The sequence below is a fragment of the Dermacentor andersoni genome, chromosome 3, assembly GCF_023375885.2.
Source record: "Dermacentor andersoni chromosome 3, qqDerAnde1_hic_scaffold, whole genome shotgun sequence".
In the NCBI taxonomy this organism is placed as follows: Eukaryota; Metazoa; Arthropoda; class Arachnida; order Ixodida; family Ixodidae; genus Dermacentor; species Dermacentor andersoni.
The window spans coordinates 133256785-133384232 of record NC_092816.1 but is presented as its reverse complement, the minus strand read 5'-3'; the positions used below and the strand labels follow the sequence as shown (position 1 = coordinate 133384232).

At 47.3% G+C, this 127448-nt stretch overlaps 2 protein-coding genes across 4 annotated transcripts; one reads left to right on the top strand and one right to left on the bottom strand.

Moving 5' to 3' along the window:
• Window positions 1-13156: 13156 nt before the first annotated feature.
• On the bottom strand, window positions 13157-52460 carry LOC126525213 (3-oxoacyl-[acyl-carrier-protein] reductase FabG-like). 2 transcript variants are annotated; one of them, XM_050173246.3, is made up of 9 exons: window positions 52302-52456; window positions 46244-46383; window positions 34268-34360; window positions 31963-32101; window positions 28429-28469; window positions 25746-25815; window positions 20018-20054; window positions 18787-18850; window positions 13157-13464 (listed from the first exon to the last, which is right to left on the bottom strand). In XM_050173246.3, the coding sequence occupies exons 1-9, from the start codon at window positions 52336-52338 to the stop codon at window positions 13264-13266; spliced, it is 822 nt and encodes a 273-aa protein (XP_050029203.2). In that variant the 5' UTR covers window positions 52339-52456; the 3' UTR covers window positions 13157-13263. The 2 variants fall into 2 exon arrangements, with proteins under 2 accessions (XP_050029203.2, XP_072143398.1); XM_072287297.1 differs by lacking the exon at window positions 28429-28469 and having other exon boundaries at window positions 52302-52460.
• A 1728-nt stretch (window positions 52461-54188) lies between these two features.
• LOC140216413 (cyclohexanol dehydrogenase-like) lies at window positions 54189-105356 on the top strand. 2 transcript variants are annotated; one of them, XM_072286766.1, is made up of 5 exons: window positions 54189-54535; window positions 82670-82706; window positions 96380-96443; window positions 104098-104221; window positions 104824-105356. In XM_072286766.1, exons 1-5 carry the CDS (start codon window positions 54451-54453, stop codon window positions 104916-104918), a joined length of 405 nt encoding a protein of 134 aa, XP_072142867.1. In that variant the 5' UTR covers window positions 54189-54450; the 3' UTR covers window positions 104919-105356. The 2 variants fall into 2 exon arrangements, with proteins under 2 accessions (XP_072142867.1, XP_072142868.1); XM_072286767.1 differs by lacking the exon at window positions 104098-104221 and having other exon boundaries at window positions 104824-105354.
• Window positions 105357-127448: the final 22092 nt, after the last annotated feature.

Sequence of the window (127448 nt, the reverse complement as noted above, 5' to 3'; positions counted from 1 at the left end):
GATTTTCAAAATGGCTGTCATAACGCATTAGTTAAATAGCGTAATCAATGGGGTTGGCTAGGGCTACTTCTAAGCATGCGTGAGCGTTTTTTCAACCCGGCTGATGGGAACGCAACTTCATTGAACAGAAATCGCTGCCGCTGCCTCATAGTGAGAAGCAGACTACCACTGAGTTATTATGGCGATTTAAGAAGACGCTTTTTCGGCGGAACTCCGATGCCGCCTATTCAAATAAATGTAAAAAGTAGAAGCGCTTTTCTGGGTTAACGAGTACACCAACATTAATGAAACTTTGCATTCGAGAGAGAAGGTTAAATTCTAGTGACTGTTGGAAGTGGAATCTTGATTTACGGCCTCAATTGTTTAAAAGAAATATTCAGAAATGCGTAAATTGGACAAATAGAAACACAAAGTTTACAAATCCGTAGCTCTGCCACAAGGACAGATATCTCAGGCTTGTAAAGTGCATCCGTTAAAGCATTCAAAAACGACAAATTTTACATGTTAATTTACGTCTTACGTGACTTTGCTACATTGTTTACGACGATTTGCAAATGTTCTGCTCAATTAGAGGTATGTACATGTAACATTTTTTTTTTCACTTTAGATGTACTATTACGTGCACTTTACAGAATTGTGATATGGTTCTTCAATAGCTGAGCTACAGATTTGTAAACTTGATAGTCTCGGTTTCTGAGAATTTGTGATTTTTGCCAATTTGTACTAAAAGATAGACGACGTAAGTTACAATTTCACAACCAATAGTCACTAGAGCTCAACACTCGTTTTTGCACCTGCTGTAGCAAGAGAAAATCTCAGAGACCATGCACAGTTTCATACATCAATTACTAGAAAGAGCTCAGGCACTAGTGTCTACGACAGCTGCAATTGGGGCGTTTAAACAGGATGTAAATTGTGGAAAGCACATGGATGGTGCTAGAGTTCACGGGAGCTGCAATAGGGGCGGTTCAGGCTGCATGGGAATTGTGGGAAGCGCATGGACTTGCCCAAACTTCGTCAGTCTGGCTTTAAGCGTCCCTTCGACTTAGTAAATTCGTCATTTTCAACAAGTCATTGTGTCATAAATAATTCAACTTTATCAAAATTATTCGCCGCCAGGATTCAAGCACAACTAGCATAGAAGCCGGACACTCAAACCATTGCGCCACGGACGCATGCATCGACAAGAGGCATAGAACGCCCTTGTGAATTTCTTGCAGGCAAGCGAGTGTCTTGAGACTCTTGGTGCGCGTCAATTTGGATACCTCGACAGGTTCAGCTACTATTATACTCACGGAAAACTTTCCGTTGCTGTTAAGCGAAAGCGCGCACAAGTGAGAGCGCTTCTGAAAACAGTCCCGCGTTTGAAATTTTAGCTGATAGTCTATCTACCTTACGAGGTGAAAAGAATCCCAATAATACAAATCCATTGATAAATAAAATGAAGAGCTCATGAAATTACTTTAACATATATAAAGGGACATTCAAGAAATATCGGGAATGAAATGGCCAATGAATTGGACAAACGTCATCGAACTATGGCATACGAACAACAATGCCAATGACGAAATCATTTCTTAAAATTTAATTTTAATTGTGGGGTTTTACGTGCCAAAACCACTTTCTGATTATGAGGCACGCCGTAGTGGAGGACTCCGGAAATTTTGACCACCTGGGGTTCTTTAGCGTGCACCTAAATCTAAGCACACGGGTGTTTTTCGCATTTCGCCCCCATCGAAATGCGGCCGCCGTGGCCGGGATTCGATCCCGCGACCTCGTGCTCAGCAGCCCAACACCATAGTCACTGAGCAACCACGGCGGGTGACGAAATCATTTCTGAAAAATGTATTATCCAAACAACGTATAGAAAAGTGGAATGAGTACTGGAAGAAAGCTAACAAAACGTATGCAGCAGAATGGATTGGAAGATGTGGCAAAAATGCCAACAAACTTTCCTTTATATTATTATACTACAGAAGGCGTCTCGGGCCATGGAAGATTTCCCTAACAATTTTCCAGATGTAGTAAATGAGAAACGAGACAATGTAAATGTGGCTCAACCCGCAAAATTTTGATCAGTATCTATCTATATGCACAGAAACTAAAGGATAAAAGAGCTGTGCAAGCTTCTCAAGGCTAACAAATTCCTTAATAAACGTGAAATCATTATGAATGCCACAGCGCTAAGAGTAGATGAAAAAATTAAGAAAGAAATTGGTGAACATGTATACTCAAACAATATACAAACATAGAGCAACTACAAAACAGCAATCACTACTAGGTGTCCACAAAAACAAGAACCTCACTATAAAATTACCTCTAAATATGTCAGAAATCATTGACACATTAACTAAGATCAGAAATGAGACATTATTTCATTCAGAGATGGTCAGCATCGGAGAACTGTCTGGACACTAAACAAATTTCCCGTTGCAACTTAGGAAAAAAAGAAAAATGTATAAAACCTAAAAAAATATGAATAAACCACAAGCGCTCATAATAAAAAAAAATTCAGTAGTAAAGCAAACCTTTACCATATATTCCTTCATAAATCCCATTCGATAGGGCTAGAAAAGAATGAGACTCAGGGGGTATATAAAATGACAAAACTCCATTAAGGCATGTTCACCTTAAGTGATTACGCTAAAACAACAGGAATGAAAAAAATTATTAAATAGGCCATGTTGACTTTAAGCGATAGTAAACTGATACAATAGAATTAATCACAACAGTTCCACAGGAATTGATCTCGCCGGAATACCAAAGAACAGAAAAAACCCTAAAGAATCCCCTTTATAAAGAAGGGTTTTACAAACTAGTGCTCGGTGTAATTACGCTCATGCGATCTTGACCAGATAGATGTAAAGTTAAATAATTTTGAGTCCAATATTATATATAAACGAGAAGAAAGGGGGTTGGTTAACCGAGGAGCCTGATATCTATTAGTAATATCATCAGAAGCCAACAAACACTGACACCAAAGACAACATAGGGGACATGACTTGGGCATGACTTGTGCAGTGAAGGAAACCAGTCAATAAACCCACGCATGCTATGTGAAGACATCAATGTTGCCGGATTCGAGACCCTCGTTATGTAATGAACTTGAAGAAAGGGGGTTAACTGAGGGGCACGATTTTTATTAGTCATATCATACGAAGCCGACAAACACTGACACCAAGGACAACATAGGGGAAATTGCTTGTGCTTACTAAATGAAATAAAGAAGTGATAAATTAAGGGAAATGAAAGTAGATGAAAAAAAAAACTTGCCGCAAGTATGGAACGATCCCACAGTCTTAGCATTCGAAATGCGAAATGGATGACCTTACGCAGCCATTTCCCTGCTTTGCTTATGTGGGTGTTTTTCTAACCTTGCGCGTTGGGCGCAGTACGCCTACAACCGCAGCGTCCTGCGCTCTAGGTGTTTGCACGGGACTGGCGGGCACTCATCGCTACGCAACTTCCCAAATAACAATACGAGTCGGTTTTGGCACTTAACATGGTAGAGCAGTACACGAGGGATCCAGAAGAAATGTGATTGTTCCGCAAATATATATTTTTGTATAATTATTCCAGAGCTAATTCCAAAAACGGTACTAGAAATATTTATAGTACACTTTTGTTTGTTTACTTGGCCTTGGCACTGTGTTTCCGGCGCGAGTCCATTTTATGTGGTTCCTTGTTTGCCATGTAAAGGAGTGGTTTATCTCACAGGCGTACCTGTGAGATGCACCTAATTTCATGCGTTTTTTGCGGGCTTTCGCGTCTTTATGGCAAACGGTGGGCATTATTCACATTTCTGCTAGAAAGCTACCCCCCTTATTTGCATACAAAAGTTAGCCCTGGTATTTGCAGTCCTTCCACTTTTATGCGAATCGGTAGTTGCAAGATCGCAGTGCGCTTCTTTTTACTGCATCAGATCGCAAGGGGCCTTATAGTTGCTGATTTCTGAACTTTATTCTGAAATTCTTGGTCATTTTTGAACTGTATAATACTTTCGTGTTCACTGAATCCTCGTACATGTGTGCGCGTGTGAAGTGCGTACGTGTCTTGAATGTGCCTGCGGGTCTTCTAGGTCGCAGAAACGTTATTATATGGTAGCAATATGATGTCCTGCTCAGCAGTTAGGACGCTGCACTGCTTTATTGCTGTCGTTGTAGCACTCAAACAGCCATGAAGCAGTAGTAATAAAAGCAAGGTGGCATACTGAAGAACATTAAATGAATCGCAGCGGCCTTTGCACTCTGAGGACGCCTGTGTTGAAGAGCGCGTTACGAACTTGGCTCTTATCAGGGGCCAAGCGATCCGCTTCAAGAATGGGCCAACAAAGCGAGAGAGCACGATAACACAAAAGAAAGCCGTAGCCGTGCTTCGAGAGTCCTCATGAAATGCACTATTACCTGATGGGGGCTTCGGAGGCAGATAAGCATCGCGTAGAAGTTCAAAGAAGGGAGCCACGCAAAAGTGGCTCGCGAGCCGCTCCATAGAACCTGTTTGTTTTGCTTATCTCAATGCTGAGAGGCTAAGCGTTGGGGCTCAGCAGCACGGTCACACACGTCCCAGTTGCCAAGTGGCTACGGCATCCTATTGCTGACCTTGCAGTCGAGGGCACGATTACCGATTGCGACGAATGCATTTTGATGGTGGCGGAATGCCAAAATGCCTGTGTTCTTTATTATGAGACTTATTTTGTACATATTGCAGTTGGTCGTTTCTAATATAATTCCCAAAAAAATCAAGACACATTTCCACTTTCTGACTCATGTTCTGCAGCGCAATGTTGTGTATGTGCACAAGACAGTGTACGTATAGTGCTCGCGGCTCCTTCTGCTGTATGAGTGCTTGCAGCCCACTGTTCTGTCCTTTCATATTTTCAGCGGCACCATTGCATTGCCCACTGCAATTTTCAGTGACAACACTGAAATGGCAGAGGGCGTCTTTTAAAGGGCATAGAGACTGGCCTCTCTCGTGTCCACAGTGTTATAAAATGTGCATAACAGCTCATTTGTTTCGAAGTTCTTTTGGAGAATACGAAAGCAGATCGACACTTGCTCTTTGGCAGATATGTCCGCTTTCTCATCCATGATCACGGCTAAGTGCAGTGCTTCACGAACCTCATTTGTGAGGGACCGGATAACATCATGAGCCAAAATTTTCAACATTCCGATTAAAATGTCGCAGGAGAGCCACCTGCACTTGGTTCGAGAAAAGCCATGATTGAAGTTCTGGAATATGATTCGCGCGAAGTTCCAGAAGTTGCCTTAGATTACTTTCTGCATCATCACGACCGCATGCTAAGTACTGCAATGAAGATAATGTCATTAACAACGCGTTCCTTGCGTCTTCCATTTCTTTTTGTTTCCCAATTACACAAGCGGTTGCTATATTCGCCTTCTTTTCACCACTGCAGTTCCGCTCATGGCCGCACGGTGCAGATTCGAGGCCTCATGACTTTTAAATCTTATAACAGCTTTCTTACAGTTAGAAAACTAGTTTCGTGCAAACTTCAAGCGAAAGTCCTTGTCTTTGGAACTTGAACTATTTGGAAGAAAAATGATTATCCCACAAGAAGAGTGACAGGTCTGACAAAATGCGTGGTCCTCTGACGCGTCATACATAAGCCATTTGTAGGTATGCTTACAAGCTGATTCGTTATGTGGTCCCTGTTCTGCTTTAACTTTAGACGCTGGATCCTCACCAACAATTCGCACACGTGCTAAAGCAGTGGTTACAGTGGCAGACGTCGAGCCTGTACCGGTAAGGCCAACCTCGGTAGGTTCATAAGCTCACGTTGAACGTCCCATGCCGGGTGGATGGCGTATCTTTTCATCATCCTCTTTGGCTGGTCTGTTCTTTTTGATTAGTATTGATGAGATATCTGATGAATTTCAATATCGGGAACGTAAGACCAACAAAGAATTGAGTGCCAAAAGGGTGTCGCGGGTTTAAGACAAAAAACTGGAGGCCAATCCACTCTGTAAAGGTGGCATGCCAGCGAAGCTGTAGTTGTGCTCTCAAATTCGCCCCCAATGTATGGTGGGAACGTGGTTGGACAGCAAAGCGAAACGAACGTACGAAACAAAGTACGATTGAGCGACGCGCTGTCCGAAGGAGTAAATGAAACATACACGTTTGTTTATCATTTGCGATTGATGAGATTGAGCAACCTTCGAATTGCAGATGACATTGTCATGTTCAACAACATTGAAAACGAGTTATAACAAATTATTGAGGTCCTTAAGAGATAGAGCCTAGCAGTAGGGTTGCAGATTAATATGCAGATAACGAAGATAACGATAAAGAGGTGGCAAGGGAACAAGAGTTCACTATCGCCAGTCAGCCTGTATAGCGTGTGATTGAGTACGCTAACATAAATCAATTACTCACGGAGGACCCTGATCATGAGGATGAAATTTACAGAAGAACAAAAATTGGTTGGGGTGCATACGCAGACACTAAGATCCGGACTGGAGGCCCCATACCACTATCATAGAAAAGAAAGGTGTAAAATAAATGCATTTTGCCGCTGCTGATATATGTGGCAGAAACCTGGAGATTGACAGAGAAGCTCGAGAACAAGTTAAGGACACCGCAAAGAGCGACGAAATGTTAGGCGTTGCGTTGATAGACAGAACGGCGTGGATCAGACAGCAAACGGGGATAGCCGATATTCTGACATTAAGAAAAAAAAAGTGGAGCTGGGCAGGTGACGTGACGCCTAGGTTAGATAACCGGTAAACAATTTCGGTTACATAATGGGTGTGAAGAGAGAGGAAGCGCCGTCAAGGACGACAGAAGGTAAGGTGGGATGATAAAATTAAGAAATTCGCAAGCGCAAGTTGGAATCGATTGCCGCAAGACAGAGGCAATTGGACGTGGCAGGGAGAGGCCTTCGTCCTGCAGTGGACATAAAATAGGCTGATGACGTTGATGATACCTCTTGGTTAATTAGTTTAATGAAACTTCGAAGGACTTGAGTTTTATCCTAGCAGACAAACATGGTGCTGTCCGTTTCTCTTCCGTAGAAGCTCATTAAGCTCATGAACTGACAGCGGACCGGAATTCCATAACATTTACAATTTCATTTGGAGCTACTTAATTAGGAAAAGTAAATGAAATTCGGCGTATTGATAGAGTCGTAGTAGCAGCAAATTGTCATGTAATAAGTATTGTGGTAATGTTGATAAAACAAGAGCTACCACCGTTTACTTCAGAGCATTCGCGATAAAGTTGGCTTTGCCCGTAAACGTTTTTCACTACCTGTACGTAAGCCAGCCCTGATAACCTCCTCCCCCCTACCCCCATAGAGAGCACACAAGCGGCTCATTCATACCGGGGCTAAAGCTAAACAGCTTCGCAGTAAAAACACAAAGCGCGCGAATCGTTTGTTCGTGGTAACAGTGTAGCAGGCTCTACGTACAAAGAACGAATAGGTCGAGTAAAGTTCAAGGTTGTTTGTTCACTTGGGTGCCTACCTCGAGGTGCACCCTGATTTGGCATTGGAGGTGTCGGAGACAGATTTTCGGGCGACGGTCGGATGACACACGGGAAAAAAAAACGATTTCTGTAACAATTGATAAAAAGCAGAGTAACATACACACAGAAGTACCAAAAGCTTCGCACTAAGCTACCAAAATTGACGAAACACTTGTTGTCAGCTACCACAGCCAACACTACCTAAAACTTGAGCTCATCACTCACAATTCACGGCTTCCCATAAACCGCGGTTGTCTTCGCTTCTGGAAGCCTGACCTAAAAACGGTACAACAATATGCGGTACGCGAGCACCGTTTTATGTATATAATATGACCCGAAAATTCCAGCCACGGGCGGTGGCGCAGCTTAGCAGCTTAGCTTAGCCTGCGCCAGCAACTTAGCAGCTTAGCGCGCGCCGCAGCGCGCGCTAAGCTGCTGCTGACCCCCCCTTGTCTTCTTCAACGAGCTCGAGCCTTCTCGAACCGTCTGCCCACGCACGCGCTGCGTCGTCAAAGTATCCGGGAGAGGAGGGCCTGAGCCGTGCTCTGGGACTTCTTCAAAGCATATGAAGTACTTCGGCAGCGCTACTACTGGCGACGCATGTTTGCATTCGTGCGCAAATTCGTTCGCTCCCACGCGGACTGCCACCGTCGGAAATATGCACGTAGCCGCTCAGCTGGAGCTCTGCAGCCCCTTCCCTGCCCCGCCCGCCCATTTGATCGCTTGGGCATTGATCTCTATGGCTCGCTTCCAAAGACATCCCCCAGTAAGCGCTGGATCATCGTCGCCGTCGGGCACCCCAAAGGGCCCCTCACCAGGTCTGGCTATCTTGAGCTGACAAGCGCAGAGCATACATTGCGCGATAACGATCGGGTCTGCAAAGTATTAGATCACTACGTGCCGCGTAAAGATCTGAAATTTCAAACCGAACGCCGGTTTTCCTTCTCGCAGCTGGCGCGCTCCAAGCCGGACGGTGACGTAGTCTCGCCCCTGCGCCTACGTAGTTGTGTCCGCAGTGTGACGTCACTTGTGGTGACACGTGACTTCGAGAATTATTCAAGACAGCGCCGATTATCTGGGCGATATGTTGCTTGAATTGACGAATTGAAGTGTACAGAAATATTAAAGCACAAAAACAGAATGTCTGCATGTATTTTTTCTTTTACTTCGTACCGAAGCAAGAGAGATGTACTTCCGCTTCGTCTGCTTGTTCTCGCGGTCATGTGGCCACGTGCACAGGTATCCAAAGTATGCCATTTTCTACAGTGTTCAAGCGCGTGATCATGTTCTGCGATCCGCTTGTTCTGCCTCAGTGCTCGTGTAGCGCTGCATTATACCGCTAGTCATGTTTCCTTGTGCACGGCGCACAAAATCGTGCGCTGCGCGAACGAGACAACAGCTCGCGCGCGATGCCGTGGGCGCAAAGGCGTAGCACCGGAAAAAAAAAGCGAGGAGCAAAAAAAAAATGAATTCGGCGCCTGTGACGTATGCGTCACGCCATCCTCCAGGTCCAGTATGGGAGAACGCAAGGAAGGAAGGATGTACGACTGGAACACGTGTGTAGAATAATGCAGCTATATTTCAGGTCATATCCATTTCGTAGCAGCCTCATTTTTTAGCTCTTAGTCTAAAGTCAACGTTCATCAGCTTGCTAAACGTTAGTAGCTAAATGTGCAACACGTATACATAGATTAGTGATGATGCTTCCTGGCCGCCTTACCCGGAATTAACATACTAGTAACGCGCTGCTGCTAATCCCGTAGCTTTTCAGATAACTTCTAATTGTGACGCATTACATTCACTTTCGAGGTTATTGTAAGAGTGTTACAGCTGCTGCTGTTTACACGATAACGACAACGTCGCTCCATTACAGTTACTAAAACGCATCTGCCTGCGCCCAGCAAATAACTTTTTATCGATTACAGACAAAGGAAAGAAAAAAAGAAAAAATACATGGCGGCGAATAAATGCTGATACATGTATTTATTCTAGAATTCAACCAATTCAGAATTATTCTAGTCAGGCAACCAATTCTAGAATTATTCTAGAATTGGTTGCCTGACCGCAAGACTAGCGACTGGATGTAATGCTTGCGCACTATCTGACAATCGGACTAGGTAGTTTCACAGTAATTTCCTCTGCGGAGCTGCCCTACGGTGGTTGTGAACATTATCCCTACACTGCGGTGGACAACAGCTGAGTCCAGACTTGGACACATGTCGTACAGGTAGTGGCACAAAAGAAAGATCGCATCGGTCGCTTCAGCCGTTAGTACTGGCTTTTTGGTACTGCAGTTCGCGGCCTTGGCAGTATTAAGTGAGAATAATTAGGGGTAAGTGAGTTCTAACGAACTTGATCGCTCTGGGCAATTGTCAGGTGCTCGCCGGCCCAGTTGGTCGTCACAATAGACTCGGCATATGGTCCACGACTGGGGAAACAACGGGACGACTTGCAGATTTAGAAGAGCTTGCGGATCCATGTCGTGTTGGCGGTTATTTCAAGCACAAAAAAAGTGTTTATATTATTGGCATGTTGTCGCACATTGGGATAGCGCGCTTCCCTTGCGTCTTGGTTGTAGAAGTGAGGGTGTCGTTCGACGACTAGCGAATGCAGCGTCCGGATTAGAATTCGCTGGTGCGTCCGTTGAGGCTGCGGACAAGTAGGAGTCATTGCCATTCTTAATATTGAATTGCGCGAGGAACCATAGTGTTGTAATTGGCAAGGCGTCTTGCTGTTCTATTTCATATTTTTATCAAGGGATGACGTCATTCAGAAAGTTTTAGACCATCGCAGGACATGCTTGCGGACCTATAACTTGTGCATCTATTCAGTTCTTTTCAATTATTGTGTTTGGAGTAGGGCTGCTCTTAAATGATCGGGAATAAGATACTTCTACTTTATGTTGCAATATGGTATTATAAGCTGTAGCGCGGTACTTTAACATTCTGATCAAGGGCGTCACTGACGAAGGCTGGATCAGCTTGCCTTGTTCGCGTCAGAGCAGATGACAAGGTGGCACCACCTTCGGTTGAACGATGGTGCCGTTGATCTACGGCGCGGGTAGAGTTCTGCTTTGAAGTGCCAAAACTAGTCTTGAAGGCTACCTTGCTGCTCCAATAGTAATTTCGTGAAGTTTTATCCCTACCCTTGAACGCCCAAGAAATGGACCGTACCAACAGCTTGAGCTTCGGCCTCTAGAACCGGTGACAGGAGACGGTAGTCCGCCTGATGTGTATGTGTGTCTGCTTCATCACATTTTGCACATTACGAGGTCTACGGGAAGGACTAGCACAATAATTCTTTGGGGTTATCGATGCGCTTGATTATCGGAGCTGGCGTAGATTGACTTGGAAGAGAGCTAGCCGCCCACTTTTCTACTACCTGAAAATCACAGTAAGATACCAGAGGCGCGAAAGAAAAGGTGTGGCAGAACCCATCTCACGATGACTGTCGACGGTATTCCGTTAGCTTTGAACCAATATAGCTACACAACGCGTATCCACCGTCTAAACAAGCCACACCGCGCGTATTGCACAGGAACTCTTGTTTCACGATTCCTTATGTGAGTACTCGGCACCATCGAACGCCGCCGTCGCAAAGCATGGAGCGGCATTCGATATGCATGCCGCACCGGTGCGTGCGAACGCTGAGAAACGCGTCACGTGGCAACCGCGCTCCTCTCTCGCATTTCCTTCGGGACTGCGCCATCTAATGGCGCTGTCGAGCAGTCCACGCGTGTTACGCCGGTGGTCCACCGGAGCCTGCGAATGTGGGGAATCGTTGCCTCTCTTGATGCATACTTAGTGGCACGTACTGAGTGTCCCAAGATGGCGATGAGTTCATTGAAAAGCGGCACTTTCCCAGTGCATTTGTGCCAGAGCCTGCAATTTCGTCGGGTTGCTGTCCTTGAACGTTTGTAACGTGGATTCCGTTCGGCTCAGCATAGAGGAAATTTAGGAGGAATTTGCTTTCGTCATTGTAGACCCGCACATTCAGAGTGGCACACACACGGTTACCCAAGTTTGCGTCAAAGGCGTTCACTGAAGTGCGCCGCTAACGTATAGGCACAAACGCAGTGACCGAAGTAGACATCAAAGGGATTCATTGAAGACCAGCACAGACGGAGGGGAACACACCCATTGCTCAAGTCCGCGTCAACGAATTTCTCCGAACAGTGCCTACGCAGTCCCGCACCTACATTGGCCCATATTTGCGTGAAAGAGCTTCGTTGAAGAAGCACAAACACAGGCACATACTCAGTGACCCAAGTTGATCCGATGGCTGGTTTGGAACCCTGCTACCTCATAGCAGCAGTCCGCTGAGCTAACCATTCGACTACGGGCTACCCAGTAGGCAGGGAAACGGTTAGATACAAACACAGATACACAGATTCATACATACATAGATAGCCCGCCGAAGGAGCATGAAGTACCTTCGCAGTGCTAGTGCGTTATTAGAAAAGTATTCAGGCAATGAAAAGATCGCAAGCACTGGCAAAGCAGGGTGTGATGGAGTGAGCAACAATTTATTACAGCAAAGCTGTATATGTTTAGCCGATTCGTCCGTCCGTCTGTCGGTCGCCTGTCGGTCCCCTGTACGCTGAAAACTCCTCCCGTGCAACTGCATGTGCATGTACGAAAAAAAAGAGAGAAAGGTAGAGAGGCGCGCGATTGGCCAACACCACCTAGATAGCACAAGGCATGTTTACTCCGATCCATGACGTCACTCTAACAGGACCGAGATTTCTATTGAAAAAGCTGGCGTGATGAAAGCAGTGACGTCAAAAACACTGCTCCCTGCTCGGGAGCATCCCCATCATATTCTATGGCAGTCGGGCCAGTTAACACGACGTCATGGTAACGTGGTGTTGGGTTAGCTGCGCCAGTAGCTGCGCCAGTCTCCATCGCAGCCAAGCGCGCGCGCAGCAGTTGTTCTCTGGATCCTAAATGGTAGGCCACGCGTCATACGTGCTGTTTAGGAGCAGGCAGCTTTTGATCAGCTACATCGCGAGCAGGACCCGGAAAGGGCTCATCTACGCCATGCCGATGCTGCAACCCAGACACAAGAACAGGCTCGCGCAGCCGAACGCAAGCAGCAAGTGTATACCAGGGACCTGGCAGCCTACCAAGTCGTCATTTAATGAAGCGTTGCAATTAAGCCAGTGATGAACACCGGTGCCGCACGTTTCAGCTTCGCTGGTTAACCATGCGTGCAGAGTGCTTAGGCGGGGATATTATTTAGCGTACGCACCTAAACGCGCTCGATAAGTCCTCTTCCGGATTAAAACAATGGAGTGCTGCTAGCTGTTTATGCTGCAGTGATTGCTTCTCTATCTACGTTCGTATATACAAGGTGTGCCAGCTAGCTTTACCCAATCTGTTCAATAAAAAAATTATAAAATATCACGGTGCAAGATAAAATTAGGTCTACAATTTTCGGTCGTCATATTGCTGGCGATTGACTACCACAGGTTTTAATATCGTGACTTCGACCTTGTTTTTTCAAGCTTCCTTTGTTGTTGTCGAAAAGCTTGGCTAAAGTTAGCTGTGGCACTCTATATAATTTCCCAAGCTGCATATTGAAGCACGCTTCTTCTCTATGGGCCCAAGCGGAGTGACCGTGCGGTCCATCGGAAGGGCGTGCGTGCTCCTTTCAGGAGCACGAGAACACCAAGATATTGGTTTCAATGTGAGCCAAGCAGTTTATTGGGCTAAACTGACTGTCGTTACATCTTTAGTTCCTCATACCACCAGTGTGCCTGAGGATGACGCTTTGCCAGGCCTCTCATGCTGTCTTCAGGCTTTCCAGCTGCGGTGTGGGAGGGTGCAAGCTGGAGAGGAGGAGCATGCCCCCGTCGACAGGCATCGTGATGCCTGTAACGAAGGAGGCATCGTCGGATGCCAGGAAGGCGATACAGCGCGCCACCTCTTCTGGCTCTCCTACTCGTCCCAGTGCGTGCCCTAGAGCGGTCGTTTCTTGTAACAGCTGCATGTACACAAAATGTTTTGTCAATGTCCTTCCGCTATGGCAAAAGTTTAACTAATACGCGTGTAATAAAGTTTACTTCTCTCTCTTCTGAAACTGTGGACTCGGAACTTCTGAAAGTGGACTCCGAATTAGCCCTTGACATAGCAAAGGTGAGGCTACGCCGCTTCTCGTCTGAAGCAATCACAGCGCTGTAGTAGCGCGAGTCCGCGCTTCTAGGCCTATCATGTGGCAGTCAGGACATTGAGCGTCTACCAGAAAAGTACAATAATTTTAAATAATTTTCTGGGTTTTATATGATAAAATCAAGATGGGTTAAGTGGCACACTGGTATGGTGGAAATGCGTCATTGTCACAATGGTTCCAGTATCGGGCTCATGCACTAAAGGTTCTGGCCGCTAGGCAACTATATTAATTTGTTATGAAAAATCAATCAGAGTTTTGCCATAAAGGCCAATGAACGAATGCGATAGGAATACGTTATATTATTAGACGAAGTCTTAAGGCTCGTAAACCTAGTGACAGTATAGAGAGATAACTTATTTGAAAGATGGCAGAGAGGTCGGCCTGAACTAACGCGCTCTAGCCTGCTACTGTGCGCAAGGATAGGGAGAAAGAGGACATAAAGGTGTGATGAGTGACGATGATGACATAGAACGAGGAATGTAAAACGGTGAAAGCAAGTTCAAGAATCTGATGGTAAACATTCTGAAAGCTCATCCATGAAGCCACTACTGGGTTTTATTTTTTGTGTGTAGTCACTAGTTCAAGTAAACCTAGAGATAAAGGCACTAAGACGAAGCTGGTGTGTGGGCCTTCCCTGCGTGGGCAGCACAGGCGCCAAGCAAAATCTTTACAGCATGTAAAGAGCTGCGATAAGTGATAGTTACAGTGTAAATTACAGCAAACATAGGCTGACTAATCAAACACGCTTGGTGTGGCGTGCGTACAGAGACATAGGAATCGAGAGAATTTGATGGCGCCGAGCAGCATTGGTTAGAAGTAGAGGGTTTGGTCGGCGTTGACGCATTGTGTTGACCTCGTGTTCCTGTACTCCGGCAGGCTCATGTCGAGCACGATGTGTGCTCCTACTTCGCGCTATTGAACTAGACGGGTTTGCCGACGTTGTCGCTTAGTCTCGGCCTCCACTTCCTGCAGCGCCACGTTTGGGCACTTCCTGCACTGAGCTGCAGAGTGTGCCGCACATTAAGCAGTGGATTGTTTTTGCACTCCGTGTAATCCTCAAGATTACAGCGGTCGTAACACGCCACACAACTCAACCACAGCCGATCCAATACAAGAACTTGTAGGTGCCGGGACATGCAGGATAAGCGGGGTTTGATGAGGCGGACAGGGTAGCCCAAGGGTTTACCACCCGAGCGCCCGAATAATTCAGATTAGAAAGTCAACCGTCTGTTCCAAATGAACACTCTACTTTAGTGGCACACTACAAGCGAACCAGGATACGATATCTTCCCCCACATAAATTTCTAATGAGGGCAGAGGAGAAGAAAGGGGGTTAACCGAAGGGCCCGTGTTTTGTTAGTCATATCATAAGAAGCCAACAAACACTGGCACCAAGGACAACGTGGGGGAAATTACTTGTGCTTAATAAACGAAATAAAGAAACGATAAATTAATGGAAATTGAAAGTGCTTGAAAGAACAACTTGCCCCATGTGGGGAACGATCTGAAGGATCCGAGGGAACGAATGCGAAGGTTGTGGGATTGTTCCCCACCTGCGGCAAGTTGTTCTTTCAAGCACTTTCAATTTCCATTAATTTATCGTTTCTTTTTTTCGTTTATTAAGCACAAGTAATTTCCCCATGTTGTCCTTGGTGTCAGTGTTGGCTTCTGCTAACGAGGGCAAAGGTCACTGATTTGAGACAGCTTCAGATAGGAACTTTCCCTAACTTAAACCTGCTCAGTAAAATATACCCCACCTGCCCGGGGCGCGGTCAGAAGCCCACCTTGTATCACACGACATGGGGATGCCGACCTACAACAGCAGTCTCCAAAATCATAAATCTAAGTGCGGCGCAATAGTATGCACTGCTGGCCAGCGACCGCTGCGACTTATAGCTTAGGATCAGCTGAGAAGGAGCCCGACGAAGCGTTTGCTGGATAAAGCATGCCGAAACTTTCGTGAGATGTACCACCGGGCGTGGTATATCCAATCCCGCTCAAACCTGGACGAGTATATGTGAGCCAAACAGGGCGCTGCGTGAGCGAACGCGCAGGGGAGCGTGCTTTGTCAAATAGGAAAGAGAAGGAGCACACTTGCCCACTCATTGCAATGCATGTCAAGGAGGTAAGCCACTGATAAAGAACATTAATATTCTAGGCAAGAGCAAGAACAAAATATTCCTTGAACTTTTAGAGGCTTGTTGTGTCAAGGAGAAGGGCGATGAATGCGTAAGTGACGCTACTGTTTCTTTGTATTAAACGGAAAACAATTTTCTGCGCAGGTTTTGCTTAAATGACTTCGTTCTTTTCCTGCGATCGTTCTTTTATACGCTCAACTCTTCCTAGCGTAGCTTATATTTTGCATTTCCTTTCTTGCTTGGACTGATTTAATTATCAGTATCCCCGTCTGGTATAGACCAATTACCAACAGCTATGCCGACTGCGCGGGAGAGCATTTGAAATTTTTTGCTGCAAAGTTACTGATCGTGTTGTCTGCTAGTACGTATTTGGTTTTGTCTTCCAGATTAGATACTCGTTAGGAGTATCTAGTGCTAGTGCTATTCTTATGGTGCCTTCTAATTTATTGCTCATTAGGTATCATTTTAAGCTTTTTCTTTATTTCATATGTACTTGGTACAACATATGTCGCATAAATACTTCATTCTTTCCGAAATAGATAATAGATAAGAATTATTCAACACTGCTTACTCGAATGTTCCTTCGAATTTCCTGCCTGATGGCAATATATTACTTCTGGATAAATTGAAATTTTGGAAACACTTAAGGTAATTCAGGATTGATGCTGAGCGGAAACGCCTTCAATGATGACCGATTTTAGCCTTCGTAACGCTACAATCTCCATGAACCAGAACCTTATTGATCATTGCGAGAATCTCAGTGCATGACGCGTTCATGTTGATACGTCCAAGCGCGAAAATGAGACGTGGAGATCTGAAATTGAGGAAGAAGAGAACGACGACTGTCCAGCGGACATTTCTGTAGATACCGTGTGTCCAACGAAGTCACCCCCATCGGCCGCGCTACCTGTACTGGTTGCGAAGGTGAGGTGAAGTGTGGAAGTGGTGATGAGGACCGAGATAAAGGGGGTGCACGAGAAAATGGTGGCGGCATCAAACTGCAATCAGATGCTGGCGAGCGTCTTCGAAAATTTGTTTGCCAGTATCTGTTGTCGGAAGGAGCGACAGCTGACCAAGAACTGGTGTACAGCAGTTGAGTTGTCCTCATAGGAACTGTGGTCGTCGTTGAAATCCTGCATCGCCCACCCTACAGTGTTCGGCGACAACTAAAAAAAACATCTCACTATATGGCCGAGTGGCATCGCATTGGAATTATATCGGCAAAGGCAGAAAAATTTTGATGCTTCTCAAAGTACCGGGTACGTTGGTATCGACCGCATCGCGAGCAGGTGGGTTGCATTCATCATTCCTAGGCATCGGCCGCCGGGAGGAATGCGTGCGGTGAGGGCGTTGGTCGGGGACAGGATTCTGATAGCTCCTGGTGCCTCTAGACTGTGGGGTAGACCTATATTCAACAGTCCTTGTGTGAACAGTCGGTTAACGCGCAATCGAAACGGCAGTGTTTGTGATCTCTTGTGGTGAGTACGCACCATTCATGCGGGGTTTGCGATAGGACTCCTCCTCTCGGCGGAAACACTTGCGAACAGTCAGTCGTATCGTTGACGGAAGGTCAATGCACGATCTCGTATCCACACCTGCCACCGTTGTGACGTTAGCCAAGCCACCAAACATCGATGTTATTCGTCTCATCTTCAGCTTGTAGAATGTTGTACGGTGACAAATGACGTATGGGACATCTTTTGTAAACGTCTTCAGCTACTAATTTCAACAAACATCCAACTTTATCATCGTTGGACAGTCGGGAGTTGGCAGTTTTGCAGTTTCAGCACTTTTTGAATATGCGCAGTGCAAATCTTGCCGGAAAACTGGGCCATTTGCGAAAACGTCTGTTCGGCACGATCTTTCCTTTTTTTTTCATGTCGATATAGAATCTGCGAAATACGCTTTGAGCTCCTGGACGAAAAGCTCCCAGGAAGTGAGGGTGTCTTCATCGGTCTCGTACGAGAAAAACGCTCTCCCGGTAAGTGGCTATGGTGTTGGGCTGCTAAGCGCGTGCTCACGGGATCGAATACCGGCCACGGCAGCCGAATTTAGATAGGGGCGAAGTGCGGAAACAACCGCCTGTTTAGATTTAGGTGCACGTTAAAGAATCCCAGGTGGTCCACATTATTCCGGAGTCCCCTACTGCGGCGTGCCTCAGAATCAGATCGTGGTTTTGGCGCGTAAAACACCCCAGTTCTTTTCTTTGTGCCGCTAAGGTAAAGCACAACATTGGACAGCTGCGCGGTGTTGTCCCAGCCGTTGGAGCGCCTCACCCTTCGGTAGTTCGCAAGCCACTTATCGACGTCTTCTCCGCCTTTCTCTCCGATAGTGAGTGGTACGTGGTGTTACTGCCACGAAGCACCAGGTCCTGGCCACGAAGCGGCGTCAGAGCTTTCAGGCATGTCAAACGAGGGTGGAAGTAGCCCGGTAAGTCGACCGGTTCGGCGAAGTTGTAGCATCGTAGGCTACGTCGTTACGAGATATACCCAACCCCTCCGCCAAGCGGTTACGAGCACTGGGAGAAGGTTTATTTAGGCCTTCGAGTCAGCTACGAACAGCAGAAACGGCCGCTCCACAGTCGTTGGGCTCGTCTTCTTGCACGTCAGATCTCCGCGTCTCTTTCTCGAACTTGGATGAACGCAACAATATGCCATGAATGCTCTAAAAGCGTCGGAGAAGGATTAATGAAATCATCGTACTGGAATGTCTCGATGGTTTCGTCCGTGACCGTGTATACTTTCTTCTTTTAGTCAGCTACAAGCTATTGCGTCTAGCTCCGATTATTTCTTTGTCTTGTAGCAAGAACACACACTGAAAATTCTGTACAGAAAAAATAGACCCTGAGTCTATCACAAGTTTAAGAGCGTGCGAAAGCATCTAGCAGGAGCCTACATAATCGTGCGATATACTAGGAAGAGCACTGCCAAGCCTTTTAAGCATACCCATACGTGAACTAATCAATGAATATGAAAACTTCGTTTCTTAAGGCACGTACCTTTATGTGGTCTTCCATGCTCATTGCTGGGTGTTTGATTATAGGCGTCTTGATGACTGCAGGGCTGAAGTAGAATTAAAGAACTCATAAGTTCATTACTGCAGGGTGCAAGTCACATTCTGCCGATATTGCATTGACCTTTCGAACTCGCGAGAAAAGCAAAAATTGACGAAAACAGTACCCATTGCCAGATCTTTTCAATTATCTTGTAAGTGAGCTTGTAAGCCGCGTCAGCTAACTCAACCCGCCGATATCTTTCACTGAGGCTAAACAATTTGCGGTGGAATGTGCATATGCAAAATATGGACACACGTGACAAATGTTCAGCGAAGGGTTTGCGTTATCATTCGGCTTGAGGTGCGGCTTTCGTGGTCCTGTCATGCCGTATCATTCATTCGACAGTTTGTCTAAGTGAGAAGACGACATCAACAGAAGCTGAACAGGTGACAACCAGAGATTCGGGTTCTTTACGTCTCGCGCCAGTTCCCCAAACGTGGACAATATTCAATGACCCAAATCACGGCGAAAGTTCTTGCACGTGACATAAAAGAGAGCCAAACACAAATTGTTTGACTTTGAGGATTTTTCTGTCTTTGCTCTTTCTTTTGCCCAAGCGCGTAGTAGGCCGTCTGAAAATCACCTCATGTCGACGTGTCCAACTTTCACAAGTAACGAAATTTCTGTTTTAGACTTAATTGTTTTCAGATTCTCTAATTTCGTTAGCCGCAATAGCATCCTACGCAAAGACCCCTTTCACGTACAGCTAGGCGTGCAGCTGCACCTGATCAGAGAGAAACGATAGATTGGTACTATCCAGTCGCACGATCTGCCCTAACTATATGGATACTCACGTGCGCCCCGCATTGCTTTATTGATGTTTTATTTGTTTCACTCAGCATCGGTGCCTCATTTGATCTCGATGAAATATTAAGACGCACTTTCTTCTGCTACCTTTCGGGAAAGGTTAATAAGAAATACTCGTGAAAGCAGTGTTGATTCTATGAAACACTTACCTCACAGCGGAGCCACATCAAAGGTTTAAAGATAAATGTCCACAAGTGTAATGTAAAGACCGAAACAGCTCCTTAATGCTTGTATGTGTTTCCCCAAGTGCACGCAACAAAGTCTAAACACTGCAGATAGTATCTGCGCTTTTTCTGTAGCGCGACATCATTCACACACGAAACAAGTAGAAATGTAAACTGATTCGCGAATTGCACAGTACACTTACTTGATTGCGTTCACACGTACACCATATGGCGCATTTTCTGAAAAACAAGTTATTGCGTTAGTGTGCTACTATAAAAATGACTGCCGGTTTGCACAGTAGCTAAGTTAGGTACCCTCGATGAAGAGTTTTAAGGTGCACTCCCGAAAAAAAACTCCCCACCCTGGCCCTGCGAAGAAAGATGTACAGCGACGCTTCTAAATACCACCACTGGCATGGCTTTAGAGTAATGGTAGTAGAGGGACAAAAAGCTGAGCTAGTTGCTAAGGATTCATTATGCAAAAAAGAGGTGAGGTGTGCAGGCAGGACACAAGAGTAGAGGAGTGGACAACACGAACGCCGACTATCAACTGAAGGGAGCACTGAGGCGAAAAAAGAAATAAGACACAAAACTCATCTGCGCAAGCTCTGGAATGGTATGACCACGTGTCAGCGGGGTACATGTGCCAGTCTACGTGAGAGATAACTGTTAGGGCACTTAATCTCTTCCTTATGTAAAGTAATCGAAGGCTGACTGACGCACGCACTTCCACTATTCTGGATATGCCATGCCTCTACTATAAGACGCGTATCTTCATTCTTATGCCTGTACAATATCTTATGCCTGTTCACTTCACTTTGCACAGTGCTTGTAGCCTCTGCCGTACAGGGGTATCAACTATTGCATTTTTCTTTCTTAAGGGGGTATGCGCCATTCATAATGATAGATTTCGGCATGCTGTTCTGTATCTTAAATGCGTCATTCCAAAGAATGTAAGCACTGTTCGCTTAACACTGCTAAGTGCTTGTAGCCTCTGCCTTATGGGGTAATGAACCAATTCATTTTTTGTTTGTTTTTGCATGATGATAGCTTTCTGCCCACGGATGCGAAATAATCCCGGGATTCTATCCATATACAGCTTTGTTGTGAAATTACAAGTTTTTTAATAGGAAGCATTCTTTGCGGCATCATTGGCACTTAGCGGAAGGTAGGTTCCTGTTTCACCTCGCCTTAGGGAAAATAATAATATGTGTGACCGATGAGGGAATTGAACATATTCGGCTGAGCGCCGCAGCCGGGCGCTTTTTTTCTCTTTAATACTAATTCCAAACATAATAACAGTACATCGTATACAAAATAAGCAAACATGCGCATGCATTCTGTTTTCCACGAAATCTTGCGCCTCCTCCTGAGCAGCATACACACTTCTAACATAGGCTGGAGTCCCACAGAGAAAGTACTTAAGAGATGTCGGGCTTTGAGCATGCTTATAAGAAATCTTGCTTTAGCAGAGGCTGTGGAAGCCAAGGAGCACACACATCGTAAGGCAGGTCACCTTTTTTCCCTAAACGGTACATAGCGAATAGCGTCTGGTATGTCGATATCTTTCGTCAGTGTTCTCTGTAGGATGTTTCGAAACAACAAAGCATCCCGTCAAGCTACAGAATAGTGATCAATTGTTTCTAGCCAAGGACAAGGGCAGCAATTGGTTGACAGTGGAACAAAACTGTTCTTAACTAGTAACCACACTTTAAGTGGAATTGTTTCTTAACGTAGTTTGAAAATGTTTTTTTTTTTTTTTTTTTCAGGAGGGATGCCAGAGCTGTCGAACTCGCTCAAGTACATATTGATACCGACATTGAGCATGGGGTGAACAATAGAGGGGAAGCGGCAAGAGGGATTCCACCAATACATGAAAAATTCCTTTGCAGGAAGTACTAAAAACAAACTTTAGGATACATCACGCATTTAGAAAGTGAACTGTCTCAGCCATTTCCTCGAGAAAACTCGAAATTTCTGGGAGCCGCTTTCTGAAATCCGATGACCCCAGAGTGTTTGGAAGGTACTAAGCTAAATGAGGTTGCAACATATCACGCCAAAATGAGTTTTACACTTTTCTAAAAGAAACCAAAGGTGCTGTAACGAAAAGACATTGCAAACATTTCTTTTCCAACTTTGCTTTCAGCCCTCCACGTTTGGTAAAAAATTTAGACCCGCCGTGGTTGCTCAGTGGCTATGGTGTTGGGCTGCTGAGCACGAGGTCGCGGGATCGAATCCCGCCCCCAGCGGCCGCATTTCGATGGGGGCGAAATGCGAAAACACCCGTGTACTTAGATTTAGGTGCACGTTAAAGAACCCCTGGTGGTCGAAATTTCCGGAGTCCTCCTCTACGGCGTGCCTCATAATCAGAAAGTGGTTTTGGCACGTTAAGCCCCATAATTTAATTTTAATTTTTTTTTTAAATTTATATCCCTCCCCCTCCCTCCCCTGCTGCGGCTGTCTGTTACGCTACGTCACGAAAACTGCGAAAACGCCACATGTGATGTGATATGTGCACAGTGAATATGCATGATTAGACCTAATGAAACAAAAATAATAATTTCTGATTCAACGCCTTTCTTGCGCTAGAGAAAAAGGCGTCTTTTGACCAGTTGCTAATGATCAAAGGTTATCGCTCTGGGCCCACTTCCCGTGTCTGTCACACGACGTCACAAAACCGCGAGAACTCACCGCGTCAAAGTGACGTGATCGGATAAAGACGCATTATTATTCTAAAGCAAACTACATGTTCTTTACCAGCCAGCGAAGGTGCCGTTCCAAAAGGAATAGAAGATTGCTGTCCACCGATCGCTCTGGCACTCGTTGCTCGGAGCTACCGTGGAACAGGGATTTACGTATACAAAATAAAATAAAATTGCGGGGCAGTATAACGTTATGGAGACCTTCCGGTAGCACGTATACGACATCGCTCTACCAACTCTTCTTTGCTCAGGGTCCGCTTTAGCGTCATTCTTAGCCTCCCGTTGCACGCCGCCGCTATTTTCTCCCAGCAACTGCAAGCTAAGTAAGGGGCAAGCTAAGTAAGGGGAAGCCGAGCAATCGCAGACGCCGGCACCACCCTCCTCATTCGGTTATCTGCTTTCACTGTGCCCAGCTCAGCCCCAACGAAACTCTCTCCACTTGAGCGTGGTCCTCGCCTTTTTTCAGCCAATTAGATTAGAAAAAGGGCTCAACCTAGGCAATATGCTATTCGCTGTGAAAGGAAAAGAAAGTGACTTCCGCTAAACGAGAAGCGCTTTCGATCGGGTTTTTCAAACAACGCTGGGGATTACCGCCCCATATGCTTGCGTCGGTGCTGACATAAATTACGTAAGCAACGACGTAATTTAATTATTTACGTAATTAATTAAGATACCTAATTAAGCTATAATTACGTACCTTTTAACTACGTAAATGGGAGATTGCAAAAACATAGATTGGAAGAGTTTTACGTTATAGGGCCCCAAGCTATAAACAAGTTGCTGAAGGAAGAGGTGAGCAAGTCCTAGGCCACCATGTTCAAGCGGAATGAAATCGTTAGACGGCTTCGTATACTTGTAGTGAAGGACGGTCGCTACAAGGGCTTTTACTTTGGAATAAAGCCAGTCAGCTCTCCGTTCTCAACCTTTCAAAACGTGTACTAGTTGCCTACGCTAAACCGGGCTCCCAACAGAATCATATCGCAACCTCCAAAAGAACATACAAAAAAACTCTTAGTATCTGTTGCAACCGCAGGCATGAGCAATGCATGAAGGACATGCATCAGTCGGGCCTCAAAAAATGTATCACAAGGTGCAGCACGACTAAATATGGACAGATGTCGCTCCTGCCATGAACTAGTCTTGCGACGTACTTCGTTGCCTTCTGCTGACCAGTGAGCCTTGCTATATTGGCGCGGTACAGACAGGTACTCCTAGGTACAGCAGCTTTGGCTTCGTGCAGCACTTGCTGAACCTAAATGCTGAACTCGTATTAAAATTAACGCTGGCGCCGGATACTTTACAAAACGCCTGAATAGCAGCATGGGCAACCTCCACAGACTTTTTTATTGACGCAGAAATAGTCAACGTCTTCGGCATATGCCACCCTACGAACTTAAGTTGATGGCCATTAAAGTTTTGCTCTTGTAGGATGCGTTCGCATATTGGACCTAAATATAAGCGAAAGAGCAGTGGCAACAAAGGCCACCCTTGGCGCATTGAGGACATCAAATAGATTAGCTGTGAGAGGGAACCATTATAAATCAACCTTCCATAATCACAGGCATGCTTCTGTCGTTCCAAAGCCAGCGAGCTTTTTGAAACACTCAGCGCGTTCCCCCCGTTCCATTTTGTCGTCTTCTTTTCAGTTCGCGCTTTTTAGCACCGTGTTGGTCTTATTGCACACTTATTCCGAAGTCGGTTCATTTTGTCCAGTACTTAGGCGTACAAACTGATTGCACAGCTTGTACAACGTACAAACTGTGCGACTTTTGGTGAACTTTTCGTCGACTAAGTAAATGAAGTTTTAACATTTCTTCGTCAAAGTACAAATGCCGTCGCTGTTTTAACATACACCTCATGAAATCATCATATATATGTACGGTAGTATAAAATGCAGTCACTGATGACGCCACAATCGGTGCTTCTCTCACCTACGCTCTGTAGGTGATTGTAATTTACTGTACTGTAGCGGACACAGAACAGTATGCAAGAAGGCACACGAAAGACACAGACACGGAACCTTGGTGTACCTCCTTGCGTGCTCATCTGTGTTTGCTACAATGGTCCATAAAGATGCCATTCCAACTAGTCCGCATTAAGTACTAGTTCCTATGCACACCCAAACAACCGCCATACCAAAGGCTCGCGTCGAAGGGCTAGAGTATAAATAACGACACTGCCGTCGTGCAATCGTCTACAACGCGGCTGCCATCGCGCTGATGTCACGCACACGTAGGCTGGTGACCCACACACAGAAATAGTCAATTTATGGGAACACGTTGGTCCACAATTCATCGTTCTGCGGAAACCAAAATAGTGCTGACTAGCCAGGTCCCTGCAAAATTTGTCGTCTAAGTTAAGTTCCCACTGGTTCTATGCACTCCCTGACTCGACCAACAAAAATTTTCCTGAATCTCAACTACGGTATTAGCTGCACTTGTTTGCTCTCCATACTCTTGCGTTTCACTATCCTAACTTTACGCCCGTCCTGTGCCATTGCATCCCCCGTAGCGTGGCTACTAGCACCATTAGGTGAACACACTCATATTACATCATCTAGAACGCTTCTACTCTTCCTTCTCTGGAAAGTTTGATTATAACCAGCCTTGCCACGAAGAAAACAAATGAGCCTGCAGACAGGTGTGCGCCAGATGTCATTTTTGTTGGTCTCACTTGGCCGATTAGCGATGGGTTGTGAAGCTACTTCGTTTTTTTGGCGAGACCTCACAGGAACGGGACATCAGGCTCCCGTCTTGCCGTGGACGGGAAACACAGCTTATGTGAGAAGTTCCTGCGACGCTACGTGTCTCCTTACACCGTCCTCGAAAAGACATCTCCATCATGTATCGGGTCACGGCGGCATGTCGGCGCAGTACAGAGATTGTTCACGTTCCTTGCTAGAAGACACTCACCCGTCGTTGAACTAATTTTGTGTTTGTGGCCACGCTGGTCGCATTTGTTAATTACTCTTAGCGCTATTTATTTGCATATAATGATCACGATCGGATGCAGATTTCGCGGGTTATGTCTAGCAGCTACCGACTGAATTGGTTGACTTGGCCTTAGCCTCCCAGTGTTTTAGTGTCTGGTTTTGAGTGCCGCGAGAACGCGTGCGCAGAATTTCAAAATTTATCGGCGTTCCGTGATGATTACTTCGAAAAGGAAATAGCTCCTGTGTCCGTCTAATGTCCCAAACTGTTCTGTCTGTGCAGCAGCAGCACAAACATACCTAGTGCAGCGCAACGCGTCAGGTTGTCCAGGGCTGCCTTGCTGATGGAGTACGGCGCCAGATTCTCCACCTGTCGAAAGAGTTTGCAGGTACTGTCAGTAAGAGTCCAAATGACTAAGTTTAGCAGTAGCATCATTAGCGGTTTCTAGCCAGTAGCAACTATAAATTAAGAATTGTAACAGCAGTAGTTGAAATACTACTACTATTAAAAGTATAAACGGTACTTTGCGAGAATAAAAGTACTTTTCCAGTAGTACAAGTACCGTTCTTGCCTACGCGACTGTCACACTTGCATATATAGTATTCCTATCAGCAGTAGTACTGGACGTAGCATTATAAGCAGTACACTTTGTAGCAGCTGCAAAAAAAACATATGCCATTTCATTCTGCGAAGGTGATTGACCAGCGAAGCTGTTTAACACACCACGCGGAGGTGACACATAATTTTGAACAACGGTACGAATTCATTTATCGTCTTGATGGGTGGTCCTTGTGACGAAAGGTATGCACACTATTTTTCTGATCGGTGGTCATTATTTTACTTGCAACTGCAATCACATTTTTTACAATTTCGCAGCTGGGTGGCCGGTTGGACCGAATCGGTGGGGCATCTCAAGAAATCTGTCTGCAACACGGAATTCGTACACCACTTCCTTTTCGGTAGCGACACATCCACATTGAAATCACCGACAACGACATCAGTGGTAGTATCGTCACAGCTAATCCAGGCAAACTGAGTAGCCATGAACCTTACGGGATTATAAGTCATTAGATTTTTTGCTTGCTTACGGGGGTATGAGCGTCTGCTCACGGGGGTATGAGCCACTCCTCACAGGGGTGTGAGACACTGAAGGCGACAATTCTCAGCATGCTGTTCTGTGTGTTCTGTTGCATGCGTGATTGGAAAGAATTTAAGCACTTTTCGCTTCACTTTTCTGAGCGCTTGTAGGTTCTGCCTCACGGGGCTATGAGCCATTGCATTTTAATACGGGAGCATGAATGCTTACAGGCGTATGACCCATTGATGATGATAGTTTTTGTTCATGGAGAACAAAAATGCATGGGATGTAATAATAATAGGGACACATATCTTGCAGATAAAGACCATTGGCGCTACCGGTTACAAACTGTTACAAATTGGGTCGCATATCTGGCTGCCCGCAGTACGCAAGGGCAGTGCTGGAAACCTATGCGATATGTTTTAACATTGTCGGCCTCACCGCTTATGGAACACACAGCCTAAGTGATAAAGACAGCGTTTGAATACCAACACCACAAGCAGACAATCCATATCAGCGTCTCCCGGTTGCTCTAAAATGCGCAAAGCAACAACAACCAAAAAAAGAACAAGAATAACGTCAAATTCATCCTCCTGAAACGCGCTAACTTTCGCGCGTCGGTGCAGTATTGTGAACGTGTCCTCGATTACCTACATGTGCTAACGCGCTTCCTCACAGAATTTTGGTGGATGTAAAATGGGGTAAACAATATGTATAATATATTCATGCTTTTCGGGCACACAAAATCTAAACGTAATGCCTTGCCCGCGTTGACTGAGTCACCGAATGAATTTCCAGTAAAGACCAATTCCGTGACGAGTCTAGTACACAGCAGCGCGGCTACCATAGCATTTATTTACTTTCACAGAGGAAAGAGGACAAGAAATTTCACCACTCGTAAAAAAAAATTAGCGTAGCACGCATTGAGTGCGCCAATCAATCAAGGCAGATAAAAAGTGCAGTCGGCGGTGGCGCCTTTGGTGTTTGTACTTGGAGAAGGAGCTTCTTTCTTTTAACCATAACCAAGACTTTGTCAACCCAGTAATATGTTCGCATACAGCATATGACAATGCAGCTTTGTAGTCTACGTGAAATGAGATATTCTGCATACATGGTCGTGTCTTTTGCTATCTGTCTAGCGTAGCATTGGGCATGCCTCATAAAAGTGTTTTCTCGTTAACCCCTGACACAAGGGTAGCTTGTAGAACGTGGATAATGATATTCTATCCTGCTGAAAAAATGCCGTGAATATGTCGAACATTAGCAACTATAGGGAACATCTGAAAACACTATTCAATAGACATTACTTGGCAGTGATCGACATTATGGTATGATTGCAATTTGTTAACTTTTCAAAAGTTGAAATAAATTTATATCTGCACGGCTATAAACGCAGAAGTCTGGCTGCGTTACGGGCAAGCGGTAATCAAAGATGTACCCTCCTGCGTATTTGTAATCCTCCTTTTGATTTATACAGCTGAATTCTTGTTCTGTTATTGTAGAGCGCTTGGTGAGCTTTTCGACGTTCTGAAGCGATGCTGCCAGCTTGGGGAACATAATGGAAGATCTAAGCTGTCTTCCTGCTGTGAAGGTTGCTGTAGGAAAGTTTCACTTGAACAGATTCTACCAGCGGTTCGGGCGACCCAGAGTAAACCACCCGCGTTTTCATGCGTTTAACCATGTCGGCTTAACGAATTAATTCAGATTTCAGAGATGAGAGCTACGATTAGCGAAGGAATGGGATAGGCAGTTTAGTTGATTGAACAGAATGGTTGGACCATTTGAGAGCTCGCGACGACTGCTTTCGGGGAAGAATAAGTTCCCGTGCTACCCACCCCACAAATAAAGCAAGGAAATCGTGTGCGTTTCTCGACCCGGCTTCGCTAGATACGAAATTTACTTACCACAATGAGCGACGCAACGCTGGAAACGTTGACAATGTTGCCTGAAAGAAGAACGCATGGTAATCTTACAGTCCTCACGCTGCGATAGCTCTGAAAGCAACACGTGATCGCTTTACGCGTTTGTTACGGTTCACACAAAGCTGCCATACAAACGGGGCCATTGACAAGTGACGAGAATGACAACCTTGGCACTTCTCTCAATATGTCAAGGAATAATTATATTTTCGTCTCTAATATATATGCCCAACAAATCTTTAGAACGTGCTATTTCCACCACACGAACGTGTTGCGATCGTACAGAAGCTTCGTAAAATAAAAAAAGAAAACACACACAATGGTGCCTTCAACTGCCGCAAAACTGCAATGTACAGCGTCTCCCACAGTGTTGCAATGTGCTTTATCACTTCGCGTGAAGTGCGGCCTCCAAAGGTGCGGGTAAGATTGAAAACTATTTCTTTAGCAAAAAATCGCCATAGCCTGCATTGATTAGAAATCATCCGAAAGCGCACGGTTATTGTGAATATGGCCGTCTCCGCAGCGTGAAGGTATCAGAGAAGTGTATGAGGTACATTTGCCAAGCCAACACTGTTCCACTTGGTGCTGACCCCTTCTTCAGGCATCGTCCCAGTGAGTGAATAATACCTGCAAGGATTTCTTTTTGTTTACCTCACTCTTTCTTGGCCTCTTCGTCCCGCTTCGGTTTCAGCTTTTTTTCGTTTTTAATCCCTATCCACTTGTTACGAGCGCTCTCCAATCTAACCACACATGCGGCATCCTTTCCATACCATTAGCAGACGTAAATGTCTAATCAGCCCAGGTCGACTTTGGTATATCACTAAAGCTTGTCGGTAACTGTGTTCTTAGTTCACTCATGTGATGTCTGACGCGTGCGCATAGCATTGAGCAATTTAAACGCGCGGCAATTATCATCAGAATATCTTTCTGCAGTATGAAAAGCATTCGCTTTTCGGAACTGCTCGCCTGTATTAAGGCGAATGCCTTATATGCCCCAGGAAGCGGAAAATCCGGCGAGCGTCGGCGCTACCATATATAAGAAAACCCACGTGACCAAGTGATGAGGTCACGATGCCGGTGCTGGAACTGGCTGCTCGCACTGCGAGATCCTACCGTGAACAGCCACGGAGTCGGACGCATGCCGTGGCTCACTCCCAAGATTGGATTAACGTGGATTAACGAGGAGTCTTAATTTCAATTTCATACGGTATATGCGCGTTATAATGGCACTCAGTTCAATCACTAACGTTGCCCATACCTTGTCTTACATTCTTGACAAAGTTATTTCACGGAATTTAGACAATGAAAGTCCACAAGCAAATTTCATGAAACGAACCACCGGCACCGCATGCCTTTTATATTACATCTTCTCAGACTTCAGTACTAAAAGCGAGAAACAGTAAGGCAAACCTGAAAATGATGTAATTTTGTTTTGCTGCAACCTCCGGGATTGGCACACTCAAGGAGCCGCGTCTCTACCAGAAAACTCGCCTTCGTGCATAGCGTTCGCCGCCAGCTTTTACCGGTATACTTTTCGGTTGCATAAGCTGCAGTTGATGGGAAGCGTGAGATGCAGTCAGGAGTCTTCGAATGCTATCGCGCCCCCCTTCAACAGGCGAAGCCGGAGCATCCTCCAATTTTCCTCACAGGAATTACATTTTAAAGCGAGAGCTTTAAGGACTCCGTTACGCAGAAATCCGGCGTCGTCGGTGTTGTTGGTGCGTTGACTGTGTGTTGGCCGTGCGTTGGACATGGGCAAAACTCTCGATGGAAGTAAAAAAATTAATCAGTAGTCAAAGAATGTTCGCCTTAACGCCTAATTTCTCAATGTGGTTCCTGTAATCAAAGGAAAGTAATTGAGCTAAAAAGAAAATTGGGGTTTAGGTGAAAATCCAACCCAGGACTCTTGGAACGCGAAACGGCCACGAAGGCTCATTGGTTCAAGCTTATTAGAGGCGGTCTTAGTGAATGCGGATTGGTGCTTAGAGTGCGGTGCCTTAGAGAAATGTGCTGTAGCGTGCAAAGTAATTATGATTACGGTAAGTAAGACATGACAAATTAGGCTTAAGTGAATGCAGTGGTGGGGTGGTTCATTGTACTTAAACAAATGAATGTGTGTGCATGTCTTGTATCGATAAACATGTTCTGTTCTGACTTGGTAAAGTGTCTTAGAAAAACGTACTGACGCGCACATGGTAATTGTGAGTAGGCTAAATGGGAAATCGGTAATTAGATTGAAGTACAAGGATGTTGCGATTAACTTGAACTCAAATGACTGGATGAGTGTATATGTGAGATGTATCGATGAGAAAGCTGTGGTTCGAGTATCTGATAGAAATTGTGGAGTTTTTACGTGCCAAAACCACTATCTTAGTATGAGGCACGCCGTCACGCGACGATAAGGTTATTGTCGTTTATTCAAATTACAATCAGAAGCTGTCATGTCTGCAGTTTGCGTTAAGTTGTACTCTATGAAGTTGATCACGCAATATACATTGACAAATTCAGTTAGTCCAATAACGGAATTACGCTTGGCGGAGGGCCTAGGAAACTGAGAACGTATGCTGCACTTCCGCTCGTCGTACGTTCGTCGGTCGTGGCGGCGGTGCTTCTCTGACGTCGTCTGACGTCGGCAGCAGCTTCGCTGTACATCCACTTTCACAGGGTGGAGTAGAGGGGAATATTTTTTTTTTTTTTTGGCTCTCTGATCCATCGAAAGAGTTCTGTTGCTTCTGGAGCAATGCGATTTTTTATTTGGTTCACAGAGCAGTACAATTCCGGCCACAAAACTAGGATCGAATTCCGGCCACGGCGGGCGCGCATTTAGATAGGGGCTAAATGCGAAAACACCCGTGTGCTTTGATTTAGATGCACGTTAAAAACCCCAGGTGGTCCAAATTTCCGGAGTCCCCCACTATGGCGTACTTCATAATCAGATCATTATTTTGGCACGCAAGACCCCACAATTTCTTTTTTTAAATTTTAGCCAGAAAGCTGGCGCTATTTTTAAAATATATATTCAGAATTTACAGGGAATATTTGCTATCATAACTTTGCGAAAAATCCACGTAAACCTGCCCATTCTCCTGGTCGGAAAGCTTTCTCGCGCGAAAAGGATAACATAGCATAAAGAAAGCACAGTCTAAAAGGAAAGATTGATTGAAGTGCCATTGCTAAGACAGAAAAAAAGTGCTGTTTTAGTATATCTAAATACCAATTCAACCCCATTTCACTTGCTTAAGTTCACGTACAATTTGTTTTGCGGTGTGATCAACTTGTACATGACCACAATATATGCGCCCGGGATCCCACACTGATGCCTAAAAATTTTAGTCTGGGATTACAGGGGGTGGGCTATGGGCAACCAGAGGAGATGGACACGAGAGCAAGAAACAAACACAGCGATGCGTTTTTGCTTGATGCCCTAACATACTTGAGTCCCATGCTTTGCCCCCTTTTTTTTTTTTTGCCTTCAGTCACGGGGCTACCACACCCAATAAAATGCAGTGTAAAACACACCTTTTGTTTGGCGCAAATGCGGCACGGCGTTCCTGATCATGGAAAGTGGACCTAAAAAGTTCGTGTTCCAAACTCGGTTAAAGTCTTCCAATGACGCATCTTGAATGGACTTTTGCACGGTGATTCCTGCATTGTTCACCTGTAATGAAAGCAGCGCAGCAAACACACAATACCTGAACATCTATGTTACGTGAGAGGGATACCTTTAGAGTATTCAAACAAGATTTATGCACTAAATCAAGAAAGTGATCATCGCTAAATTGTGCATTTATATTACCACGTAGTCGGTACTTTCATGTACGATGTTGCTTCACACATTTTCTTTCCAATGGTGTTTCAAACTGTTTTTTTTGCCGAGCGTATGGAATATTTGAGAATCACCTGTGGCAGATAACACACTTGTAGCCCTGGAGCTGGATTTCTGGGAGCAGTTTACTCTAAGTGCATGAAGAATCAAAATGCGTTATGTATTATGCAGTAGTACGTTATTGACTAGGCAGAAAAATTCCGAATGTCTTCAACTAATCACTTTACGGAATGTAACTCAATTTGAGAATTATGGTTGGTGATTTCGTACGGCGTATCCATTTGGAGCGAATCCTCAGGATGACACTCGTTTGTTTACGCATGTATAAGCATAATTTTGTTTAAGCATACTGATGAATCAACCAGATTAGTCGTGGAAGTAGCCCACATTGAGCGTAAGGGCACGTGCCGCATTAGACAGCCTTCGATCGCGCTTTCTCAGCAGGAATTAATTTACCTAGATAGCTCCATACAGTAACAGCGTGGTTCCAGCGTGTGCCAATGGAGTTACGTTAGCATGCCATTATTTTCTGCCGAGACTGCGTCCACTCAGCAGAAAGTTAGTTATCCAGGCAACGATGTTCTCATCAACCAAGATTCGTAGCTGTGGCAAACGTCAGAAATAGCCCGATAATTAGTAATTACCTCATTATTAACTGCATTGCACCTATTAACTGTACAGCTCGTTACCTGCAGTGCACACGCCCTAACTGCGAAATTGAAGTCAGTGAATAGTCGACGCATGTCCAGTTAGCAGGAATCCTGAATCTAGCTGCCTCGAGATACGCATGCCCCAACCTTGCGGCCAAATGCACTCTTGTTCCTTGCTCGATTCTCGTTTGATGATTTAACTTTTTTTAACTGCTGTGAGAAATGCTACGTGAAATAATTGGTTCCTAATTGCTGACTGCGGGTCTTTCAGCATGCAGTGACTGCGACGAAACTATATAAAAGCGCACTGGTACCTTTTTTTTAAATGCTCAGTTAGTGTTACTCCTGTGTTGATCATCAATGTGGCTAATGGAGAGCAAAATTTCACCCGCAAAAGTTAATCTTCTGCTTAGAATCCGCTTTGATTATTCGGAGACACTGTCGCTAATGCAGTGGAACTGATTGCGATTATCTGCTGAAGCATCCGTTGGCTGCTCCAGCGCATCATGGAAAAACAACTTTAGGATCATCTATGTCTGCACGCAAGCTTGACGCTGCGCCCTGAGGCAGTCAACCACACTGATCTTTAGGGCATCATCACCCGGGCACCCAAAGCCCCGTACAGGGTAACATAACCGCTTCACTACACCACTGTGCACGTTTGTGGACATTAGCGCAGAATAGTCATCGGCAAACCGTGCATGGGCACTCAAAGTTCGCGCATTTGCTCCCATGATGTGATTTATCTGCCCTGCGATCAGCGCAAGTCATCTCATAACGTCAAAATAAACAAGGGAATGAATGACGATGCGTTTACATGATGTGCGCTATCAAAGCTTAAGTGGTATTCCTAAAAACCGATAATTTAGCCACTGCAACCGCTTTTACTTCCAGGCAAGAATACCTACTCCTCCTTCAAGTGCATGGCACACTGGAATTATTCTACACTCCGGTATAATCTAGAGCGATAAACCGGGTTTTTCGTGGTGCAAAGTTATTTTCTTTTTTATTACTACCAGTTTTACTAAAAAAGTACGCTCGTGATACCGTCATTTCAACACAGCCAGCTGTCGTTTCTGTACACAACCATACACATAGAAAATTAATCATATAGCACAATCAATGACTAAGGCGCATCAGTGAAACACAATTAGTAACTAAGGCATACCAGGACTTCCTCTTAGTGCCAGCGCTTATCAGATGGTCATTGAAATAGGTCACTGGTAAAGCTTGATGGTTCAGCGCAGCAATTTCAAAAGTATCGTCCTTTTCCACTACGTCATACTAAACACTTATATGCATCGCGCTTGGTAGCGTTTAATGACCGTATCCGAAGCATCAAACTCACGAGGATATCAAGTTTTCCGAAGTGCTTTACGGTCTTCTCCACCACATCGGCGACATCCTTCTCCACCGATACGTCACCGGGTACGACGAGCACCTGGAAAGTAGTGGGATGCAAAATGAGATGGATTCCCCCTGCGCCGTTCTCTTTCGAAAGTAGTCATATTAGAGTTATTATAATTAGCTAAAGGTATTCCGCTCTCGTGAGCAGCAATCCTGAAGGTAGTTACTCGGGCTAGCTTCCCACGCTAAGCGTGCTGCACTCGCCACACACCTGCTTAAACTTTTCCTAGTCTCCAGAGCCGCTCAAGACCGCTTGATTCATACTACACAATGTCCGCGCATCCTTGGGCGATCGGAGCGCACGTGATCTGCGCCTGGCTGGCTGAAGAAGGGGCTTTGTTCCGGCCACAGAGCTCCATGCCTCAGTAAGGAGCCTGGTGTAGTCTCGCGCGGACGCCATCCTCTCGGTAAGCGCGGAGAATATCTTATATTCCCTCATCTTTTAAGATGTTCCATACTTAGAAGCATTTCTCTCGCAAACCAGACTTAGTTCAAGAAAATTTTCCATGTCTCAATAATTCCTCATCTCGTATTCGAGTGCTGATTGCCATGTTATCGGTTGTTAACGAAACATTTTCTCAAGCCTCTAAATTTATTAAGGAAGTTTGCCATGTGCAGTTGCCGCGCATCTCGCGGACAAGATCAGCCGCTTTTCACGTAAGTACGAGGCTCTGGACAGGAGCTATGGCGCTTCAATGTAACCTGGGGCCTGACGGACCAACCGACTGAGCTATCTCCCCAGGCAACATCCAAGGTTCACGAGTTCGACTCCCCTTTTCTCTTCCTTTTTTTTTATTTCCTTCTTTTTTTTCTTCCCCCCTTTTTAATGTTTCTTTTCGTTTAGTTTACCACTGTACGGGACCCCTCAAAAAAAAAGATCTCCTCTATTATGTAAGGCCACACATACATGTCATAAATACCAGGTTTCTCCAGTTGTGCGCTATCTGTGCGGTTTAACCGAGCTCAGATTGTTCCACCTTGACTGATCAAAGAAGGCACCACTGTAGGCTAAATGAGGCGTAAAACTCCTGCCGTCGTGGTAGAGTATCCGCCTCGCGTGCAAGAGGGCCGTCGTTCGAATCCCGGTGCCGCGCAATTTTCCACCCAAAAAATAACTGTTGAGAAAATTGCATGAGCAGGCCTTCAGTACGGTCTGACCCCGGTGACCAGAACCGGTAACGCACTCTCTCACCAGAGCAGGATTGGCCACCCTGGTGCAGTACTTGGCCACAACCTCCTATATGAATACAACAATGAAACCCCGGCCCTCAGTCCCCAGCAGCCGCGAAGCAACTGGCCACGGCGGCAGTCAGATCTGTGACGCAGCAGAGGGTGCTAAGAATCCCTGGCTCCGGACTGGCCGCCATTGGAATTTGAACCTGGCAACGTTTAGCGTTAGAACGTTATCTAGTGAGGCGAGTCTAGCAGTGTTATTGGAGGAATTAGAGGGTAGTAAATGGGATATAATAGAGCTCAGTGAGGTTAGGAGGACAAAAGAAGCATATACAGTGCTAAAAAGCGGGCACGTACTGCGCTACCAGGGCGTAGCGGAGAGACGAGAACTAGGAGTCGGATTCCTGATTAATAACGATATAGCTAGTAACATACAGGAATTCTATAGCAATAACGAGAGGGTGGCAAGTCTTGTTGTGAAACTTAATAAGAGGTACTAATTGAAGGTAGTACAGGTGTACGCCCTTACATCCAGTCATGATGACCAGCAAGTCGAAAGCTTTTATGAAGACGTGGAATCGGCGATGGGTAAAGTCGAAACAAAATACATTATACTGGTGGGCGACTTCAATGCCAGGTAGGCAAGAAGCAGGCTGGAGACAAGTCAGTGGGAGAATATGGCATAGGCTCTAGGAATAGCACGGGAGAATTATTAGTAGAATTTGCCGAACAGAATAATATGCGGATAATGAATACCTTCTTCCGCAAGCGGGTTAGCCGAAAGTGGATGTGGAGGAGCCCGAACGGCGAGACTAGCAATAAAATAGACTTCATACTCTGCGCTAACCCTGGCATCATACAAGATGTGGACGTGCTCGGTAAGGTGCGCTGCAGTGACCATAGGGTGGTAAGAACGTGAATTAGCCTAGACCTGAGGAGGGAACGGAAGAAACTGGTACATAAGAAGCCGATCAATGAGTTAGCGGTAAGAGGGAAAATAGAGGAATTCCAGATCAAGCTACAGAACAGGTACTCGGCTTTAACTCATGACGAGGACCTTAGTGACGAAGCAATGAACGACAATCTTGTGGGCATCATTAAGGAGTGTGCAATAGAAGTCAGCGGTAACTCCGTTAGACAGGATACCAGTAAGCTATCGCAGGAGACGAAAGATCTGATCAAGAAACGTCAATGTATGAAAGCCTCTAACCCTACAGCTAGAATAGAACTGGCAGAACTTTCGAAGTTAATCAACAAGCGTAAGACAGCTGACATAAGGAACTATAATATGGATAGAATTGAACATGCTCTCAGGAACGGAGGAAGCCTAAAAGCAGTGAAGGAGAAACTAGGAATAGGCTAGAATCAGATGTATGCGTTAAGAGACAAAGCCGGCCATATCGTTACTAATATGGATGAGATAGTTCAAGTGGCTGAGGAGTTCTATGGAAATTTATACAGTACCAGTAACACCCACGACGATAATGTGAGAGAGAATAGTCTAGAGGAATTTGAAATCCCACAAGTAACGCCGGAAGAAGTAAAGAGCGCCTTGGGAGCTATGCAACGAGGGAAGGCAGCTGGGGAGGATCAGGTAACAGCAGATTTATTGAAGGATGGTGGGAACATTGTTCTAGAAAGACTGGCCACCGTATATACACAGTGCCTCATGACCACGAGCGTGCCGGAATCTTGGAAGAACGCTAACATAATCCTAATCCATAAGAAAGGGGACGCCAAAGACTTGAAATATAATAGACCGATCAGCTTACTGTGCGTTGCCTACAAAGTATTTACCAAGGTAATCGCAAATAGAATCAGGAACGCCTTAGACATCTGTCAACCAAAGGAACAGGCAGGATTCCGTAAAAGGCTACTCAACAATAGACCATATTCACACTATCAATCAGGTGATAGAGAAATGTGCGGAATTTAACCAACCCTTGTATGTATCTTTCATTGATTACGAAAAAGCGTTTCATTCAGTCGAAACTTCAGCAGTCATGGATTCATTACGGAATCAGGGTGTAGATGAGCCATATGTAAAAATACTGAAACTATCTATAGCGGTTCCACAGCCACCGCAGTCCTCCATAAAGAAAGCAACAAAATCCCAATAAAGAAAGGCGTCAGGCAAGGAGATACGATCTCTCCAATGCTATTCGCAGCTAGTTAACAGGAGGTATTCAGAGACTTGGAGTGGGAAGAATTGGGGATAAAAGTTGATGGAGAATACCTTAGCAATTTGAGACTCGCCGATGATATTGCCTTGCTTAGTAACTCAGGAGACCAATTGCATGCATGCTCACTTACCTGCAGAGGCAAAGCAGAAGGGTGGGTCTGAAAATGAATCTGCAGAAAACTAAAGTAACGTTTAACAGTCTCAGAAGAGAACAGCAGTTTACGATAGGTAGCGAGGCACTGGAACATCTACTTATGGCAGGTAGTGACCACGGATCCGGATCATGAGACTGAAATAACCAGCAGAATAAGAATGGGCTGGGGTGTGTTTGGCAGGCATTCTGATATCATGAACAGCAGGTTGCCACTATTCCTCAAGAGAAAAGTGTATAACAGCTGTGTCTTACCAGTACTCACGTATGGGGCAGAAACCTGGAGGCTGACGAAAAGAGTTCTGCTTAAATTGAGGACGACGCAACGAGCTATGGAAAGAAGAATGATGGGTGTAACGTTAAGGGATAAGAAAAGAGCAGATTGCTTGAGGGAACAAACGCGGGTTAATGACATCTTAGTTGAAATCTAGAAAAAGAAATGGAACATGGGCAGGACATGTAATGAGGAGAGAAGATAACCGATGGTCATTAAGGGTTACGGACTGGATTGCAAGGGTAGGGAAGCGAAGCAGGTGGCGGCAGAAAGTTAAGTGGGCGGATGACATTGAGAAGTTTGTAGGGACAACATGGCCACAATTAGTACATGACCGGGGTGGTTCGAGAAGTATGGGAGAGGCCTTTGCCCTGCAGTGGGCGTAACCAGGCTGATGATGATGATGAACGTAAAATGAAGCGCCTTTATCCTTGCGGAGATTTACAGTAGGTATGTTTCATTGAGTGAGTGCTACAGTAGGTACCCAATCGTGTTACGACCTCTCGTGGCGGCACAGTGGCACTGACGGTTAGCTCATGAAGACGCGGTTGAGGGCTCGATTCACGACCGCTACGAGCGTATTTCGTTATAGAAGGAATACGAAAACACTCCTTTATCGTGCTTCAGGGACTCAATAAAGAGGAACTCTGGCGTGTTTTTTTTTTACCATATTAGTATGTTGTCATATTCAAATAGCACTGACAGTCCTGTCACCGGTAGGGTGATTCAGTTTGCTTAGAAATTCATCAATAATTTCAAATTACCAATAAATTAGATGCCGAAACCAAAACGCGTAGCTGATTCGTGTGACGGCAGGATGAGTCGGTGACGTCAGATCCTACAGTACCGTAGTGTTTGAGAAGGATACTTGAATGCTACTTAAAAACGAAACCTAGGAAAATTACAATAAATTCATTCCGAATTGTAATCGAGTTCTTTTACGTTACTTTTCCCCCAACAATGATTAATATTGCAGAAATAGTGTAGATAGAAAAAGGTAGCCGTGCTCTTGCAGTGCGTCCTCGGAAGCGCTTCGCACGTCGTTTATCTTCACTGACAATAATTTTTCAGAATTTAGTTTAATCCTCTTTCCTTGTATTATTTTTGAGACAGCGGGCGACATTGAAAGCTCGCTCGATGTACGCCCTGGGGAGGAGGGCGCTGTTTTACCGTACGAGTAAGGAAGAGCAAATGGCTGCGGTTACTGAACGGCACAATGCTATCGTCTGGGCTCTCTATGAAGCACATCACTTTGGTCTTGCTGGGATTTGCAGAAGGTGCTTTTGGTAGATTCATTGTAAAGCTGAAGAAGTCGCCCGTAGTTGATTTCCTCGCATCGGCGTTCGATTTGCTCATGCGGGTCGAGTCATAGCAGTGCTCGTGCAAATCATCAACTGACATCCTGGTGAAGCTTGTCAAAGCGGGGAAACAAATACCGAAATCCTGAATTTGCCCATCTCAACATGCCCAACGGCGAGGCTGCTGCGTGAAACGACCACGGGTTTCAGTTCCTGCCAAATTCGGGTGTTCAAAACTTCGTCGCCTGTCATCACTCGTCCGATCAATAAAGTGACTGGTTACAGGTATTTGGCTACTGAAAAAAGTAACTGAAATACAATAAGCGTTATCGAGTAAAGTCATCCATAAATGAGAAAACTAGCAATAACTGTTATTCGTTACAAGTAATCAATTACACCTAATTCATCACGTGCAATTCTGGTAAGCAATTTCTCTTGCTTATTTGTACGCAATACCACCATATTTATACAAATTATCGAACGGAAATGTCTGCATATCTATATGTGTCCATGTAAAGTGATACGTTAAGACTTAGGGTTGTTTATTAGGTGAACGTGGGTAGCATGTTCGACTGTAAGTGTTTTCATTGCGGTCAGAGAATCGAGTCATCACCACCGTCAAGCGGCTCATCAGTCAGAGCATCTTTTTTGCGCCTGCTACCTGCTCTCTATCAAGGATAAATAAATTTGTGTTGAAAAAGGCAGCAATAAAGCGTGTAATGAGCTAAAATGATAGTGTAGCTGCTACTGATGCAATGTTGGCTCATTTATGTGCGGAGGAAAGGCGCGCTGTTAGTGGATATACAATAAACAGCGCCGACTAAGTGCTAAGAAAGGCAGCGGTTAAGAAAATAGCTGTTACCTATACAATGTTACCTTCGCGCCAAAGCTGCTCTAGCCATTTTCATTGTCGGGATTTGGGAGAAAGGAAAGAAATGACTGAACAAAAATTTCCTATGACGTGATGCAATTCTTGCCTCGCCGCTTCCAAATGAGCCGACATTGAGGCGACATGCTTTTTTTTCACCCCCTGCTTCTTAAAGAGTAGGCAGGCTTCTTGCCCCTCGCAGTGGCAGTTTCCAGCCTGCTCCTTCCCTGTTTTCCTCTCTGTTCATTGTGTGTGCGTTTTCATAACAAATTCTAATAATAATAATAATAATAATAATAATAATAATAATAATAATAATAATAATAATAATAACAATGCCCAACACTTGTTGTTAGGTCTGTAGTGTGCGCGGCTTGAAGTGCGCATAGCCTTTTAAGGCGCTCCTCCCTATGCCTAAAATTGCTGCATTTTAATGCCTTTTGTCATTTCTTTAGAACTTGTTTATACTAATTCTCGCCTCTTATGAATTGTGCCCAACCAGTGCCTCATTTTGAATATAAATAACGGCAATGAAGAAAGTGACGTAAGCCTCGCATGTGAAATGACGACTACGGCGCGTTTGTGTTGCAGCGCACATCTACGTGTACGAACATCGCCTGGCGTCACGGACCTCCTTGGTCTGCACTACTTCTAACACAAGCTTATGCGAATTGGTAAGGAAGGCGTAGGAAATTGGCAGGGAAAACTTCGCTTTGAAGCGGTGAAATAGAGAGAGAGAGAGACTCTAGAGACACAGCTTCGAGATCCACATGTGCGCTAAATCAACAGCATGTTAGAATGTGAAAGACGTCAGGCCTTGCCAGCGGTTCTAATATAGCGCACCTGCCTCTGCGGCAACAATCCGTGCGATCTCCATTGTGACGCTTATATTCTGCACAGTCTGCCGAGGGCTCAGAAAGACGACTTCCGTAACATCATTTACGACAGCGTGAGAGCCGCTGGCTGCAACGAGCTGGTAGTGGTGGGAGACATGAACGCTAGACACACGACTTGGGGCTACCAACGAGACGCGCAAAAGGGAAGGTCGCTCCTCGATGCGATTGACCAAATGACCAAATGGGCCTCGAATTGATAACCAACCTCCTCCAACCAACCCGAGTAGGCAACAGTGTAAGTCGAGACACGTTCCCAGACCTGTCATTTGTCAAGAACGCAAGGGAATACTCGTGGGCGCACATGGGCGAAACATTGGGCAGCGATCACGACATCCTCAGCATCTCGTTACCCACGCCGAAACTCAAGAGAACAATTGGCGAAATTAGGCTCACGGACTGGGAGGCATTCAGGCAGTACCCCCCGCCCGAAAACGGTATAACCGACATAGCGGAATGGATGCAGCACCTCCGGGACGCCCACCTCTAAACCACTAAAACCATCCAGCGCCCGGTCGAGACGCCCGAAGTCGACCGCCGGCTCTTACACCTGTGCGAAGCCCGTGAGGGCCTCCTCAAACGGTGGAAGCGACAGCGGTTAGACCGGAAACTACGTCTACAAATCGTGAAAATAACAGACGAAGCCAGAAATTACGCAAACGAGCTGACGCAGCAAAATTGGGTACAGTTTTTCACCTCGCTCAAGGGTACCCTGAGTACGGCGCAGACGTGGGCCGTCCTACGTTGCCTGATCGAGTCCGACAAGGCGAAATCGACAACCAGTCGGACGATTCTAGAAATCGCTCACAAGTTCCTCGGAAACGACCAGGATCTGATTGATACCCTAAAAACCAGATACCTGGGTAGGGACCCCATATGACCCTACCTCCTAAAATACGAAGGAGAACCAGGACCAGAACTGGACGCTCCCATCACGGAGGAAGAGGTGTATGCCGCGGCAAGAGCCTCACAGGGCAACACTGCTCCCGGAGTTGAGAAAATCACCAGCGCCATGATTAGAAACGTGAGCCCGATGCACATCTAGAACTTGACCGAATACCTAAACGAGGAACTCTGAAGCAAGGGCCACGTACCGAACGAGTGGAAACACGCGGAAATCGTGACCATTCCCAAACCCGGAAAGAAGCCTGCAATCGACGCCTTGCGTCCCATCTCGCTGACTTCGTGCCTCGGCAAGCTGCACGAGAGGGTCATCGAAACCCGCCTCCAACATTATATAGAGGACGGTGACCTCTTCCCGCACACCATGCTTGGCTTCAGGCCGGGACTTTCTGCGCAAGATGCGTTCCTAATCCTAAGGGAGGAAATTCTCAAGGGCATCCGAAGGCAGGAGAACACCTCCTGCTCGCACTCGACCTAAAAGGGGCCTTCGATAACATCTCTCACGAGGCCATTCTCAAAGGACTGAACGACATCAGCTGCCGGGAGCGTATATTTAATTACGTTAAATCGTTCCTGACGTGCCGGACGGCAACCATCGGAATACGCCAGACTCGATCAGATACGATCGACGTGCCGAACAAAGGAACACCGGAAGGGGCGATAGTATCCACGATTCTCTTCCACGTCGCGATGCTAGCGCTGACCAAAGAGCTGCGGAAGATCCCCGACCTAGGTTACGCCCAGTACGCAGACGACATCATGCTCTGGGCCACCAAGGGCTCCCTAGCGCGAAAAGAGGCGACCCTTCAAGAGGCCGCCACGGCCGTGGAGAGATTTGCGGCAGCGAGCGGGATGCGTTGCGCGCCCGAGAAATCCGAGGTGATCCGGGTGCACGGAGGAGGAATCTACAAGTCCTCCGGCCCTATTGACTTCTATCTTGAGGGCCAGAAGATCACGGAAGGCAATAAGACTTGGATTCTGGGTTTTTGGATCCAGAGCAACCTGAAAGCCTCCCACACCATCCAAACCTGAAGGTCTGCCACCAACCAGATCTCGCGGATTATCAAACGAATTACAAGAAGCCGTACGGGCATGCGAGAAGAGGACACGATTCGCCTCGTCCAGGCTCTGGTGATCATCACAAAACGTATAGCATGCCGTATCACTACCACTCGCTAAACAAACGCGACCAAGAATAAGTCGATGCCATCACCAGAGGCGCGTACAAAACGGCCCTGGGTCTCCTTGTCACCACCTCAAACGAGAAGTTAGCGGCCCTGGGGATCCACAACACTTTCGCTGAGCTGTCGGACGCGGTTATGGCTTCGCAAAAGGCCGGACTACAGAACACGGCGGCGGGCAGAGCCATCCTCCACCGGACCGGAACGGCAACGGAGCTCCGTGCCCTCGATGGGCAACGATCACTCCCGCCTGAGGTCAGAGGCAAGATCAAGGCGAACCCGATACCGAAGCACATGAGTCATGAACTCCATGAAGGACGACGCAAGGTTCGCGTCGACAGACAGCGCCCATTCAAGGGTGACCCGTACGTAATGTACGTGGACGTGGCGGCGTACCCTGTAGGGGGTCTCTTCGCGGTAGCCGCCGTGAACGGGAGAGACAACTCCTTGGCCCTCGCGACCTCCGTAAGGGCAGAGACCCCAGGTGCGGCTGAGACCATAGCCGCGGCGCTGGTAATAAAGCAAGAAGACAGGGTAGGCAGGGAAGTTCATGTCGTTACCGACTCGCAACAGGCCGGCCGTAACTTTACCAACGGACGAACACCGCTGCTGGCGGCTCAGATTCTATGCCCGAGGCTGCAAGAATACCTTCAAATCTCCTGGACGCCGGGCCACGCGGGTCTGCAGGGGAACGAAAGGGCGAACGCCCTAGCTCGAGCGCTAATTAACGGAGCGGGGCAAGACCAATCGACTCATCAATCCCCACCCTTTACCTTCATGCCCCTGCCGTCCAATTACTGCGACTGACTCGAGATCCAGTGACTCAACAGCAGGATTTATCCTCCGCCGCACAGAAAGCTCAGCACTGAGGATGAGTAGCTCTCCTACTTATTCAGACAAACACATTTCCAAACCTACACAGATACAGTAAAATGCTCCCACATACATATCGCGGCATCTGCTGCTGGTGCGGCGACACACGCCCTACAGTCTTTCACATATCGTGGGGGTGCGGGGGCAAGCCTCAACACTTAAGGGCGCATAGCACGTCATTTGAGCGGTGGGAGGTACAGCTGACCGGTGATACCCTGGCGGGACAAGAAGCTCTCGTCCAGCATGTACGTCGAGCAGCCATTGCCAGTGGAGTCCTGGAATGAGGACACCGCCCACTCGACCTCAAGAGCAACCACCTCGATGGTCCGAATAAATGCTTTCTCTCTCTTTCTTGCTTCCTAACCATTTTTTTGCTTGAAGATCCAGTAAAGTTCAATGCAGTGCATGTATTGAACTTTAAGCTGGCCTGGTGTGTTGGTTATATTGAAGCACACGGTCAGCTTTTCTTAGTGATCGCAGCAGGGTTATGACATGCAAATTTCAAAATGGTGTCTGATGTGAGCAAGGGTGTGTGTGGGTCAGAGTAGTAGCAGTGTGCCGCGACTCCGTGGCACACCACGCACGCATGAAGTACGGGCTATAACTTTGAGCAGTTGGCCTTCCCCAAATCCTGCATTTTGATCCGCCATTAATGCCTGCAGTGCTTGGCACTGGAGTGGAATGCAGGACGGCGAAAGTAGACGTTTGCTTCGCAGAAGCAGCACTCAGTCTGGAAGGTCAGGGCTGCTATCTAAAAGGTCAGGGCCGCTAACTTGCATGAGTTCGAAAAGCCGACCTTCGGTTTCACCTCACACGATCGGCCTAGATTGGCCTGGGCCTGCGCCTAGGAAAATCAAGTGATACGAAACGGAACGTCGGCTTTTCAAGTGTGTACAAGATAGCGGCCCAGCCCTGGTTGTTTTAGTCGCTTCTCTGTGGTTTGATTCATCGTAGCCACTGGTTTCAGGATACGAAAGTTTTTTATTTCCTTTTTTGGACAGCCTTTCGTAGTTCGTGCAAGTTCGTATCAGAAGCGTGGCAGTTCACGTATTTGAAGACGGCTTCACTGGACCATATGTCGCCCTGTGCGTTGACCCGCTCAGCGTGCGCACATTACTTGCTTTGAGTAATGAACTTCTGATGTCCATTCCTTAGGCACCGGTGGCCGTGAAGTATTTTAGAATAAAATCGACATTATCACTATAGCGAAATCACTGTTTCTTGTATTAATTCCAACATCACATGTAAAGCCACCTTTGGTGACACGATCTCTATGGTTGTGGACACCGGTCATTCACGTTGTCCAGCTGCTTCATTCTGCGCAGGGAGCCCAGCGTTCTCCTTGTGATACATTCGACGAGGATGGTTTTTTTTAAATGGCTTGCAATGTGCTATTCGAGCCGTGGCTGTGATTTCGTCGTGTCAATGTGCGTGGAATACCTAGCGGCCTTCTTTTATTTTCGCGAGGCAACCTATAGATGCGCTATCTATGTCCGGAAGAAAGGCTGAATGTGAGAAAGATACAAATAACAGGGAGACTTCATTTACAGTCCTTACGTCCAGCACGGCAGGATGCCACGGCGTATACCAGTAACAGACATTACCGCGAGCCCTTCTCGAGACGGCTTGAAACGAATGGAGCCGAAAATCGTGCGTGCCTGCAAAATTTACAGCGTAGACTAAATAAGTAATAGTAATAGAAGAAATTCCCTCAATATCTAGTTTTCTTCTTTAATAACTACAAGCGCTTATTCATGGATACTTTGACGTACATCTTCACTGGTTAACTTGCACCGCTAGGGGTGTGTTGTCAGGGAGCGGGTCGAAGAACTGTATAGGGGGGCTACAGAAAAGAAGATGTCTTTTAATTAGTGCTTTTCCTAGGCTTCCGCCAATCGCGATTACGGCATCGATACTTTAATAATCAGATCACTCCACGTGCATGTATATATTTCAGCGCTTGTGATTTGTTCTGTTTGTTGTTTGAGGCGTTGCAATTTACTTCAACGTGTCGTCGCCAAATCTCGACGCTATTGTCGCTGGCCGTTGCTTCTTAGTCGCCTCAGTGTCTCGGCTTCACGAGCGACGTAAACCGACGGAGCTGGCAACGCCACTACTTGCCTTGTCCCGAGGAATCCCCTGTTGAGAGCAAGCTTCAGCCACCCTCTCCAGGTTCGCCTTGCTGCGAGCAGTCAGCGATAGCCAGCAACCGAGGGAAGCGAAGTGCAGAGCTGTGCTTTCGCCGATGCCCGATGACGCGCCTGTCAAGCGGTAGAAGGGACGGTAATCCGTTAGATTTTGGGTATAGCTTAACTTCTTGAAAATTTATTCCGTATTACAACCCTGCAAATTCAGGACATAACTTCTGCGAGTCGGTTCGCACTTGCGTGGGTTGTCACGTCAATGATGGCTACCTTATCAATACCACAAGGTAACAATGGGAAATTGGTGACATGAGCGATAGCACGTGACCACCATACAGCAGTAACTTCAACATGACGCCGTATAAGTGCCTGTTCTTTGCTGGCTTAGGGCTAGGTAGTTGTGTCTCGCTTTTTCTTTTCTCTTCCTTCTATAGGGAACTTGCATTTGACAATGAGAAGTGCTCAGAAACGTTAGGTACGTGTTTCCAGGTTGCGCTGAACAAACTACATCCTTCAAGAAGTATATATTTAGAGCTAATGTAGGCCATCCTCATGCGGACAAGTTTTGATGTCTGTGGCTTTATCAGAGGCCAAATAATATTGCTAGGCCCTCGCTTTCTGCCTGCCTAAAAGCGTAGCCGGGACTGAAAGTCGAAGCAAAGCAGCAATGAAAGGACCCCAGAAAGTAAAAGAACGATTACGGCAATGTTCATCTAAAGAATACTGTAATTTCGGGCTATTTCTAAAAATCAAGCAGTGTAACAACGTAATATTTTGCATTATTCTCTGAATGCGATATCTGCAGACCTGTGTCTGCAAATATCGCATTCGCAAGACAAACTGATGGGCGTATGTGAACGAAGCATTGTAAATACGTTAGTTTATAACTGTTACAACTTTGGAACTAGAATGCATATCCGCAGTGTAATGGGAGAACATATCAAAAGCACCTGAAGTAGCACTTGCGCAATGTAAAAAAAAAAGAAAAGGATATTTTGCTCACATTGCCATGCCACGTCACATTTTTGTGTAAAAGTATAAGAACCTCGACAACATGTACTTACGACAAAAAAGCTGCACTTGTGCACCTTTTGTCCATAAAATCACGCGTAAAAATAACATTTTGCTGTTTTTCTAGTAGCGCAAGAATTAGGACAAGGACGTAGAAGAGAATATGGTCGCACACAGGCGCTAACTTCCAACAACAATTTATTTCCGGGACGGATGCCACTTTTATAGCCTCAATTCTTCTCGCTTTTAAACATATGTCTACTGACCAGGTAACAGAGCAAGCGATAGTACACCCCACCTGCAGACTAGGCAAAAGCTATTATGTTAAACACATACGCAGTAATTCCAACTCCTTCTTTGATAGTGACATGGACGATTGGCTAACACAAGTATTGCCAAACTCTAACAATGGGAGCACTTTCATTGATGAGACGAGTTAATTTGCATTTGCTTCTCCTGATAATAACCATATCTTTAAATCGCAGAACGCATCCGCACTTATGACAATGAATTGCGAGGCAACAATCCGGCGAAGGCTTGTCAACTTTATTGGAGGGCTCCCTTGGCCTATCATTAATGCATCTGCCGGTTTGTCCGGCAGATGCACTCGTGCAAAAATGCACAAGATGGATCTGGATGGATGAAAAATGGATCTGGATTAGGTTGTAAAAGGCATTGAGAAGAACAGCGGGAAGTGTTTAGAGGTATCTTTTAGCGCGAAGACACGAAAGTAAGGTCCCCTTCAGGGTAATTGTGTCTGAGAAAAGGACTTGGCAGAAGGAAATTGCCGCCTACTTGCAAGACACGCTAAATATTCTCGACATTAATGACCCCTCCTTTGTGAAGTCTTCCGACCATGTTGTAGAATTCGCTAAAGTGCACTTTGACAAGGGGCTAAACGTATTATCCACTGACATAAAAGACCTTTATTACTCTATCCCTCAATCTGACCTGTTAACTTGAGTTGAAGAAAGTGAAGACTAATTTGGTGCATTGGGCGGTTTTGCAATGAAGCCGCAACTTCTGTTCTCAGTTTTTAGCATTACTCAAGCAATATCTAACCTGAACGTTTATCCAGTGAAATAATGTTCCGTTTCTGCAGAAACAAGGCGTATGTATCGGGTCTTCTTTGGCACCCATCCCCAGCAGTCTGTATCTTGCAAAAGTAGAGAGTCTTGTCAGAGAGGCTCAAGGAAACTTCAGTTTACAGAGCATTACAATGTGTTTATGATTTCCTTTTGTTTTTTGACTGCACTTGGCATTGTTTTCCAAAAGAATGTGAAGGTGTTGCAAGCATAACTTGTGAATGTCTTGGTCCCCTTGATGTGACATACAAAATGCCAATAGATAGGAGTATGTTTTCTCAATGTACAATTTGTGTTGTCTTACGATCACATATGCTGGTGTTACCAACCTAGAGCTAATAAGCCTATTTTATCGTGCAGTTCTGCTCATTCCAAGCTTATTAAAAGGGGCATAGCGAAAATGTATTTGCACAATGCACTAAAGAAGTCGTGCCCTCAAATAATTTATTCCAGATTTCAACAACAGGTAGCGCGGTTGAGTGAGGGTGGTTTTCTAAACAATTTTATTGTGTCATTTGCTTAAGCATTGCTCAGAGCAATGCAGTCAGGAGAAGCGGGTTTCTCGACGTCAGCCCTCCCCCCCCCCCCCCCCCCCCCAGCGCAGGGCCTGCTAAAAATTAAAAGAACTTTGCCGTAATTCCGTGCACCCAGCGCTTATCACATAACCTGAAGAAGGTAGGACTACATGACAAGGTTGACGTAGTATTCACTGCCCAAACAAGCTGATCAGGTTGTGTGCAGAAACAAGACCTTATAGTAAAACAAAGGACGCGTGCACAAATCAGCACAGAAAAGGGTACGTTAACTGTAGGACCTGCGTTATTTACCGAATTACATTGTCCTGCGGAAAGAATCATATCGGACAAACCGGCAGATGCACTCCAAGGGAGCACTTAGGGAGCACTCCAATAAAGTTGACGAGCCTTCGCCGGATGGTTGCCTCGCAATTCATGGTCATAAGTGCGGATGCGTTCCGCGATTTAAAGGTACAGTTATTATCGGGAGAAGCAAATGCGAATTAACTCGTCTCATAAATGAAAGTGCTCGCATTGAAGAAGTTGACAATGCTTGTGTTAGCCAATCGTCCATGTCACTATCAAAGAAGGAGTTGGAATTCCTGCGCATGCGTTTAACATAATAGCTTCTGCCTAGTCTGCAGGTGGGGTGTACTGTCGTTTGCTCTGTTACCTGGTTAGCAGAGACGTGTTTAAAAGCGAGAAGAATTGAGGCTATAAAATCTGCGTGCGTCCCGGAAATAAGTTGTTGTTGGAAGTTAGCGCTTGCTTGAGTCCACATTCTCTTCTACGTTCTTGTGCTTTTTGCGCTACAAGAAAAACTGTGAAGTGTTACACCGACAAGTCCAAATATCTGCACTGATAAAAATAACAAACGCAAAAACGGGCTTTCAAATATTTTGCACTTCACAGACAGGCAAACAATGCCACGTTGAAAATTTAAAACGCAGAACAATGTTCATGACTCCTCTGGTTGCAGTTCTGCAATACTACCTTTGAATGTCTGCACCCACCATAAGCTGATCAAGAACATTTTACGCACTGGCATTAATGCCGCCAACATTGCAAACGCAGCATTGCAGAAGGCCGCCGGGGAATGCGAAAGCAATTCACGCGACATTAAAAAGCGACCTCCGTCGTTAAGATATACCTTGATTCAAATTCACCTTCTCTCGCTTCGACACCGAAACCGGGCGCTCCTAGGACGCCGGACGGGGGGGGGGGGGGGGCAACATACTCACGTGACGCTTCCCGTCTCGACATACTTTCCGTTCGTCACAGAGTTGATCGGCTGTGCGCGCATCATGTCAAATACCTGGCGATGCTCATGCCTCGGCTACCCACCGTCACTTGCCGCACGAGCGCGCGCCGACGGATCGGATGCCTCAGTGGGTCACTGCAGTGAGCTTCCGTGCGTCACAAGCGCGTCGAGAAAAAACGTGTGCGGCGATTCCGGAGCTGTTGTGCACCGTGCGGGAATCGGAGCGCAAAAAGAAAGAGGCAAATGTCGTTTAATGTGCGTCTTGAAAACGCATAGCGTTATGTTTTCATTTATTATTAGATTTTTTTTAACCCTGTAGGTGGCTCTGATGAGGAAAAGAATGGAGCTGGCAGCTTATGTAATGCGTAGATCAGAACCGATAGAACCGTAGGGTAGAACCAAGGGAACGGAAGCGGAGTAAAAAAATATTGCAGGGAACGAGGCGGCGTGATGAAATGAGGAAATCTGCAGGCACAAGATGGAAGCAGCTGTCACAAAACAGGAGTGATTTGAGATTGTTGGAAGAGACCTTCGTCCCACAGTGGACATCAAAATAGGCTGCTGACGATGACAAAGTTGCCCTGAACTCTGCCTCGTCCAGCAGCAGTTCTGCTTTTGCAAAATGGGCATTAAAAGCGTAAGGGTTAACAATTTTTTTTCTGTTACTTACTAATTGGACTGCGACGGCTACTGTGGGACCATCTACTGCGCGCCGACATAGAGGTACGAAAAGTGAGGACGCCATCTTTAAAATATGCAGAGCCATATTTTTAAATATCTTATTTGATTTACCATAAAATACGGTTACCCGGTTTATCTATTTACCTATAGCGCGTTTTTTTTTTCTTTACGCCGAATACTTTTTGAAAGAAAAAGCTCCGTAATTTACTAGTATTACGTCACTAGAGTTTAATTATTCTCTGAGGTGGGCAGTATATGCAAAAGAAAGCTATGTAATTCAGTCAATAATAAATTACATAAATGAAATGTCTTCTTAGTCTTGAACTTTACGAGCACATGTTTGTATTGGAAAGCTGAATCGAATCGTTGCAAAAGCCTAATCCAGTGTTTCCGCATTTCACTGTCGCCACGTACATCGGAAGAACTGGGGTCGAATTATTATTTCAGTTTAGGTGATCACGTACAAAGCACCACGAAGCGTGGCTCGTCCTCTAACTGTCCTGTGCGACAAAGTAGGCTGGCACAAAACGAAGGTGCCGTAACGCTTCCCCCTTCCTACGATTTAAGACCGATTGGTGCTTTGCGGTTCCAATGCGCAATGAGGCAAATTAAACGAAACATTTGACGGCGGTTATTTTGAAATACACGGCCGTTTACAGTTGTAAACAAGGCACTAGACTTATATCGCGATTTCCTTCAGCTGTCCAATTTACACATGTGTCATAAAGTTTGTTACAAAAAAAATCACTAATGTAGTTACTTTATTTGTGAATGAATTATTTTGGTTATTGTTGCGAAAAGGCCCGCCTGGGCAGGTAATTCATCTGCGGTGACGTAATTCGGTCACACTTCCTGCGGGCACCCCGAACATAAGAACTGGGGACTGGGCCCCAGTTATGCGCCACTAGTCTTGGCGCTCTTTGTCAATATCTGGCCCTTACGTCAATATGCAACATAAATCGTCGTCATCATCAGCCCCACCATCATTAGTTACGCAAAACGGCACCGCTCTATATTCCACCGAGCTTTTGGACGAAAAACGTAACGGGTAATTGATAGGCAAATGCGGCGTTTTATTTTCTTTTCGAACTGTATATCGCACTTGCCACAGCTGTATCAACGCAACTTAGAAGGAACCATCCTCATCGCAAGACAACATATTCGATTTCCGGCAGCAGTAACTTCCCACAAAAAATGCTCATCTTCACATTCTCCTGTCACTACGGCGACCATTTCTGCCCATTAGATAGCCTTGCGACGTTACACGCGGACCAATCAATTCCTTCTAGCAAGGAAGCGCAGCGGCTCAAAACGCAAGAGTGAGAATGTTACAACTAAACGTAGTAGCTTTCGTAGCTTTCTAAAATCATGCGCATGGGTCACAAGAACTGAGTTCCACGCAGTGCTTCTCGAGACGCAGTAGCGCGCGTTCGTTTGCCGACAATTTACAACGGCCCGCTGCAGCAGACGTCGTTTACATACCAGTTATCAGGGCCACTTTTCCTCTGAGCTCCGGCATTGTGGGCTGAGATGCACGGGAACTCTTGGCGCCTCGGATGTTCAGACGAGAGTAGCGTCGGCAAGCTTTCGCGACGGGTTGGCCCGGAGCGTATCTTGAGCGGCAGTGATGCTATCAAAGGGTACCGCGAAAGCAGAGGGCGACGAGCGGCGGACGCGACCCACAGCGTGTGACCTCGAGTTCTAATATTGGCGCGCGGGTGATCATGGATAAGAGAAGGTTGGCGCAACGCGTACGACGGCAATAAACAGCAAGAAAGAAGCACTGCGCCGCTCAGCCCGCCTTCGGAACCCGACTGTCTGTGGAGCATTTTTTTCTCGCGAAATGATCGCCCCGACACATGACGCTGCGCTTGGCCTACTCGACCCAGTGTTTCTCCCGAAACGCTTGTGCAACTGTGGTCGTTTGTTGATACGTACGCATTTATTGACTTCGTCGAGGGTATCCGATGCGACGTCTACGTGTGGCTGCCGTACGCGCGCGCTCGCCGTAGCTCACGCAGCCGTTGTCTTTTCGCAATAGCGTACGCAGAGCGCGGTGGTGCAAGGCATTAAATTTAGTAGAATTTGATCACGTGTTCGTCCAGTTTATCTTGGCTTTATTGTGTCACGTTAATGCTCCCTCCTAGCTCCTTCCTTCCTACGTGGCTGCCGGTCGTGCCGCTGGAGCATCTTTCTGTGAGCTCAGCTGCGGAGTGCATGCTTTAGAGTAGACTGAGTGAAGGCCCATACTAACTGACGGCAGTATGCCGCGCGCTGCCCTCCTCGGTACAGTCTCTACAAAAGAACCTCACACAGCGATCAAAAGCTGACCCCGTAGTGTGTAACCATTATGTAATATTTCAAACATGGTAGCAGGGGCGTAGACTATAGGGACCATGCATTTAACATGGTAGATGCATATCATAAAACCACGTGCTATAGCGCTTCAATGTATTTTTTTCTCGTATTGACGTATTAGCTGATGCCTAGCATACTATACTCAGCACTTATGCGTAAAACCAATACCTAAGACAATGCCGCACTGCTCTATGAAGATATCATGCGTCTACTTATGTGTGTAGGACAGCAGGGACAAAATAATGCCAGGATGTGCGAGCGCGTGGCAATTGCATCTCTGCGCCCTTTAACGAAGCGTGTGCCTTCTGCAGAGATATGGCAACGCGTGTGAGCGTCATTTCATGGTCGTGTCAGTGCTGATACGCGCCTCCTTTTTTTTTCCCTCTGCCGGAATCGCGATGATTGCAGAAGGTTGCGGGACGAGCGTGCTATCCTTTTCGGCTGGCGGAGTGTGCAGTGCATTGTCACACGTCACAAGGGCTCAAAGAGACACCGGTCTCCTAACGTAATCGCCCGCAAGCATCGGAACGGACTTTTCCACAATTGTGCGCGCACGGCCAGCGGTGGCCTCTAGGCAGTATGGGATGTAGGCGCACCCACCAAGGTCCATCTATATATGTCACGAAGCTAGGAACGAAAAGCGTGCCAAAACCTATGCGCAGAGATATTTAATAGTGCATGATTGAAGCGCGATTGAGTGGTGGTGCGCACAAACACTGAAACTGGGAAACCTATGCGAGAAAATAAAATGAACGCAAATATTTAATTACAATACTGCTATACGAGTAAATATTTCATTTAAAATGTTTTTGCTGTACTAAAACAACAAATGTTAATGTTTTTCAATTCCCAGTTTATCAGTTCGTTCTTGGTGAGCCTAAGGTCCCTTTATGAGCTTTTCTAAAAAAAGCTAAGTACCGAAAACGTTTGCGGCGCCGCCGACGCACCTTATTGGACAGCGCGTACTTCCGGATGGGAGCCGCTTCCGTCCGCCATGTTCTTCCTGGGCCAGTTCACCTGCTGAGTTCGACGACGCTAGCACGCTTGTTTTCTTGCTTGACCAGTTGTGCCGGCTACAGATTTTCAGCGAAGGCGACTTCTGCATATCTGTCGCTGTTTGCTGGAAGTCAGCGTACCTTTCAGCACGCTTCTTGCTGCCTGCTGCTGCCGCAGCCGCCACAGCTGCCGCCGCTGCCACCGAAATGCGCGTTAGGAAGAAAACGCGTGGGAAAAGAAGTGATGTAGTACGAAGAAAAAGCTCGTCAGGAAGAACATGACGGCCGACGCAAACGTGGTAGGAGAGGAGGAACTGGGCGCTACTTGGCGCTACTTGGCGAAATCCGATCTGGGGACTTTAGGTGAGCCCTACCAACGCGTGATTTTGGCGCAAGACTTGGCGAGACTGTGCAAACGAGTTATGTCGTGCGGAATGGCGTTGCTCACTTGAACGCGGCAGTTTCATCTGAGGTTTCCTTTTTTATTACTTGCTTGCGTGTTTCTTCAAAGCCTGGCCTGCGCTTCACTTCAAATTTTGAGTGACCTAGCGCACGACAGTGATTGGCGAAAGGTTTGAGTGGAGGCTTTTCGTTATCGTGCAAGTTCGCGCTGCGGCATCCGACGCGCTGTCTCTCGCCGTGACGATAAATGCGGAGCGCTCCGCGAAGAAACGTTGCTCTATGTTTGTTCACTCTCAGTAACATAGACTCTGAGTGTCCGACGGGCAGCAATACTAGTAAGGCGAATGTTTTCTGAATGATAATGTGGGACAATATTGTCTTCTCTGATACCTGTTGGATATGAATGCATATCGGTGTTTGATGAGTGAAAGAAATATTTAGTTGCTACATCTCGAGGCCTACATATGCAAACACTGTGACCAGAGAGTTGGAAGACTGCATATTTATTTTGCTGTTCATGAACGTTATGTAACAAGCGGTTCGAAATAACAATCAGAAAAAAAAGCATATGTGCAGTCACATACAAGTGACGCCACGAGGCTTCAAACAGCTCATTCGTTGCCGTTTGCCTTCTCCTGCCTTGTTACCTGTTTCTTTTTTTTCGAAGAGATGCAACCCAGGATTTGCATAGAACTTGGTGACGCTAATCTAGAGGAATTCGATATCCCAGAAGTAACGCCGGAAGAAGTAAAGAAAGCCTTGGGAGCTATACAAAGGGGGAAGGCAGCTGGGGAGGATCAGGTAACAGGAGATTTGCTGAAGGATGGTGGGCAGATTGTTCTAGAAAAACTGGCCACCCTGTATACACAATGCCTCAAGACCTCGAGCGTACCGGAATCTTGGAAGAACGCTAACATAATCCTAATCCATAAGAAAGGCGACGCCAAAGACTTGAAAAATTATAGACCGATCAGCTTACTGTCCGTTGCCTACAAAGTATTTACTAAGGTAATTGCAAATAGAATCCGGAACACCTTAGACTTCCGTCAACCAAAGGACCAGGCAGGATTCCGTAAAGGCTACTCAACAATAGATCATATTCACACTATCAATCAGGTGATAGAGAAATGTGCGGAATATAACCAACCATTATATATAGCTTTCATTGATTACGAGAAAGCGTTTGATTCAGTCGAAACCTCAGCAGTCATGGAGGCATTGCGGAATCAGGGTGTAGACGAGCCGTATGTAAAAATACTGAAAGATATCTATAGCGGCTCCACAGCCACTGTACTCCTCCATAAAGAAAGCAACAAAATCCCAATAAAGAAAGGCGTCAGGCAGGGAGATACGATCTCTCCAATGCTATTCACAGCGTGTTTACAGGAGGTATTCAGAGACCTGGATTGGGAAGAATTGGGGATAAGAGTAAATGGAGAATACCTTAGTAACTTGCGCTTCGCTGATGATATTGCCTTGCTTAGTAACTCAGGGGACCAACTGCAATGCATGCTCACTGATCTGGAGAGGCAGAGCAGAAGGGTGGGACTAAAAATGAATCTGCAGAAAACTAAAGTAATGTTTAACAGTCTCGGAAGGGAACAGCAGTTTACGATAGGTAGCGAGGCACTGGAAGTGGTAAGAGAATACATCTACTTAGGACAGGTAGTGACTGCTGATCCAGATCATGAGAGTGAAGTAATCAGAAGAATAAGAATGGGCTGGGGTGCGTTTGGCAGGCATTCGCAGATCATGAACAGCAGGTTGCCATTATCCCTCAAGAGAAAAGTGTATAACAGCTGTGTCTTACCAGTACTCACGTACGGGGCAGAAACCTGGAGGCTTACGAAAAGGGTTCTACTTAAATTGAGGACGACGCAACGAGCTATGGAAAGAAGAATGATAGGTGTAACGTTAAGGGATAAGAAAAGAGCAGATTGGGTGAGGGAACAAACGCGCGTTAATGACATCTTAGTTGAAATCAAGAAAAAGAAATGGGCATGGGCAGGACATGTAATGAGGAGGGAAGATAACCGATGGTCATTAAGGGTTACGGACTGGATTCCGAGGGAAGGGAAGCGTAGCAGGGGGCGACAGAAAGTTAGGTGGGCAGATGAGATTAGGAAGTTTGGAGGGTCAACATGGCCACAATTAGTACATGACCGGGGTAGTTGGAGAAGTATGGGAGAGGCCTTTGCCCTGCAGTGGGCGTAATCAGGCTGATGATGATGATGATGATGGTGACGCTGTTGGTGATAACTTTAGAATGTGGCGCGAAACCACCTAGACTGAGCCGATTTTGTCTGAACGCAGACATCAACTCCAATATCCTATTTGGCTTTTGTTTGTTAAAGTTGTGCGAAAACCAGTGTTCCATCTTTGTGATAAATGTGTGCACTTCCCTCCGACGAGTTAAACGCTCTCCTCCACTCTCTACTTCCTTGATTAAGCTGGCATCCGCACAAATTTCAGAAATAGGCAGCCGAATGAGAGCTCACGAGCGCACGTCATGTTTTCCTTTGCTGATCATTATTCAGGCTGTACAGCCTGTTATGTAATAAATTTATTATTAGATTAATTGAACTCAGCTAGCAAAAAAGAGACATTCCTCCAGATTGTCACGCATGTCTAAAGCGAAGACCAATAAATGCGTTCAATCACAAATGCCACTGATACACATATCATCATCCGAATGAATAAAGTACGCCGCTAGCAGCTCGCTTGCCTGAGCGTTACTTTTTCGGAGCAATTAAATAAACGCCAACACCGGTTTGCACAAGCTACACGTAGGCCCAAAACAATGTGTTTGGCTTTTTAAAGGTGTGTATCCATTCTTGCTTCTCTCTTGAAAGTGCATCAAAGTTGTTCTTAACTAACCGAAACGATGGAATACGCCGAGGAAACAGAAAATTCCGCGTCGCAGCATCCAGCTACTGCGGTGGCACTCGAAAACAGGCACCGAAGAGGACGCGCTAACACGGCCTAAATCATAAAGACTTCGTGCTCGCCTTTTCAAACCTCTGACTCATCTGTGCCCACTCGACAGGTAGTAACATAAGCATGTACATATATTCTTCGACTTTTTCTACCTAGATGGATGTACTTTAAAACATCACGAAAGGCAAACTAGATAAATCGACATAATTTTTTTTTCCTGTACCACGGGAGGCTACAAAGTATTGCATGCTGGCTAGACACGTTGCACATCTTATTGGAGACACTGTATTCATATTTTCAAAGATGTGCCATAGCCATGCCAATTCAATTGATAGTAATGTAGAACTAAACAGTACCTGTATACAGTAGACGTTAAAAACGTCACAAATTATGTAACAAATAAATGGAAATGTTTTCTTCAGCAGAATGTGACACAAACATATTCCCTGTAGACTAGATACAAGCCTTAATGAACGCACATTATTCACATTTTGAGAGTGCTGGCATATCCCATGCCAACTGAATAGGCAGTAACTTTATAAATCGCAACATTCCACTTTGCTTACCAGTATGCAGCAAATAAAAAAAGACGAGTTTCTGTTGATCACACGATAATGCGTGATTATACGAGAAAGCACGGAATTTTACGGTCGTCATGGATGACATCCACTGCAGACAATATTTGGCCCAGAATCAGGCTTTGTCCTGATAGCGAAAGATTACGGAGTTTTACGTGATAAACCATTGCCATGATAGCTGCCGCATAACTTCAACACTAAGCATTCACAGTGTAGGCGTACTCTTACTCTTTCTTTGCAATTTCGATCTTCAATGCACATGTCGACGCTAACAGTATCACGCCTTCCACTTCAGGCATGTAGCTTAGATGGGTCGGGAGAAAATCTTTCGGTTTGCATTTTGACACATGCATGTCTGCAGGAATGAAATTGCTAAACAAATTGCACATGCTTCGGCTTTTCGTCAGATAGTGCAGTGTATTTTGTCTAGTGTGCCAACCAACGTGACTGTAGGCATTAATATATTTTTGTGCAGGGTACTGGAAGTTTAGTTACATGAAGATTGTATTGTGTATGGAATACGGTGTTGTGGTTCAGCAGAAGTCCCGTCTATTTGTCCTCGGTGAATTGCACGAAGAGCAATAGGGAGCAACAAGCAATGCCTTAACTAATCTGGTGATGTTCACCGCCGTATTCACCAAGCCATTCATTCCGACCAGCGTGGCCGGGATAATTTCCCCGCCGCGGCGGTCGAAACTCACTGGGGGCGAAACACAAAAACGTCCATATTCCGTGCACTAAGGGAATGGTAAAGATCCCCTGGTGTTCGTAATTATTATGGAGTCCCACACTGCAGCCTGCCTCATAAGCAAATTGTGATTTTGGGACCTAGAACTCCAGAATTCCATTCCACTCGGGAGTATTGCGCAAAGAAAGTTTGCAAGAACATATTTGTTGTGGGCAAAGTGCAGTGGTGCGCACAATTTACCAGTAAAAGCTGCGCTCCATCCTTGGGCCTGGCGTACGCGTCCATGGGAACGCTTGCCCGAGGATGTTACAGGTCCCGTAAATGTTGTCTCGTATATGGTAGGCGCCGACATCCATTCGAAGGGGCCTAAAGTAGTTCGAATGACCACTACAGCTACTTAAGCAACAATTTATTGTATTCATGAGCTCTTAAGGTTTGGAGTCCCGTAAACACTCCTGCCCGATAACGCATCACTATTCACCTATCAAGACTGTCGAGCTTACCCCCAAAATTGGGAATAAGGCACTTACGGACCACCTCGCGTTACCCAAGGAGCAATGTACTGGCTGAAATCAGTGCATTGCTAGACCAGCCAGCGGCTAATGATGCCAAAGGCAGGACCTTGTCAGGCTCCTGCCTTATTCTTGGCGCCCTCTTTTCGTTGAAAAGAAACGAACTTTCACTTTCAACTTTCACTTTCGTAGGTAGCAGACTTCCTTCGCAATACACCGCATGCTACGACAGGGGAGGCTCCTTCAACTATGCCGCTCCGGAGGCGCCTTCGGACAAGATTACACAGTATCAGACCACCTGTTGAGAACCGTGTGCCACAGCGCCATTTTCACCCGGCAAGCTGTCGTCCGCATTGCGACAAGGTGTTTAGTGTACGCCATAGCGCTTGCATGCGCTACTACTGGCCGGGACAATAGTCGCTCGGTGCAACAGTTCAGGCCTGCACACGACCAGGGTCGCGCCGTTTAGGCGTAGTGAATCCCGCATTGTGTGTTTCAGTGGGTGCGTCACCGGAACTAATTCATGCAGCGAATACTAACGGCACCATGGGCGCCGATCTAAGGCTATTTGAAAGCCAACAAGAAACAGCGGTGCCACTACCAGTAAATGATTTTACAACTGACGATAACAGTGTGAACAATATTCAAAAAACTGTGGACAATACAAACACTGCACAGGTTGTCGCTATCCACAGAGATGGCGCCATCCACCTAGTCGCTACGTACCATAAGCTTTCCGATTCTGTGCATCGGTGTTTAGTAGGGGGGTGAGAATATTCCAAAGTTTAGAATAACGAATCGAAGAGTGTCCTATTCGATACGACATTCTCATCGAATTGTCATTCGTAATTGTCAATATTTTTAGAGTACTTTTCGAATATTTCAGAACGTCAACTATGGTGAAATAAAAACAAAATGATGCAAAAGTGCAGTATTTTCATCTCTACGGTCGTAGTATAGACAAAAACATGAGAACTTGTGTACTGAAGCACGCTACGCCACAATTCAGGGATGTGAACATTCTTTTATAGTATTTGTAATAACGGCTGTTCATTATTTGAAAACTCTTCGATTGGACATTCAATGCGCTCCTGCCACTATTCCATTCTTATGCAATTCGATATCAAAAATTACTAATGTTTACAAAGAAATCTGAGGGCATGTGGAATATCTGTACACGCGTGCTCGTTATAACGCTGCGTATCATTCTGGTCTGTCACGCGGCCGATATCGTAACTCACTATCGCTCACTGTGTGTGTTCAAAAGCGAATGCAGCGATGGCGGTGCGAACATTTCATCCTGTGACTTTTTGACTGTCATTATGTTGTTTGGAAGCAGCTGGGTAGGTCACTGCCAACGAATAAATCATTTTTCAGCATTCTCTGGCATTTCGCCAGCCGAAGGACACAGACACGACGACTGTGTTTTCTGTCATTTCCTATGGAACGGAAACAGTAAAAGTTGGTGAGCCGGAAAACTGAAAGCACCTGGGTCGGCGGAAACATCAAAAACAAAACAGGAGAGGCTAATAACCCATGGCGAGCGGCTTCAGTATGTGCAATGTACGTAGAAAGAGGGTACAGTAGGCATATAAATCCTGGTCAGCGTAGACCCGCTGCAAACGCTTCAGTCGATGTGGCGAGGTACAGTCGTACGCACCGCTTTGTCCACACATCTGGTGTACACAAAGAGGTCAGGCGCATTTGAGCGCACAATGCTAGACCTAACAGGAATGGCGGCCCTCATAACCAGTAGGTTCTTATATAGAGATCTGTTAAGCACGTTAGTCGTTAATATAAACACAGCAGGGTGCAGTGTAAACTTAAGCATAGCACATGTAGGAGGGAACACGGCACGTGGCTCAAATTTAATCAAGTACACAATTATTTAGGTTGTAGTGTGATAGTAATTATGTGGACAGTCCCGATGTATTTCCGCCGTAGTCGTCAGCGTCGTGTGACATTCAGGTACGATAAGATCGCGGCCGCGCGCTGTACACTGTAGGTGCGAGAGAAATCATACGAGGGTGAGCCGAGAAGGAAGGTGGCGTGGTGTGGCGGCGTCTTCACGTGCTCTGAAGGCGTAAAGGAGGTGTGAGGAAGGTGTGAGGAAGTACTCACGTACGGGGCAGAAACCTGGAGGCTTACGAAAAGGGTTCTACTTAAATTCAGGACGACGCAACGAGCTATGAAAAGAAGAATGATAGGTGTAACGTTAAGGGATAAGAAAAGAGCAGATTGGGCGAGCGAACAAACGCGCGTTAATGACATCTTAGTTGAAATCGAGAAAGAGAAATGGGCATAGGCGGGACATGTAATGAGGAGGGAAGATAACCGGTGGTCATTAAGGGTTACGGACTGGATTCCGAGGGAAGGGAAGCGTAGCAGGGGGCGACAGAAAGTTAGGTGGGCCGATGAGATCAGGAAGTTTGGAGGGTCAACATGGCCACAATTAGTACATGACCGGGGCAGTTGGGGAAGTATGGGAGAGGCCTTTGCCCTGCAGTGGGCATAACCAGGCTGATGATGATGATTATGATGATGAGGAAGGCGGGCAGGGAAGCGTGCGTCAATGCTTCTACTCGGGCTGTGGCTGGGCATAGCGCGGCTGCGCGCCTCCTATCTTAGAGCAATCGTAGCTGGCTTTGCGAACTAGCGGAGCCGATATAGCTGATGGTTTCGCGTTCACTGTGTTCTCGCGCGCATCGTTTGATTTGAAGCGACAGACAGCACGAAGGGGAATTCGGTCACCACTGCTGCTGCCCCTCTTCATTATGCCAGCGTTCTTAAAGCTAGTCTCCACGGTGATCGAGTGATCTCTGTTTATGCTCGCCTGTGAACACGTGACACCCAGATTGTTAATGTAGTTAGTAAGCGAATACTTGCAGTGCACTACACAGCCAATACAACTACAAGCAGAGCATGGCTGTCTAATTATTCTTTACCGCAATCAATGCTTGCCCGTTCGTACGATACTATTTCTTTATTTGTTTACATAACTTCAAGGCTCTCTTCAGTCAGCACGTCAAATGAGACAGGTAGCGAAGTCGACAACTGAAATTACCGAATTGATCAATGACCTGTGTTCCGCCGCAAATTCCTCGTAGTCGATGGTTTAAAAGTATTTTCGAGGAAGTAGTTACACTAGCCATGTTTATATAGGAAGAATATTTAGAACAAACGGAGTCGGCGAAAAAGAAATGGGGCTACTGAACTACTATATATTTTCTATAAAAAAACCTCTGCAATATATATAAAAATTGTCAGTAAGGTTTTGAAACCGATTTCATGGAATATGTATTCAAAGCTTAAAAACCTTGCGCAGCTCCCATTCGAGGCAGTCGCCTTTGCAGTTTATAGAGTATTACGACTCATTTTGCAAGTGCCGATTTGGTGTGGAAGTGTGACTCATGACTTCAGTTCGCTAGAGTGACATAGCGCGTGGTGGCCGGCCAACTTCAACTACATTTTGGATTTCTGAATGGTGTGTCCATTGTGTTTATTGTGGTGTGGCGCATGGTTGAATGCTGAGACGCTCAAGTCACGCCTTCACAATGTGAAAAACCCATAAAAGTCGCGTGGCCTGGAAGAAAGGAGATGCTGTCGACGAGCTCATCTTCGGGGGTGACAACTTGAAGGCGAAAAAATGCGCCCCTTCTTAAGAACCGCGGAATGAAATTGTCAGTTGGAGCGTTCATGGTGTCAATCATTCTCTGGAGAAACTTTGAATAATTCTGTTTCGATTTATCACTGTGGGGAATGTTTCCTACACACCTTGGAGCAACAAAATGCGCTACTCGGTGCGAAAGGCGTGAACGTGGCCAGGGGACATAACAGCAAATCCAAGACAGTTGCCGCTGCCACGTAACCGGCGGCCAATCTGAGGGAAGACCACACTTCTTGCGCCAAGACCCTCACCGGCCTGAGGTCACCTGAGTGCATTCATTGTTATGTTGGTCCTATTTAAGGAACCTGTTTATTTATTTATTTATTTATTTATTTATTTATTTATTATCCTCTGGGTCCTTCGGCATTAGAGAGGGGACTGGGTGATACAGCAGATAAGAAGGAAATAAATTGCGAGCTAATACACAATATTGGATAATTATACAATGATACCTGAAAAGTAGAACATCAGCCTCGCGTGCAAGAGGTCCGTGGTTCGAATCCCGGTGCCGTGCAATTTTGCACCAGATTAAAAAAAATCATAAAAAAAATCAACGTGTTGATAAAATTGCATAAACAGGCCTGGAGTGCGGCCTGATCCCGGTGACCAGAACCGGTAGCGAACTCCCTCACCAGAGCAGGATTGGCCACCCTCGTGTCAGTACTTGGCCACAACCTCCTATATGAACACAACAATCAAACACCGGCCCTGAGTCCCCAGCAGCTGCGAAGCAACAGACCACGGCGGCGGTCAGACCTGTGACGCAGCAGAGGCTGCTAAGAATCCCTGGCTCCGGACAGGCCGCCATTAGAAAATGAACCAGGCAACGTTTAACGCTAGAACGTTATCTAGTGAGGCGAGTCTAGCAGTGCTATTGGAGGAAATAGAGGGCAGTAAATGGGATATAATAGCGCTCAGTGAAGTTAGGAGGCCAAAAGAAGCATATACAGTGCCAAAAAGCGGACACGTCCTGTGCTACCGGGGCTTAGCGGAGAGACGAGAATTAAGAGTGGGATTCCTGATTAATAAGAATATAGCTGGTAACACACAGGAATTCTATAGCATTACCGAGGGGGTGGCAGATCTTGTTGTGAAACTTCATAAGAGGTACAAAATGAAGGTTGTACAGGTCTACGCCCCTACATCCAGTCATGATGACCAGGAAGTCGAAACCTTCTATGAAGACGTGGAATCGGCGATAGGTAAAGTCAAAACAAAAGACACTATACTGATGGGCGACTTCAATGCCAAGGTAGGCAACAAGCAGGCTGGGGACAAGGCAGTGGGGGAATATGGCAAAGGCAATAGAAATAGCAGGAGAGAGTTATTAGTAGAGCTTGCGGAACAGAATAATATGCGGATAATGAATACCTTCTTCCGCAAGCGAGATAGCCGAAAGTGGACGTGGAGGAGCCCGAACGGCGAGACTAGAAATAAAATAGACTTCATACTCTGCGCTAACCCTGGCATCATACAAGATGTGGACGTGCTCAGCAAGGTGCGCTGCAGTGACCATAGGATGGTAAGAACTCGAATTAGCCTAGACCTGAGGAGGGAACGGAAGAAACTCAATGAGCTTCTTCCGTTCGTACGGAAGGTCAATGAGTTAGCGGTAAGAGGGAAAATGGACGAATTCCAGGTCAAGCTACAGAACAGGTATTGGCGTTAACTCAGGAAGAGGACCTTAGTGTTGAAGCAATGAACGACAATCTTGCGGGCATCATTAAGGAGTGTGCAATAGGAGTCGGTGGTAACTCCATTAGACAGGATACCAGTAAGCTATCACAGGAGACGAAAGATCTGGTCAAGAAACGCCAATGTATGAAAGCCACTAACCCTACAGCTAGAATAGCACTGGCAGAACTTTCAGAATAGCACTGGCAGAAGTTAATCAACAAGCGTAAGACAGCTGACATAAGGAAGTATAATACGATTATAATTGAACATGCTCTCAGGAACGGCGGAAGCCTAAAAACACTGAAGAAGAAACTAGGAATTGGAAAGAATAAGATGTATGCGTTAAGAGACAAAGCCGGCAATATCATTATTAATATGGATGAGATAGTTCAAGTGGCTGAGGAGTTCTATAGAGATGTATACAGTACCAGTGGCACCCATGACGATAATGGAGGAGATAATGGTCTAGAGGAATTCGAAATCCCACAGGTAACGCCGGAAGAAGTAAAGAAAGCCTTGGGAGCTATGCAAAGGGGGAAGGCAGCTGGGGAGGTTCAAGTAACAGCAGACTTGTTGAAGGATGGTGGGCAGATTGTTCTAGAGAAACTGGCCACCCTGTATACGCAATGCCTGATGACTTCGAGCGTACCGGAATCTTGGAAAAACGCTAACATAATCCTAATCCATAAGAAAGGGGACGCCAAAGACTTGAAAAATTGAAAGGTGGGATTGTTGAATACAAATATTCCGTTTAAACATACGTTAGGAAAACTACCATCAACATGATTTTGCGAGAGTTAGCGATGCATTTCGTTTTTCAAAAGTTTGTAGTCAACTAACTTTTGGCAAACCATGCCGAAAAGCAGGTTCACCCAGCCATCATATCATATCGGACAGCTTAAAGAAGTGTCCTGTAAAAATTTCAGGATCATCCGCGCACAGTTCTACTCTCGAGCCTGGTTGGGCTTCCCAGAAATTGCAGAATATACAGCGACAAGAACATAGGATATGAAACTGAGCCTTTCAGCTGACCACGCTGACTGCTATGGTTTAAATTAGTGAGACCGATGATTACCCTTTCTTGAGGGGCTTTGCGGTTACCTGGAAAAGAAATCATACTTGGTGCCCGACATTGCAATTTTTCCAGTAGAACCGATTGAGCAACATCAAATGCTTTCGCTATATTTTAAATAATAATATTAATATGTTATTTTCAGTAAAAATTCTATAAATTCGCGGTCCACCATCTCCACCATATTTGTCTCTCTCATGCTGTCCTCTACCTGTTTCCCCTTGGCTCTGGCCTATCACCTCGTAGCGACTCCTAAGATTCCAGTCAGTTCAGGCTGAGTCTTGATCTCGCATTTACCACCCGCTGCGTCTCCTTGGTCACACGCCGACAGTGCCTCAAACCTCCAGTGCCCGCGCCCTGACATCTGTGATCACTGTGGATACCGTCAGCCACCCAGTCCGTGTGCTCAAACGTAATACCCGGCACTCCGATGTATTGTCCTACCTCGAATGGTGCATTATTTCTGCCACGTGGTCACAAGGCACCGGCCCTTCCCACAATCCAACGCATGCATCATTACGATGCGCTGCACTTGGATGCACGTGCTGCAGTGGTCGAGGCGTTTCATCGTTTGCGCAATCGCCCGCTCGGGCACACGCTTTTGCCGCTCTCGCCACAGCCAGCAAACCGCAGACCAACACGGAGGCACACTGCCCGCTAGGAGGTGCACAAACCTTCTCCCTAAAGGCTTTACTCCGCAAAGCCCCTTGACACGGACCGGAGGTGTCAAGCGTCTGCGCATTGCATGCGCATGAGGCGAGATCAAGGAACTGCTGCGAAGGCAGTCCTTCACCTCTCGTCAGTCCTGAAAATGTTCCTTGCACTTCTATACAGAAGGATTTTCCTCGTCACTGCTAAGTGCATATGCACAGCAACCATGATCGCCATAGCACACACAACCATGGGATTGCACCATGCTTTGCGGTCTCTCTCTAAGAGGGCCCTTTCGACATTTCGGAGAATAGCTATTCGCAAGTTGCTTGCTTACTAGGGGTATAATAACATTAATTTGAAGCTTTCAAGTGATGAATAATTCATTGAGACCCCTTGAGGATACTACACGAAAACACAATGCTTTCTTTCAGATATTACCCGTAGCAATTTCTTCGGGTGAGCTTTAAAAGTATGCTATCAGCGTTAATTATATTAGAGAATAATTGCACGTGCCTGAAGAAACATTGGGCAAACGTTTTCTATCCCCTAGTTTTCCCACCGCCCACTCAGGTAAAGCTAATGCGCATCATATGGCTTTCTACCGGCTATACTGCCCATTGCGAATCGCCGCCGACAGATGTTGCGGGGCACTTGATAGCTGCTACTTTCACATCACCACTTTTAATGCGCTTGTAGCTTATGTGTGCCGTCAAATGCTGTTAGTGAAACATTATGTGCATCTGTGCTGCATCCTAATAATAAGTACCACCGCAGCCACTACTATTATCACAGCCAAAACTATATCACAATTCATTGGGCTACAACTAATACACAGCATTACGCTTTGAATAAGCGATGTTAATTCATCCACCTCTCCAAACAGGTTCTGCATGGCATAGCGTACGCTGTCACCAAAGCAGCATTGGACCACCTGACTCAATGTGCTGCACTCGGTGAGTGCGCTGTAGGTGCTGGTGAGGACCACACGTAGTGAGTGACAGGCTAAAGCAAGCGAGCCTGCCGTGAACACGCTCAGTGTCCTCGAACGCATATTACTATACCCGTCGTAGAATGTACTGGCAACCAGATGCACCATTAGACCACAATCGCACGTATGCTTCTACCGCGCGACTATTACCATCGGCCAACTGCCAACTACCTCTTAGAGATGATCTCCACGTGAGTCACATTGCTTAGCACTAATGGGCGAAAGTACATACGAGGGCGCCAGCTTTCTTTGCGCCCCAAACGCAGAAAAATAAATGGGCACCAAAAAAGCTTTCATTCACCGCTTCCCGAAAGCTTCGCTTAACATAGATTTCAAAATGGGGGCTCGATTTCAATAATTCTTTTAGTTTTATTGCATTATAGAGCGTTTTGTTTCCAGAAGACTTCCAAACCTATCTGACATTTTTTATTGTCGAAGTAATTTTTTAGCATTTGAAAATAGTTGATGCAGACACTATTGGTTAACCACGTTTAATTTCTGCTCCTATATGCATCATCGCGGTGACATCACATTCTGGTTAGGGACTCGCACAAAGCTTACAGCTTTGTTTTGCATTCACGAGATCTTGGTTTCCGGCAGCCATGGCGAGTGGTAGACACAGATAGGCTCTTGCAGCATGTCACCTGAGCAACTGTGTGTTTGTAGATTTCATACTGTTTCTTCAGCATTCATTCTCTTATAATTTATGTGCTGCGTGCCATAATGCAATTCATCTGTCTGAGTGGAGCGTTCTGGCAGTATCCAATGGGGTGTTCAATTCACCGATATCTTTAAATTCAGCCGCGGCGTGACTGTGCCTGCCGTTGGCCAGTGTCACACACGTATTGCACCAGTTAACTGCAATGGCTACGATTCACAACTCACTATAGCTTTAGGACTGTGTACACCGCGCATACGGGGCTAGTTATTCGCGTTCTGTAATCATAACCATCAGCACTCATTAGAGCAGCGCTGCTTGCTTATAGCTGTGTATATACATAACATGAGTCATATTTATGCAGTGAATAGTAACTTGCCGAGCAACAATAAGTTGACCCGATCATATGACCGAATACTATTGTGCTTGAATATACACACTTCTGCTTTGCTAGATGAAAACGCGGGATCACTACACCGGTATACTATACCCCGGCACAGTGAGTTATTATTTTGTATCCCTTCTATTCGGCTAGTTTGCTCTGCTGGAATTCGTAGTGACCTAGCTCATCCTGTCAAGGCCTCTCGCCGTCATTGCTTTTGCATTGTAGTAACTAACTATCGGGATGTTCGTACTGCTGGTGCCGATGCACGCCAACGCATTCAACTGAGCACGTTCAAGGGTACCAATCATGCGTTTGCAGAGATATATTCTGCAGTGAAACCTTACTTGTATGTCAGAAGAACACAGCAAACTTGATGAGACCTGCGGCCTAGTTAAGGCGGCCCACGAAGTGTTTTTAATTGCATCCTACTACCGGAATCACGTCCGTCCTTCACGATGTGGGCGCGAACTCGTTGTTGCTGTATGTGCACAAAGAGGTGTTAGCGCATTAATCATTTAATAACGCCAATATCTTTCCAGGAGCATTCCTCTATCTGTTGCTTGGGCAATCATTGGCGATGGTGTTTGCTCAATCTTTTTCTTGTAAATTCGCTGCGCTTATATATAGGGAACATTGTGCTGCAAATACTGTGACCTAGTTTGTAAACTAATTGCATGGCGTTCTCTTAGCTGCGCTGCTGCTGACAATAACGCCGTCAGTACTTTCATGATCGCTTTCTACGAAGAACATTTTTTGTTGGCGCAGGTGCCATTCTAGGCATATGCCTAGTTCATGGCTCATCATCACGATTGTAACGCGTGCCACTGTTTTGCCGGCAACATTATTTTCACAAGCATCATCCCGAACAGTCGTATGCTAACATGCCGCCATCTCGAGAACAACAACGATGACACATTGCACACGAATTCCTTCTCGACCGCTAAAGTTGCGAGGATTTGTTGTCTTCCGAAATGCATGCGCAGACGGCGCCGCTTCCAGGGCCTGTGTGGAGCGCGAAATCCCGCACTAAATACGAAGAGCAGTTGTTGCGCAATAACAGAGTGCACCGTGGCACCGTGGTCAACGAAATACCGTCAATAACAACAACCATCGTCGTCATGCAGCGTAATGTAATGGACAGACGGTCAGATAGTCAGAGAAGTAAAATTGAGTTTGAAGGATTCAACAACTGTCACAGCAAAATGATTTTGTTTCCTCAGGGCAGCAACTGGGGTCTTAATTTTTCACGGGCTGAATAAGACGTGTACGAAGAGCAGTTTCTGGAAGTAACACTCGCCATCTGACCTACTTAAAACATTCCACATGCCAGTGAGCTCTTGTAGACAACAAGCATGGCATTTGACCAATTTTGTCGCTCGTGCCGTGTTCGCGCACGCCGGCGTATGCCACGTACGCCATTCGTTGAATGCTGCACATGCGCTGCATCAAAGATTGCGCTGACTGTTGAATACTTCCTGTAGCTTAGATAAGATTTTAATAAAGGCCAAATGCAACTAAATTTTGGATTACATAAATAAGTCTAGTTAGACCAAGTGCGAATACAAAGCAGACGCCAGGCGATATTGTAGGTTTGAAGAAAAGGTGCATATGTCCCAAAAAACTTCGAGAAGTAGGCGTTTTTCATACCGAAATTAAGCGCCGCCATTACTGCTCGCCGGAATTGACGCATGACCCAGAAGTAACGACTGCTCAGGGAGTACTTCGGAATTTGACACCGCCCATAGCTGGCGTCGGCGGGCTTTATAAAGTGTCGAAGGCGACGTGGTGGGATGCACTTCAGATACAATAACCAGGTGCACGCGTCGATGCACAGGTGCAATTTAGGTGCTACTAATAAGAAAATTAGACATTTACCAGCCCTGAACCTTAGAGAAGATTCCTTCAATGGTATTTGCTGCCTATTGATACCCAACTAGCCTAAGTTAAATTTGGTTGCAGTTGGTCTTTAACCCCAGAATGCGCGAATATCGCAACTAGCTCCAGAGGGGCATAGGGGCAAGTTGCCGCTTAATTGAAAAGAGTTCGGTTAGCTCCCTTTTAAGTGATGGTCCTTTCTGTACAAAGAAAAATGCAGAACGAGCTTGAAATCATAGACGCATACAACCTAAATATTTGCTCCACCAAAGCTATGTGAGCGCGACATCGTTATTTTTAAAACTTAACCAGCGGGTCTGTTTCATACTACTGTGATAAAGAAGCTATGCATGCATGAGTCATAATAGGTATTGGATGTCTTGACGGCGGGCAATCGTTGTGCCCAGGTGCTGTTCTAGTTCAGTTACCTTTAGAGATACGAGAGATACGAAACTTGGAATTGAATTTACCCTGCTGGTTGGGACCCCTCAGAACATAATATTACACATTGCTAATCTGCGTGATGGAGTCAGTATATTTACCGCTCGACTGTTTGACGAACAATTTGTGTCACGCCGCCGAAGCCAAGGAGAAAATCTGCATGCTTCACACACGCTGAAATGCCCGCAACCGTTGAAAAAGTACTAGTAGGCTGCAACGGCGACGTCAGCGCTTGCTCGCGCATTCTCGCCTCCTCACCCACGGTGCACACGACACGCTGATGCCTGCGTGGAATCGCCAGTTCTGTCTCTCTTGAGCAAGCGAGAAGTTTAAGCTTCCAGTGTGCATTCGCTCCTCCCCTCTTACTGGTCGAGGGAGACAGCGCTGGATTAAGGGTGGGGGGCTAAGGGGGCTGCAGCCCAGGGCCTCACCTCTGGTAGTAAGAGAAGGGGGCCCATTTATTCTAACCTGCTTAGTATATGAAACCATGGCTAACGGAACTTCGAGCGACATGTGTGAAGCGAGAAAATCAGAATGAGCAGACGGGGCCCCCCGCCTATGTAATAGCATGCGTTTAACCTGGTCATTTGGGGAGAGCTTGTCGAGCTGCAAAAACAGGGGTCCCCCGCCACCCCGGCGGGGCCCTCTTTCTTACGAAGCGAAGTGCGTTTGCTTGGAAGAGTTTTCGTTCTTTCCTGTCAGTCCGTCTGTCCAATGCTGTATGGAGAGGAGGGGCAAGGGGGAAACACGTAAAACATGTAATGTGGGATGAGGACCTAAATCTCCCTTGCCCCTCGTCTCCACCACGTCACCCTCCACCTCTCAAGTAGTTCCGCCGCTGTCCGTTTCATAGAAAGTATGTGCTGCAGTACCCAACAGTGCCTCCCATTCGACTTTTCTTTACCGTGATGGTAATTTGGGCGGGGGAGGATGAGTCCGATAGCAGATGATGATGAGTCTGATGGCAAAGTCTAGGCAGGAAAGGAAAGAACACGTCACACGTGCTTTTGTCTACCTGCCGTGGGGCATGGAATGTTCACTGTTCGGGCTAGGCTTGTGGAAGAGTGAAGGGGGAAGTTGGAGAGCTGGACAGAAAGGCCTGTCTCTAGGGCCCATTCCTGCCTAGTGGCTGCGCACACTCGCATGCGCTCGACGGAAAATGTAGGTCAGACTGGCCGCCGAACTTTCCAGAAAGAAGTAGAAAAAGATGACTCAGAGGCGACGGAGGGCGTGTGAATTCGCCCGCGCTAGGAGTCGCCTTCACCCCTTCGTTCTCGCGCTTGGCGTCGATGGGGCGAAAGAAAAATCGGGAACCTCCCAGAACAGACCATCCACGCAGCGTGCGCCAGTTATCGGGACGGCCACCGTTGGACACCTGTGGTCGCGTCCGACTGACGAAGTGCCCGGTGAACAATTAGCATCCATTCGTGCGAAAATTCTCAGTCGGAAGCATCGAAGTGGTGCGTTTAAAGGATAGGCGAAGTTAGAAAGAGAAGAGCGTGAAAAGAAGCTACCAAAGATGACAAAGTACCTACTGAATGCAGCTTCCCGGAACAGTATGATCGCTCTACCCAGAGACTCCCAATAGTACCGACTGTGCTTCTGTGGAGGACGTGCCAACTCCATCACCATGGTTTCCTGGCAAGAAGCAAGGTTTGACTCATCTTGGTTGTCTGGATCGTGTGAAAACGGTGCCAACCTCAGTCGTCCATATTTTTGAGAAACCGACGCTAACCGAGCTCTGTCCTGTTCCTGAGTGAGCAACGGCTATGCTACTCGGCCGGGGCCCTGCCACAAAGCTCCAAGTGTTCGGTCTGCCACGCCTCATTTCTACTACTGCTGATCAACAGGTGCCAAATCTCCCCGATGAGCCTCCTTCTACTGACGAGCGCCAGGAAACAACACTCCAAGAACCGACTCACTTGTTTCTTGTTAGTTTGGCTTCAAATAATCTGTTTCCCACCCACAAAGTGTGCCTCGAGAGGACGAATGAGACGGCTTCTCTTTGCGGCAACAGAGAAGTACAGGCACCCCCGCAGCAAGAGGTACGTTGCGAGATTCTCCGAAGTGACCCTGCTATGTGGCCGGACGTTATAACTGACACCTTTCGGAGTGTATACCTTGAGAAAGGGTCATTGTATTTTCAAAATCGGGCAGAAAATTTTCCGTCTTCCGAAAGGCAATACAAAACTCAGAAACGCTATATGTCACCTCATCTCTTCGTGCGAAAGGCTGTAAATGGGGAGACGTACGAGCGACACTGGTTAATCTACTGGGAGTCCATAGGTTCCGTTTACTGTTTCATGTGCAAACTATTTGCGATTTCAAGCAACCCCAGTGCATTCACCACGTTCGGCTCTTCTGATTGGAAAAGAGCGGAAGAAAAGGCTTGCGAACATAAAAATAGCATCTAGCACTGGAACTACGTGGCAGCGTGGCTGGCCCGCTCTAACTCGAGCAGCACAATTGACAAAGAGCTGGTTAAGCATCTTGTCACTGAGACCGCTTACTGGACCGAGGTATTGAAGCGCGGAGTCGTTGTAGTTAAGCTTCTAGCTGAGCGCAACCTGGCGTTTAGGGGCAGTGAGGAGATTTTTATTTCACCGAGAAATGTCAATTATATGGGAGTGCCTGAGGCCATTGCCAAGTTTGATCCCTTTCTAGAGGAGCACATCAAACGCTACGGGAACAAAGGAAGAGTTTATCGACCATATAGCAAAGGCTGTCAAGGAACGTCTCGTTGACGAAGTGAAACGCGCAAAATACTTCTCTTTAATTGTTGATTCGACTCCAGACCTTACTCACATTGATGAGCTGCCAGTTGTTTTACGATACTATTTAAATGGAAAAGTGTACGAACATCTTCTTGGATTTGTTCTAATTGAATCGCATACCGGCTTGTATCTTTTTAATACCGTGATGTCCCTCTTGACGACCAATGGCATCTCAATTGATTATTGTAGGGGCCAAACTTATGATAATGCGAGTAATATGTCAGGAAAATACAAAGGACTGCAAGCTCAAATCGAACACGTGAACAAATTGGCAGTCCACGTCCCGTGTGCTGGTCGTTCACTGAACGTGGCGCGTGTAGCGTAGACAGTTGTCTTGAGGCAGTCAAATTTTTCACTGTAATTCGGAGACTGTATGTGTTCTTTGCTGCCTCACCTAAGCGCTGGAGGTATCTTTTGGGCAGCATGGGCGGAACTGGCCAGCAGCTTGTTTTGAAAAGTCTCGCTGAGATCAGGTGGTCAAGACACGCTGAATCATGTAAGGTCGTTCTGAAAAATTTCAATGCAGTCTTCTGCTGCCTTGAAGCTATATCAAAGAACAAGGAAGAAAACGGTGACACTTGGAACGAAGCGCACTCTCTTCTCTCCAAGAAAATGACAAAACTAGAGACTGCATTCATGGCGATTTTCTAGAGTGAAATATTGGAGCGCTTTGGCAAAATGAGCGTAGCACTTCAGAAACCAGGCCTAGACATTTCAAACTGCTGTAGACCTGCTGAGCTCTCTAGAAGGCTTTGTTAATTCTTTGCGACCTCTCTTTGATACCTTCGAAGAGAGAGTACGCACGCTAAGTACCAATCAATGTTATCTGGATGAGGGCAAGCGCATCGTTTTGAGTAAGCACCCGGACGGAAAAAGCGATAGTGTGCAACAAAGTAGAAAAAGAAGTTTATTGTAGAGACCTAGAATGTTGTACTTGAGAGTCTAGGTTCTGCTCTGCGAACAAGAAAGGCTGCCTACACTGAACTCTGCAAAAGGTTCGGATTCTTAATATTGCTGACAGAAGTTGAGAGCAAGGTCTCTCTGGCACAGCAGGCTGAGAAGTTGGTGAAAACCTACAAAAATGATTTGGAGCTAGCATTTACCGCTGAAATCGTTCAGTTTGCGAACTTTCTGCACAACTCTGTGTGCCAGTACATGAGTCCCCTGAGAATGATGAAGTTGCTGCACGAAAGAAAGCTCATTGATGTGTTTCCGAACCTTTCTATTGCTTTGCGAATGTACTTAAGCATACTCATGGCAAACTGTGAGACCGAATGATCGTTTTCCAAGTTGTCGCTGATAAAAAATCGCCTTCGTTCGAGCGTCCTTGACGACAAGGTGAACTCGCTTGCTATCATGTCCATTGAAAGTGACCTCCTCCGTGATCTATCCTTCGAACAGACTATATCTTATTTCGCCAAAGCGAAGGCGTGAAAGATGGCATTTTAAAAGAGGACTCTTTGCGCTATACATGAACACTTCTGTAAGTTCATTGTGTCGCCTCGCAGCCTCCATGTTGCCAATGAAACGCTGAGCAGTGTAATTCAAAATATGCAACTCTTCGTTGTTCGTCTCTTGTTTGTTCTTCTAGAGATATTTAGCGTGCTCATAAGGAACTGTATTTTTATTGTTTTTGATAGTGCCAGGTTTATTTGGTGTCTTCCTTGCTCGTCTTACCTTTAACGAAAATATTTTCAAACAATGTTTTGTAAATACATTTGGCAATTTTCATCTGTATTCTAGTGCATTTCTATGGTGTTTGTATTGACTTAAGTATTGTATATATCTATTGGATATTTATAGAGTAACGTGTATAACGATTAGTGCAGTCTGCTGCTTCAATTTTAATAAAGAACATTTCGGATAAAACCATGCGTCTCCTGACGGGATTAAACTTAGTGATGCAAACAAAGCCTAGCTTCACAAGGATCGAAATATCAACTATGTTGTCTTTTCTACGTTCTCGTTCGTCTTGAGTACACTAAACTTTTCCTTAATGCCTAGCTTTTGCTGAAAACAGAATGCAGATTATTCAGAAAGTGAACATCCGTGTTGGTCTTTACAACAGCACGCGTTTCAAGGAAGTTTTGTTGTTTTCCTTATATTAATAACAATAATAATAATCCCGTTGATCGCACTTCATTCTTTCTAATTTGGTGGAGTTAAAATGAATCATGGCATATTTCTAGTAGCGTATGCAGCAGGCGACGGGGGGGGGGGGGAGTATAAAGAAAGGGGGCCTGCATGTGCATTAGCCCAGGGCCCCCATTTTTCTTAATCAGGCCCTGGAGGGAGACGCCGGTGGTGTGGGTGCGTGCGTACGTGCCCGCCAGTACGCTTGGCTCTGATGTGCCAGTGGCGGTTAGGCAATCCGTTTAACTGACTGCCATGTGCCGAGCGGCGGCCACACGCGTGGAGAGCGTTACATCTCTCCTTTTCATGAGCGAGGGCGTTATGAAGATACTATAAAGGACGCCACCGCTGTTACGTTTCGCCTCCGACGTGCGGTATAGCCGGCGCGAATGCAACGGACGCCGGGGCTTCGTTCAAATCGGCGGACATTTTGGCCAGTTCAGCGCTGCCGCAACGTCTCCCGCCAAGCGCGTCCAGGCATGTTTCAATGCCACGTGTCTTCGTGTGTGTGTGTGTGAGTGTGTGTGCATGTTGGTGCCCACGCTTGTCAAAGCGCGGCAGCCGGGGAGAGGAGCTCCCCAACTGTGAAGCGAGGAGGTCTGACCGGCGCCAGCCCGGCGGATGCGTCACTTCTTGTCTCAACGTGTCCGTGCGCCGCCGTCACGGGCGCCTCTCGCAAGCCGTTCCTTCTTGCCCTCGACTCCGAGAGTATAAAAGCAGCTGCCCCCGGACGCCAAGAGAGAGGCTTCGAATTCTTCCGTCGAGTAACGTGCTCTCCCGTTTCTCCACTTCAGTCGACCTGACCGGCCGCTCTTTTGCAATGCTAGAATAAACAAGTTGTTCTGTTAGCAGTCGACTCATCCTTTACCAGGACCTTCGGATGCTTCCAGCTGTGCCCCAGGCCGCCAGGCCAACGCTACCCTTGGGGCTTGCGACCCAGATGCAACAGCTGGTTGTCAGCGGTGAGATCGCGACAACGGAGGCCAGCAGCGAAGATAAGCGGTCGACTGTATGCTGAGCAGCACAACGACCATCCGGGAGCAGTGCAACGAGCCCTGTGTGATGACTGGTTGCCTGCAGCGGAACAACTGCGCTGAATTCTTGGCTGCGAGGTTTGGTGAGTGCGGGACTTTCTTCTTCTGAGTTTTGCCAGGCTTTTGTTAGTGTCAGAAACAGAGCTGGTAATTGTGGTTGTCGTTGCTGCCGGGTTAGTTTGCGGCAAGACAATAGTAGGCAGTAGAGAAAGCAGCATTCAGAGAAGCCATGGATTGGAAGTCGTTGCGCAAACCGAAATTGCTGGAGCTTGCAGGAGAGTTGGGTCTGGATGTCTCGGACAAACTCAGAAAACCAGAACTGCTAAGGGCTATTCTTGAGTTAGAAGCTGAGGATGACGAGCTGTCGGAATGCCTTGAGACCATTGAGGAGAGGGAGACGGCAAAAAGACAGGAGCGCGAACGTAAAGAGCAAAAAGAGAAAGACGAGCGCGAAGGTAAAGAGCAAAAAGAGAAAGACGAGCGCGAAGGTAAAGAGCAAAAAGAGAAAGACGAGCGCGGACGAAAAGAGCAAAAAGAGAAAGACGAGCGCGAACGTAAAGAGCAAAAAGAAAGAAAAAGAGGAGCGTGACCGTCAACACGCTTTGGAAATGAAACGTCTCGAGGTAGAGATGGAACGCGCTCGTAATGGAAGTCAGGCACACGGTGCAGGAGAACGAGTATCGTTCAAAATGACTGACCTGATGGGGCCGTTTAAGCTTGGGAAGGACATTGGTTTGTTCCTGGTTAACTTTGAGCGAACGTGCGAGAAGCAGGGGTTGTCTGGGGAAACGTGGCCACAGCGCTTGCTCACTTTGTTACCCGGCGAGGCGGCCGACGTAGTCGCTCGCTTGAAGAGAGAGGAGGCAGAGGATTTCGACCAAGTGAAATCGAGTCTGCTAAAAAAGTACAGGCTGTCAGCGGAGGCGCTCCGTCGGAAGTTTCGGGAAAATGAGAAGGGCAGAAGTGAGTCATATACAGAGTTTGCCTACAGGCTTATGTCAAACATGCAGGAGTGGCTCAAAGAAGAGAAAGCGTTTGGTGACCACGAGAAAGTTCTGCAGTGTTTCGGACTGGAACAGTTTTATAGTCGGTTACCTGAGAACGTGCGGTACTGGGTCTTGGATAGGCCAGACGTTAGTACGGTGGCTAAAGACGCCGAGCTAGCCGAGGAGTTTGTGACGCGTCGGGCTCGCGGAGCTAAGGACGGTCAAAAGGGTGAATTTGGCTCCAAGTTTGAGAGGCCGAAGTTCACACCCATGAGAGCAAGGGGGGGGGGGGGGGGGGGGACACGTAGTGCGGATGCGAGTGAAAGCAGTCCGACCGAACGTAAGGAGACGGCGGCAGCCGAAGCCGAACGCAGAAAGCGGTTCGAGACGAGGAAAGCGCGCGTGTGTTATACGTGCCAGAAGCCGGGTCACTTTTCGGCGCAGTGTCCAGAAACAAAAACAAAAGTCGTGTTTCTGTCATTATGCAGCACTGACGAGAACATGAAGCTTCTCGATCCTTACATGCGAGACCTCCCCGTGAACGGGAAGAGTGCCGAGTGCTTCGTGATTCCGCAGCTACAATGGATGTAGTTCACCCCTCTTACATAGAACCCGATATGTTCACGGGCGAGTGCACATGGATCAAGCAAGCCGTGGAAGCTCATAGCGTGTGTCTGCCCGTAGCAAAAGTGCTTATTGAAGGACCTTTCGGAGCAATTGAGACGAAGGCCGCAGTGTCATCTATGCTGCCCCCCCCCCCCCCCCCCCCAGTACCCGTACCTATTTTCGAACAGGTCGGATCACCTCCTGCGCGAGAAGGGGCTTTTGTTTGGTGAGGCTAGCGTTCAGGCCTTAACCAGATCGAGAGTTCGGGAGCTCGCTGCAAAGACGGTAGTTGCGGGGCCGACGTTGTCGAACAATGAGAAAAGGTCGGAGGCGCAGCAAGCTGATATTCAGAGCACGTCCGAACTGAATAAAATTGAGCCTGTAGCGTTGAAGGCACCAGATACTGGAGAGGAAATGCCCGACACGGGAAAGTTAGAAGAGCTATCTGCAGATTTGCTCATCGCGCCTACGTCAGATGGGCTTAATAGGTTGCTAAAAGTCAGCCGGTCGGCTTTGATAGCCGAGCAAAAAAAGGATGGCAGCCTAGAAAACATGCGCTGCAATGTCAAGGAAGGTATCGCCAAGAAAAATGCTCGTTTTGTGGAAAGAAGTGGGGTCCTGTACTGGAAGTATCTAGACCGCAGGGGAGTGGAGTTCGATCAGCTGATCGTGCCTCAGTGCTACCGTCAGGATCTGTTGCGCTTGTCGCATGGAGGTTCGTGGTCCGGACACCTAGGAGTTAAGAAGACTAAGCACCGTCTCTTGCAAGAGCACTATTGGCCAGGGTGTTTTCGTGACGCAGAACACTTTGTGAGGACATGTGACACCTGTCAGCGGGTGGGCAAACCAGGGGACAAATCGAGGGCGCCGTTGAAGTTGGTACCTATCATTACGGAGCCTTTTAGACGGCTCGTTATTGACACAGTGGGACCTCTGCCGGTAACAACCACGGGGTACAGACACATTTCGACTGTGATCTGCCCAGCGACAAAGTTCCCTGAAGCAGTGCCGCTTAAAGAACTCAGCTCAGTTGAGATAGTCAATGAACTTCTGTCCATATTCGCGCGAGTTGGTTTTCCTGCGGAAATCCAGTCAGATCAGGGCACAGTGTTTACTAGCGCTTTGATGACAGCCTTTCTCGAAAGGTGTGGAGTAAAGCTGTTACACAGCTCAGTGTACCACCCACAGTCGAATTCCGTTGAGAAGCTCCACTCCGTCATGATGCGCGTGTTGAGAGCATTGTGGTTTGAACAACAAACTGACTGGGAGCTGTGTCTCCCTGGGGTGATGTTTGCATTAAGGACCGCGCCGCATGCGGCTACGGGGTTTTCGCCTGCTGAGCTGGTGTACGGTCGCTCGCTGCGGTCTCCGCTTCGCATGCTTCGAGACGGATCACTGCCCTCTCCAATGGCTGCAGACCATCTCTTCCAAAAATGGCCGCCTCCTGCGCTGGAGCCTCGCTTTGCAACAATATTCCTTTGAGGTGCGTTACAAAAAGGGGAGTCTCAACGGTAACGCCGATGGCTTAAGTCGTGGCCCCTAACGTAGGAATCAGCCTCAAAGTTATTTGTTACTGATGTTTTTCTTCCTGAGGCAGGATCTTTAACTTATTGCTTTTGTTTAGTGTTTCAAAGTCATGACGTGCTTTCTAGTGCAATTTTCCTATTTGTGGACGCGTTCTGAGTGCTGCTAGACTACTGTAAGAAACTAGGCAGTAGTAAAAAAGGGGAAAGAGCCTGGCATAGCTTAGTGAGGGTTGTGTCGTGCTTGCTGACTAAGCGGTTGAGTTTCGGCGTAGTTCTAACGCTTGCTGGGAACGAGAACGAAAACAAAGGCAACTCTCCCGAAGTCACTTTGCAGTGTCCTGTGTGTCCTTCTCGGTGCGCTGCGCTCAAGAAACGCCGAGGGACGACCGACTTCGGTTATGAGCATCATCGAGCGGCATCCCTCCGGACAGCGGATGCAGTCCCCTGACCATCGGGATCTCCTTCTCCCGGCGGGGCGGTCTGTTACGTTTCGCCTCCGACGTGCGGTATAGCCGGCGCGGATGCAACGGACGCCGGGGCTTCGTTCAAAGAGGCGGACATTTTGGCCAGTTCAGCGCTGCCGCAACGCCTCCCGCCAAGCGTATCTAGGCATGTTTCAATGCCACGTGTCTTCGTGTGTGTGTGTGAGTGTGTGTGCATGTTGGTGCCCACACTTGTGAAAGCGCGGCAGCCGGGGAGAGGAGCTCCCCAACTGTGAAGCGAGGTGGTCTGACCGGCGCCGCCCCGGCAGATGCGTCACTTCTTGTCTCAACGTGTTCGTGCGCCGCCGTCACGGGCGCCTCTCGCAAGCCGTTACTTCTTGCCCTCGACTCCGAGAGTATAAAAGCAGCTGCCCCCGGACGCCAAGAGAGAGGCTTCGATTTCTTCCGTCGAGTAACGTGCTCTCCCGTTTCTCCACTTCGGTCGACCTGACCTGCCGCTCTTTTGCAATGCTAGAATAAACAAGTTGTTCTGTTAGCAGTCGACTCATCCCCTGCCAGGACCTTCGGATGCTTCCAGCTGTGCCCCAGGCCGCCAGGCCAACGCTACCCTTGGGGCTTGCGACCCAGATGCAACACCGCCAACGGGCAACGAACGTCAGTCTTCAGCACAAGCCAGAGTGCTCGTGTCGCCCTCCGTCACAAATATTGCGCAGCTGTAGCTCCCTGTCCACCTAATTAAGGGACATTTTTATTCGTCACGTCGATAGTCTCGAGTCTCTGCCTGGGTCCCTCCCTGCTGATCAAGCTCCAGACCACTATACCCACGCTCCAGGGTGCACAGGTGTAACAGCGTACGTCCTGTATTGCGGTAGTGGTGCGAGCTCTTTCCTAAACGATGTGCGAATACTGAAGACTGAGGATTTAGAGACTCACCGAGGACGAAGAACTATCCGTGTAAGGAGATGCGTTTTCGCTTCCTGGAATAGCAATGTTTCTGCACATAAATTTAAAGCATGCTAGCCCGGGTTCCTGCTATGGCTTAGTTGAAACAAATGACACGAATGCATAAAGGACAACATGCTTAGCTCGATCGGTTTGTGAAGCCCAGAAACGTTTCAAAGTATGGAAACCTAGAGTTGGGCGTAGGTGGTGTAGTTTCATCGTCACGCTGCTCTGTGGCTGATAGAGTTACACAGAATATCAGTGGGAAACGAGGAGCACACGAAAAGTGAGGCACCAAGTTATGCTCGCTTGCAGACAGTAAATATCCTACTGTTGAAATCGCTCGAATGTGATCGCCCCTTGCGGTGACCCGAAATATCATTGCAATTTATGAACCCATATTTTCTACATGATTCAACGAATGCAAAACAGTATTTTTCCGTGCTGCAGAATTGTACGTTGCAATTTATCTTAAAATATGAGGACGCCGTGCACCGCCTTACTTCAACCGGCATCTCGGCTCAGCGCAATCTTTCTCGGCATTGGTTCGGGCATTGCACTCCGTACAACATGGCCGCCATTCCGTTCTGATTTGACGCAATGAGGTTATTTATCTCCAAGGTTAATTTAAGCAACAAATTCAATGCGAGGAGTGCCGTAGTCGAGAACAGCTCGAGAAACAGATCCTACAAGTTATCACAAACTTAGCACCGCAGCTTCTGCTTAAGCTTGTGGATGCGCACGCATCAAATATATCGCTGCAAGATCATCCAATAACATCGCTAATCAGAAATTCACAATGGTAACGTACTTTCCAGATACACTGATGACGTACACACTTGCATTTTTTACCTATTTCACGCGAGCGTCGACCAGACCGTGTGTCTGCAGTCTTCTAACGGCGACGAGGGTTGGGAGCGGCGCCAGTACACCTGGCCGCACAAGGCTGTTTCCAGTTGGAATGTATTCTGCTGCGCTGTTCGCTTAAGGAGTGGTCCTCACTTCTACAAGGCTGCTGACAAGCTGTGCGTCGTTGTTCGCGCGATATTGTAAAAAAAGGCTTCTGCGTGCACTTCACGTACAATGGGTGTTTTCGATTCATCTCCACTTGATGAACTTAATGAGGAAATCTAGATCCCCCGTATTTTCCCCCAATGACCGGGCCGACACATACATGCCGTAGCTCGCTTCAGGCATAGTAAGCATGATGCATAACGGCTTCGTTGCACCACTGCACTAGTGCCATATGTATAACGTAAGCCTTGTAGAGATAGCGCAAGGATGGTTGTTTCACGGTAAACAAACAGAACTGCCTTATACTTCGTTATGCTTAACAAAGTTGCAAGGAGAATATATTAAGAGCCTTGGCTTGTATTTGCGATTGTCCACAATTGGTTAGGAGGCCCTTAAAGGAGATACTATGGCTAGAGTAGTTAAATCTGCAAACTACGAAACATTGCATTCAGTGTGCTGATGGATAGGGCAACTCATGACAACGTTTTTCTTTCTATCATTTCAGAAAATGCCCCGTACGGTGTACGTGTGAACTTAATCAGGTAAGATCATTGTTAAGTTTCTCGCTGTATTTGTGTATTCAGCCGTCGCGTGTTGCAAGGTTTCGCTACCAACAAGGAACTTGCCCAAGTACTATAAAGCGTTTGAGAACATATACACTGTTGAAGTCGTTGTTACCCGCCGCGGTTGCTCAGTGGCTATGGTGTTAGGCTGCTGAGCACGAGGTCGCGGGATCAAATCCCGGCCACGGCGGCCGCATTTCGATGGGGGCGAAATGCGAAAACACCCGTGTACTTATATTTAGGTGCACGTTAAAGAACCCAAGGTGGTCGAAATTTCCGGAGTCCTCCTCTACGGCGTGCCTCATAATCAGAAAGTGGTTTTGGCACGTAAAACCCCATAATTTAACTTTTTTTGAAATCGTTGTTAGGGTGTGTATTTCACTGGTGGCTGATTATCAAGCCCCTTTTGAGGTTTTAGAAACCCTAACCAGACTGGCGAACAAGTTTTTGTAAGGGGAACAATTCTGTGTGTGTCGCGAGCCTGGCAGGGACGACAGCAGCAAAGAAACTACAAGGAGACGTCGATAGCAGCACGGTGGCGTTCGCTTGCCTCCGTCGCGGTTTTCGGTCATTCGTCTACTGTCGCGCTGTGCGCATCACAGTGTTACCACTCTCTATTTTTTTCCCCACCGAAGCAACATTATGGCGTTCAACCACGCAGGGCACAATTTTAAACTCATGGGACGTGTAAGTTGCTGGGCCGAAACGTAAACACGAGATCGGGCGGATGCACAGTGTGAGGCTGACGGAGCAAGGTTTCACGCAGCGAGCAAGCGCTATTTCTCATGCTCGTCGAGGAAATGGCGTTGAAGAGGTGAATGCTCCATTTATATATATATATATATATATATATATATATATTGTTGCGTGTGGAAAGACACAAACAGAAGAGGCTATTTACAGGCTATTTACACTGGAGCCAGGCAGCCAGGCTGACACTCGCTCGCGCCAAGCGCACCGACCAACTTCATCGTCGTTCTCGCGGCGGCTCGTCTCTTGAGCATCGCTCGATGATATCGTAATACTACCCCCCGCCCCCCCCCCCCCCCCGTCCCACCCGACGGCAAAAGCACCGGCACGGTGCTGTTAAATATCCAAGGTGCATGGAGAGTTGTAGGGCTTGAGTCGGGCAACGTGGACAATGTCACTGGTTGTCACAGCGGAGGACGACGTATTGGGCGTGGCTAGAACGATTTCATAGGTGACATCGGTCACTTTGCGGAGCACGCGATATGGGCCTGTGTAACAGGAAAGCAGTTTTTCACAAAGACCGACTTTACGTGACGGTGACCAAAGCTACACGAGGGCACCGGGCACAATATGGACATCACGGTGACGGATGTCGTAGTGTTGTTTCTGCTTGTCTTGCGACGCTTGTAGACGAGCGCGCGCAAGTTGGCGAGCATGGTCAGCATGGGCGATTGCATCACGGGCATAATCGCTAGTTGAAGCTGTGGCGGAAGGAAGCACAGTGTCCAGTGGCAGCGTCGGTTCGCGGCCATACAAGAGGTAAAACGGGGAATATCCAGCAGTTTCGAGACGGGAAGAGTTGTACGCAAAGGAAATGTAAGCTAGCGCCAGGTCCCAGTCACGGCGGTCGTCTGAAACGTATTTGTATAGCATGTCTGTAAGGGTGCGGTTCAAGCGCTCAGTGAGGCCGTTCGTTTGGGGGTGGTAGGAGGTGGTAAATTTGTGACGTATTGAGCAGGCACGCATGATGTCGTCGATGACTTTGGCCAAAAACGTACGGCCACGGTCTGTTAGCAATTGACGCGGAGCACCATGCATCAAAATAATATCATGTAGGAGGAAGTCCGCAACATCAGTTGCGCAACTGGTCGGAAGAGCACGGGTTACGGCGTAGCGGGTCGCGTAGTCCACCGCGACCGCAACCCACTTGTTTCCTGATGTAGATTCCGGAAATGGGCCAAGAAGGTCTAAGCCGACACGATGAAAGGGCTCGGCAGGAATGTCGAGCGGCTGCAGGTAACCAGCGGGGAGCTGGGAAGGCTTCTTGCGTCGTTGGCAAACTTCACAAGCGGCGACGTAACGTCGTACGGAACGGGCAAGACCAGGCCAGAAAAAACGGCGACGTACACGATCATAGGTTCGAGATACGCCGAGATGTCCTGCCGTTGGTGCGTCGTGGAGCTCTTCGATAACGATGGAGCGGAGGTGTTTAGGTACTACAAGCAGGAACTCAGAGCCGTCCGGATGAAGGTTACGACGGTACAGAGTACCGTCGCGGAGGACGAAGAGGCGTAGAGTAGCATCGGCCGGAGAGTGCTCAAAACGGTCGATGAGTGCTCTGATGTAGGCGTCACGGCGTTGCTCGTCGGCGAAATGAAGCAGCTCGGATACCGAGAATATGCAAGAAGCACTGGCAATATTAGAGGAGTCAGAGTCGTCAACAGGGTAACGCGACAAGCTGTCAGCGTCTTGGTGCAGGCGGCCACTCTTGTACACTACGGAATATGAAAATTCTTGTAGCCTCAAAGCCCAGCGACCAAGCCGACCTGTAGGATCTTTTAGCGAAGAGAGCCAGCAGAGAGCATGATGGTCAGTTACTACGGAAAACGGGCGACCGTAAAGGTAAGGACGGAACTTCGCAACCGCCCAGACTACAGCAAGGCATTCTCGTTCCATAATGGAATAGTTGCGCTCCGATGGTGTGAGGAGGCGGCTCGCATAAGCAATTACGCGATCCTGGCCACGCTGACGCTGGGCAAAGACGGCACCGACGCCATGACCGCTGGCATCTGTACGCAATTCTGTAGGGGCATCAGGGTCGAAGTGGGCGAGAATGGGTGGTGAGGAGAGAAGAGTAACGAGACGAGAGAAGGCGGCGGCTTCTGCAGTACCCCACGAGAATTGTACGCCTTTCTTCAAAAGATTAGTGAGGGGTCTAGCAATTACCGCAAAATCTTGAATAAAACGACGAAAGTACGAGCATAGCCCTACAAAACTTCGAACGTCTGCGGCTGTCTTCGGAACCGGAAACTCTCTGACAGCGCGAGTTTTGTCGGGATCAGGCTGTACTCCGGAAGCATCAACGAGATGGCCCAGAAGAGTAATTTGCCGGTGGCCAAAACGACATTTGGACGAGTTAAGTTGCAGCTTCGCCTTTCGAAATACATCAAGTATAGTTGTGAGACGTTCAAGGTGAGTGTCGAACGTTGGCGAGAAGACGATGACGTCGTCGAGGTAGCAGAGGCATGTGGACCATTTGAAACCTTGGAGCAAGGAGTCGATCATACGCTCGAAGGTGGCAGGGGCGTTGCATAATCCAAACGGCATTACTTTAAATTGGTATAGGCCGTCAGGTGTGATGAACGCGGTTTTTTCGCGGTCCATATCGTCAACAGCAATCTGCCAGTACCCCGAACGAAGATCAATAGACGAGAAATAGCTGGAACCGTGCAGGCAGTCAAGGGCGTCGTCTATACGTGGGAGCGGGTAGACGTCCTTCTTTGTAATGCTGTTCAGATGACGGTAGTCTACACAGAAGCGCCACGTGCCGTCCTTCTTCTTAACCAACACCACAGGTGACGCCCAGGGACTCGAAGAAGGCTCAATGATGTTTTTATCGAGCATTTTGTTGACTTCGTTTTGAATTACTCGGCGTTCTGACGCAGAAACTCGATACGGTCGTCGGTGAATAGGCGTAGCATCGCCAGTAAGAATACTGTCACGTGGTGGTGACGTTGAATAACACAGTAGCAATACTGTGAACGACAAAACAAACTTTTATTGGGCGAACCTGTGCCCACAAAACAGGCTACACTTATAGCACAACGATAGCGGCGAACACGCTCGGCGATCGTCGAAAATCTGATCAGCGGGTCAAGAGCGTCGGCTTTTATACAGCAGTCGTCGAATGTTCCAGACTAATCGTTCGGACCCGCGTGCCTTCCACAAAGTTCTACACCATTCGCGTCAGGCGATGAAATCAGATAACATGAAGTTCGGCGACAACAGAGAGCGGATAGAAGTATCGATAACTTTCCAGAAACTTCGGATACATTCAGGCGCGTCCCGCGCTGTGCGATAACATTTGTTAGGCGGCGAAACGTGGTCGCCCGATAAATATAAGTACACGTGTCAATACCCCCCTCTTAAAAAGCATCGACCCGATGCTGCAAACAAACGAAGTTAATAAACAAAAGCACTTGTAGCAAAGAAAAGAACAAAAATGACGAAGTTCGTCAGCGTCCGTAAAAGGGTTTAAGGCGCACCACGTGGACCACTTCAGATCGTGCGCGGCGCCGCTGTGAATGCGAAATGCCGTCTGGCACGACCTCATAGTCCAGAGCGCCAATACGTCGGATGACCTTGTAGGGTCCGAAATAGCGTCGGAGTAGTTTCTCACTGAGACCTCGTCGGCGTATCGGGGTCCAGACCCAAACACGGTCGCCAGGCTGGTACTCGACGAAGCGTCGTCGGAGGTTGTAGTGTCGGCTGTCGGTCCTCTGCTGGCTCTTGATTCGCAGGCGGGCGAGCTGTCGGGCTTCTTCGGCGCGCTGGAGATAGGTAGCGACGTCAACATTCTCTTCGTCAGTTACGTGCGGCAGCATGGCGTCAAGCGTCGTCGTCGGGTTCCTGCCGTAAACCAGCTTAAACGGCGTGATCTGTGTTGTTTCTTGTACCGCCGTGTTGTACGCAAAGGTTACGTACGGCAGGATCGCGTCCCACGTCTTGTGTTCGACGTCGACGTACATTGCTAGCATGTCGGCGAGGGTTTTGTTCAGGCGCTCCGTGAGACCATTCGTCTGCGGATGGTAGGCAGTTGTCCTCCTGTGGCTTGTCTGGCTGTACTGCAGAATGGCTTGGGTGAGCTCTGCTGTAAAAGCCGTTCCTCTGTCGGTGATGAGGACTTCTGGGGCACCATGCCGCAGCAGGATGTTCTCGACGAAAAATTTCGCCACTTCGGCTGCGCTGCCTTTTGGTAGAGCTTTAGTTTCAGCAAAGCGGGTGAGATAGTCCGTCGCCACGACGATCCACTTATTCCCGGATGTTGATATCGGAAACGGCCCCAACAAATCCATCCCAACCTGCTGGAATGGTCGGCGAGGAGGTTCGATCGGCTGTAGTAATCCTGCTGGCCTTGTCGGTGGTGTCTTGCGTCGTTGACAGTCTCGGCATGTCTTGACGTAACGGGCGACGTCGGCGGTCAGACGCGGCCAGTAATACCTTTCCTGTATTCTCGACAGCGTCCGGGAGAATCCGAGGTGCCCAGCGGTTGGATCGTCGTGTAGGGCGTGCAGTATTTCTGGACGCAGCGCTGACGGTACAACAAGAAGGTAGCTGGCGCGGACTGGTGAGAAGTTCTTCTTCACGAGCAGGTTGTTTTGTAGCGTGAACGACGACAACCCGCGCTTAAATGCCCTAGGGACAACGTCGGTGTTTCCTTCCAAATACTCGACGAGGCCTTTTAGCTCCGGGTCTGCTCGTTGCTGTTTAGTGAAGTCTTCCGCGCTTATTATCCCAAGGAAGGCGTCGTCGTCCTCGTCGTCTTGCGGCGGGGGATCGATGGGGGCGCGCGATAAGCAGTCGGCGTCGGAGTGTTTTCTTCCGGACTTGTATATTACCGTGACGTCATATTCTTGTAGTCTGAGGCTCCACCGCGCCAGCCGTCCTGAAGGGTCCTTTAAGTTAGCTAGCCAACACAATGCATGATGGTCACTGACGACTTTGAATGGCCTGCCATAGAGGTAAGGGCGGAATTTAGCTATAGCCCAAATGATGGCGAGGCATTCCTTTTCAGTCGTAGAATAGTTGCTTTCCGCTTTTGACAGCGACCGGCTAGCATACGATATCACCCGTTCAAGTCCTTCTTTCCTCTGGACTAGGACGGCTCCGAGGCCTAGGCTACTGGCGTCAGTGTGGATTTCGGTATCGGCGTCCTCGTCGAAGTGTGCAAGTACCGGCGGCGACTGCATGCGTCGTTTGAGTTCTTGAAATGCCTTGGCCTGCGGCGTTTCCCACTTGAACGCGACATCACATTTGGTTAGATGTGTTAGCGGCTCCGCGATGCGTGAGAAGTCCTTGACAAAGCGCCTATAGTAGGCACACATGCCAAGGAATCTGCGCACTGCCTTCTTGTCGGTTGGCTGCGGGAACTTTGCGATGGCAGCTGTCTTCTGTGGGTCGGGGCGTACTCCTGATTTGCTGATCACGTGGCCTAGGAACAAAAGCTCATCGTAAGCGAAGCGGCACTTTTCCGACTTCAGAGTGAGCCCTGATGACTTGATGGCTTCTAACACTGTCGCAAGCCGCCTAAGGTGATCGTCGAAATTTCCGGCGAAGACAACGACGTCATCCAGGTAAACAAGGCACGTCTACCACTTCAGTCCGGCTAACACCGTGTCCATGACGCGCTGAAACGTTGCAGGCGCCGAGCACAGTCCGAATGGCATGACCTTGAACTCGTAGAGGCCGTCTGGCGTGATGAAGGCAGTCTTTTCGCGATCTCTCTCGTCGACTTCTATTTGCCAGTAGCCAGACTTGAGGTCCATCGACGAGAAGTATTTAGCGTTGCAGAGCCGATCCAATGCGTCGTCTATCCGTGGAAGGGGGTACACGTCCTTCTTCGTGATCTTGTTCAGTCGACGATAATCGACGCAGAAGCGTAGGGTTCCGTCCTTTTTCTTTACCAGGACTACAGGAGAGGCCCACGGGCTTTTCGACGGCTGGATGATGTCGTCGCGCAGCATTTCGTCGACTTGTTGCCTAATAGCTTCACGTTCTCGCGTCGAAACTCGGTAAGGGCTCTGGCGGAGTGGTCGAGCGCTCTCTTCCGTTATTATGCGATGCTTTGCAACTGGTGTTTGTCGAATCCTCGATGACGTCGAAAAGCAGTCTTTGTATCGTCGGAGAAGACTTCTGATCTGTTGCTGCTTACTCATAGGAAGACTTGGATTCACGTCGAAGTCTGGTTCGGGGACAATGCTCATCGGGGTAGATGCGGCTGAATCCGAGAGGACTAAGGCATTGCTGGTTTCCAGAATTTCCTCGATGTATGCGATTGTCGTGCCCTTGTTGATGTGCTTGAACTCTTGGCTGAAGTTGGTTAGCATAACTTCCACTTGCCCTCCGTGGAGTCGAGCGATCCCTCTTGCGACGCAAATTTCACGGTCGAGCAGTAGATGTTGGTCACCCTCGATGACGCCTTCTACGTCAGCTGGTGTTTCAGTGCCGACGGAAATAATAATGCTGGCGCGCGGCGGGATGCTCACTTGATCTTCGAGCACACTCAAGGCGTGGTGACTACGACAGCTCTCCGGCGGTATCGCTTGATCTTGTGACAGCGTTATCGATTTCGACTTCAGGTCGATGACTGCGCCATGTTGATTCAGGAAGTCCATGCCGAGAATGACGTCTCGTGAACACTGTTGGAGGACAACGAAGGTGGCAGGGTAAGTCCGGTCATGAACGGTAATTCTTGCCGTGCAGATCCCAGTCGGCGTAATCAGGTGTCCTCCAGCGGTGCGAATTTGAGGGCCTTCCCATGCAGTCTTAACTTTCCTCAACTGGGCGGCGATGGGTCCACTCATGACGGAGTAATCGGCTCCAGTGTCTACTAAGGCGGTGACTGCGTGGCCGTCGAGAAGCACGTCGAGGTCGGTGGTTCTTTGTCTTGCGTTACAGTTAGGTCTCGGCGTCGGATCACGGCTGCGTCGTGTTGAACTGAAGCTGGAACGTCGCGTCGTCAAGTCGTCTTTCGTCGGTGTAGTCTTGGCTTCCTGACTTCGTCGGGACGGCGGCGTGTCGTCATTAGGTCGTCGAGATGGTTTCTTCGTCGTCTTCGTCGGCGGCGGAGGATCTTCGTCAGTTCGACGAAGAGCAACCGCACCTCCATCGGTTGCTGCTTTTAGTTTTCCGGATACGGGCTCGCTGACCGGCCCCGTGCTGGGCCAGTGTATGGTCGGCGCTGCGGCGACAGGTAGCGGCCTGGTGATGGCGAACGCGACGGTCGTCGAGAGCTCCACTGAGTAACGGCGAGGTAGTCGGCGATATCGCGAGGGCGTTCACCTTGCTGCGGGCGTGGAGCGTTCACGGCGAAACCTCGCAGTCCCATTTCCCGGTACGGACATCGTCGGTAGACGTGACCCGCTTCCCCGCAGTGGTAGCAGAGCGGGCGGTGGTCAGGAGCGCGCCAAACGTCGGTCTTCCTCGGGTAGCTGCGCTGGGCGACGGGTGGGCGTGCTGGTGGCGGCGGCGGCGGACGACGGAATTGCGTCGTTGCACGGCCCTGGCTTGGTCGCGGAGGGGGACCTTGACGGCGTGCGACGGCGGCGTAGGTCATCGCTTCCGGCTGAGGCTGCGGTAATTGAGGTTGCACCTTAGGAACCCCAAGCGATCGCTGAACCTCATCTTTCACGATGTCAGCGATCGAAGCTACTTGAGGGTGCGACGAAGGCAGGACCTTGCGCAGTTCTTCGCGCACGATGGCCCTGATGGTCTCATGAAGGTCGTCCGAACCGAGTCCTTGGATGGCATACTGCGGCGTGTGCCCCTGGCGGTTATATTGCCGGGTGCGCATCTCAAGAGTTTTCTCGATCGTCGATGCCTCTGCAGAAAACTCAGCCACAGTCTTCGGTGGGTTACGAATAAGTCCGGCGAAAAGGTCTTGCTTGACGCCGCGCATCAGGAAGCGAACTTTTTTTTCTCCTCCGACATTTCCGGGTCGGCGTGCCGGAAAAGACGGGCCATCTCCTCCGTGAAGATCGCGATCGTCTCGTTTGGCAGCTGCACTCTGGTTTCAAGTAGAGCTTGGGCTCGCTCTTTTCGCACGACGCTTGTAAACGTGTGCAAGAAGCCGCTTCGGAAAAGGTCCCACGTCGTTAAGGTGGCTTCCCGATTTTCGAACCACGTCCTGGCGGCGTCTTCCAATGCGAAATAGACATGCCGCAGCTTGTCGTCGCTGTCCCAACTGTTAAACTTGGCGACCCTCTCATACGTTTCGAGCCAGGTTTCCGGGTCCTCGAATGTTGATCCGCGGAACGTCGGAGGTTCCCTAGGCTGCTGCAGCACGATGGGGGACGCTGGGGCTGCCATTGGGGTTGCCTTGTCCACAATCTTCTTGGTCTTCTCAGGTAGAAGTCCGTGCTCCGGGGGCAGCTGTTGAAGACGGCGGCTTGCTCGATGCTCCGGGACTACGTTGGTGTTCTCTTTGTGGTCCGGGCTTGGATCACGGCTTGTCGGGGGCGTCCGGTACATGAACGAAAAGCACCTCCACCAGATGTCACGTGGTGGTGACGTTGAATAACACAGTAGCAATACTGTGAACGACAAAACAAACTTTTATTGGGCGAACCTGTGCCCACAAAACAGGCTACACTTATAGCACAACGATAGCGGCGAACACGCTCGGCGATCGTCGAAAATCTGATCAGCGGGTCAAGAGCGTCGGCTTTTATACAGCAGTCGTCGAATGTTCCAGACTAATCGTTCGGACCCGCGTGCCTTCCACAAAGTTCTACACCATTCGCGTCAGGCGATGAAATCAGATAACATGAAGTTCGGCGACAACAGAGAGCGGATAGAAGTATCGATAACTTTCCAGAAACTTCGGATACATTCAGGCGCGTCCCGCGCTGTGCGATAACATTTGTTAGGCGGCGAAACGTGGTCGCCCGATAAATATAAGTACACGTGTCAATACGATGCTTGACCGCGAGCGTCTGGCCTAAAGGGCGATCGTCGATGTCGAAAATATCTCGGCAGGACGATAATACTTGGCAAAGCTCTTCAGCCTGCGCCGAGGACAGGTCCGTTGCAACCATTTTCTTTATATTGGGATCGGCACCCGAGGCTGGCGTGAGGGGCCTGCTAAGCTCGCGAGAATCATCGGTCGATAACGCTGCCACGTATTGGTCGCCGAGACAATCAACGGTGGCAAGGCAAATACCTTGCGGTAGAATTTGCTTTGCCAATCCAAAGTTGCAGACAGGCATTCGAGTGCGGTTCCCAGTAATATTAAGTATACTGTGAGGCACTGTAACGTCATACCTTATTGGAATGTCGGGCAGAGGAGTGACAAGGTACTCGCCATCAGGAACTGGTGGGAAAGAAAACAGTTCAATGTAGGCTATTGACTTTGGCTGCAGGCGATGAAAACCGGTGGGACGTAAGCGGCAGTGGGGTGCGTCAGAAGGTTCTGCGAGCATCGGCAACTCAAGGCGAAGGGTACCGGAAGAGCAGTCAATAAGAGCAGAATGTGCGGAGAGAAAATCGAGGCCGAGAATGAGGTCGTGGGGGCAATGAGCAATTACGGTGAAGAGGACTGGAGTGTGGCGGCCGGCGATGCTGACGCGTGCCGTACACATGCCGATGATAGGCACAGTACCGCCATCCGCGACGCGTACGACGCGGGCCGGCGCTGGGGTGAGGAGCTTTTTGAGTCGTCGTCGGACGGCAGCACGCATAATTGAAAGATGTGCTCCTGTATCGATGAGTGCCGTGACAGGATAGCCGTCAACGTCAACGTCAAGAAGGTTTCGGTTCGTGGGTAACGTGAGCAGAGGATTTGAGGGCAGGGTCGATAATGCAGCTTCACCTCCAGAAGCTGCAGTGCCTAGTTTTCCGGCTGGATCTGGGAGGCGATAGGCGGCGAAGAGAAGCGACGGGGTTGGGGCGAACGAGACTGATGGCGTCGAGGTGAGGGCGAGCGGCTGTACCGAAGGTTCGGAGCAGGAGCATCAGCGGCAGTGGATTCATGGCGGCTGGTATAGGGAACGGAAGGTCCAAAGGTGCGGGAATAAGCGGCGGTGTATGTTCGAGGAGTTGGTGGCCATCGGTTGCGGCAGTGACGAGCGACGTGGCCGATGCGACAGCAGTGGAAGCAGATCGGCCGGTCATCAGGGGTACGCCAATCGGACGGGTTGCGGTGAGATGTGGAGGAAAAGGACTGCCGAGGACGAGGAGGGCCGCTAGAGAACCGGGAAACGTTGGGTTGAGACGTGGAACACACAGAGTTCAGACCCATGTTCTGAAATTCCTCTCGGACGACGGCCTGGATCATCGCAATGGTGGTTGCTGGCGGATCGGGAGGCGTCGTGGAGAAAGCTGGCGAACAGGTGGCCTCGAGTTCGCGGCGAACAATACTGGTGACGTCGTCAGAGGTGGTGGTCTGACGTGGTCGACCCTCACATGTCGACGTAGCAGCAGTGTTGGGTAGCCGTGTGATGTGGTGTGTAATACGGCGGCTCTTAGCTTGCTCAAGGCGACGGCATTCTTTGATGATGGCGTCGATAGTCGAGACGTTGCCGAAAACAAGCAAATTGAAAGCGTCGTCGGCGATGCCTTTTAGAATATGTGACACTTTATCGGCTTCGGACATACCATCGTCAGCTTTGCGGCATAGAGCTAAGACGTCGAGGATGTAGGAAACGTACGGCTCCGTAGATGACTGTACACGAGACGCAAGAGCCTTTCTCGCGGCAGCCTTGCGCCCAATGGGATCGCTGAACAGTTCCCGTAGCTTCTCTTTGAAATTGTCCCAACTCGTTATCTCGTCGTCATGCGTTTGGTGCCACACGCGTGGGGTGCCGCCGAGATAAAAGATGACATTTGCGAGCATAATCGTTGGGTCCCACCTGTTATTAGCACTGGCGTGTTCATAGAGTTTGATCCAGTCGTCAACATCCTGGCCCTCCAGGCCAGAGAACACACCTGGGTCGCGATGTGGGGCGACCGTGACGATTGGAGCAGTGGGATATGCCGAAGCCGTTGCAGAGGTGGGCGCGTCACCGGGAGGCATGGTGACAAGCTCGGTGTGCCGACCACTTCTGAGTTCCGTGGTGAGGACGGGGATCGCTGACCTCCACCAGAATGTTGCGTGTGGAAAGACACAAACAGAAGAGGCTATTTACAGGCTATTTACACTGGAGCCAGGCAGCCAGGCTGACACTCGCTCGCGCCAAGCGCACCGACCAACTTCGTCGTCGTTCTCGCGGCGGCTCATTTCTTGAGCATCGCTTGAGCATATCGTAATAATATATATATATATATATATATATATATATATATATATATATATATATATATATATATATATATATATATTGTAATGAAGAAGAAGAGCACAAGAACAAGGCCTGCCAGATCGTGTCTTCCAGGCCTGCTGCGCAACCAGTGGGCCAGCCGGATCGCCAGTGCTTGGCAAGAGTGTGAGCCGTTCGGGCAACCAGCTGTTCTTGCTCTGCGTCACCTGCCTCCTCGGTTACGAAGAGACGTTACCCTCGGAACTGCTCAGTGCACCCATTACAATTGGTGGAGGTGCGGGATACACAAGAACATCTACACCCTGGAACCCCGGTCTCGGACTCTGCCTCTCGCCATGCCCGACTCTCCCCAGCCGACGCCGCCGCCACCCCCCGTTGCCTGCTCTGGCGCTTTCCCGCAACGCCATCCAGTGGTTTTCAGCGGTATGGATGAACAGGACGTCAATGACTGGTTGGCTACGTACGAACGGGTGAGCTTGCACAATCGATGGGATGATACCGCCAAGTTAAATGCCGTCATATTCTACCTTGCGGGAGTGGCTCACCTGTGGTTTAAAAATCACGAAGCCGACTTTCAGTCCTGGTCCGCGTTCAAGACCAGTTTCACTGCAGTTTTCGGTCGCCCTGCCGTCCACAAGTTGCGCGCCGAGCAGCGGTTACGAGAGCGAGCGCAACAACCCGGTGAAACATTCACCTGTTATATTGAAGAGGTTCTCGACCTATGCAAACGTGTGGATGCGTCTATGCCCGAAAATGACAAATTGAAGCACATTTTGAAGAGCATCGCCGATGATATTTTCCAAATGTTGATCGCCAAGAGCCCGCGCACCGTAGCAGAGATCATAAGCTTGTGCTTGCCCAGTTCCGCTCTTCTTTTGATGTCGCTCAACCTACTCTGGGTCGCTCGTCAACCGTCAGCCACCACATCGACACTGGCTCCAACGCGCCATTGCGGCAGCGCCCGTACCGCGTATCCACCAAGCAGCGTCAGGTGATCAGTGAGCACGTGGACGACATGCTTCAGCGCGGCGTCATTCGACCTTCGAATAGCCTGTGGGCATCACCGCTGGTTCTGGTCACAAAAAAAGATGGTTCCATTCGGTTCTGTGGGAGAAAGACAAACATACCAGAGGTTCTCCAAAAAAAGTAAAAGAAAAAAAGCAATTCATTCGTAATTCAGATGCGGAAACTCAATTTGATAAATGCACTGCGAGTTTTGCAATGCCAAGCTTGTGCTGTTGTCCTCAACTTCAAGCTAGGCTCACAGCCGGAGACGAAACACGGCATTGACATTGAATCGCTGGTCCATGTACTTCTGCGAGGGTGAGCATAAGCCACGGCAACGAGCGACGCCGTAGCAGCTGCAGTAGGGCTGATGCGACTTGGTGGGACTCTTTGCCATAACGAAATTTCTTGTTTACCTCTAGAACATCACCTGTTAAATCTATGAGAAGTGGCGAACGATATTTGAACGCGTCTTCTGTAGGAGTGTTAGCACCTACATTACTTTCCTTGCATCGTGGTGCTGAGGTATGCAAGCGAAGACATTTGCGCCTGGCCTAGCCTTGCTTGCAAGTGTTAAGGTGGCGTGCGAAGAAGTCAAAAATGACAGAATCATATGGAAATTCTCTGCTTTCTTTTTTCCAGATCAGGTTATATGAAGACGACGATGATAAAGCCACCTACTGTCAGCGTAGAGGAACATATGGAGGTATGAGCCCTAAATAATACTAATATTAGCAACAATAATAATTGTAATAATAAACTTCGCAGTATTCCTCCTATAATATACGCGCACGTCCATAGAGTAGATTTTGCATGTAGAACAGATTTGTGTGCTTTTTATTCACTTGAGTAACCCACAGGACCTGAGGCCCAAAGAGGGAAGTGGATCAAATATTGTACATAGGAAACAACAAATCAGTGATAGACAAACACTGCAAGATACAATAGTTTCTTGACATACACTATTAGCTATTGTGTCATAAATACAGTGAAACAATGCAAAAGGTCGTGATGTTAAAATATTTTCGGAAATTTCAAAAAATGGGTGCTATCCTTTCCAGCTACACTATCTGCAGAGAATTGGTAACACTACAGCAGGTGTTCCTGCGAGGATTTCATATATATTTTTTAATACAACGTGTGGCTGATAGCACAAGTATAATTATTAAATGATGTGGATGGATTGCTTAAACAGGTGGAAATTATTCCCAGCACAAATCGAAATAAATATAGAATAATTGAGAAATATTCAATAATTCTGTTTCTAACTAATAATCATACGGCAAATATTTCACTTTACCGATTGTAGCCACGGAGTTACCACTACCCAGTTAGTAAGGCGGACCCACATAGAACGAATTCTCAGGATGACGCCTGTAAAGTGATGAAAGTTCCCAATCTTTGCGAAGAAATACATTGGCGGTCCAGTTGATTTTCTGCTTCAACGCATACTATAATGTTTGCTAAATAAGTAACTAGAATGCGGAGGTTGTGGGTTCGGTTCCCACCTGCGGCAAGTCGTTTTTTCATCCACTTTAATTTCCATGAATTTATCGTTTCTTTATTTCATTTATTATGCACAAGTAATTTCCCCTATGTTGTCCTTGGTGTCAGTGTTTGTTGGCTTCTTATGATTAGAATAGCAGAGTATAATTTTGGGAAGTTGGTGCGTAGCTTGGACGAAAGAGTTGAGGCGTAAATTAAGTGGCAGAACACAAGGAGAGACAGGATATGATACCAAACTTCAATCTTGCTTATTTTCAGCACACCGCCTAAATATGTTTAGTTTTCAGAGATGCGGACAGGCATATAGTGCAGCACTTGCAAACGAACTACCCGTATCTCGAACTGTAAAAAAATAAACATTCACTCTTGAAGAGCGATACGGAAGGCACGCTGATGCAAGAACCACCCTTCTTAATATAGCCATGTGCTACTCGACGAAGATGATGTCGACCATTCGATTAGTGGGACGTGCCCATGAGCGGCCACTGCCTGACCTGAGGACGACGGCATTCCTTGCTTGATGTTGACTGGCTTCTATGCTCGCAAGCGCTTGCGACCACTTGTATATACAACTTGTATATAGTTTTCCTACTGTGCCCCATCCAACATCCCACCAAGAACGATTCTTCGGCAAGCTCCCACGCTCGAGACCTCGCAGCGTACGATCAAGACTGATGACCAGAAATGCCAAGCATTGCTGGCAGAATGGGCTAACCGCGTCACGGCCACGTGGCCTTAACGCTAGCTGCACTACCGGGGTCTCAATAACTATTACGCCTGTAATAAAGTTTACTTCTCTCTCTTTCTCTCCCTACCGTGCTTCCAGGTAACATTTGTTTGGTGAAGGTGCGCGGTATTTCTGACGACGGAGCTTCACAGAAGACGCCACCTTGAATCCACCGCCATGCTGCCAGATGGTGACACGTAGCCGCTCGAAGAACTATAAAAAAATAAACATTCACTGTTGAAGAGCGATACAGAAGGCGCCCTGATGCAAGAACCACCCTTCTTAATACAGCCATGTGCTACTCGACGGAGATGATGTCGACCATTCGATTAGTGGGGCGTGCCCATGAGCGGACATGTCTGCTGCCACTGCCCAGTTTATCGCCTTCCCACAGTTACGCGATCCCGGGACCTTTTCCCAGACAAACAGCGTTGACGTGGGTGAGTCTGTCAGCATGTACGAGCGTGTCAGTAACCAGAATGGCTGGGATGCAACTCTAATGCTAGCCAACGCCATACTTTACCTCGGCGGAACCCCTCGCGTCTGGTTTGGAACCTACAAGGTCAATCTCGCCTCCTGCGACAGGTTGAAGGAGCAGCCTCGCGACGTTTTTGCGACCCGTTTGGTCAACAGCTTGCGGCCTTGAAACAACTGGCGGTACGGACCCTGAGATGCGCTGAGCTTTACTTGTCGTACATGCAGTATTTGAACTTAAGGTCGGAGAACTTACGATCCCGGAGCACCCCAGTATCAAGATATTGGGGCTAGACTTTCAGAACACGCTGCGCTGCGGGCTCATGTTAAAGAAACTCCTGAGGACGACCAAGTACACACTACAGCTCATTCGCCGGGTGGCTAATCGGTACCACTGCATGGACGAGGGCGAGCTGCTTCGACTTGTGCAGGCATACATAACCAGCAGAACCATGTTCTTGACACCATATGACAAACTCGTAGCCACGGACTTAGTTAAACACAATGATCAGACGAAACACAAAGGCAGCCCTGGGCCTTCTGGACCACGCGGCCACCGCGAGGCTAGAGGTCTTAGGCATGCACCACACGATCGAGGAGCTCTTAGACGCTCACCACACAGCCCAAGTCCGTCGTCTCTCGCTAACCACGGCTGGCCGCACAGTCCTCCGGAAGCTCAGTCTCGAGGCCAAACACGAGGTTACAGAGTAGATGACGATTCCGTGAAAGGTCAGGGGGCATACTTGCCCCGTCTCTACCCCGCAACATGGACCCCGAGTTCCATCAGGGCCGTCGGCAGGCCCGTAGTGAAGCCATTTGGCGATGCTACGGCTTGCAAGATGGAGTGGTATACACAGATGCAGCGAGGCACCCTCGCGGCGACCTCATGACCGCGGTGGTAGCGGATCACAAAGGAGGATTCATAGAACACAGAACAATCACGGCTGGCCGAGTGGCGGAAGCGGAGGAAACCACGATTGCCATGGCCATGCATGCGGAAGCGAATACCATCATTAGCGATAGCAAGCAGGCCATCGGCAATTTCGTGCACGGTAGAATTACCAAACAGGCGTACCATGTCCTCATGCGGCGCCCCCTAAGCGACTCGAAAACCCTCGTGGGGACCCTCACTCACACGGCTGTGCCCGGCAACGCGTCGGCTCACAGTTTGGCTTGAGATCTCGCTCGCCGATCCTCGTCCGCGGAGGCGGACGGCGTGAATGTGGACAAAAGACACTAGGAAGCCTGCGAGACTTACCGGGAAATAGCCCATAGGTATCGCTTGAGGCGTTGCGTGCTCCCACCAGCGGCCAAGGAACTCGATAAAACACAAGCGGTCGCATTTAGGCGACTCCGGACAAACACATACCCATACCCAAAGTAAATTAACAAAATCACAAATAACAGTGGGCAAGGAAAGCGACCAATGTAGGCTCTGTTCACACACAGGAACACTCACACACATAATGTGGGAATGCACCTCGTTCCCATTTTCTCATCCCACCGTCAGCCGCGAGACTGCTGGACAGCCTGGCTCAGTTTTGGGGACGTCGACCGACAGCTTGAACTGGTGGACTGGGCGGAGAAGGCCAAGCACGCCCAGGGCCTTACTTGAGCCCGATCCCCCAGCCACGTACAGGGGACGTGCTGGCCTTGTGTGTACAAGCTGACCAGAAGACGTCTGAGGCTGAGACGATCGCCCACATATGGAAGGATATCGCTGACCACGCGTTCAAACTGCTCGCATTCACCAACGTGACCACCGTTGACCGCGTGATCAAGTAGTTCCGTCGTCTAGAGCAAGCGAAATGACGGCGTGTCTCGCCCGAGTTCGAGCGCCTACCGAATCCCGCTGCAACATCATCCTGCGAGGGAACTCATTGCAAACGTCCACATCAGACGACGTCACGCGCATCGTCCTCCGAGAAGTGGAGGCCGCATATCCGACTTCTCATAAACCCATGGTATTCGAGACCTGGACACCGGCTGTTTTATTAGCGCGGGCCGTTGTTCGCCAGGAATTTGCGAACCTTGGTCTCAATGCCTGCGCCATGAACACCCTGATGCCGTCCTGGTCCCCGTGGACAGGCCTCGTCGCGGACCATACGCACTCCATCGATCCAGAAACCCACTGAAATGAAGAACAGCCTATGATAAGCGTACTGTTTCCGCTGCAGGTGAGCTGGACATATTGCTCGCTATTGTGGCAACCAGTGGCGCTCCCAGTGGTCTAGCCCATTTAGCACTTTGGTTCCTTCCGTACTGTAAGCTGATATCTGCCCCACACCGAATCCTCCGCACCCAATATCCTTGAGGAAGCTACCCACTATGCCCAGCCGCCTCCGCTGCCACGCCGTCCATCTCGTACACCGAATCGCCTGCCCTCTCATTCGCCGTCTTTTAGCAGCCGGTTTTCGCAGGGACACTACACTGCACAGCTTCTGGAGGTATGTGCACTGTCGACTTTGACCCAAAATCCTCTGTTGCGCTTACGTGCTTGCCGGAAGATTCTTGAAGTCCACGTCGACGGCGTCCCCGTTTGGGCTTTGGTTGATACTGGGGCAGACGCCTCTGTCATGAGTGCCAGTTTTCGTGGTCGTAAGGTCCTTACACCTCCCACGACGCGAGTAGTACGTGTCCGTGACGGTGCGAAGGTTGCTGTTGTTGGAATGTGCACAGCTCGGGTCACCGTTGTTCGTCACCGGGCTGTTGTTTTTTCTACGGTCCTTGGGCATTGCCCTCACGATCTGATTCTTGGATTTGATTTCCTTTCTGCCAATTCCGCTCTGACTGATTGATCTACAGGTGTCCTCCGCCTTGAACTTACCACGTATTTGTGAGCGCAGTGACAAAACTACTTCGTGTCGCGTAAACTGCAGCGCCTTTGTTCACCTACCATCTAAAACCATGACGGATGTCGAATTGGTATGTTCGCAAGCTGTTCCAGATGGCGACTACTACGTCGCGCCTCTTACTGAAGTCCCGCTCTCTCACGATATCGCTGGATCATGCACAGTCTTGAAAACTACGGCTAACAGAAGGCGCATTTCACTTGTGAATTTCTGTTTCATCAAGGAAGTATTTCCACAGGGGCATTCGATGGCCCAGTTTTGTTCCTTGGGAGACTTTCATCTAAAGCTTTCGCACTGAGTGCTAAATATCTTCCGAAGGGCACTCTGACGCCAAAACCTTGTGGCAGCTACGAAATTTGCAGCACGATCGCCACTGACCTTCACCCTGAGCACGCTGAAGCTCTTTGACGTATCCTCGAGTCGTACCGACATATTTCCGACTTACTTCGATAAACGGCCGTTGGGCCAGACGTTGATTGTAGCGCATAGCATACGCACAGGCGATGCCAGCCTTGTTCACCGACGGCCCTATCGAGTGTTTGCGTCTTAGCGAAGCGCCAACCAGCAGGAAGTCAACTATATGCTCGCAAAGGACGTTATGGAGCCATCATCCAGTCCCTGGGCTTCCCTGTTGTCTTAGTTAAAATAAGGATGGCTCGTGGCGTTTTTTTGTCGACTATCGCCACCTCAACAACATTACGAAGAAAGACACTCGACCCGTTAGCGCGAATTGATGATGCCCTCGATTGTCTGTATGCGACGCTTACTTCTATAGACCTTCAATATGGATATTGGCAGATTGCTGTCGAGCGAATCGACCGAGAGATAACGGCTTTTGTGATCTCTTGTGGGCTTTACCACGTCAAGCGCATGCCTCTAGGTCTAAGTAAAGCCCTAACCACGTCGAGCTAGTGATGAACTTTCTGCTTCACGGATTAAAGTGGTACAAATGCATGTGTTGTTTGGACGATGTAACCGTGTTTTCGCCAACGTTTGATACACACCTCAAATGCCTGTCAGCCATTCTTGACGTGTTCCGCCGTGCCAGATTTCATCTGATTTCATCGAAGTGCTGTTTTGGCCCTCGCCGCATTACGATCCTGGGCCATATTGTAGGTGCTGCCGGCGTACAACCTGACCCGTAGAAAATTCCAACCGTGAACGACTTCCCTGCGCCCAAGTACGCCAAAGATTTTTGCAGCTTTGTGGGGCTCTGCTCCTATATTCACCGGTTTGTGTAGAAACCTCTTACATATCTTCTTAAACATGACATCATTTTTAGCTGTGGCCCCGCAGAAGCCACGCCTTTCTCCGAGTTAACCACACTCCTTACAACGCCTCCCATTTTGGCCCACTTCGACCCATCTACCCAAAGGTAAGTCCGCACTGAGGCGACTGGCTATGGTTTTGGCCCAACGTGAACGTGCCGTGAACTGCGCCATCGCTTTTGCCCGCAGGCTGCTGTCCGCATCGGAGCAAAATTACTCAAAAACAAAACATCAATGACTTGCTGTTGTATGGACAGTTGCAACATTTCACCATTATCTATTCGGCCAACCGTTCACAGTAGTTTCCGACGATGACGCCCTCTGTTGGCTGGCCTCATTGAAAGATACTACAGGCAGATTCACACGATGGGCACTTTGCCTGCAGGAGTATTCCACCTACACGGTCGCACACAAGACAAGGAGCCTGTACAAAGATGCGGATTGGTTGTCCCGCTACCCTGTCGCCGACTGTGGCACTTCGCGCACTGAATTAGTCGACTGCATCTTTTCCCTGAGATGGCTGCTTAATATCGCCGGCGAACAGCGTCAGGATACCTATTTAAGAGAAATAATCAAGTGCATGGAAACCTGTCCCAGGAACGTCTCTGTGCGCATGTTCACCCTGAAGGATGGCACCTTATATCGGCGTAGCGTTTAACCTGACGGCCTCTGTCTTCTAGTTGTAGCGTCACACCTGCCCTGGACAGCTTTTCGTGAGTTTCACGACGCAACCGCTGCTCACCCTGGGGTAACTCGCACACATGGGCGCTTGTGTTGTCGCTTCTATTGCCCTGACCTATCCGGCTCAGTGTGGAGTTATGTCAGCGCCTGTGAGCTCTGTCAACGCCATAGGAAACGGTCTACACTTCCTACTGGGTAAATTTAGCCCATCGATGTTCCACTTGAGCTCTTCTGCCACGAAGGCTTGCACTTTCTGAGACCCTTTCCTACATCTGCTTTAAGAACGAAATAGTTTGCTGTCGTTACAATTCCGCGAGGCGCTACGCAATGACACGAGCACTGGCGATCAGCTGTGCTACAGACCTGTGGTACTTTCTCTTCTTTGATGTAATTTTAGTACGCGGTGCCCCACCTAAACTGTTCACTGACCGAGGCCGTACTTTCTATCTAAATTAATTCATGGTATCCTGCGCTGCTGCACCACGCAGAACAAGATCGTCCCGTCATACCATCCATAAAAAAACGGGCTCACCGAGCGCTTGAATCGAGCCTTAACTGACATTAATTTAATGTACGTGTCGGCTGGCCACCATGATTGGAAGCTTACGCTGAAAAACGTGACGTTCGCTTATAGTTCCTCCAGTCACAGCACTCCTGGATACTCTCCCTCTTACCTTTCGTTCGGACGGGAACCAACTTTACCGTTAGACACATTTCTTCCTTCGACTAGTGAATGTGCATGCGACGCCATCGCATGGGCTGATTACGCGCGGCAGATAGCCCGTAGCTGCTTCCGAAGAATACCAGAAGCGCCTTTACGACCACCGATACCACGACGAATGTTTCCTCCAGGTGCTCTCGTGCTACGGTGGACCCCCTCCCGACGTTTGGGCCTTTCGAAATGGTCCTTTCTCGCTAACCGAGCCCATACCACGTCATTCGACAAGTGACGGACGTCACGTTCGAGATTCTTTCTGTGAGTCGCACTACATCTTGTGTTACTACTCCTGCGACGTCGTCTACGCTTTCAAAATCACGCATTACTACCGGTCCTCTGCTGTGGGCCTTCAATGGCGCCGGGCCGGTGCTTCTGCCGCTGGCGATCACGCTAAGTGCTACTCAAAGTCGATGATGTCGACCTTTCGATTTAGTGAGACGTGTCTTAAGCAGTCATTGGCTCATCTGAGAACGACGACGTGCTTTGCTGTTGTCGAGAAATCTGTTGTGCCTGTCCGCAACTTTTTTGAACTTATGGGCAATCTTATGCGTGCAAAGCAGTACGAGTGGTCTCTTGTGCATACCCTCAAGCTCTCTTCTGCATCTTTTCAACTTCCTTTCAAGCTGTTGACCTGTCAACTCCTGTTAAATCTTGTTAAATTCTGTTAACTTCGGCAGCGGAGCTTGAAAGGAAATTGAAAAGATGCAGTTTGGTTTTGAGGTCCTTCTACAGATGTGGTACTACTGTTTTATCTGCACTAAGCGCACTGTGCTTAAGCATCACCTAATGTTGTATATTACATTCCCGGCAAATGGTGACTTTTCTGGACTTTTTGTTGTCTGATCTTTGCGTCCGTCCAGGTGATGGAGAAAAAGACCAGTGCTTGGCATGCACTGGAACGAATGGGCACACCGGAAGAAGTGGCTCAATGCATCGCCTTCCTTGCATCAGATGACGCCACATTTGTCACAGGGACCACGGTGCCCGTCGATGGAGGCTTCCTTCTTCTGTCCAGAGTCTCGGGTTCCACTAGAGTGTTTGATGATCAAAAGACTACTTGATATGCCATGGACGTTGCCTTGTCGTTCTGCCAGAGCAAAATGCAGACACTAAGGAAGTACTGGCAGCCACATATATATGCAAACTCTATTTTTTGAACTCACGCTCTTAGAATGAACTTTTGCTTTTGTCTAGGGCCCGCTAGAGCAAAGGACGAATACAACAGTTTGCAATACACTACATATTGAACGACCAGTTATTCGCGCAGAGGAGAATTGCCTACAAGACATTGTTGGTATTATGTAGGAAGCACAAAGCATGGGCCGCCTTCATTGAGCAATGTACGCAAAATGCAAAATAAAGTTATGTGCCGTTTACCGTACGTGGCCTTGATTACAGTGGATGTGAAGTGTGCATTGGGCTCTTCCTTTTTTTAACTTTTTTTGCAAAGATATCTCGTGACCCTGCCGCTTGACTCGAGTCTGTGTGGTATGTTTTTGGCGTCAAAGCGTTGACATATTTTTACACCAACATCTATGTGAAAGAGTTTAATTAAATCAGCAGCACACTGTTTCATTTAATAAAACGAACACTTATTCATTTACAGGTTTTTTTTCCTATTCACGTTTCTTGCGTTGGTGCTGTTATTGCCAGTATAGGCTGCGCAGAATGTCCGTTCCAAAAACTAAGCTCAAACGATCAACGGATCACGTCGTTCACGATTTTCTTTCGTGTGAGCCCACAGCTTCCTTCTAGTTTCTCGGATAGGCTGGGAAAAATCCTCACCGACGGAAATTGTTGAGCCTTTCTATTTTGAGCAGTTTTTCATAATGTTTGTTTTGTCTTGGTAGTCAACAAGCTTAATTAAGATAGGCCTGGATTTTTGCTCATTGCCCTGCTTTGGCCTACCAAGACGGTGAATACGTTCGACTCTCGGTATCGTTACGCCAAGTACACCCTAGAAAATTTCCATTAATACAGTTGTTTCGAGTACTTGAGTCGACTCGTTTTCTTGTTCATCGACACCATATACGATCAGATTAGAACGACGGCTTCTATTTTCGAGGGCATCTAGCTTCTTGGCCATAATTTCCGCACTACACTCAAGTTCAGCTACTCTGTTGACTAAGTCAGTCACTTTAGCCTCAAGGCTAGCAATCTTCTCTACCTTTTTATCAAGCGCATTGAGTTTTTCATTCGTCTCTGCTCGGCCATATTTTATTTCACCCGCGATAAGTTTCAGTTGGCAGCCAGCTCTTCAAGCGTGGGTCCCGAGTTGAACTCGACATCGCCACCGAGAAGCAGCAAGAACCGCAAAGAAGCACAGGAATTACCAACCAAGTTGCATAGTGGCGGTGGGCATGGCAGCAAAATAAGGAATACATCAGTACTGCGGAGGCATTCTCCAAAACTTTTTCTCACCTGGATACAAAATAGGAGCGGATTGTTGGGTGGCATTCTGACGCTGCTGCCGTGGCAACTGCCGAGCGACCCCGTTGCAGGTCAGCTTTATACTAGGCACAGGTGTTGACGCTGGTGGCGCAGTGAGGATTTCCGGGGGGGAGGGCTGAGGCAGTTCTAAGGCCATTCAGTTGACGGTCGATTCACGAGTTGCGCCATCGATATCCAGAAGCTATATCTGCTGTGCATCTGTGGTCGATGGGGCTCCCGTTGGTGCTGTTGGTTCAAGCAGCAGAATCAGGAGCGCCTCGATAGAAAAACGTAGCGGCTTGTTAGGCGGCATTCTGACGCTGCTACCGTGGCCAAAAGTTCGTATTAATAATGCTACTGAGCGAAACAGCAATCATATAGTTCCCTATAATCGGAACACTTCAAAAAATAGACGCCTTAGGATTGAAGAATGTGAACATTAGATGAATTGTGGCCTATAACGCCCAATCTTGGCTTTGGCGTCGTTCTGGAGGCATTAGATCACTCGTGTACTTGGAATTGCTCAGGTGAACCTAAATCTGAATAGACGCGCGTTTCGTCTTTTCGCTCCCATAGAAATGCGGCCACAACGGCCCGGATCGACTCCTCGACCTCGATCTGTACAGCACACCGTAGGTTATTTACTTGCAAGGTGTAGAGTGGGAGAGGCCTTAGCCTCTCCCACTCTACGCTCTACTTTACGCTGCAGTGGGAGTGGCACCCACTACAGGGCAAAGGCCTCTCCCATACTTCTCGAACTACCCTGGTCATGTGCTAATTGTGGCCATGTTGTCCCTGCAAACGTGATCTCATCCGCCCACCTTACTTTCTGCCGCCCCCTGCTACGCTTACATTTTCTTGGAATTCAGTCCGTAACCCTTAATTACCACCGGTTATCTTCCCTCCTTATTACCATATGCTGCCCACGCCCATTTCTTTTTCTTAATTTTAACTAAGATGTCATTAACTCGCGTTTGCCCCCTCATCCAATCTGCTCTTTTTTTATCCCTTAACGTTACACCCATCACTACCCATCACTACCCATTACACCCATCACTACGTTACACCCAGCTACCGTAAACTGCTGTTCTCTTCCGAGACTGTTAAACGTTACTTGACTTTTCTGCAGAATAAGTTTTGGACCCACCCTTCTGCTTTGGCTGTCCAGGTCAGGGAGCATACATTGCAATTGGTCCCCTGAGTTACTAAGCAAGGCAATATCATCAGTGAATCGCAAGTTACTAAGGCATTCTCCATTAACAATTATCCCCAATTCTTCCCAATCCAGGTATCTGAATACCTCCTGTAATCACGCTGTGAACATCATCGGAGATATCGTATCTCCCTGCCTGACGCTCTTCTTTATTGGGATTTTGTTGCGTTCTTTATGGAGGATTAAGGTGGCTGTGGAGCCGCTCTAGATATCTTTAAGCAACTTTACACACGGCTCGTCTACACCCTGATTCCGTAATGCCTGCATTACTATTGAGGTTTCGAGTGAATCAAACGCTTTCTCATAATCAATGAAAGCAGTATATAAGCGTTGGTTATATTCCGCGTATTTGTCTATCACCTGTATGATAGTGCGAATATGGTGTATTGCTGAGTAACCTTTACGAAATCCTGCCTGGTCCTTTGGTTGACTGAACTCTAAGGTGTTTCTGACACTATTTGCGATTGCCTTAGTAAATACTTTGTAGACAACGGACAGTAAGCTGATCGGTGTATAATTTTTTAAGTCTTTGGCGTCCCCTTTCTTATGGATTAAGTATATGTTGGCGTTCTTCCAAGATTGCGGTACGCTCCAGGTCATGAGGCATTGCGTGTTCAGGGAGGCCAGATTTTCTAGAACAATCTGCCCACCATCCTTCAAAAAATCTGCTGTAACCTGATCCTCCCCAGCTGCCTGCCCCCCTCGCATAGCTCTCATGGCGTTACTTACTTCTTCCGGCGTTACTTTGGGGATGTCAAATTCCGCTAGATCTTTGCCTCTTCTATTATCTTCGTGGGTGCCACATAGTACTGTATAAATCTCTATAGAACTGCTCAGCCACTTGAACTATTTTATCCATATTAGTAATAATATTGCCTGTTTTTTGTTAACCTGTGGGCATTCGGTACGATCCTTTTATGTGCAGGATGCAGTTTCAGAAGCATAAAAATTTCGGAGAAGATGCAAACAACAGGGGCCCTATAACATAAAGCTATTCAAAAATGGTTTTATTCCTTTCTCATGACGTCAAATTTGCGTAACCACCGACGCAGGCATCCGGCAGTAACACGCAGGGTTGTCTGACCAGACTAATGAAGCGCTCTACACGTTCACATGAGGTTACTTTTGTTTGCTTGAAAAAGGAATAACATTGCCTACACTGAGCGGCTTGTCTTATCTAGTTGGCTGACAAGAGGCGATCAGCACAGTCCAGTGGGAAGGGATTCGATGGGGCCGAGTCACTGCACTGAAAATTGATAAATGAATGAACAGGATGGTACAGGCGTCTGCAATTGATCCGCTTTCCCTTAATCAGCTGGTGGTGCCTTCTCGAAAATCACGGCGGCATGCAACGGAAGCGTAATAACGACCCTAAAACGAATCGTCAGCAAAGAAAAATCGGCAGAACGAGGTCTTAACCGTTTCAAAAATACTCCAAAACGTTACACCGGCACGGCAAAAATTTTATTACACGCAAATAAATACGTGTTCTGCGGCATGTGCGAGTAGCCAGTGCCTGAGTGATTGGCGGCAGCCATCTTTTATTCCTTTATGAATGGGGCAGCCTACGGCTATTCAGAATAAAATTCAGTTTTGTTCGGCATATAAATGCATCTTTAACGCTTACACATGAATTTGACGCGGTCAGTTTTAGCAGTTTTGTGACGTGGCGTGACAGGCAGATGAAGTGGGTGCAGCCCGAAAACTTTTGACAAATAGCGGAGGGTTAATGGCAAAAAGCATCGAATGGGAAACAACTAGTTTTCTTTTGTTCGGTCAAATAATGCATAATCAATGTGTACGTGTCATATCAGATGGGAAGCTATCGCGGTTTTCGTGAGATCGCTTCACAGACAGGTGAAGACGGGTAGTCCAAAAAAGCTTTTGACCAATCCCTGAGAACTGGTTGCAGAATTGGAATAGAAGCGTGTGGAATAGTTTTACGTTATAGGCGCACTTCAGAATCATAAACCCCGCTTTCTGCACAGGATGCAAGAATGGATTCCAACAGGCTTTTTTTAGTGACTCGACAAACATCCGCTTGTCCGTGAACTCAACGTGCGTTATGAACAAATTAAGGTTGAAAGCCGGTAATAAAAAAACGACAGCTGCAAAAAAATGCTCGGGCAAATGTTCGATAAGAAAGGCAAGCACATGAATTTGTTCATGTGCTTAATGTCAATGTCAATGTGTGCAATGACATTATCTGGGCAGGATGATAAATAGAAGCACAGAGGAGTTCAACACGTGGAGTAGAGCATACCGGTACTAATATTCCCAAATGTACAAGAACGTTCAAATAGTCTACAACATTAGTCTTCTGTTTCTTCAAAAGCATATATGATCGTATCAATAGTAATGCAAGCAGTTATGGAAGGAATTTAAGTATGATTAGGTTGATCAATAAACTCGCGTGCGCTCTGATTTAGAGGTATAGAAAGACAAATAAGAGGAACAGAAAAAGAAGAACCCGATATGCGTAAAGACAGCGATTCAGCACAGTAATATTGGACACCAATTTGTATACTAACCCAAACCTATTTAAGTAACTTTGCCATCCGACCACCTCGGCAGTTATGACGAGAGTAAAGGGGTTATGCATAGCCCCCATGTAAAACTGGATGCGTTAGTTCCTTGGGTATACGTATATATATTTCAGTGAGCTCGAAAGAGTGACGTTTTTCACACTTATTCAGCTAAGTAAAAAAATTGCCCAATCTTTGCGTATTCTTGTATATTCACATGAATGAAATAAAACAAAAAATTTTCGATGACGAGACACTACTACGGAGTTCAACAAAGTCTCTCAAGTTGTAATAGTCGATAGACATGTAATTTAAATATTCAAGATGTAAAACCGCAAGTACTCAATCAATCGTAAACAAATCACTTAGATATGCAATGCGAATAGCTGGATAAACCATTGCCTAGCGAATAAGTATACGACCGCGTTTGACCCACAAGAACTGAAGGCTTTTTGTTTTTTTCTACGGCAATGATCACGCGGCTGACGGCAGTTCCTTGTTGTGTCGACTGATATTCCCTGCGAACACAGCTGCAACTCCACCATTTAGAATCAGAACTCACTGCCTAGTTCTATCGGGCAGCCAGGAACCGCGACTGGAAGACGAGACAAATTTGACGAATTGTGGGTGCTTTCCCTCCGCGCACAGGCAAACGGTGCACTGCCAAGACCTGAGTGTGCTCATGGGAACTAATTTCATCTTTGGTGGCCGCCAACTAAGACGTAAAAGCGACAAGATTTTCATTCGGATTTGTACGAAAGCCGCGCGGCTCTGGAATTAAGGATCGGCTCTGCTGTTTAGTTACGTTTAAATCGCATGACAGCCGTACATGGCTGAGGCTTGAGACGACACCTGTTTCTCAAGGGACGCAACCCTGGAAGACAACGCTGCAGCGGTATGTTGAGGTGTCACCAAATCAACCAATAGCAAGTCATACTTTTTGGGAAAAACCTCAGCTGTCAACCGGTACTCCTCCAACGAGACAATGGCCTTCCTCGGTTCTGTTTCATTGTAAGAGCAACAATCTCTGCAACCGCAGCATCGACGAGTGGAACAGATTTCACTCACTCGTTGATGGATTCCGACATCCCCAACCTTTCAGTGATTGCAGCAAAATGTACGAAAACCTGTTTAGGTCTGCTTCAGAACCAGGAGACGAATTGCAAAGTCAACAACGCCTATTCTCGCCGTTAGCATGTCCAATGGAAGCAGACGCGGTTTCTGCGACACCTGACCAGTCTGAGCAGCCTGGCCCCAAGCGAGCAGATCCCCTGTAACGGTTGAACTAGTGGAATTTTTCATCATGCGCAACCTTTTCGGATCACAGCCACTCTTTTGCAAACATCTCACACTAAAATATAGCGATAGCAGTGGGTGACAAGCTGCCAAAACAAGGGTACGTATTCATGGTTCTTTGGAAGCGCAAACACATTCAACGAAACAGATCTTTAGTTAAATCGACAGTCACTTCACCTTCTCGTGCAGCTTTCCCCCGTACATGTCTGGCAAGGCCCTTCTAGCTTCAGTGTTAGTTATAGAAGGAACCTCTGTACCCTGTTCACCACTACCAGTGATAGTTCCATGGCTGCTTTGGACACTGTACAGGACAATAGAGAAATTTTCTGCTGCTTTTACTATATCATCGAAATTGCTGATTGCACTATCTTACTTATCTCTCCCTGCATGCATCTTTGCTTGTCCTACCATAAGTTATCTTGTCCCTGATTTCATGCTGCGGCAATTTTTTTCTGCTCCATTAACTGTTTCCTTCGTTATATTTTCAAATATCGAATAAGTAGGTAGCAAGAGCTAAATGGGGCCCAACAAAAGAGCTTGGAAGTAATACGCCTCCGGCCAGTCTAGTTAACCTAAACTGAATATAAGAGCTTCCCTGAAAGAAGTGATAACTTAAAATGCAAAATTAATAAATACTGCACCGTAGCAAGCCGAAGCACTAACGCACTTTTTGGGAAAGAACCTCAGTCGTCGACCGGTACTCCTCAACCTTGGCCTTCATCAGTTCTATTTCATTGTAGGAGCAACAATCTCTGCAACCGTAGCATCGACGAGTTTAACAGATTCCACTCGCTCGTTGATGGATTCCGACATCGTCAACCTTTCAGCGATTGCTGCAAAATGTACGAAAAAGCTGTTTCGGTCTGCTTCAGGAGCAGGACACCAGCGGCAAAGTCCACTATGCCTATTCTCGCCGTTAGCAGAGCCAATGGAAGCAAACGCGGTTTCTGCGACACCTGATCAGTCTGAGAAGTCCGGCCCCAAGCGAGCAGATACCCTGTAACGGTTGCAGTAGAGCAATTTTTCATCATGCTCAACCTTTTCGGATCACAACCACCCTTTTGCAAACATCTCTTAGTAATATACAGCGATAGCACTGTGTGACAAGTTACCAAAACAAGGGTACGTATTCGTGGTTCTTAGGAAGCGCATACCGCTTGCCGCATGCGCGAACATTCCGAGAATTAGCTGTCCCAGCACCTGATATTTCGCAAACTTAGCCAAAGGTAATGGAGAATGATAACGATGAGAACCTCGCATCTGCGGTCCTATAGCGTAAACCTATTTTAATATGTTTTTATTCCAATCTGCTGTCATCAAATTTGCGTAACAGCTTACGAAAGCATCGGGCGGTGACCCGCAGGGTGGTCTAAACAGACCAATCGAACGCTCTCCTCGTTCATTGAAGGTCACTTTCGTTTGCTTGGAAAACGAATATCATTGCCTACACTGAGAGGCTTGTCTTATCGAATTGACCGAAGGGCGTCGATAACTATTTTTCTTTTGTTGGTTCAAAGCATGCATAATCACTGTGCACACGTCATGTAAGATGGGGAGCTATCGCGGTTTGCGTGATGTCACTTTACTGACAGGTGAAGTGGGTTGGTCAAAAAAAGTTTTTGAGCACTAGAGGAAGTTTGATTGCAGATTTGGAATAAAAAAGTTTGGAATAGCTCTACGTTATAGCGCTCATGGAAACGAAAGCGTCACGAATAACAAAATTAGCATAAAATTATGCAGATCCCCCACCCATTCTGCAAATTTTGTGAAGGGAAGCCTCCGCGAAAGGGTTAATGAAATATGATTGGACGGTTGACGTTCTGCGCCCCGTTTTGTAGCATAGCAATCGCACGCCGCCCGTGGGAACAATGCTAGACCACGCGCGCCACGTGACCCACACGGCGATGGATTAGGCTGTCTCAGGGATCGGCCAACTTATAACAGTTTCTGAGGAATCGGTCCAGTTCGCCGTTACACCGTCTCCAGCATAGGCCAATTTTACTACCAGGAGTACTTGACCAAGCAAACGGGCAAACGCTCCCGGGAGTTTGGAATATAACGGTTCACTTTATTTAGAATAATTACGCACTTGAAGGTGTGCATTTGCTGCTACTAGGATTCTTATGTCCCACTTCCAGTTCGATTGCCTTATTCCATAGAGAACAGAGCCCATCACGGGGACATTATGCGGATAGCATAGCCGGCTATGTGCATAAGCCGGTTCTTTGAATGAGTGCTGCTCTGTGCGTGAGCTATGTAACAAACCAGCAGCAGCACCGAGCACGTACGCTTCCGAAAAATTATCAAAGCAAGGATCGCGTTCATGCGAATATTTTCACCGTATCAGAATGAAGAAATACGAATAGAGAGCAATATATGTGATAAATATGCATATTACATTCTGCTGCAAGAAGCAAAATATGCATTTGTTGTATCATTTTCCGCTGCATGTAACGAGCTTTTGAAATCGGGTAACTGCTCCACAATTATTCCGTAGTGTTTGTCGTACTTCGGGGGCAGAGTCTTATCTATTTCGTTACCGCGCCTATCCACGTCGATAGGCCGCCGTCGAATGGCGACACGGACGAAGGGTTACTGGAGCGCACTGCACACCGTACTCGGGCAAGTTGAGCCGCCTGAATCGCAGCTGAAAAATCACAGTCTTGTTTTATACAGGAGTTCCCAGCTAACTGTGCCCAGAGTTTTAAAAGTTCGCCTAAGCGCTCTGGGAGGAAGCGGCCAAGTGCCGGTTGCGCCTATTGTATGCTGGAAGTCGCATTAGCTCTTCCAGTCTGCATAATCTCACAACTAGTGAAAGATTCATTAGCCAATGTCGGAAGTAATAAGCTTAGCGCAATGCATGTAACGGTAAAGCTATGAAGTGCTGCAAAAAAAAAAAAAACGTTCAGTTGAACAGCTTCTAACTTCCTACTTGTTACGCAATCGCTTTATAGTAGTCGTGAATATAACCCACGAAATTTAAAGCAGCACTGACGTACAACCTCGCGCGACGCAACTGCAGTGCTCTCCTGCGTGCCACATATGAACCAACAGTGATTTAGCTTGATCTTCACTTATCTTCTCTGCTTATCTTCTTTACTTATCTTCTCTGCGATGTGGTTTCACGCCAGCGATGAAACCACATCGCTGGCGTCAATTGGGCAGCCAGTGTCGGCGCCACTGCCGGGTCACTTCTGAAGCAGCTGCACGTAAGGGGAAACGCACTGTTCACTCATAAATAGAGCAATGCAAGAGAGCAAAGAGAGCAATGCATCAATGCAATCGCAGGATGCACGCGGGCACGTTACGTGCTTTATTTAAAATATGTCGCAGGCTTTCGCTGTTACGCAAGAAAAATGGTTGCATCACAAGGGATGGGAACTCGTTGAAAACCGTGGAAATTGTGTGTGCTTGTGTGTATAAAGGCAGAGGAGCATTCGCTTTTCTTCCTCAACTGAGACACTAAGCAAACGCTCAGAAAATTGAATTATGCCTGGAAACATGCAAGTATAGACGGTGTGAGTGCTTTATCCAATTACTTTGTTTTATTCATTTATTGGTAAATATAATAGCTCTAATTGTGTCTGCAGTGCGTTTTTGTTTCGAAATGCAGAATGCTTTGGCCAAATGGCGCGCGCTAGGCCCACCAGTCGTTCGCCGTGACTGTTTGGTGGCGTCATCTCAAAAAGCGACCACGGTTCTCGCATTATTGTGCTATGCTGACGTTACACCGGCCCTTCCCAGTACACAATTGTCCAGCCATAATTATTTATTAGGCCAAGCCACAATCGAGACAGTCTCAGGTACTTAAATATTGGAATTCTGAAGGCTTTACATTGCCGTTTTGGAAACTCGCATAGACGGTGGCGCCAGATTTTACTCTATGTAGTAGTGTAAGAAGCTCTGTTTATTTCTTAGCACTATACGTCGAGTCATGAACGCGCTGAAATGTATTGTATGTATGAAACATACAATATTTAGGCAGCAATTATGGGTCGCGAACGTTCACTTTCCGCGTCTTCCTCAAGATGGACACTTCATGTGCGCTTTGTGAAAGTCTCAAGAAGGCATTAAATTCACCAATGGTATGAAGGATATGAAGATCAGTGATTATCCTCAGCAAGATAGTACCATAGAGGTTGATAAGCACTACAGCTGTTAATTCATCCTGTAGAAACAAACAAGTTTCCATTATCCGTAGTCTTTATAATCAGAGACTGACATAATGATTTCTCACCAATCAATACAGCATATCCGTCTCACAATGTTTTGCGCGCAAAGTTGTTTACAAGCACAATTAGGCATTACTTCACAAAACTTAATTACATAATTTTCAGAACAGTGCGTTCTGTTACTATTATCGTGAACAGTGTCATCTACAGATATATGTAATTTGTTATGGAGTCGCTTTCACCTCAGCAATGAGTGAAACCGCGATATATTTTGCATAGTTCAGGCGCCATTCACTCATTACCTTTAGCTGCGTGCATAGCGCCTACGTAATATTTTTCATTTCTGCGTTGCAAAATTTTGTAGTTTGAGCGCTTTGTCAACTGTGTACAGGTAAGTTACGCTCCGCCAGCCGCAAGGGCCTTTTATGTAGGTTCTCTATTCGAACGGAAAGTAAACTTGGGATTTGAAATATCTGCAGAAGGAAAAAGACTGGCCTCGTAACCTGTCCTGTGGTAATGCCACCTTCACAAATGAACGGTTCCCATTCCCTGCGATCTCGGAGAAAAATGAGCTCTGGCAAGGATCTTCAGGGTCCATCCAGCATTCAAGTTTAACTTGTCCCGTCAAACAAGCTGATATGCAAAGTGGTTCTCGCGAATGATTTCCTAGTGGAATTCCGTTACCCGTTATTTGTTTACTTGATGCCATGCTGAAGAAAGAGAAACAGGGGCATATAGGGAAAGGCTGGGAGAGAGAAGCATTTGTTTTAGTAGAAAAGCTGAAAGGCTGGCCTGAGTCAAAGTTCTGACTTGCTACTCAGCATTGGCGAAATGTGTTGGAAGTAAAAAGGGAGTGATAGTGAGAGCGATGTTCATGATGAAAGTGAATATGTTGCTGAGTCGAAATGAGCAGCAAAGTCGCTTCAAGGCCTCAAATCTCGACAGCTTTCTTGCAAAAACTTGATTGGAGCTTTTACAACATCACATTGACAAGAATCCGGTCATGGTTCCAATAGAACTTTTTCAGACAAAGGTTGATCGGTGAACTCGACCAAATGTTTTACCCGTGACTGTCTTTGCACAGCTAGTCATAGATAAGTGCATAAGACGAGTTCTGCTGTTCAGAGTACATCTTCCTGCTGGCAGTCCGGACTCTCTGCACGGCCAACAAGGTGTAGTTGGGGACGAGTGAACGCCACACCTAGTCCTAACCTGTGAAGAAAGCTTGCATAACTTCATTGCTAACCATGTTGAAAGATCCGGTTCACTATACTGCACTGGGTAGGGCAAAAAGAGGAAGATAGACGATAACGCAAGAGAGCGCAAGTCTATAATGGCGAGCGCAATGCTAGCATATTTCAGAAATACACCAGAGTTGTGCGACTTTGCAGAAGCACAGCGCAATTTAGAGCGCAGCTGAGTCTTTGGAACAGACGGAAGAGCTTCAGATCACTGTAATTAAAACGCATCCTTTAAAGCGTTGCCGGTATATGAGTGGTTCGTTTGAAACCTTAGGTGCTGTATACGTAAAGCTATCGCAAGCAGCTTCTATTCATTTCTGTCATTAGGCTTCCAGGTGTGCGCCGATATTTCGGACAACGCCAACTTTACCTGTATGACATGCGGCGTCTCTAAGAGCGCTATTACGTAAAGCTATTCCAAAGTTTTCTATTCCAATTCGGCAATCAGCCCTGCAAGATTGGTAAAAACTTTTTTGGACAACCCCCACTTCGCCTGTCTGTCATGCGACGTCGCAAAACCCGCGATAGCTCCCAATGTGACATGGCAATTCGATAAACATTTTATAAACATAAGCAAATTCGATAAACATTTTATAAAATGTATCGCAAAGGCTACCATCATAAAAGCTGTATCATAAATGTGCAGTAGTGTTTCACTTATTTTCGCTAAGTTTTACCTCGGTGGCGCTTCTAGTTCTGCCAGGGCAAAAAGCTAAATTTTGGGTAGCTCGTAGACACACTTCTCGTGCTATAGGGCGCTGTGATTAACAAAAAAAAAGCAGTCCAGTTTAACGTGCCTAAACCACGCCCTAGTGGGGGACTCCGGAATACTTTGGACCATCTGAGGTTCGTTAACGTGCACCAAAATCTAAGTAAATGGATGCTTTTGCATTGTGCCCCCATCAAAATGAAGCCACCATGGCCGGATACTAATCCCGCGACCTCGTGCTTAGCAGCCCAACACCACAGCCCCTAAGCAACCACGGCTGGTGTAAGGTTGCTGGTATACCTAATTTATTGCAAAGGCCGTAAACATTAGGCCCACTTTTAACTTCGCTTACATGTCTTAACCTCGCTTACATGTCTTACATGTTTTAACTTGCTTACATGTCTATTCACAAAGCATAAACGTGGTGCCTCGTTTGGTTCAGCGAAGACGATTTGAGAAGCTCGATGACATGTCGCATTGAAAAAAGTTCTAGTTACATAATTTGTGACGGTCCTAATTAACCTAAACAAGGGAACATATTGCAAAACATACTCACTATTCCCTCTTATCTACTCAAAAAAATATTTGCGCGACGCAGACTAGACCCGGGACATTGAGAAACGTAGCTGATAAAGGCCGTGTAGCACTTTCAGGCATTTAACGAATTTTCCAAACAAACTCCATTTGATCCATACACTATAAACTTCGGACACAAATTTACCGCATAAGATAGCCGGACTTTACTAAGCTTCACATTGGTGCAAGGATGGCGCCAGGGGGGGGGGGGTGCTTATGGGGCTTCAGCCCCCCTCCGTGAAATTTTTTTCGTGCTGCCTTGCACCGCCAGCCAAAACAGCCCTCGTCGCCTCAAATCATTCCGGATTTGGTCTAGAATGTCCTTGTTATGCTCGAAAGGACATTTAGGCTCGATCATTGCGAACTCTGGTTTCGTGGTAATCCCACGTGGTAAAACCACGTGGTAAATATCGTTGTAAAACCCACGCACCGGGATTGTCATAAAGCAAGGAGCTTCATTCAAGCACAAAGTTTCAAGGGCGTTTTGATTCGCTCTTCAGATTCCGCGGATGCCGGGGAATCTGAAGAGCGCGTGGATTAGAATTTCCAAATTCTATGGGTACACACTCCCAATAAGCTTCTTATGCGAAAGGTGAATTGACATTTCGAAAGTTGTGCTTTACATCTTGAATTCCGGAACTTTGTGGCTTTAATGCCCTTGTAAACCTATGACTTCAAAGGTGCCTTCACTTTTCCAAAGTCGTACATTGGCCCATATAAGGAGACAAGTCAAATCAACATACTATCAGACCAGTTGACAAAGCACACAGTGAATTCCGATGAGACCAAGCATTGTGATGGTTCATTTGTGCCGTCTTGTCACAGAAAAGTATATCAACATTTTTTTTAACCTGCACCAAAGCATCTATGGGAAGACACTAAAGCCAGAAAAGGTAACTACGTTCTTATTTATTTTTCTACTTCGACTTTTATTCGCGAGGACACATTGAGCCTCTTCGATTCTCTAGTTCTCGTTACGCGCGGGCTGCCAGAGCCAGCCAGAGGGCATCCGTTTTTCTCCTGTTGCCCGGACCACCGCGCGGCGCACTTCGGTGCACGTTCGTTTTAATCTGGCCGTGTGGATTTTCGCCCGCCAGAGTATTGGACACTTTCTGGCTAGCAGACGAGTGGAAGAAACAATGGTCGCTCGCTGCCATTACTGTGGGGACTCGACGGAATGCAACGCGTTCGCTTGAGCTCAACCTCTATGGAAAGTCTTGTCTCGCCGGTGTAGGATACCGAGCAGTATGCGTATGGTTCTCTGTGGGCCAAGAGTCTCACGTTTCCTTTGATATTGCATCGGTGGGTGCGTAAAGTAGGCATTCGACTGTGGTCAGCATGATTTCCTTCACGTTTCTTTTTTTTTTTCCATTTCGGTGCCACCGGCTAACAAAAGAAAAAGTAACGACATTGTTGGGGCGCAGCGAATTGTCTCATGGTGAAAGTTAAATTTTCTTACCGCTTCTTCTTTTGCGGTAAAAAATGGGCCACGCGACGCTTCAATTGCAGGGTTCTCATACTGTACTATTGCGCTAGCAATTATGTGGGCACTCCAAGCGCATTCCTACAGTCGTCGTCTCCCTCACCTTCCGTGTAAAGTGCCAGGGCGATAACATCGTGAACCCACGTGGCATGATGCCACGTGGGTTCAGTGAAAGCATGGGGGGGATGGCAGGGGTGAGCTGACGATAGTGGCTGTCTTCAGTGCGTGTGTGTGTGTGAAAACTGTTATTGTATTGAGGTCCGGAGGCTCGACTTCTTGAGCCAAGGCGGGCCGCGCCCACGTTGGCACTGTCAGGCTAAGCCTTTCAGCGACATCATGGGCCCTCTGGACTGCCCTTGGTTGGTCGTAAACCAATGGGCTTTGAATCCTTTTCTCCCACTATGTCCATTCTTCAACGAGGTTAGGGAGAGTCGCGGGACACCACGCCAGCATATTTATGATTCCAATGATGCCGTTGCAATCATTGCAGTCCATCTTAATCTCCCTCTGGATATATTTTATTAATGGTGTACGGTGTGGGATGTGTACCCGTTTGCAATAAGCGCAGTGAGACTGCCTGAGCCCTGCTCAGTTTTGAATGTGGCAATGGGAATTGTCTGCGTCCTAAATAGTAATGTTTGATAAAGTCATTGTATGTTATTATATGATCTCTAGATTCCCTGGCTTGAGGGTGAACGGCTCGGTTGTGACTGTCACGGTTAGCAAGTCCTCGTGCCAAGTCATGAGCAACCTCATTGAGGTTTACCCGAGTCTCGTCCACTTTCCCCATATGCGCAGGAAACCATCCGATTTCAGTTCTCATAATCTCAATGTTTTCAAAAAGTTTAGCTGCAACTCCAGCTACGTAGCCTCTATCAAAACACTTTACAGCGGATTTCGAATCACTGTAAATGCAGGCCCACTTATTACTCCTGATGGCTAGAGCAATTGCCGCTTGTACCACCACCATGGGGTCCTTGGTTAAAAATAGTGAGAGCGTCTTGCACCTTCCCTTGATAATTTGATACAATGGCCGTATATGCTTCTTTACCTTTCACCCAGGCAGCATCAACTGTAGCTGCCAGTTGGTTCTGCTGCTCTATTTCCTGCAAGAGTGCTTTAGCTATTGCCTTTCTCCTTTCGAAATTATACTCTGGATGCATGTTTCTGGGGAGAGGGTTGGTTCTGATCTTGTTCCTAACTTCAGTCCTTATTCTACTTCAGCCTGTATTGGGTGTTGTGCCATTACCACCAGCCCGGATTCCCAATCTGCAAGATGCAAAAGTATCCTTCGAGCGCCCAAATTCTCCCTTGTAAAGTCAAGATGCTGAGCCGTCAGGCAGCGGTGTCCTGCGGGAGAAGCATCGGCGAGCAACTTGTTCGGACGTGTCGCCAAGTGCCAGACAGCCCGGCGCCGTAGACATCCACTAGGTGACCTCCGGCCCTTGCCTGGAGGTCACCGCGCCCGCCACAATTGAACCAGGTGGCCAGCGCGGTCGCTGGTTGGACCTCTCTGACGACCGTCGAGTGCTCGCTTTGTATTGGGCCGTTTGGGTGACAATGGTTTTGGGGGCTTATAAGCGGAGGCGCGCCGCCTGAAAAACGGATCCGCCGACCCACCGGGAGCCAGTGCCGCTCTCGACTGGAGCGAGATGTGTCACGCGTTTTCGCCGGACGTTGCCGTTCGGGAACAGTCGCGTTTGCTGTGAGCTCTCGGCCCCAGTGCCGATCCCTTCATGTCCTGTATAATGACCTGTATATAGTGTATAAAGTCCCTTTTGTTATTCTCATCGACGCCTGGCTCGGAGTCTTCGCTACCAACGCTCTGTCACGAAACGGGTGACGGGCGCTACGGGACCACGAAGTCGTAATAGTGGTGCAGCGGTGCAAAGTCGTAACATGGGCTCCTTGATGTATTCAGTTCTGCACCTATTGCCTTTAATATGTTCCTGCCAACTCGTGACTTTGTCAATCTTTCGTTTTGCGCTAGCTGTTGGGCCTCCGCGATTTCTTCCATTGTGTTGCGCACCCCTAGACTCATGAGTTTGTCGGTTGCAGCATTACTGGGAATTCCTAGGGCTACTTTAACGAGCTTCCTTAGCATAATATCAAGTTTGTTGAGTTCTGCCTGCTTCCATTTGAATAATCCAGCCACATAAGTAAAGTGAGAGAGAGCAAAGGCGTGTATTAGCCTCAAAGCGCTGTCTTCTCCTAAGCCTCTGTGTCTATTGGTAATTCTCCTTAGTAACCTAAAGACTTCATTTGTTTTATTCGAGATATGTTGTATTGTTCTATAGTTAATATTGTTTCCGTCTATGTGATACCCAAGAACCTTGATTTTTTCAACTAGTCTGATTGCGGATCCTTCATGAGTGTATAAGCACACTCTTGGCTCATCTTCCGGAATGTAACCTCTAGGTTTACGACCTTTTCTGCGATGTTTAATGACTAAGAGTTCTGATTTGGCTGCCGAGCATTTCAACCCCATGTCTTTCAGTGTGTTCTCTACAACATATAAAATTCCCTGTAATCTGGTGTTCCAATGTATGTCCTACATTGCCCTTGGCACTCCATATGGTTATGTCGTCGGCATATATCACATAATGTATACCTCGATTTTCTCCAGATTTCTTGCAGCCTTTGACATCGCTAAATTGAATAGCATGGGTGAGAGCACAACACCTTGTGGAGTGCCCCTATTTCCCAAATTCTTAGGTTCTGATTTAAGCTCACGCAGCATGAGTTATGCAGTTCTATTTCTAAGGAAGTCCTTAATCATGTCAAGAAGTCTCTTACCCAAACCCATCTCCGAGAGAACGTCAAGTATTGCCTTCTGTTTTATACGATCAAAAGCTTTTTCCACATCAAATCCCAAAAGAGCTTTCGTATGCGCTGGGCTGGCTTGTATAAGTTGATGTTTGATCAGTAGCATAGCATCCTGAGTTGACAGCCCGGGACGAAAGCCTATCAAGTTGTATGGGAGGATGTCGTTCTGCTCAACGTATTTCGTGAGTCGATTTAGGATGACATGTTCCATAACTTTGCCTAGACATGACGTTATGGAAATAGGACGGAAGTTGTCTAGAGTGTGTTGTTCGCCTGGGTTTGGTATGAGGATAGTATTGGCCACCATCCATTCCTATGAATATACCCCTTTTCTCCAACATTCATTGAAGTGTTCAGTTAGATAAGAGATTGATGCATCATCTGCATTTCTTAATATCTTGTTAGTTATTCCGTCAGGTCCAGCCGCCGGTCTACCATTAAGACTGTGAAGAGCCGCCCTCACTTCACTCTCAGTGAGGTCCCGGTCAAGTTCTTCACATATGCCTCCCGTATATTCGGGGCTCTCGTCTCCTTTGTTTGGGTGTTTAAGTGGGAAATATTTCGCTACGAGACTATCCATGATATCCCTCTCTGCTTTATCTTGCCTTTCCTGATGAACCAACTCAGCTATAGCTGTTATTTTGCTTGTCCTTGTTTCATTCTCGTTGAGCAAGTGCTTGAGGAGGCTTCAGCTACCTCCATGCTTGAGTCTACCATCAGCCGAATTACAGATCTCATCCCACTGTTGCTTCACGAGGGTCTTCGAATGATAATCAATTTCTCTGTTTAATTGCGCTATTTTTTCCCTTAGCCTTCTGGTAAGTCTCTGCGTTTTCCATCTCTGTAATATAGCCTGTTTGGCCTCAATCAGACGCACCAACCTGCTGTCCGTAGCTTCAATATTTTACTCTGCACTGATTTCTTTATTGGCCTCCTTGACGTCCTCTCTGAGCTGGATGGTCCATGTCTGAAGGGGCTCCTGCTCGGCATCTAGAGGCCCCACTTTCCTTCTGTTCACCCTGATTTTCCTGAACTGATCCCTATCAGTCAATTTGGAAATTCTAGTTTCCTGTCTCGGTATGCGTATGGTTATGTGTATGATGTAATGATTGCTTCCGAGATCCAAATCTGAATTTTCCCATTTGGCTCCTCTTGACTTGTTTACAAAAGTAAAATCTGGTGTGGAGTCCCTGCTTGTGGACGTGCCACAACGGGTGGAATACGCCGGATCAGTAATCAAGCATAACCCCAGATCCATGGCAAGACTCCATAGCTCCTCTCCCTTCTTTGTGTTCCAAGTGTATCCCCATGTGTGCAGGGCAGAAAAGCGGTGAGGAAGCGCGCCGCCTTCTGTCGCGCGCGAATATCAGGGGGAGTAGAGGGAGGCGGGCCGGGCCTTAGGATTCTGTGAATCTGTGATATCGTCACATGTTTACTTGCATGTTTGGCGTAGTATATATGGTGACTTTTTCTTAGATTCTCACATCTATTGGAGTATCTTCAATTTTTTTCGTTGCGAGGTTTTGTGTATACGTGCAGTAAACTGTTTTCATTGACGCATTTTGCCTTTTATTAAGCTGCATCTTCGCATTTGTACATTCCATTGTAACTTCCCATTTCTAATGTACGAAGGCGAGACAAATGAATGTGAGCGACCGCACCCACACAATAATGGTTCGGTTGATCATGTACAAGGCATGCGCGTAGCACACAGGCATCTTTTATTTACAATAGTGACACGCAGATGTGAACTTAAATGTTCTTTAATGCTCTCATACACTGGGTTTAACAAGGTTACGTGACATAATGGGTGCTTAAAAAGTTGAACGGTGTGGTTTCGTGAGGTTTTTGACAGTTGAAGGTGTTTCCCGAAAAGAAATTAGTAGCCGTATGGCTGCCGTTTCCATTGAACATTGCATTTCATTGGCCACTGTGAAGCCTTGCATCAAACGGCTCAAAAAGGTACGTGAAAGTTGGAAAGACGATCCAAGACCGGGCCACACCACCGTGCGATCACCCCCAACACAATTGCAAAGGTTGATGATCTGAGTAGAAAAGAACGAAGGATAAGCATCGGAAAACTGGCAGAGCGTATGAACATCAGTCATGGTTCGGTTCACACCATTATTCAGGAACAACTCGGTTATCGGCTCTTGTGTGCGCACTGGATGCCCAACATTTTCAACCACCACCAGAAGCCGAAGAGGTTCGGCGCTGCCTTGGCTCATCTCATCCAATATCCCAATGTGTGTGACGTCTTCTTTTCTGAAATTGTGACCGGGGACGAATCATGGTGTCACTACTACGAGCATGAAACAGCTTACAGTGCAAACATTCGAAATCCCTCCCCCCAAAGAAAGCAAAGGTCGTAATTTCCGCATGAAAGGTGTTGAAAGCATATTTAGCGCCAGCAAACAAGAACTGAAGGGAGAGGACACCACAATGCGCTAACTTCAACAACTTGATTCTAAGGAAATACACTTATATAACCCATGCACAGTGGCATCACCTCATCCACATCTTAACTGTCCAAAAAAGCCGTCTCGTTATCTAACAATTCGACCGAAGCGGCACTAACACACGTATCACTATTCCGCCAGATAGCCTGAGCCTCAATAATCTCTCGCACGTCTTTATCTTTGTGCTTCGCAAGAACCCGGCAGGATGCATACACCGGCGCACAGCCGCATTCCTGACAGTGAGTTGACAGATGACCGCATTGCTTATTTTTCACGTTTAGGCTATGTTCCCGTAATCGGTCATTAAGACATCTGCCTGTCTGTCCGATATATTTTTTCCCACAGTACAGCGGAAGCTCATATACAACAGCTTCTACGCAATCCACTGGTGCTTTTCGATGAATCGTAGAGCATTCGGTAGCTGGCTTACGGTACGAGTCCCTTAATCGACATATTTTTGCCAGCTTTTCTGGTGCTGAAAAGATCACTTTTGTACCCACCCGGCTAGCCATTTTCTTAAGATTATGGGCCGTTCTATGTAGGTAGGGCACTACCGCTACCTTCCTTCTGCGTTCCGTCCGTTGATTTGCCGCGTCCCGAATTGAGCTATTTGACCTGCACCTTTTTAGCAGCCCCTCTACGACCGATACTTGCACTGATTCCTATCTGACTATCTGGCGGAATAGTGATACGTGTGTTAGTGCCCCTTCGGTCGACTTGTTGGATAAGGAGACAGCTTTTTTGGACGGTTAAGACTTGGGTGAGGGTGCACCACTGTGCATGGGTTATATAAGTGTATTTCTTGAAAATCAAGTTGTTGAAGTTAGCGCATTGTGGTGTCGTCTCCCTCCCGTCCTTGTTTGCTGGCAATAAATATGCTTTCAGTTTACCAACACGCCCAACAAATGGCAATGCTGAAAGGTGTTGCCGACTTCTTTTTCGATCGTCAGGGGACATTGCTGATCGAATTGTTAAACCTGCAGAGACTGTCAATCGTTTCCGGTATTGTGAAATGCCGAATCGGCTGCGTGCCACAATCAAGAATAAGCGATGTGGAAAATTGACGAATGGGGTCATCTTTCTCCACGACAATGCCCGTCCCCACCTCGCTGATGTGGTTAACACGAAACTGGCAAAGTTCAAGTGGGAAACACTGCAACAGCTGCCATACATCCCAAACTTGTCGCCTTGGGACTTCTGTATTTTGGGGCTATTGAAGTTCACGGGAACCTGAATTCGTGTTGGACGATGATGTGAAAGAGTCAAGTACAGACTTTTAGAAGCAACAACCCAAGGAATTTTATGAGACGGGAATCACGCGTCTCGTTATTCAGTGGGACAAATGTCTAAATGCTCATGGAGGCTACTTTTTAATAAAGTACCCCGCTAGTCCTATATTCGCATTGGCTAAGTTTCATTTGCCTCGCCCTCGTATATGTTGCAGAACTTCTGCGCTTAATGTATTCTCTCTGTTGAGACTATAATTTCCATGCAATTACTCACAATACACGATCGGTGAGAGTTTCTCCTGCGCAATACATTGGAATAAAGGAAAGCGTCATTGAGAGTTTTCACTGGCCATTGCATATGTGCAAAAATGTAAGCATAGTTCTTGAATGTCAAAGTTTCATCAAAATATTTGTTTTGAACTTGTTCATTTTATGGCCAATATCAGCAACATGCACTGCTGTACTGGTTTCAAACTGATATATTTAATCAGTTCGTGTGATATTTTCTGTACTTTTTAAGTATAACAAAACATGGAACCATTGATATCAGTTATTTCGGGTGCAATTTTCGGGTCATACGAGTATATTCTTGTATAAATAAATACATATTTTACTTGTCTTGATAGTGCGTAGCGTTCAAGAATTCGTTTTCAGCATCTATGGGAATGGTAATGCAGTTATTTATGCATTTGATCCCTCGACAATCTCAACCAAGGAGGAGGCCGAGCTTGAACGTGAGCCCCTTCCAAACGAAATCTCTGGCTACGCCACTGTCTGCGGTCGCCGAGTGAGATGTTTACAGCTGTTCGTAGGGCCGATAAAGCTAATAACCTTACTTCGTATAGCGGTCTAATAATTTGTTATCGCAATCAATACTTCGCTTTCCCGGCGCAATGGTGCTGTTTCAAAAATTAAAGAACAAGTGAGTCTGATACTGTTTTATTCAAAAAGCGATTTTCACATTTTACGGAAGCACTATTAATCAAGGAGTCAGAGGCGAGTCGTAGCCCCCATTTGATGTCCCTTCTTGTTCAATTATCTTAAGGTAACGTTCGCCGGGTTGTGTCCGGACGCACGCCTAATTTAACTTACTGTGCTGGTCACTCACGACCTAATAATATGCATTGGCAATATTCTTCAGTGCTTAGAGATCGTAGAGAGCAGTACTGGGGCCAGTTCTCTCGTAGACTACGTGCGAACACTAAGGCAAGGGTTTTATAAATGTTCCGAGCACGAAGGACTTTTCGTCTCACCAGGTCTGCTTTTTTTCTTCTGCGAAGAGCAATGTTTGTCTACGTAAATTAATTCCGGGCTCGTCCGCGTTCC

Excerpts from the sequence above, each read along its gene's own strand:
- LOC140216413 (XM_072286766.1), top strand. The coding sequence starts at position 54,451 with ATGACGGCCGACGCAAACGTGGTAGGAGAGGAGGAACTGGGCGCTACT. Across the intron at positions 82,707-96,379 it reads GTACGTGTGAACTTAATCAG|ATCAGGTTATATGAAGACGA; the intron begins GTAAGATCATTG and ends TCTTTTTTCCAG. Across the intron at positions 96,444-104,097 it reads GCGTAGAGGAACATATGGAG|GTGCTCTCGTGCTACGGTGG; the intron begins GTATGAGCCCTA and ends TGTTTCCTCCAG.
- LOC126525213 (XM_072287297.1), bottom strand. The coding sequence starts at position 52,338 with ATGCCGGAGCTCAGAGGAAAAGTGGCCCTGATAACTG. Across the intron at positions 34,361-46,243 it reads AGGGGATTCCTCGGGACAAG|GTGCTCGTCGTACCCGGTGA; the intron begins GCAAGTAGTGGC and ends ACTACTTTCCAG. Across the intron at positions 20,055-25,745 it reads GACGCGTTGCGCTGCACTAG|AAAATGCGCCATATGGTGTA; the intron begins GTATGTTTGTGC and ends CTTGTTTTTCAG.